Source organism: Telmatherina bonti (assembly GCF_933228915.1).
Source record: "Telmatherina bonti genome assembly, chromosome: 4".
Lineage (NCBI taxonomy): Eukaryota > Metazoa > Chordata > Actinopteri > Atheriniformes > Telmatherinidae > Telmatherina > Telmatherina bonti.
In genome coordinates this window covers 23884557-24028735 of record NC_136622.1, presented here as the reverse complement: position 1 = coordinate 24028735, position 144179 = coordinate 23884557, and the positions used below count along the sequence as shown (strand labels likewise).

The 144179-nt window shown below is 38.6% G+C and overlaps 9 protein-coding genes across 11 annotated transcripts; 6 read left to right on the top strand and 3 right to left on the bottom strand.

Moving 5' to 3' along the window:
* Positions 1-6050: 6050 nt before the first annotated feature.
* Positions 6051-7553, top strand: kcna2b (potassium voltage-gated channel, shaker-related subfamily, member 2b; the record flags this gene model as incomplete). The annotated part of the gene is made up of 1 exon (XM_079239461.1): positions 6051-7553. The coding sequence occupies one exon, from the start codon at positions 6051-6053 to the stop codon at positions 7551-7553; it is 1503 nt and encodes a 500-aa protein (XP_079095587.1).
* Positions 7554-30108: 22555 nt separating this feature from the next.
* Positions 30109-31848, top strand: kcna10a (potassium voltage-gated channel, shaker-related subfamily, member 10a; the record flags this gene model as incomplete). Its single annotated transcript, XM_079238514.1, has 1 exon — positions 30109-31848. The coding sequence occupies one exon, from the start codon at positions 30109-30111 to the stop codon at positions 31846-31848; it is 1740 nt and encodes a 579-aa protein (XP_079094640.1).
* A 5545-nt stretch (positions 31849-37393) lies between these two features.
* On the bottom strand, positions 37394-58141 carry pnpla1 (patatin-like phospholipase domain containing 1; the record flags this gene model as incomplete). Its single annotated transcript, XM_079238513.1, has 8 exons — positions 37394-37428; positions 54439-54546; positions 55388-55615; positions 55700-55760; positions 56764-56976; positions 57078-57143; positions 57618-57850; positions 57934-58141. The coding sequence occupies 8 exons, from the start codon at positions 58139-58141 to the stop codon at positions 37394-37396; spliced, it is 1152 nt and encodes a 383-aa protein (XP_079094639.1).
* A 1333-nt stretch (positions 58142-59474) lies between these two features.
* Positions 59475-64209, bottom strand: etv7 (ETS variant transcription factor 7). The gene is made up of 9 exons (XM_079239891.1): positions 63994-64209; positions 63673-63820; positions 63386-63550; positions 63127-63303; positions 61266-61388; positions 60991-61122; positions 60314-60456; positions 60088-60188; positions 59475-59997 (listed from the first exon to the last, which is right to left on the bottom strand). Exons 1-9 carry the CDS (start codon positions 64024-64026, stop codon positions 59808-59810), a joined length of 1212 nt encoding a protein of 403 aa, XP_079096017.1. The 5' UTR covers positions 64027-64209; the 3' UTR covers positions 59475-59807.
* A 365-nt stretch (positions 64210-64574) lies between these two features.
* On the top strand, positions 64575-67990 carry LOC306755169 (putative methyltransferase YdaC). Its single transcript, XM_079239459.1, has 4 exons — positions 64575-64613; positions 65372-65628; positions 65873-66053; positions 66153-67990. The coding sequence occupies exons 2-4, from the start codon at positions 65374-65376 to the stop codon at positions 66347-66349; spliced, it is 633 nt and encodes a 210-aa protein (XP_079095585.1). The 5' UTR covers positions 64575-64613; positions 65372-65373; the 3' UTR covers positions 66350-67990.
* Positions 67991-68577: 587 nt separating this feature from the next.
* On the top strand, positions 68578-72447 carry ube2t (ubiquitin-conjugating enzyme E2T (putative)). Its single transcript, XM_079239790.1, has 7 exons — positions 68578-68672; positions 68820-68929; positions 71030-71099; positions 71205-71310; positions 71453-71551; positions 71916-71999; positions 72260-72447. Exons 2-7 carry the CDS (start codon positions 68821-68823, stop codon positions 72374-72376), a joined length of 585 nt encoding a protein of 194 aa, XP_079095916.1. The 5' UTR covers positions 68578-68672; position 68820; the 3' UTR covers positions 72377-72447.
* A 332-nt stretch (positions 72448-72779) lies between these two features.
* On the bottom strand, positions 72780-109573 carry lgr6 (leucine-rich repeat containing G protein-coupled receptor 6). Its single transcript, XM_079238632.1, has 18 exons — positions 109213-109573; positions 94390-94461; positions 87762-87833; positions 85946-86017; positions 82750-82965; positions 82575-82646; positions 79798-79866; positions 79271-79342; positions 79055-79126; positions 78621-78689; positions 78286-78357; positions 77876-77941; positions 77685-77756; positions 77109-77180; positions 76506-76631; positions 75677-75831; positions 74999-75079; positions 72780-74903 (listed from the first exon to the last, which is right to left on the bottom strand). The coding sequence occupies exons 1-18, from the start codon at positions 109455-109457 to the stop codon at positions 73759-73761; spliced, it is 2820 nt and encodes a 939-aa protein (XP_079094758.1). The 5' UTR covers positions 109458-109573; the 3' UTR covers positions 72780-73758.
* A 17693-nt stretch (positions 109574-127266) lies between these two features.
* On the top strand, positions 127267-129352 carry LOC306754493 (uncharacterized protein; the record flags this gene model as incomplete). Its single annotated transcript, XM_079238512.1, has 5 exons — positions 127267-127381; positions 128101-128290; positions 128378-128496; positions 128702-128846; positions 129042-129352. The coding sequence occupies exons 1-5, from the start codon at positions 127361-127363 to the stop codon at positions 129350-129352; spliced, it is 786 nt and encodes a 261-aa protein (XP_079094638.1). The 5' UTR covers positions 127267-127360.
* Positions 129353-130594: 1242 nt separating this feature from the next.
* Positions 130595-132822, top strand: LOC306754813 (adenosine receptor A1). Of its 3 annotated transcripts, XR_013771275.1 has the most exons (4): positions 130595-131074; positions 131183-131646; positions 131832-132522; positions 132664-132822. XR_013771275.1 is itself a non-coding variant. In XM_079238901.1 (3 exons), the coding sequence occupies exons 1-3, from the start codon at positions 130737-130739 to the stop codon at positions 131993-131995; spliced, it is 966 nt and encodes a 321-aa protein (XP_079095027.1). In that variant the 5' UTR covers positions 130595-130736; the 3' UTR covers positions 131996-132822. The 3 variants fall into 3 exon arrangements, 2 of the variants coding, with proteins under 2 accessions (XP_079095027.1, XP_079095028.1); XM_079238901.1 differs by having other exon boundaries at positions 131832-132822; XM_079238902.1 differs by having other exon boundaries at positions 131183-131650; positions 131832-132822.
* The last annotated feature ends 11357 nt before the right edge of the window (positions 132823-144179 follow it).

Here is a 144179-nt window from a genome sequence, read left to right as displayed (position 1 = left end):
GAATGACAGGTTATTACCGCAACTTCTGCCGTAACTTTGCTACAGTGGCACACCCTTTGACATCCTTATTGAGCCCGAAAGTGAAATTTGAGTGGACCCAAGCCTGTCAACATGCTTTTGACAGTGTGAAGTCATTGTTGGTGCATGCTCCTGTCCTTGCTGCACCTGATCTGACTAAACCCTTTAAACTTGATGTAGATGCCAGTGCTGTAGGAGCTGGTGCCGTCCTTCTGCAGACTAGTAGTGACGGAACTGACCACCCTGTTTGCTATTTTTCTCGCAAGTTTAACCGGCACCAACTTAATTATTCCACCATTGAAAAGGAAACCCTGTCTCTGCTCTTGGCCCTCCATCACTTTGAGGTATACATTGGATCCAGCCCTGCTCCCACTCAGGTGTTCACTGATCATAATCCGCTAGTATTTCTCGCTCGCATGTACAACCATAACCAGCGACTGATGCGGTGGGCTCTCGTTTTACAGGAATTCAACCTTAAAATCCTACACAAAAAGGGTGCAGCCAACATACTTGCCGATACCTTGTCTCGTGTCTGATTTGTTTTGTGTACTTCCTGATTGTGTTTACGGAAACTGTGATTTTTAAGGTTTCCATTTTAAGGGGGGGAGTGTTACGGCCCAAGCCTGCTGGAATGTGGAGGAAGATGTCCCAACAGCTGCACAAGACCAGGATTGGCCAGCCTTCTGCATCTCAGCCTCTACCCCTTGGCGCTTTAGGATTGGTGGAGGACTTTTCAGGGCCAAGGCTCATTGGCTACCTCCTCTGCCACTCTCCTATTTAAGGGACATCATCAGCCTCATTCAGGGCAGCTGTGTTTGAGTGTAACACAGTTTGCCACTTTTGGACTGTTTGTGGGTTTTGCTGAGGTTTTGCCTTCTGGGACTTTTTTGTGTTTTGTCTGTGTTTACAGAGTTGTTTGGGTTTTATTTTATTAAGACTTTTTTTGACTTGCTGTAGAGTTACAGAACCTGTTGTATTTTTGTCTGTGATTAGAGTTGTTTGGGTTTTGTGTTAGTGTATTAAGTTATCTCTTTTGTATGGGGAAGTTTTGAGTTATCCCCTTATTGTTTTGGTAAATTCACCTAGTTGTAAATAAATCTTATTGGTGAAATTTTAGTTGCCACTCTTTTGTGTTGCAACCCCCTTTTCCCCCTAGACACCACTGGGGTCGTAACACTCAGTGTGTGTGTGTGTGTGTGTGTATAAAGTTAGGGATATTCAGCTGTTGGGTGAAATTTCACAACAAGCCTAAAATGCATTCAAACCTGTACAGGTGAACTTAATGTGATCTTCTCTAAGCTTTTAAATGCACATGTCCAACTGTTAAATGTTTCAATAAATTTTGCACAAGTTGCTGTTCTCTAACAAGGAGCTTAACGGCAAAAATCATGGCAGGTGTGTGATCCTTGAATTGACCAATAAATGTCCTGGTTAAATTAGAGCTGGTGTTTAAACAGTTGTCCTCATCATGCTGTTCACATTTTGACATCATGAGACCAAGACGACACCTAACAATGGAACAACAGTCCCTTGCCATTGCGATGCTTCAAACAGGACGTTCTCAGACAGAAGTGGCCACTGAGCTTGGAGTGTCAGAGTGTCATCAGCAGGTTGCAACAGAGATATGGAGAGACTGGAAGAGTCACAGAAAGGCCTAGAAGTGGACGTCCTTTGGCCACATCCTGTGCTGATGACCGCTACATTGTGAACACTGCCCTGAGAAACCGGATGATGAATGCCACTCAACTCCAGGCACGTTTAAGAGAGGTGAGAGGCACCCAAGTGTCACGTCAGACCATTCGAAACCGTTTACATCAGCGTGGTCTGCGTGCTAGACGACCTCCACGGGTACCTGACCACACCACCAGGCATCATCGTCTTGCATGGGCCAGGGAGCATTTACGCTGGACGAGGAACCAGTGGGCCTCAGTGCTGTTCTCTGATGAAAGTCGATTCACACTGAGCAGAAATGATGGCCGGCAACGATGTTGGAGACGTCAGGGAGAGCGCTATGCATCAGCCACTGTTGTCACCAGGCGAGCTTTTGGTGGTGGCGGTGTTACAGTGTGGGCAGGGGTGTCCACTTGGTACAGAACTGCCCTACACTTTGTGAATGGTACAGTGACAGGCCCATACTACCTGAATAACATCATTAATCCAGTGATTGTGCCCCTACATGAACAGCACAGGCCTAATTTCATCTTCATGGACGACAATGCTCCTGCTCATCGAGGCCGCATCATCAGGGAACGGCTGTTGGAGACTGGTGTACCTCAAATGGAATGGCCTGCACTCTCTCCAGACCTGAATCCCATTGAAAACCTGTGGGATCAGCTGAGCCGTCGTGTAGAGGCTCGAAACCCTGCACCCCAGAACCTCAATGACCTGAGGGCTGCCCTTCAAGAAGAGTGGGATGCCATGCCTCAGCAGGCAATAAGTTGCCTTGTGAACAGCATGAGACGTCATTGTCAAGCTGTAATGATGCTCAAGGGCACATGACGAGATATTGAGACGTTCAAATTTTTTGTTGTGGTGTAACTACCATTGTTGTTACCTTTTGTGTTGAATGATTTTTTTGAGATGAGGAAATCAGTAGTGCATCCTTCTACTTAAATGTCTTACTTTTATGATATATCACTGTAGCATGAACATATTGCATTTTCCATAAATTTCACCTGAAAGCCAAATATCCCTAACTTTTTGTGAGTAGTGTATATATGTGACAACTTGCTCTTCTGAAAAGTCACCATCAACTAAAATATTCTAAACATTTATTATCTTTTCAAAGATCATATGTGAATCAAACTTTGGTCTCTGAGAAATGTAAATCAATAGATTCTTTTCATTTATTTATTTATTTATTCATTTATTTATTTTAATCTATTTATTTCAGTGTATTTATTTATTTATTGGAGATTTATAACATTCTGACTCCTTTAGAATTGGGACTGGATGCATTAAGTATACACTGTTACATTACATACAAAGAGAACATGATGCAATTTTTTCTCAAACCCAACAAACTCATTCTCATATTCTAAAGCCTTTCCTGAGTGCCTTCTTCAGTCCCATGTGTAAAACTGTGTTACAGATAATTGCCTGCATTGTGGTGGTGCTGGATGAATCATTACACTACTAGGAGCTGTAACAAACAGCAGCTGTTAGCTTAGCCTTCATCTGAAATTGGTGGTCCTGATTTTCATTCAATGATATTGAGACTTTAAAAGATGTTTGCCATCTCTCAGCTTTTAAGTGTGAATAACCCCCAAAACCAGTTACCAGCTCTATGCAGAATGAGCTTTGCATTTCCAGTTCTTGCCCCATGTCTTTATATCAATCAGCAATTTAACAATTTAATTGGAGAATAATTGTATACTACACTGATCCTGTTGGAGTGGAGTACACTGAGAAAGAGGTGGTATTCCTTATGTGAACCCCAGGGGGTTGAGGAATCTCTTATTTTAATGTGCAAGTTTTGCTCTCCATCTGAAGACAGATCTGGGTTTTCATCTAACCCACTTTCAAGAGCTGAGTAGTGCTCTTAATTGTTCTGGTGTCTGGTGAGTATAGCTCTCTTTATGAGAAGTGCATTAACAAATTTCCCCTTATGTGGGGCACACATTTTCTCACACTTCAAATCTGTCATGTTTGGAGATATATTTGTCCTCAGAGACTAGAGATACTATGAGATATAGGCATTCATGCAAGATTGCACATAGTAAATAAATTGTTTATGTCTAGGGCACATTGGAAAGATTTGGATTATCCAGTGGTGTGCACATACATTTCACATGTGCATATCACAACCTTTTATTCTGTTAACTCGCTGCCATTACCTTTTACTGGGAGGAATTTTAAGTAGATATGTTGTTTGTTTCCTGAGGAATTCCTTAAGAAACTTTCTTTCTTTTTTTCAGCCCCGTCTCTAGAAAATTAAAAAAAAAAAAAAAAAAGTATTCATATAGCTTATTCTGAGAAAAAAAAAAGCCCGTGTTTTTGTGAATAGCATTTCCACTTTGCGGTGGGCGATGCTTCCTCTTTAACGTGAGAGCAGCGAGGACAGAGTGCCGTTGAAAGGGGGGGAGCGCAGAGGGATTGGGCGAGGCGCGCGAGAAGCTTTTGGTATGCGCTGCAATACCCAGCTGCAGCCCACGCATCTCAACTATGGTGAATTATGGTGAAATATGAGAGACAAGGAAAGAGCCGGCAGCTCGAAAACATTTAGTCGTGATGAGATGACACAGCCGCAGCAGCGATTAGTCAAATCAGAGAAGAAGGACAGATATGAAGGAATAGACGAACGACCTGAAGGCAACTTAAAAGAGGAGGCAAACTGGATAAAATACATGCGTCTGTGCGCCAAGAGAATCGCGGTGAATCCTTGCATGCCATTAGCCTATCTGAAATGATGCTATTTTACTCCTAAAGCTGATGATATGCTGCTTTGTTTAGTGCATGGAGTCTGTAGTGGCTGCTGTTCATGATTCACACAGGAGAAGAGGCTGCAAATGGCTTGAGCATGTCTGGCACCTGCCGTTCCAAAACTATCTCGAGCTTTCCAGTCAACATGTCATGTAATGCTTGATAATCCCAGTGCATGAGCTTGGTTGCTTCATGTCAAATCTCTGAAAAAAAAAATATATATATATATATATTCCTGTCAAAGCCTTTATTGGGGGACTGTTATTATTCCATGGAATGGGCTGTGGACATGAGCATCTGTTTGTTACTGATGTGCATCACCGGTGTATTCACGTGGATTTTTTTCCCATAAGCAAAGACAAATAAATAATCAAGCAAACAAATAAAAGCCACAAAGGGTTAAGAAATCTCCAGTCGGAACCTGATTAGGTTTAAGCAGGTGATTTCGCCTTTTATCTGCTGAAGCATGCGTGTTTGTGAGTAAAAATGCTCTCAGCAGCGCTCCCTGCGCGACCTCTCTTCTTCAGTCAGTCTGCAGTTAACATGAAAGAGGATAACATTTGCTGACATGCAGTAAAACATGTTGTTCTGGAGTAGCGGGGTCGAATTAAACTGAGTATTTTCTGATTGGTTCGAGATATACAAATATACGTTTTCCCAGATTGGTTTCACTCCCAAACTTGCTTCAGTCCGTAGTTTAGCTGCATCACATGTTTCTGTTGATCATTGAGGGACAGAGGTGAAGCATCCCCACACCTTGTCCCCCTCCTAACCTCCTCATGTTTCCCTCTGTCGCCTTGCTGCAGAGCCAGAGCTAAGGGTGATTTAGAACTGACAGTAGGGAGCTGCTTTGACCGAGTCTTATTGGACCAGACACCTTAGCTGGGCCAACAGAGGACACATTCAAGCATCCCTTACAAGTACCAGAACAATTAGGTAGGGAAACTAATAGTTTTGTTCAAACACTGCTTTTTTACTGCATGTCTGCATGTCATGTAAGCTGCAAACTATTTTTCTGTGCAGGAACTGTTGAACATTTAGCTTCAGACCACACAGCTATATAGCGGGCTGGGTTTTGTCAGTCTGTTATTACAGCTGTTCTCAATAATCTAATTGTAAAACTTTCAAATTTGACTTTATGTTGTTTTTGTGTCAGTTGTGATGAAGAATGTTGGTCACGTCACACATTAATAGAGAAGATTTATTTCAGAGCTTTCACAGAGCACTCAGCAAATAATCAGATCTGTCCATTATAATTGCACCCTCTGAGAGTGGATGCAGTATTACTGGCGAGTGTATTGATCCTTCAGAGTCTCATATGAAAGAGAAGTCATAACCTTACACACAGACACATTGGAGCCAATGAGGCTTCAACAGTTCTACGTAAATGAGCCAGCTTGATTTGAATATTTAAGTTCTCTTGCTCACTGTTTAGTATTACAACCAGCAATCACATTAATACTGCAGCTTTCCTCTGCTTTCTATCCCTGTAGCTGTTTGCAGGCAGATCTGCCTGTATCTGAACTCACAAGTGTGTGGAACCTTTATATCCTCCTGGCCAAACGTGGCCCCACCTTGTCTGAAAGCTGCAGGCCCTATCTCTTTCCACCATGACGGTTGCCACCAGCGACCCTACGGATGAAGCAGCGGCACATCCAGGTCAGCCTCATGAGCAATATGACCCAGAGCCAGATCACGAGTGTTGTGAGAGGGTTGTCATCAACATCTCTGGCTTACGCTTCGAGACTCAGCTGAAGACGCTGTCTCAGTTTCCAGAGACACTGCTGGGTGATCCAAAGAAAAGGATGAGATATTTTGATCCCCTGAGGAATGAATACTTTTTTGATCGGAATCGACCAAGTTTTGATGCAATTCTGTACTACTACCAGTCTGGAGGGAGGCTGCGCCGGCCTGTTAATGTGACACTGGACATCTTTTCTGAGGAGATTCGGTTTTATGAATTAGGTGAGGAGGCTATGGAAATCTTCAGGGAAGATGAAGGTTTCATAAAGGAAGAGGAGCGACCACTGCCAGAGAACGAGTTTCAGAGACAAGTGTGGCTTCTATTTGAATACCCGGAGAGCTCAGGTCCAGCTCGCATCATTGCCATCATCTCTGTCATGGTGATTCTTATCTCTATTGTCAGTTTCTGTCTGGAAACACTGCCAGTTTTCCGCAACGAAGATGAGGAGATTTACAGTTTTCCATTCCAGCCAATGTCCAACTCCACCTCTACTTATGATAGCTCACCATATTTTACAGATCCTTTCTTTATTGTGGAGACCCTGTGCATCATCTGGTTCTCCTTTGAGTTCTTAGTCAGGTTCTTTGCCTGCCCAAGCAAAGCTGGATTTTTCGGCAACATAATGAACATCATAGATATTGTAGCAATCATTCCTTACTTCATCACTCTGGGCACAGAGCTTGCAGAGAGACCAGAGGACAGTCAGGCAGGCCAGCAGGCTATGTCGTTGGCAATTCTTCGTGTCATTCGTCTAGTGAGGGTGTTTCGTATTTTTAAACTTTCACGCCACTCTAAGGGGCTCCAGATCTTAGGGCAGACTCTTAAAGCTAGTATGCGTGAGCTGGGCCTACTAATCTTCTTCTTGTTTATTGGTGTAATCCTCTTCTCTAGTGCAGTTTACTTTGCAGAAGCAGACGAGCCACATTCCCAGTTCAGCAGCATTCCTGAAGCCTTTTGGTGGGCAGTGGTTTCCATGACCACAGTAGGCTATGGAGACATGGTCCCAACAACTATTGGCGGAAAAATCGTGGGATCTCTTTGTGCAATCGCTGGTGTGCTGACAATTGCCCTGCCTGTGCCTGTCATTGTGTCCAATTTCAACTACTTTTATCACCGAGAGACAGAGGGAGAGGAGCAGGCACAATATCTGAATATCCCAAGTGTGCCTAAAGCCAGCTCAGCTGATGATCTGAAGAAGAGTGGTCGGAGTGGCAGTGGATCCACTCTGAGCAAATCTGACTATGTGGAGATCCAGGAGGCAGCAAACCACAGCCTTGATGATTTCAGACCAGAGGGCATGAAAACAGGAAACTGTACCCTGGCCAACACTAACTATGTAAACATTACTAAGATGCGTACAGATGTATAATGTCATCTAATGTGGATGGTAAACCTCTGCTGGGATTTAAAGAGATTTTAGAGGATGAATCAGTTTATTCCTCTACTGACCATGTTTGGCGCCAAGTATAGGCGTTCAGAGCAGGGCGAGAGTGAGATGAACTTTGAAAAAGGGTCATGTTCCCTCACAGTATGTTGACCAGTTGGTGCATATCTTAAAACTGCCACCCATCTTATTTAGGACATTTTGAATGTCTGCATGGAGTAAGTCTTAAAATACCTACAGTATGTGACAGTTGTTCTGCTTGCATTATTAGCCAAATAGTAGCCATACGAGTACTAATCAATATTAACAATGTAAAGGGACCACCACTTTCTACCTTAGTGCTCACACTGCTGCAGAGTAGATACATGAAAATAATAATTGAAATGTGTTGTTTTTTATAGAAATGTGATTAAAACAGGTAATACCATCAGCACTCATAAGCAGCTTTAATCTGCTGCTTTAACTGCCAAGGTCCTGACTTAGAGAAAGACAGAATCACCAACATCGCAGTTTTTCAGTGAGAGGAACTGCGCAAAAGAGAGACAGTACCGCTAAATTTTTTTTCTGCCAAAAGGACAATTTTTTACCTTTTATGTTACTGAAAATGTTGAATGCATATTTTGACACTCAGTTTATCTTTTTCAGTATAAACTACTGACATCTGTGGGGACCACTAGGCTGACGCAGTGTGCTGAAAATCTGTACCTCAATAAAATATCCATGTTTATTCATTATGGACCCCGTGAAGACTAGCTCGACCCACTTTGGAGACAGCTAATGGGGATCCTTTTAAACAATAAACAGTTCCCCTCTATTTCTCCTCAATCAAATCCATTGCAAGTAAATTTAAAGTATCTATGTTGTATGTAGACACTAGCCAAGACTTTGCCTTTTTGTGCTCTTATCAATGGGAACAAGCAGAATAACAAAAGAAATGTCTCTGAACATACTGAATGTCTTGGTTGCTTATTAATGTCTTTTCATATAGTTTTAATGGTTTTTATGAATTTTTTTGTTGTATGATTTTTTCTAAATATATGATGTACTCCTAATATATATTTTGTATAGTTAACACATCCGGTGTTGAACGAATGATAAGAAATATTTTCATTGTCGTGTTCAGAGTGCCTATTGCACCTTGCTCTTTAACTGTACCTTTAAGTGTCTCTCAAGACTGATTTTGACTTTACTGCCCAGCATAATGTTGTTGTTCTTGACTTCATATCACTTAATTTTACAAGGAGATTAATGGGCATATGGACTTTAGTAAATTAGAATCTTTATCTGACGCTCATATTAACACAGTCTAGGACTTTTTTTCACCTGCAATGTTAACCAGTCTGATGCAGAATCAGTTTTGTGTGCTATCAACGCTAAAAGACTAAATTTACAAATTTTCAAAAGCATATGGCCAAAGAAAGAGTTTGAAGGTTACTTTGACAGTATTAAGGTCTGCAACTTGTATTACTACATTTTATTCAATATAAGAACTGACATGTGTAAAGCTACAGTAAGTTTTAAGCTTCCACCAGTAAAATAATTATAGTGGTGACGTCAAATATTTTGACCATTTCAAGGTGATGCACCACTTTATCATGTCATGCCTAATTCCCTGTTTATCTCCCTCCGTAGGCAAGCTTCTAAAATCTTATTGCTTAGATACCTGTGAAACTAATTTATCTTTTTACTTTATGATACCACATGTCCATATGTTGAGCTATAAAAAATAACACATCTGTCTCAACTTGTCTGCAAGTTCACCTGTCATTCCACTGTACCATTTTGCAGGCATATAGTAGGTAAATATAGAAGATAAGGTAGCTGCATGACCTTTGAAATTGTAGCATGCACAAATATGAAAACTATCTAATAACTAGTTTAAAAACAATATAATCTTATGTCTTTAAAAAGCTGATACTTGTGTTGTAGTCCATGTGAAGTTCTCATTTATGGAGGGCTGCAGCACCATGAGGCATCGTATGAGCCATCTCTGGCACCCTGAAGATTGAGATGGTATCAGCATAGTTATCATTGGAGGAAACAGAGACAATTTGAGAATGTAGCATTTTGTAGAGAACAGCTCTAAATTAGCTGACTTCAGACAATTGACCTTTAATCCTGTAATTCAACATGTGGACAAAAACTAATGTGGTCAGCAGTCACAACCCAGTAGCCATGTGCCATGATGAAAACACCACAGTTTTTATCTGCTGCCAGACCAATGGATGCACAGAAATTCGTAGATGTGTGTCAGAAATTACTCTGCTGATTGCATCAGAATGCTACAAGGAAATGTCTGAGTGCCACTGCAGCTGATATGTATGTCCACACCTTAGTGTGTTATGTTGTCTTTACATTTGTGTGTCATGGAGTGAGTGAGTGATAGGCAAATTAATGCAAGGCAAGTTTATTGTATAACATTTCATGTATAAGACATTTCAAAGCACTTTACACTAAAAAAATAAGAGTATTCAAGCTTGGTGCAGGAAGCATTAAAAAGAAAACTGAAAAGAAATTCAGGAAATTACATAAAGAGAAAAAACAAACACAAAATCAAAATAAAAGTCTCAATGTAAAACACAAAATCAAAATAAAAGTCTCAATGTAAAGAATTAGCACTGATATGAAACACCGCAAATAAAAAAGTTTTTAACCTTGATTTAAAGCAAATAGATTATGAAGAGGAAAGGAAAGCTTTTAGATAAAAAAAAAAAAAAGTGTGTAGCTTTTAGAGACATTGTTATAGTAGATGCTCCCTTGAACACAGGCTCCAGTAACAGTGGTGCTCTTTATGTTCTATTGTATTTGATTACATGGTTTGCATTCAGTGCGCTGCACATTTTCAAGACAAGCTTAGGAAAATAAATTTTGAGATAAATTTTGCAAGTATGTGTTGATTTTGAGATAAGCTACATCATCATCCAGGATGAGTTAAGAGAGGAAATGGAAGGAAGAAGAGGAAACAATTGGAAAGAAAAATATGATAATGAAAGTAAATAAACACTGCCCACATCCTCCTTTGCATTTCACTCTGTTGGCACTTGTATTTCTCTGATCTGTCTTTGTATTCTAGAGCGCCAATGTCATGTTAAGCTTGTCTTGACTGCTGTCCTTTCAGTTCTCATTACCAAGTACACAGCTGAAGTGACACTTTGTCAAGACAAAAACACTCTCTTTGAGAAACCAACAGGACAGCACATCAGGATCTGAACAGCAGAAAACACATCTTTGCTGCACAACACAAACAATTGAACATTTAAACACACAAACGCAAGCTGAAAAACCTAAGGTGTGTTGCCTGTGTGTTCATGTATACAAACACTGCCTGTGAACAGTAAACTTATTGGGCATGTCTGTTGCTTTGTCGGACCTCACAGCCACAACGGACTTCAACCCACTGCTGATGGGTTTGCACTCCTGTAGCCATGTAGATATATCTAAGAGTTACAGATGCTTTCAATGATGTCTAAAAATGCCTTCTTCTGCTTCTGCCATGTATAGAATTCTGTGTTGTAGTGGAGAATTGAGATGTATGCTTGCTGAATACCTGAACCTAAAGTAGTAGTAAATATAGGTAAATTGTTTGACATTGTCTTGTAACACAAAAAAAGTTCTCAATTAACATATATCTATGTATATATATCTATCTCTTTCTCTCTCTCTCTCTCTCTCTCTCTCTCTCTCTCTCTCTCTCTCTCTCTCTCTCTATATATATATATATATATATATATATATATTTATATATATAGATATATAGATAGATAGAGAGAGAGACAGAGAGAGAGAGAGAGAGAGAGAGAGAGAGTTTTTTTTTAAGTTACAAGACAATGTCAAAGTGTTCTTTTGTACCTTTGCTTTCATCTTGTTTTTCCATTTGAATGTCTCTCTTGGCTCGATTTAACCTCATACAGTACAGGTATTGAGGAAATACACATGCAAGCCTTGGTTAAACACATACATTTTTTATGTCCAATCCATTTACTTTATGTCCATTCACAAATATGTGTAAATGAAATATAGGTAATCCTCAGCTTCTTGACTGTTTCTCTGTCTATACTTGCTGTCTGTACAATACCTGTCTTCTCTTTAACTGAATTGAAAGGCATGAACTGGGAGGTATACTGTATATTAATGCACAAAATGTAAATGCTTGCAATGCTCTCAAAAGGACTAACAAGGGATAAAAACTGATCAATTGAAAATAACTTCAGAGAAGAGTGTCATTACTTAAACATCTTTAAATTAATAAATTATTATGACAAATAATGGTCTCCATATGATAAAATGGTCAAAATAAACTTGGTGATAACTTTAAGTGAATGGTGTGGTTATGGTGATCCTCTACTGATGTATCATGATTTTTAAAATGCATGTTCACATTACCTATATGTTTATAGTCACTGAATATAACCTGTTGTGGAAAGACAGTGCACTTTGAAACAAAAAATTAACCAAAGAGTGCACATAATATACAGCAGAAGTGGGTAAAAACATGACTGGAGCAGCTGCTCTCATCTCCACTCCAGATGGTACATTTGAATTGACTATTAGATAATCCTAGATAGTCTTGTGCCCCACTTCTCCGGTTATGTTCTCTGTGGATTACTGAGAAAGCAAAGTGGCCTTTTTTACATATAAAAACTTACAAGAAGAGAAGTGAGGAAAAGTGAGGCAGCCCTTGACGCATGGTTCAACTTACAGTGGGAGAAGTACAAACATTCCTCAGTGTCAGGGGCATTTGGTGAAATCTAACTTTTCCTAGCAGCTGATTTCTTTTTCTCCTCCTGCTGTCATCACTGTCTAGAGTTGTTCTTGTTTTGCTTTCCATTATTTGCCCCTCTCATATCTCATTTCCCACACGGTTTCTCTTGTGTTTATCACAATCCCTCTCCAGCAGCTCTAAGCATCAAGCTGATACACAGTAGGTGATCTGATTCTCCTCCCAGACATTTATTAGGTAGAGAGCAATACGCCCTCTGGACATCTCAGTTGTCTGGGTTCCAGTAAGCTGCTGAGAACAGCAGTCCATCAGCTTCCAAAATAACTCATGACTATTTTAACAATGTTATAATTGAGAATTTTTTTTAAAGAGACCTTATTATGGTAGTATACATTTTCTGTTTAATTTTACCACACAGTGTTTGTAGGTATCAATTTAAAAAAATAAAATAAACAGAACTACTTGTTCCTGTAGTGTGAAACACTACCAGGCCTCTCAAGCGTATAAAGAAACAGTGCTGATATGAGGCCCCCTGCTGGTTCTGCTCTCTCAGCTGTGTCAGAATAAATAGTCACAAAGCAGCTAAAATTAATTGAATATATATCCCCAACTCATATGATCTCTAAATTGTGTTTCACGCCACTCAACAACCTGTCAGACACAGAAGTCAATAGTGAGCTTTGTGAAAAAGTAATCATACTTTCTATAAAAGTTATAAATGATCAGCTGATGGTGGAATGTGAGACAGTGGCCCGTTGTCTGCTTCAGGACTACAAAACAATTCACAAAGAATGTAATCAGCAAATATGTTACACATGTCAATATGTAGTTGGAGAAAATCCCAAACTACAAAAACTGCAGTTGAAAATCCTTCCACGGCAGAAAAAGGCTTATTATTCATGTGGATTTGGGTTTTGCTACTTTGCCAGCCATCTTGCTCATACAGATGAGGCTCTGAATGCAGGGAGGAGTCCAGTAAAAACATGATAGTCTTTCTGGATGGTCAATATCACAACTATTTTTTGTATTCTAAGCCTTTCATGAAGTTGCTCTCCCTGCAAGCACCAGTTTATTTACAATTTACAGGCCCCAAGAAAATGAATAAATCCTAAAGAATTTATCTGGTTACTTTTCTAGCCAATTCCTTTCTCATAAATCATTTTGATTAACTCAAATATGCCTGTGTTTTCTGTGCTATATGAAGCTATACCCAATAAGCCAAGTGAAAGCTAGAAACACTTTCCAGTGAGAGCTGATTTATAGCCTAATACTTGGTCCACTTAATGGCCTGTCAGCCTGAACTTTCTTTATAGCATATTTCTTTCAACAGGGGAAGCCTGTGTACTTGTGTATTCATGGCTACATGTAAAAGGGGATGCCCTTTTGTTTTTATTGTACATTTATTACATATTTCAATAGCAGTAGCTTTCCTTTTCCGTTTGTTCTTACATAACTTATAGACAGTTAAAGGGCAATATGCATGGATCTGCAGACAGCCATAACTTAGATGACCATTAGTTTTGGGTGACTTACTTTTATTAATCAATAGGCAAGTTTTTTTTTTTTCAAACTTACTGGTGATGTCAGTTATACAAAGACTTTTGCAATTTCATTGCAGGAGGACTGAAAAGATTGTTCAATGTTTGAGAAAAGTAGAGATGTTGAGAGGGAAAAAAAAGAAAAAAGAATGCATGAAGATCAACATTTTTATAGTGTTTGCTGAATTATCTGAAATTGGGCAGATGAGTTTTATTATATTGTAAATAAAATACATATATGGTGATTGCTTTCATGTATAATTACTATACAAATCATCTATTTAGTAAATACCATTACAAACGCAATTAGTAGGCATTTTGTACTGACAAAGCGACTTTCTCTCCTTATCATGAAATGTTCCCATCATTTATAGTTCAATTTAATAAAGCAGTCATGTTTGAGTATCAATTGCATAATTTTAACATTTAAGTTTGATATACTATGTATGTGAACCTGTCCTCTATGGTACTAAAAAGGTTGCCATTACACAGAAATACATCTGTATTTTCAGTCATGTTGTAGTAACATAAATATTAAGAGATAATTATTGATAAGACAAAGTCTAAAAATGAAAATTTAATCAGTCGTGCACTGAAAAATAATTTGAAGTCTATAAAACTCACCTGCTTTCATAAATTAAATGAAAAAGTAAAACTATTTCTGTGCAGGTGGTGAATCAAAGAAGGAACACGAACACATATTTTGAACCATATAAACTGAGTAAAATCTGATTGTGTAAAATGTAAAAAATTATGTAAAATGAGTCTCCTTTTAGTCATAGCGTTGCCCTTTTTATTTCTGCCCCCAAGTGTCCAATAAATATATTACAACACAATGCTTCATAGAGGAATTGATTCTGCACATTTTGTGCAACATTATATAACTGTGCAACAAGTCAGGCACCTGTGATACTACATGTGTATATTTTTCTTTTGCTTTCTCTTTCCCTTTTCTTTTCAAAGGCTATAACTATAACCGACAGTGTTCTTTTTCATGCATTACAATATAATTCCGCCACTAGGACATGGTATACTTATGGTACCATGTAATATTTTTTTGGGGAATAAAAGCCTTGCACTTTGCAACAGAAGCATTGAAAACAGAAAAACAATAAAAAACAAAACAAAACGTAAATATCAACAAAGTAGACACAACACTCCATTCACACACATATATATATATGTACGTATATATATATATATATATATATATATATATATATATATATATATATATATATATATATATATATATATATATATATATATATATGTGTATATATATATATATATATATATATATATATATATATATATATATATATATATATATATATATATATATATATATATATAGTTCCAGCAGCTGTTCTAAATGTTGCACATGAGTTTCAAAGTACAATAATAATCACCACAGCATGTACAAAAACAAATGATGTCAATTTCCTCCATTCATCTCAGTACTTTCTACCAACTCATTGCTAAGAGACATAATGTGAGGGGCTGAAAATATCTTACAGATGTTAATAATTCATAAGCTCAAAAAACATCCTCTACAATCCCTTCGTGGTCTTCATTTTCTCCCCTCTCCTTTGGTCCCCATTGTATTTGATGGGATTTTCACTCTTCAAGTCCACATGTTCAAATGATCTTATTTGTGTGATCTGATTTTTGTCTTTCCTTTGGAGCATGATATAAAATGTAATCTGTGGTCTCACAGTTCCAAATGACACAATTATTTTTGTTGTTCATCTCAATCCATGTTTCATAAAATATGCTGATCAGTGAAACCCCTAAAGGAGTTTATTTTGGTGCCAGTTATGAATCAATGTTTGCTTTGCTTCTACAATTGTATCAGGGGATGATTCTCCCAATATCTGCCATGTCTCCAGTCTTCAAAGCATCATCCAATAAAAGCTTAGCTCTTAACAGCAACCTTTTACAGATCATAAAGTAAATATAAAGTCTAGCTCATTGGTGACCACTAATCAGCTTCAACAACTAAGGAGTAGACCAAATATCATCAAAGATTTATTGTATGTCAGCACAAAATTCAAAAGGATACCCTACTGGATTTATGAAATACTAACATGAAAAGCTAGGTTTTCTGTTCTTGTGGTGATAAATAATACAATACCTAACTTGGCTGGCCTAACCAAAAGCTAAAAAAGAAAAAAATATCTCATGAGACTTAAATACTTAAATTCTTATTTTTCCCTTTAACTTGTTTAATCTCCCTATCATTTGTCTCCAGGTTTGTTGTTGTGCACCGATTAACACGACTGTCTTTGGCCTATTTCTAAAATACTGATGAAAAAAAAAGCGTAACAGAAATTAATTGTTAACTGTTTTTGAGCTCTAAAAGCTAAAAAACAAAACAAAACAAAAAAAAAACAGAGGTTTTTACTCTCAATGAGACTTTCCTGGTGAAATAAAGGTTTGAATTGGAAAGTGGGAGAGAGTGGAAAAAGAGAGGGAGACCACGCTTGTTGATACATGTAGAAAAAGTTTCCTGGAAAAAGATAAACTGTAAAAATCAAGAATATTCCAGTTATGTAGCTAGTGAGAAAGTGTGATACATCTTGAGGAATATGTTTGATCCACAGTTGGATAAATAATGGAAAGATACACTATTTTTAAATGGCTTTATTCAAATATGATTTAAAACACAGCTGAAATATTCTAAAATATAAAGATTAGCAAACCTACTTTCTTCATTTCAGATTTGAATAATGTTGCCATCTTTTTTACATAATTAAACTGTACCAATGCTCTGCAGGCTACAAATTGAAGTCCATTTAGGAGAAAAATCTCAAAACATAGTGGCTAAGTTTGTTAATGGGCAAACAAATATGTTTTATCTTTCACACTGAGATCAAATGGAACAGAACTCTTCAGTCACATAAATACAGCTGCTCTACAGTTTGTGTTTAAAGGCAGTCCTGCTGGTTGCCTGCAGAGGGAAGCCTATCCATACTGTTCAGTGCTACCCACGTGACTCGCCACTCTGTCGATTAGGAGCCAGAATGTGACCTCACCTCCCCGTGACTGATGTTTTTAGCAAGTTTTGGTTATTCTGTACGGAAGCGTAGAGCTGTCATCCTCATGAAAAAAAAGTTTGGGCCTTATTACGTTATAACGTGATAGTTTTATTGTAAAAACGTGAAACGTATCACGTTATAACGTGATAGTTTTATTGTAAAAACGTATAACCACTTGAACGCTGGAGGGATTATATCTCTCTGCTGGCCCGGGAGCACCTTGGGACCCCCCGCAGAGTTGGCGAATGTGGCTGGGGAGGGGGTCTTCCCTGGTTACTGCTGCAATCAGAACCCCGATAAGCGGTAGAGGAGGGATGGATACATGGCACTTGGATGCACCGATGATGTTTGCATTCATAGCGACTCTCGTGCCGCTCAAGTTTCAATTAGAAATGATGCCACGTCATGGGGATTAGACTCATTTTTCCTTCTGTACAGACCCATGCCTTTTAAAACTGTCCTTAAACTACGCATACTTATTACAATGGATCGAAAGTGTTCCAAAGCACCATAATTTCACAATGTCTCAACCCAAGTATGAAGAAAAACTCTATCAAGTCCTGTAAATGAGCCATTTGTAATCTCCTATCCACCCCGCACACAATTTCCTCATCTAAAGTCGAAAATTACCAAGTTCACGTTTTCAGATACATGGTATGTTTCACGTTTTTACAATAAACTTATCACGTTATAACGTGATACGTTTCACGTTTTTACAATAAAACTATCACGTTATAACGTAATAAGGCCCAAACTTTTTTTTTTTTTTATGAGGATGACAGCTCTACTCTTCCGTAATTCTGTGCCTGATGGATTAAATAAAAGATGTGTATCGGCGGTGAATTAACCTCAGTCATAAATTATGAGCAGAATGTTCCAATGCTCGACTCTTGCTAAATGGCACTGTTATGAGTGTCCCGTAGACAAAAAGTAAGTAAATAAGTACTTGTGCCTTAGGATAGTTTACAAGGAGCGTATAAGTCTACTGCTTGATGCTACCATAGCCTAATATAGAAATGAGTTGTTTACATATGTTGGTGGTATCTTTCTGCAAATGACACTTTACCATAACTCCATCCCTGACCTGAAGCAGCACATCTTGTGAAATTTGTTCTTCTTTTTTCTTTGGTCACCCTTTTTTGTAATGCTTGCTGAGTTTGGTTAAAGCTGGTTAGTCTTTTTATTTTTTTCTGCCTCTCACAAACGTCTTATTAACTGCTGAATCAATATTTTCAACAAACTTGTTTTTAGTTTCTCATCAATATGCTATAACTTTGTCAACGTTTTTATACGCAATTTTCTTTCTCTGTGTTTTTTTTTTTTTTTTTTTGTTTTTTTTGTTTTTTTGCTTCTCTGGGTCAGCTTCAAGAACTCTGGAGACTTAGATAAAGTCTGACTCGAAACGAATATTATGGCAATAAGAGGAATAGACGACATAAAACATTAAATGTTGGGTTCAATTTTCTTGTTTTGGGTCTCCTCACAGTGTCAAAAGAATCACAATCCTGCTTTATTAGAAATCATAGAGATGTCCACAGCAATGACGCAGCCAAGAGAGCATAGGAAAGAGTGACAGATGTTGGTACACAACTCTGAGTGCGTCCTCCTCTTTCCCCCTCCCCTCCCCTCGTGGTAAAGACAAAGCTTTGGTTGGAGGACGAAGAAAAACAGGAATTTTGTAAAGCAAAGGAATTGGCTAAATTAAACTGAATCATGACTTTGTTATATCACCCACATCTGGCTTCAGCAGGAGATCGGCCGGTGACCCCAGCCGTGCCTGCTGTCTGTAGGTCAGCGGGGGAATGACACGAAGCGCATCGTGGTCAGTCGATCCGGGGCGCAGAAACTAACAATGGCTCCAGTGCAGCCGGCTCTGAAGGTAGGCAACTTTTTCTTCTTTTCAGTGCTTGTTCCGTCTTCTACAAGGTGTTCCTGTGTGACTGACAACATATTCAAGCAGGCAAGTTCTTGCATTTGCACTCAAACGTTGCTCCACAGTCTGTAACTTCAGGAATTTTTTATGGCATGAACTGCTGTTGCAAAGAGAAAAAGTCTCACAAACTTGAACGAAAGAAAGGATTTTTACATACTTGAGTAAACATAATAAAGCTGCCATCATCCACCTGTCTTTTACCTAAATTACCTAGAAATTATTTGAAAATGTCCTCTTCTTGATACTATACTATACTATACTATACTATACTATACTATACTATACTATACTATACTATACTTATACACTGCATCTAGGAAAACTTGAGCTGCAACTTATTGTTACAAAAATAAAATTAACAAAAGTAAACCTGTTTCTCCAAACAATATGCTGTGCATTATGAGCAAACAGCTCCGCTTGAGTCTTGATCATACAGAGGAGATTGTTAGAATTCTTGTGGTTTGTTAGCATAAAAGTTTACAAACTTCTGCTTTGCTGTCATGTTCTTCTCAGGGAGAATATAATTTCTTATACTGTCTGTACTTATTCAGCAGTATACTGATTAATTTAAACATGCTAACTGATGCTTGTAGTGTTTTGCCTTTGAAGTCTCTCTAAGCACGGTTTTAACCTTGGACTACAGATCATTTAAAATTAGTTGTATAACGTTCTGTGACAGCAGCAATTCTTCTGTAGGATCATGGCAGAAGTATTTCCTCCTTGGCAACATATTAACACACATCTGAATGCTGCAGACCAGTAAACTCCCAAAACTTCTCCTTTTATAGAGGTGGTCATACTCAATTTTCAATCAGATGAGTGCATTTGCTACTTACTTACTCTTGGGTTGTTTTTATAATATCTTTAAGACTCCGTTTATGTTCTGTTAAACCAGTAATGACATGGTGACATTGTTTGCAAAGTTTAAACAGTTTGTGTATTTGGCAGTTTAGAGTAAAATAATGATGCTCTTTACTTAAATAATTTCTCCAAAATCTGTGACTTTTCTTCTTCTATGCCAAAGTTTTTTAATGTTTAGATATAAAAAGATATTTGGTTACATATTTATGGTCAAACATATATTCTGGAGTGAGACTGGACTGACCTCAAGGACAGCCTGCAGTACATCAATGCTCCAGATAGCTTGTGATGACCACCAAATAAAGGTTATCGTTTACCCATTCATTCCTCATTATTAGCTGTTATATTTGTACATCTATTATTGGACTTGTAAAAACTTGATCTTTGCATTCAGAGAAGTCTTTAGGGAGCAAATAAAGGAGTATTGTATGTGTCATATGGTAATTTCATGAGCAGATGTGGAGATTCACTCAGTATGCATGGTGTATTTTTGCATCAGTATGTGTGCATTTGTGCATGTTTGTGTATGTTTGTTGCTTACTTGTGCACCACCTGAGATTAGTGATATGTAATAGAGAGTCAGACCAGATGGCCATATTTTCCCCGTCTGGTTCTGGCACTAAAAAGGCTTCTAAAAAAACATGTAATATTTCTGTAAATGAGACAGCGTTAATCCCCTCTCTGGAGGATAGATGCTATTGGGTGGGGGATTTGGGTGACCCAGGTACGCAGAGGGAGGGTTGAGAGTGCATTGATTTTTTTATTGCTCTTAAGTTAAATTAAATGTTGCTGTTTAATCTTGTGGCCGTCTTTTGTGAAAAAAAAGTAATAAATATATTTTGGTGGCCGATAAGCAAAAGTCAAGAAAAATCTGCATAAACATTTAAATAAGTTCACATGAAGAATGTTTGTAAGGCTGTCCGATAATGCAAACGTGACACAGCAGATCAGAGGTCACAGAGAACTGCAAGGATTATTTACATGCATTAGAGTTGTTTGTTGCTCTTATAAAGAATGAGATTTACAAAATCCATTGAGTGACATTAAATGGAACTAAAGTGTACATATATTTTATTATGATGTGAATGTAACTGGTAAATGGGAAAAGACAATAACTTGTTTATAGTCCAATTGCACCTTCGCCAGAAACAATCTTATTATGTCTTTATAGAGCTTTCTAGAATCTTCTAAAAAAAACTAAATATATACAATAAGAAATCACAGCCATGATCTTTTTCTGCTACTGTGCTGTATTTTTCTTCTATTATTATTATTATTATAGAGCTGTCTGCATTTCTGTGGGCTAGTAACTCTGTGCTTGTAAGAGAAAAAACACTTTTCCAAAGCAAGAAAAATTAACAGTGGGCTATAATTCAACAAGGGCAATATACATTGTTCTGATTAGTATTAATGAATCTTAAAATTTCGATAATCCAAATATCTAGGGGGACTCCTAACCTTTCTCTGTGCTTTCACATTATGTGTGACACAAAGATCACATTTAAACTCCTCTGTGTATTTTTAATCAGTTGATGAATTTGTCTGGTTGAGGAAATGACAGTAGTCTGCACTGAGCTTAATGTTAATCCCATGTAATTACCTCCAAAGATACTGTATTGTAGTTTGCCTACGTTGTTCTTATTTTAGATATGCAACAGGAAGGATTTAATTTATTAGCAAGAGGTTTTTTGGCTGTTCTTCACTGTTGCTGTGTGTTTGTGTCTTGTCAAAATGCCAGAGGATTTTGGTCCCAGCTGCTGTGCACTGAGACTTGGCTTGAAGCCTGCAGACACACCCAATGTCAGCATCAGCAGCTTACATCTTATGACTGCATTACAGGGGTTGTACAGAAGCTAACCATTCTGCTTCAGAGCATAGAAAGGGGGATATGGAGAAAATACCGTTTAGATTTTTTTTATTTCTTACGGTCTCTTTAATATGGTGTAATTCATATATATACCATCCAAACTGTTATGTGTGTAAATGATTTGAATAACTTCTTCCATTTTTCTACTTTCTTTTTATTCACTAAATGTGAGATTGATCTAATCAAGCCATAGCTTCTCTTTAGATTATCTTTGTAAACAGACCAAAAGACACAACATGAATCAACTAACTTGATATGGCACATCTGTTTTTTTACTTAAAACTGACATAATCAACTGGATTGCAAGTGATAGCGACATTACTAGTAGAACGAGAAGCACTCAGAGATCTCAGACCTCTGCCAAGCCTCTGGAGGAAAAAGGACACCAGTGTTTTAGTGCTTTAGCTACAGACATCAAAATCTGTGAATTCAGGTTATAATATACATGTGTGTATATATATATATATATACACACACATACAACTCTACAGAAAGGTGGAAAACAGCTCATCAATACATTCATTTGGATGTTCATAGTCACCTGGACTGAATGAGATATCACATGTTGTATGGTTTATAGAACGTGATATGATCCTGTTGTTTGTCTGTGTTTTCCCTGTTCACTCCTCTCTTACTACAAGACGAAATGTATTCTACAATTTCGATAGATTTGATGAGCAAAGCTACTTCCTACCTATTTTTTCTCATGCTGAAACACACAATATACACATGCATGTTCATAATCATACAGTACATAGAGTAAAGTGACATACTGATATTCATTGTTATCTCTGCCTCTGTTTTTATTTAGGGACTTAGGCTGTGGTTTTTAGATGTGCATGGAATTGAAAATCATATTTAAGCAAGTGATTTTAAATCTAAAGAAGGAGTTAAAAGTTTATTTTAAAACTCTGTCTGTGTTTCCATTTGCAAATGTTTGAATTTTAGTTAATATGCATAACTTGCTGGGATACAACAAGTGTAGCAGTTTGATTCTCCCCAGTGATCATCACACAATTTTAACCGTGTATATTCTGTTATCAGCCAAGGTTGAGTGGAAAAATTTCTTTGCAGCAAAGTGTGACACTTTTATTACATAACATCTGTTTTTTATGAAATGAAAAGAAGAAACTATTGTAAATGCATTTTATTATTTCTCACACATCAATTTTTATCAAACTCATTGTTCCATATTGTTAGGAATCCAAAAGCCACAATGAATACAGTTATTAGAGAAATCATGTATGCACATATACATCCAAAGCTCTTAAGGCTATAGAACTTTTGGTCCTCTGATGGCAAGTTGATTTCTTGAAACTAGCTAAAACATGACTACATGATCATATATTAGATTGACTTTATGATTACATGTACTATAGACATTCAGGCATGACTCAAGGCCTGCTATAAAGTTAAAGACATCAGTTTCTTTTATTTAGTCATTTGTTGTTGGTAGTTTTTAGAGGTAGTTGTTGGTAATTTTATTTAGTTTATATGATGTTGATGTTGAAGCCTGGGCTTTAAGTGGTAATTCAGGCCATGTGAGTTTGGTATTATGACATTAGTTAGATCATCTGTTGAGTGCATATGAATAATGGTAATAATATACCTAACTCAAACCACTGTATTTGTTTTCTACTGAATACATCACATCATAGTTTAACAATGACTGAAAACTTGTAGCTGACTTTTTTAGTGGAATGTCATTGGTGCACTCTTCAGCATTCATGAACCAAGGTGACAAACCAGAGCATCCTGAAAGGAGAGCATGAAATTTAGTTAAAACTGCATCAGGTTCTTCTTTTGCATCTCTGTATATACGTGGTGTGTGAGAGTTTTTGTCTATTTTTGAGCTTGTGTGCAGATGATGTGTGATGATGTGTACAGATCAGTTATGAGTCACTAGTACCCATGTTGATGTAGTGGAAGAGATCCCTCGGCTTATAGCGCTGAGCTGGCCAGCCAGCATTAATCTGCTTAATAGGGTCAAATTCTGTGCCTTACCAACCAATGTTGTCCTTCAGCCTCAGACCCTCCACCCCCACCCCAAACCGTATCACATGACCAGAACTCAGTGACAGTTTCCAAGTTACTGGTCAACCATACTGTTTTTGATTGTCAGTTGTTTATATAGCATTAAAATGTTTGACACGGAGCCCACACAGTTCCTTTTTTTTTTTTTTTTTTTGTTCGAAAATTATTCTTTCTGTGCTTTAAGATGAATGATGTAAAGTTTTTTTTTTTGTTATTTTGGTTAACCACTGAAAAAAAATGAAAGCAATTGCGACTGATCTTAAGTGGTCTAAGCAGACAAGATGGTAGATTTGAAAGGTGGATCATCCCTTTCTGGCCTGGTACATCTTGAAACTTAGCATACTTTTAATATTGTAAATCCATATAAATGTAGTTTTTTGTTTCCTTTCAAAGACACTATTAAATTGGAAGATTACTTTAATGTCTGCACCATAATTGGTGTCTTTTCTTTCTTTTCTGAGCAGTAGGTTGGAAGTAATCCATTACACCTATAATTGATTTGTTTCCAACATGCATTTAAAACAATGGACATTCTCAACATCCATTAACCTTATAACAGAATCTGTTTTGAGTTTGCATAACCCTTACTAAGGGTTTTAAAACATTTTAAAATGTTTAAACAAACATTTAAAAATATTTTTAAGAACTCAAAAGCTAAAGACCAATTGGTAAATTTATAGAAGTTTGATTATCATGCAGTTTAATGGCCAGTTAAGGGGCTCTATTTTTGTGAATAAAATGTGAAATAAATTCATTTTCAGGCTTGATAAAATTGTGCTGAGAGGTCAGTAATGGTGGGATTCATACACACACACACACGCACACACACTTGCACACAAAAAAAAACATGATGTTGAGAGTTTGATACTGAGATATACAAAAAAGTGCATTTCCCATTGTATTACATGTACTATTCACTATATACATAGCACCTATCAAAGCAAATAAAATGTTTTTGAAGGTTTTCATTTATTCATTTCTCTTTCTTTTTGTGTGGCACTGGCGAGTACAGTAAATCTTCTGTAGTGGTAAACAAAGCAGAAAAGTTTCATTCTAAATGTGTTGCAACAAAATATTTAGCTTCTTTTAAGTATTGAACACATACATGCTATTGTTGGCAACTAGCGAGCAAAGGACTGGCTTAAGTTAGAATTTTCCTACCACCTGCTCATGTTTAAACACATATAATGAAGTCCCAGCGGATATCTCACTGAAATGCACAGCTCAGTTCGGCAGGCATTATCATATTCCTGATGTAGATCTCTACATTGCTGCCAACATGTGGTTTTTAAATCCTTGCTTTGTACACTACTTGCCTGTATTTGAGCATTAGAGCATCAAATGTCATAAGAGATTTCATTTAGTAGCTTTCTCACATGATCACTCTCAGTGTATAAATAGAATGGCTAGAATAGTTACACCACAGTGGTTGGCAGTGGTCCCATAAGGCACTTTTGTTTTACACTGTGCTAAACAAGTCAAGGTCAAGCTCTTTGTCCACCCTGCTTTACTCTACATTTAGCATATATGCATTTAATATATGTTGATTGTTAGTGTGTACTTGCATCTCTTAAGATGATGAAGCAAAGAGATGAAGTGGACTCCAATCTGAGTCAAATCAACCTTTTAGCATTGGTCCAGGGTGACTTTCCAGAAACTGCTGAAGCTCAAACTTTGCTATACCCACAATATCTACACATATGACAGTTGTAAAACCCAAAAGTAAAACCCAGCACACAGCACTTTAAAACTCAACCTTAAACATCATGGGACAAAGTTACAGATCCTGGATGGGCATCCATTAATATTGCAACCCTGGATCAGCTACAGAGAACACAGCATTTAAGACCGGAACCTTTTGTTCAAGGTGAAGTAATTTATTTAAAAAAATAAATCAAATAAAGAAAAAAAAACACCAAAAGAAAGAAAACACAAGACAAAAGGGAAACTTAATTCAAAATAAACAAAAGAGAGAAACTATACCACAAACAACGATACCTTGTGTGCCCAACTAATGACCTTTCTTGCAACAGTTTACACAGCTCAAATCCAAAGCAATTCAAATTCAAAGGCTTGACTTGGGAGACCTGCTGCCTTCCCAGAACATAACTCCTATCCAGCCCACCACAAAGACCACATATCTGCTCAGAAGGCAGAAAAGCCCCAGAGCTCCCCGCAGCCATGAGACACGACCCTGAGGTCACGGGCTCAAGGTGCCAGATGCCAAGTGCCAGCCCACTAGAGGCAGATACCTACACAAGCGTAGAGCAGAGGCCCCACCCAATGCTCAGTAGGAGCAGGATCCCCAGACGGCCACCCAAATCACATCAGCACCCACTCTTATGCCCCAGTCAGGCGCCCTGGGGTTCATGGCACAACCACTTGAAGTATTTAGGCTATTGGTTTCCTGTCAGTCACAGAATAGATTTTAAAACTGTACTGATGGTCTACAAATCCCAGAATGGTTTAGGCCCAGAATATATCTCAACATGATTTGTTGATAGAAATATTAACCTAGCTGAGCAATTAGACCTAAATACTCATGTCAGCTAGTCCAGACCAGAGTCCTATGTGAACATAATTACATTAAGCCGGTATGCTGCAAACAAGTGGAAAATCTAGGTTAAAAGCATGATTTGGTTTAATAATTTTATTATGATTTTTGCAATACCCAAATGTGATTTTGCTAATCTTAATATATATACTTCTTCAGCAACTGTTCAGACCCATTTGCTAAAAAACATTTATTGTGTTTATTTTTGTTCAAAACAAACAGAAAAACACAGAAAAACATTTCTATCTGGCCTTTTTCTTAGTGTGAAAGTAAAAGGGTAAAGCTTCTGCAACTTTATATGCATTCTAAATGAAAACAAATACATTTTTATACACATTTTGAGTTTAAATTAGGCTGCAAGTGAACTCTTCTCATTACTAAACTAATATGTTATGTTACCAGTAAAGGAAGCCCTGCATGTCTAACAGTGATACTTCAGGGATACCCTCTACATTAGGAATTGATGTAGCAGGTTTCTGATTAAGCATCACTATGTGACATTTAGGAGTGAGAAGGTGAGGTCTATAACCTTTTAAGCTGCCAAAAAATATCAAATGATCACAGAAGAGCTCAGATGTCTTGGTTTTTCTACTTTAATGATGTAACATTTTAGACAGTAATTCAGACAGAGATTCATTAAAAATTCATGTTCCTAAGGTGTGCATGTTAGATGGAGCTTAAAGGAGCCGATAATAAAAGAGCTCTGTTTAACTGAAAGAGAAAGTCTTTAAGAGTTGAGCAAGCTAGCTCGACCATTATCTCACCCAGCCGTGTTAAACAAGTTAATTGTGTTGTCCTATATTAATAATTCATTATGATACTGTAAATAACTTCGATATGGATACGACGGGTAAATGTGCATGTGTAATGTAACCAAGTCATGCATGGAGAAATGTGAGGATGTAATCACACCGTTCCAGTCTAGAAAGCGTTAAACACATCGTTTAGCTCACTTTGAGGAAGGTTTTGTCCCACAAAGATACAAGTGGATGCAAACATTTAAGTTGAAAAACATTGGTAAACACAATGATCTGTCTGCAGTCAATGTTCTCCATTGATATGGTTTGTTTATCTGTGACCTGTGTGAATGTTTGTTTGCATGTGTACATGTGTGTGCAGGTTTGTGCAAGTGGCCTTTGCCACAGCTCCAGTTTCTACTCCAGCATAAGGTTTCCCAATGTAGTCCATGAAAGAGAAGTCATTCGGATCACAAATGACAATGTAGTAGGAAGCTGCAGCAAGAGCACAACGTGTGGAGACCTTGTCCTACTTTAGCTTTCTTACTGCCTATTGTAAACATATTGTTTGAAGTCCTCTTGAATAAGAAGGTAGGATGCATGTTGCTTGTGTGTTGTGTGTTATTTCTTCTGTCTGTGAGTCTGTTTGGACAGTTCCTATCTTTGTTTCCAACAGACAGAGGCTATAGAGACATTTGGATATTCAAATATTTCTGGAGTTCAAATACAATCAGCACTCTTATCTTCACCTATTTTAATTATATTTTTACTATTCTATAGTCATTCAGTGATTTAGCTGATGCTTTTACTATGGGCTTATTGAGGAATGACTGGTAAGACATGGTGAAGTAGGACAAATAGGTTAAGCTGTAATTCTGGATCCTAAGGTAAGTTTCTTTAAAGTGGTTCCTGCTTTACAGGTTTTAATTTAGGTTTACAAGAATGTTTTGATTAGATCAAATAACTTTGCTCTAGCTTTGTGGTTTAAGACAAAAAAAAAAAAAAAACCAGGAGCTTTGAATGTGTTTTTTCATCATGTCACATAACTGCAAGTTTTGCAATCTTATTTTATAAGTGTTGCAAAGTGGCATGAGACAAGTTTTTGCTTTCATTGAAATGTTGGTGTTTCCCCTTTGAGGCCCTACTTTCACTTTCCTTTGTTAAATTGTGTCTGCTAATAGGTAGAAACGCTCCTGAATAAGTGAAAGTTGAAATTTCTTTATGTGATGGCAGGAAGGTCAGTGCTAAATCTGTTAAAACTATTCTGAAATCTAAAAGAAAAAGCCTAGTTTAAAACTTGTTTTTATTTCAAAAGTAAAATATATGATGTCCTATAAAAGTGACTGTACTATATGCACAACAGCTTTTTTAAAGACTAGGATATTTGTACAGGTTGTTTGGTTGGATGAAATATTTGGTTTTGACTAACTTAACCTCTAGACTGTGACTGCTTTTGTTCCCTTGACCCTCTGCTCCTCTGATGTTTCCCTGCTCATGATAAATCTCCCCTCTGTCTTCTACTGAGGTCCTTTCTCATCATGGTGTCAATACACACACCCACCTATTAAGTCCCATTCTGTCTCATTGTCACTTTCCTTTTTTTAGCATCACTGTCCTCATCCCACTTGTTCCTTCCACCCACATCCAACTTCCTAACAATTTTCACGTCATCCTCCTCATTCACATTCTTTCAGTCTCTTTCAGCCATTCTATTTCTTTCCCAGTTGGATTGGTATTGCTTGCACTAGTTTTAGGTGGTGACTCATCTGTGGAGTCTTTAATTAAACATCTGCAGGAGTCAGGGTTCAGTCCCTTAGTTACACACATGCAATGAAAGCACACACAAACATGAACGTCCATTTATACAATGACTTATACCTCTTACAGTTGACTGTTTTATGTTGTCTGCACACTGATCGAAATGGTAAACAATCTTAGTTGCATGTAAATACAAACACAAGTATGATGTCAGAGCTTCTAAAAATAATGTAACAGTGCATTTTAAATGTGAACCCTGGTGTCTCAAAGAAGCCAGACTCATGCTATCACTGCACAGTGAGTTAATTATGCACTAATGTATGCACAGCCCTAGTTACCCTGCGCTATCTTCTCCTCCCACAACCTAGATTAGGGTCATTAGGGAGTGTGCACCTTGACTCTCATTCAATTAAGAAGTTGTTAAATTTGTGAAAAAAACCCAATATAGTAAAAACATTGATAATTTCTTCATATACTAATATTAACTGAAAAAAACCTTCTTTTTTTTTTATATCAAAGATAACCACCACTTTTCCCAGATAATGTTCTGTGGATACAGCTAAAGAAAAGATTTTTATTTATTTATTTTTTCTTTTATCAACAGCTCATTGGTTTGATTACACATTAGGTGAAACTAAATGAAAAGAGGAACATTATAATTGCATTGAAAGATGGGGAAAATTGCATCATGCTGTGGGTTTGTGTTTGTTATTCTGTAGGCTGAGGCTTTAACACTCAAAAAGAATAAAAAAAAGAATAAAAAAGAAAGCTTTGATATTTAAGAGTGACAGAAGTTGCACAAAAAAATCAAATTTGCAAGGATTGTCTTAAATTTATCAACACTGCAATGACAAAAGCTTAAATCCAGCAGCACATGGCACTCGCTGAAAAGAAAAACATGAATTTGTAGAAAAGGTTTGCAATCTTTGGAGAAAATAAATTTCATCACCCCCGATTAGCTTGTACTCAAAAAGAGTAATCACCTATTGCTGTGATTGTATGTTGAATTGGGTCCTTTACTTTGTGTTTTTGTTGAAATAAAAAACGTTCAGTTTGTTTTAATTTCTTTAGATAGCTTATTCCACATTCAGTGCTCTTGTGTATTTGAGTAAATGACATTTATCTTCAAGAATTCATGAACAAGATGAGCTTATCTCATCTTAAGAGAGTAATACAAAATTTTCATTAAGTTTACTTCATTTAATTTTAGTCATGATAGAAAATCTGCAGATAATGTCTCTTATCTCTAAAAGAATTTAATACTAAACAAATCTTTAATTACTGGAAGAAACACACTGACTCTTTTTTTCTCTGTCTGCAATCCTACAGGTATTGAATGGAAACTCAGAATAAGGAGACCAACGATTTGTCTCATGAGTCTTGCTGACAACTCGATGCTGCTGCTGATTTTGGAGATTCAGCTTTCCATTTGCCAATCAGTGAAATTGATTGCGTTATCTTGGTGATCCAAGGCTTTGCACTGGCTGACCTACAGCTATGGAGGTAGCCCTAGTGGACTTTGAGAGCCTAGAGGACCTTGATGGCAGCCTTGACGATGAGGTGGACGCCTATGCTGATGAGACCACATCTCTCACAGTGGACATGCCCCCAGAGCACAACAGCCCAGATGTCAACTACCTTTTGCAAGCCCCTCAATTATCTTCTACACCCTCCCCTTACAGCCCTGTGCCCTCCTACATTTGGGAATCCACCTCATCGTCACCCATTCCACAAACACAGATGCTGGGAGTACCTCAGTCCCCAACAATGCCCTCCCCAGGCAGAAAGGGGCGTAGTAGCTGTGCCAGTATAATATCTAACTGGAAAATGCTATTGAACAGTGAGGGAGTTAAAGAGAGTGAGACAATCTTCAGTAAGCTTGCTAAGGAATGCTGCGAGGACCTGTTTGTAGATAAACGAGGGCTGGACGATGGAGATCAGAAAGTCATTATCAACATTGCTGGCCTTCGTTTTGAGACACAACTCAAAACACTGGACCAGTTTCCTGACACACTTTTAGGAGACGCATCAAAGAGGATGGACTATTTTGATCCAATGAGGAATGAGTACTTCTTTGATCGGAACCGGCCAAGCTTTGACGGCATCTTGTATTACTACCAGTCTGGGGGTAAAATTAGAAGACCAGCTAATGTTCCCCTAGATGTGTTTGCTGATGAAATAGTGTTCTATGAGCTCGGGCATGACGCTATGGAGCAGTTCAGGGAAGAGGAAGGATTTCTAAAAGATGTTGAAATTCCTCTCCCAACCAATGATATATATCGACAATTGTGGCTGCTGTTTGAGTACCCAGAGAGCTCCAATGCAGCTCGAGGTGTAGCTCTGGTTTCTGTCCTGATCATTGTGATCTCCATTATCATTTTCTGCTTGGAAACACTGCCAGAATTCAGAGATGACGCTGACAAAGTGGTTCCCACAGCAATATTGCCTTTCAACCAGTCAAGAAGTTACCCTTCTGGCGCTCCATATAGTGGAAAACTCACCACTTTCTCTGATCCTTTCTTCTTCATCGAGACTACCTGCATTGCTTGGTTCTTTTTTGAGCTCTGTGTTCGATTTGGAGTCTGCCCTAGCAAAAGTGAGTTTTTCCATAACCTCATGAACATCATTGACATCATATCAATCATCCCCTATTTTGTAACACTGATAACAGAACTGGTCACAACACCAGAAGAGAGCTCTGGACAGAACATGTCTCTGGCCATCCTGCGCATCATCCGGCTGGTTAGGGTGTTTCGAATATTCAAACTTTCGCGTCACTCTAAGGGATTGCAGATCTTGGGACAGACTCTGAAAGCCAGCATGCGTGAGCTTGGTTTGCTCATCTTCTTCCTCTTCATTGGAGTAATCCTATTCTCCAGTGCTATCTATTTTGCTGAGGTAGATGAGCCGAACACACAGTTTGTCAGCATACCTGATGGTTTCTGGTGGGCTGTAGTCACCATGACCACTGTAGGTTATGGAGACATGTGTCCCATTACGATGGCGGGTAAGATAGTGGGCACCTTGTGTGCCATTGCAGGTGTGCTAACCATTGCTTTGCCGGTTCCTGTCATTGTTTCCAACTTCAACTATTTCTACCACAGAGAGACAGAAGCTGAGGACAAGCTTCCCTTGTCAGATGCTCTTGAGCAAGCCATTAAGGCTGAAGAAACCAAACAGGGTAGTAATAGTTCACTGAATAAAACCAATGGCATCTGGCAAAGTGAAGGGAAATAGTGGTAGATGAACACATAAATTTATATTGAACAGCAGCTTTTAGCAGATTTATCTCATCTTTTCTTGTATAATTTAACATGACACGCAAGTGAATTTACATGTTTCAACTTTATGACGTAGTTAAAAATGCATATAAACAAATAATATTCTTTACAGTCATAATTAGATTTTATGTTTTTATCAAAATTCTGTGATACAACTTTGGTCGTATTGTCATTTTTTTGTCCATCAGTCCTATTGTTTTGACAATTTGCTGATTTTGCAAGCATGTCTTTATTTATAAAAAATTATTACAATCAAAGTTAAAGAAAGAGAGAGTGAGAAAGAATGGCCAAATGTTACAAGCTGATGTCATTCAGATTACATTGCATATTTAAAATCTGGTTCATATCAGGAGAAAGAGTTTTCTATTCAACAAAACCTTTTAATCATAAAATATGAAAAGTTATCGCTTGTTGAAAGGTGTGTTCCACACATTTATTACTGATGAAAGCAAAATCTGTTCAATTTGTTTCTGTTGGATTTGATGTTGAATGCTGCAGAAAACTGATTGTATTGATGACTACAAATAAGACCAACCTCAAATACAACCTGTTTTATTGTAAATGTCTTGAAATAGTTGTGTATAGTATTAGAATGTAGCTCTGCTTTATTTAATCATTTTAAATTGTATTGAGATTTTTATGTCTATCTCTAATCTCAATTAAGTGGCAGAGGTAACCTTTCTCAAGTAACTGACAACTTACTCCACATTATTTATCATAATGGAGTGCCTTAAAATGTACAATATTGTATACTGTTAAATTTGCCATACATACTCTTATTGTAACATATATGTTTATCATGCATTTATGTTCAGTATTTTTTATGTCAGCTCAAATAGTTCTGCACTGTTTCCATCCTGGCATTTATTTGTTAAAACTGTGTTCCAAAATGCTGCCCAACAATGAAATTAAGTCTTATATGAATAACATATAAAGGTTTTCAGAGTACATTTGACCCCATCTATGGAGAAGGTATGTTTTTCCAGATGTTGGATTGCATATTGGAAGTGTCTTCTGGTTTTTTGTTTGTTTCTTTTGTTTTTGTTTTTTTTTTTTGTTTTTAATCAGATATTGGGTAACATTTTGTGGAAGAAGATCTTTTAATTGAGGAAGGACACTAAGAAATTGAGAGAGAAATGAAGAAGCCAAAGTTCATTGCCTAATAAGAGGAATAAAGGGAACTGATGCAGGGCTAAGGGACATTAGGCCAAAATGTCCCTATGATCCTTCTTTATTTTGCAAGAATAATTGTGAAGCATGCTGCTTTATGTGACATGTTGGTTGTATGCTTTGAGTATTTCTTGTACATGTTTTCCTGCTATGAAATCAAAATTTAAATGGAATAACTTGTTAATCAAGGAGTATGGTGTTGTCTCTGACTGGTTTTACACTAGAATAATGTATACATTCCTGGTTGACCAAATATAAAGACTGTGGCAAGAAAAAGTATGTGAATGTGACTGGATAATTATCTGTTTTTTGTTTTGTTTTGTTTTGTTTTGTTTTCTGAATTATTCAATCAGTTAATATAATCTGAATGTCATATAGATCCCAAATACTATTAGTTTAATCTAATAACACAAGTTTACAATCTTTTTTTAGACTGATGAGCGCACCTATGCTGGCATCCTAAATGCTTTTGGCATGCTGTGCACATTTTACAGATACTATTTTTTTCTTTTAATTAAAGGATATCAGACATAGCTCCAACCATACAGCACTGTGTGATGTAATAATGCTAAAGCTGCTGAAGAAGAGACAGAGGAGTATTTTGGTAGATGCTGAAAAGCAGAATGACTGTTGTTTTGCTGAAGTGAGATACACTACTCACAAAAAGTTAGGGATATTTGGCTTTCAGGTGAAATTTATGGAAAATGCAATATGTTCATGCTACAGTGATATAATATCATAAAAGTAAGACATTTAAGTAGAAGGATGCACTACTGATTTCCTCATCTCAAAAAAATCATTCAACACAAAAGGTAACAACAATGGTAGTTACACCACAACAAAAAATTTGAACGTCTCAATATCTCGTCATGTGCCCTTGAGCATCATTACAGCTTGACAATGACGTCTCATGCTGTTCACAAGGCAACTTATTGCCTGCTGAGGCATGGCATCCCACTCTTCTTGAAGGGCAGCCCTCAGGTCATTGAGGTTCTGGGGTGCATGGTTTCGAGCCTCTACACGACGGCTCAGCTGATCCCACAGGTTTTCAATGGGATTCAGGTCTGGAGAGAGTGCAGGCCATTCCATTTGAGGTACACCAGTCTCCAACAGCCGTTCCCTGATGATGCGGCCTCGATGAGCAGGAGCATTGTCGTCCATGAAGATGAAATTAGGCCTGTGCTGTTCATGTAGGGGCACAATCACTGGATTAATGATGTTATTCAGGTAGTATGGGCTTGTCACTGTACCATTCACAAAGTGTAGGGCAGTTCTGTACCAAGTGGACACCCCTGCCCACACTATAACGCCGCCACCACCAAAAGCTCGCCTGGTGACAACAGTGGCTGATGCATAGCGCTCTCCCTGACGTCTCCAACATCGTTGCCGGCCATCATTTCTGCTCAGTGTGAATCGACTTTCATCAGAGAACAGCACTGAGGCCCACTGGTTCCTCGTCCAGCGTAAATGCTCCCTGGCCCATGCAAGACGATGATGCCTGTGCCTGGTGGTGTGGTCAGGTACCCGTGCAGGTCGTCTAGTACGCAGACCACGCTGATGTAAACGGTTTCGAATGGTCTGACGTGACACTTGGGTGCCTCTCACCTCTCTTAAACGTGCCTGGAGTTGAGTGGCATTCATCATCCGGTTTCTCAGGGCAGTGTTCACAATGTAGCGGTCATCATCACGGGATGTGGCCAAAGGACGTCCACTTCTAGGCCTTTCTGTGACTCTTCCAGTCTCTCGATATCTCTGTTGCAACCTGCTGATGACACTCTGTGACACTCCAAGCTCAGTGGCCACTTCTGTCTGAGAACGTCCTGTTTGAAGCATCGCAATGGCAAGGGACTGTTGTTCCATTGTTAGGTGTCGTCTTGGTCTCATGATGTCAAAATGTGAACAGCATGATAAGGACAACTGTTTAAACACCAGCTCTAATTGAACCAGGACATTTATTGGTCAATTCAAGGATCACACACCTGCTGTGATTTTTGCCATTAAGCTCCTTGTTAGAGAACAGCAACTTGTGCAAAATTTATTGAAACATTTAACAGTTGGACATGTGCATTTAAAAGCTTAGAGAAGATCACATTAAGTTCACCTGTACAGGTTTGAATGCATTTTAGGCTTGTTGTGAAATTCCACCCAAAAGCTGAATATCCCTAACTTTTTGTGAATAGTGTAATTGTAGCACTGTTCTGTGATGCTTTACTTCCAGTCTGTCAATTTATTTAGTGTCATGTCTGGTTATCACACATAGTATCTGATTAACAGAGAGTAAAAAGAAGAAAAGAGATGTAATGTCGTTGTCTCAGTAGCAGAGCAAAGCTGGCACCAGGGACTGTGACAAAATACAAGAAGTGCTCTTATGATTAAATTATTTATATTACAAACCCAGTAAGAGAGCAGTCAAGGCTTATGACATCAGCTCAATTTTATATTAAAAGTTAAATATTTCTGTAGACTTTTAATTTAATGTTCTCCTTTATGAGGATGAGCTATCAATAGATCATCATGGCTGTGTGCCCACTTCTGGGGAACCACCGTGTTTTGTCTATTTATATGCCAGACATCTCTTGATTTTTATTTATGATTTCTCCTTTTGAAGCACTCTTCATAATAGCATGTGGTCCCTGTCAAATTGAGGTCAAAATATTTCTTTGTTTTTGTAGATCTGAGTAATATAGGCCATAGATCTGCTGGACTCCAGGTTTTATTTCCTGACTTTATTTAGCCTTGGTAGCTAGTATTAGAAAAGAGGATACATTTTTTTTCAACCTGCACATTTTATTTTCAGCTAGCATATTCAGTATTGTGATTAAACAACAGAATAATTTGTGCAACTACTCAGTATTCATTGTCCATAGTTGCTTTCATTTGATACACAAACACAGACCATTCCAAATGTCTCACTTACTTTTTACTGCCACTATGTGAATGAATCTGTGTAATCTGTGTGTTTGACAGTCAGTATGCAATAATGTCCCTGTTCGACTGTACAATAGGCTCTGCGATAGACAGAAGGTTTATTCTACAGATAAGACCATTACACTGTAATTATATGTATGAGAATAATGTTTTACTATAATACATTCTGGGATTTTGATATGTTCCTTCTCATGTGTTATTAGTTCTTACACAGGAAAGTTTATGTGCACATTTGTGAGAGAGGTTGTCATTATGTCTCTTTGGCGATCCCCTTCAGGTAAGAAAAGCCTTACTTTCGTTAACCTGTCTCAGCTTTCACTGTAGTGTTGGCGCAATAGGCACAGCAATGAAGGTCATGTGAAAAAGGAATCTGGAAGTCCTCCAGACACCACCAGGACACCATTATCTGGTTGAAAAGGATTAGTGTACAATCACAAAGTAGCATAACCTGATACTTTCCCCAGATCTCTCCAGGCTCATTCCAACACCTTGTCTCGCCAGAGGAAAGCTGCTGTCATCTAAGTAGTGCAGATGGAAAATTTTCATGTCCTTTAAGATTTTCTGTTTGTTTCAGACTCATCTTAAAATGTATTTGAATTGGACTTTAGCATCTTTCTCCACCGAATATTGCATAGTGACTAAGCACCAAGCTGGTGAAGTGCTCTTTTTTTTAAAGTTGATGAAAAATAAAAGACTTAAAGATCAAATTTATCCCGTAGTTTTTAAGACTTTGAATATAATTGGTTAAACACTTTTAAATGAAACAGCAGCTTCAAGTTTTCTTGATAATTATCTTAAAAACACATGAAACCTTTCTTAGTTATTGAACAGAATGAGCACAGCACAAACACGGTAATATGTACAAATGAGTATGTCGAAGTATGACAAAATAAAAGACTGGGATCTACGCTGGAGAACAAGGAGTCCTGTGTAGTGTTCACATGAAACATAAAACATCATCATATTTATGTCATTTGCTGTCATTATGTGACATAAAAGAGAGAGAGATGTTTAAATTAAAAGTAAGTAGGATCATAAAGCATCACAGGTAGTTATGCATATGCCTACTTCAGCAGAAGATATGAAAGCAAGTTACAGATTCAAGGGTGTTCAAGAAAACTTCAGTGAACACACCATCTTAACAACTTTTGACAAGAAATCTCATTTGCAATAAATATTCAGATGTACTCACAGGAAAATTTAGAGTTGAATTTTATTGTGTTACACATCACAACTGTTGTGTTATCCCACAGATTTAACAACAACCAGAAAAAGCACAACTAACATTTCAGATCCAGTGGTCTTAATCAGAACAGATCTCAAATTCTTTTCTTTTGTTCAGGTATATTAATTCCAGGGAAATGAATTAAGCCCGGACCCAGGTTATGCCTAGAAAAAATGGGTCAATTGGGTCCACCAAGGTCAATGAATGAAACAGCTGCATGAAAGGAAAGAACGAAGAAGGTGAATGACACATGGGAAGAAACAGTAGCTGGGAGTTCACACGCTACCTGGTGATGAATTGACAGCCACAGAGATGCTTCACAAGGGGGCGCGGAACTAGATTGCAACGGGGGGGGGGGGTGGGGGGTAAAAGAAAGAGAAAAAGAAAGAAGGTCAGTGTATCAGGAAATGTCCCTCAGCAGTCTAAACCTATAGCAGCATAACTAAGGGATGCTAACCATCCCTAGCTATAGGACTTATCAAAAAGATAAGTCTTCAGCCTAGTCTTAAAGGTGGGGAGGGTGTCTGCTTCCCTAACACTAACTGGGAGCTTATTCCATAAGAGTCTTATCTGAGTTTAAGAGGAGAAAATTTCTAGACATCCAAGTCTTTATGTCTATGAGACAATTTTGTAGCCTATTGGGCTGATTTGTTTCATCTGGTTTAAAGGATAAGTATAGTTGAGTATCATCTGCATAACAATGAAAGTTTATTCCATGCTGTCTAATAATTTTGCCTAAAGGGAGCATATATAGCGTGAAGAGTATTGGTCCAAGTACAGAACCTTGAGGAACTCCATGACTTACTGTAGTTTGTGAGGAGGACTTGTCATTTACATGAACGAACTGAAGTCTATCAGATAAATATGATTTAAACCAGCTTAACGCTGTACCTGTAATTCCAATCACCTGTTCTAGTCTTTGTAACAGAATGTTATGATCGACTGTATCAAATGCAGCACTAAGATCAAGCAAGATAAGTACGGACACAAGTCCTTTGTCTGAGGCCATAAGAAGGTCATTAGTAACTTTCACCAATGCTGTCTCAGTGCTATGATGAGCTCTAAATCCTGACTGAAACTCCTCGCATAAATAATTTCTGCTCAGGTGGGCATGTAGCTGAGCGGAAAAATTTCCAGATGAAAGATTAATTTGACAACTTACGTCTGTTTTACAGGTTGCTTGTAGTCCCTGTTGTGAGCCAGGTAAATGTTATTTAGATTAGATTAGTTCATCACGCACAAATATTAATTTAATATTAGAAATAACAGGAGGTCTTGGATGATGATTAATTTCTACATGAAATACTCACTTCAGATAAAGGTTAGGACTATAAATGATTGTACATGCAATGCATGGCCTGCAACATCTTCTAAAAATGAATAAATAATAAAATAAATAAATAATGCTGATGAATTTCTATAAATGGGTGAGTCTTTGAAAAGCAAAGACAGCAGGAGATCTGAGGTTATAGTAAAGTATAGCAGGCCAAAAATTGTAACGAGTGGCTGATGACTGGCAACAAATCAGTAAAAAACTGGGGAAAAAAGCATTGCTATGTATGTATCCAAATTTATTTGTCACCATTTTAGCCTTATGGTTTTCCTCCAGATCAGTAACAAACTGAAAAAAAAATTTGATTAGACAAAAAAAAAAAAAAAAAAAAAAAGGATGAGAAAATAAAATGGAAAATATGACCAAAAAAATCAAATAATCAAAAACTATGTTCTTCAAAGACAGACTTGAAGAATTTTAGAGAGCAAGAGTTGATCACCACTTATTTGCAATCCTTCAAGTAGCAGCCGTTATCCATCTACATCTAATATATCACATGGGTAAGGGGCTTCTGTGGGACGCTTTTGGCAAGAACAGACTTACATATACAAATGACATGCAAAACTTAAATTTGTTAACATTAGGAAAAGGTAGACTGCTCCAGTCTTGGAGTCTTCTGAGATGACTATTACACAGTAAAAGCATGTACTGTGGAGGGAGGAATAAGTATTCCATCATTTTTTAGAAGCACAGGAAGACTGTTTCTTTTTCTGTTCTCCAGACAAAACAATCAATCTGAGTTCAATCCATGCATCCATCCATCTTCTGCCGCTTATCCGGGGTCGGGTCGCGGGGGAAGCAGCCTAAGCAGGGAAGCCCAGACTTCCCTCTCCCCAGCCACATTTGCCAACTCTGCGGGGGGATCCCGAGGCATTCCCAGGCCAGCCGAGAGATATAATCCCTCCAGCGTGTCCTGGGTCTTCCCCGGGGTCTCCTCCCAGAGGGACGTGCCTGGAACACCTCACCAGGAAGGCGTCCAGGAGGCATCCTGACCAGATGCCCGAGCCACCTCTACTGGTTCCTCTCGATGCGAAGGAGCAGCGGCTCTACTCTGAGCCCCTCCCGGATGACCGAGCTCCTCACCCTATCTCTAAGGGAGAGCCCGGCCACCCTGCGGAGGAAACCCATTTCAGCCGCCTGTATACGAGATCTCGTTCTTTCGGTCACGACCAACAGCTCATGACCATAGGTGAGGGTAGGAACATAGATCGACTGGTAAATCGAGAGCTTCGCCTTCTGGCTCAGCTCCTTCTCCACCACGACAGACCGGCACAGAGCCCGCATTACTGCAGATGCCGCACCGATCCGTCTGTCGATCTCGCGCTCCATCCTTCCCCCACTCGTGAACAAGACCCCGAGATATTTAAGCTCCTCCACTTGAGGCAGGACCTCACTCCCGACCCGGAGAGGGCAATCCACCCTATTCCGGCTGAGGACCATGGTCTCAGATTTGGAGGTGCTGATTCTCATCCCAGCCGCTTCACGCTCGGCCGCGAATCGCTCAAGTGAGAGCTGGAGATCACGACCAGATGAAGCCAACGTGACCACGTCATCCGCAAAAAGCAGGGACCCAATCCTGAGGCCACCAAGTCGGATCCCCTCAGCACCTCGGCTGCGCCTAGAAATTCTGTCCATATAAGTTATGAACAGAATCGGTGATAAAGGGCAGCCTTGGCGGAGTCCAACCCTCACCAGAAACGAATCTGACTTACTACCGGCAATGTGAACCAAGCTCTGACACCTGTCGTACAGGGACCAGACAGCTCGTACAAGGGGGTCCGGTACCCCATACTCCCGGAGTACCCACCACATGAGCCCCCGGGGGACATGATCGAATGCCTTCTCCAGGTCCACAAAGCACATGTAGACTGGTTGGGCAAACTCCCATGCCCCCTCCAGGACCCCAAAGAGGGTATAGAGCTGGTCCACTGTTCCACAACCAGGACGAAAACCGCACTGCTCCTCCTCAATCCGGGATTCGACTATCCGGCGGACCCTCCTCTCCAGGACCCCTGAATAGATCTTACCAGGGAGGCTGAGGAGTGTGATTCCCCTGTAATTGGAACACACCCTCCGGTCCCCCTTCTTAAAAAGGGGGAAGATGGGGACGATGGGGAAGACTATTCTTAAAAAGGGGGACCGCCACCCCAGTCTGCCAATCCAGTGGTACTGCCCCCGATGTCCACGCGATGCTGCAGAGGCATGTCAGCCAGGATAGCCCCACAGCATCCAGAGCCTTAAGGAACTCCGGGCGGATCTCATCCACCCCAATCTGAGTTCAAGTTCAAGTTTATTTATAAAGCACATTTTTTGCAACAGCAGCTTCCCAAAGAGCTGAACAATAAAGCAACAAGCAATAAACAATACACAATTTAAAATTAAACACTGCTCAGAAAGAAATAAACTAGAATACAAGTAAAAAATGAAACACACAAAGGACAAGCTCAGTTTTGATAAAATGCCAGTGGAAAAAAGTGTGTTTTATCTAGAGACCTAAAACCAGAGACGGACTGAGCAGCTCTAGGATGGGGAAGACTATTCCACAGCTTAGAAGCAGCAACAGAGAAAGCTCTGTCACCCCTGGATTTAAGTCAAACAAATGGACCTTGAGTAAGAGCTGTGAAGAGGACCTCAGAGTCCTGGCAGGTGCATGCTGGTGTAGCAACTCTAACAAATACAACAGAGCCAAATCAGCTTTAAAAACGATTAATAAAATCTTTTGCTTGGTCCTAAAACCAATGCAGGGAGGCAAGCACAGGAGTGATATGATCATATCGTCTCGTTCCTGTAAGCAACTAAGCTGCAGCATTTTGGGCAAGCTGCAGTTGATGCAAAGTTAACTGATCATTACCAAAAAAAAGAGAGTTGCAATAATCTGTGACATAATGTGGACATAATGAGAGCATTTTCAGCTACAACTCCAAAAGTCAGGTTGATTGATGACACAGGACTCTGTCAGTGCTCCTCATCACCTACATTTAAGTGATTGCAGTAATGATCAAGAAACTTTCATTGAGATTTTAGAGGGACATGCTACCTTTACATAAGGCAACAGACTATCCATGGGTATCGTTGTATGATTTCTAAGAAGAAAGAGAAACATTACAGTTCCATCTCTAGTTTATATAAAGGAAAGGGAAAAAAGAAAAGAAGCAATGACTCAGGGCAACATAGATGGGATAAAGTTGTGATACTGGGACGCTGTGTTTCCCTGCCTCTCTGTTACCACTAATTCAAACTTCAAAGTTCATTTTTGGTCTTCAGACCTTGGTCTTGCTCTTCCAATTTTCACATTTTTTCAACAGTGTTATGGCTTGTCTATGCAAGTTCTAAAAATGATGTGCAAATTAGCAGAAATGTTCTTGTGGGAAAGCTTTTCCCAATTTTAGACCTGCCATTCACATTGCTGTTTGCTGCTCTTCTAACGATGCAGTCATGATAATTAACATTACAGCATTTAAGAACTTTTTTTCTTAGTGTCAACATAAAAACACGTGTTGTTTGGATAAGTGACTTATAAAACAAGGGTGCATGATTGGTTTCCATGCAGTGAATTAAACAGATCAGTCTAATTATTCCTAAAGTTTCACATCCTTTTTTTTTTTTTACATTTCAGACCTACATTGGATAATTTTCCTCAGTTAATGAATCACCTGACTTGATATTTTATCTAATATTTTTCATTGGTTACTCTTTAATACTTATGGGATTTGTTTGAATGTATAATTGTCACAATTTAGTCTGGAGGACAGGAAGATATTATATTTAATCATCTAGAAGTATAGAACTGTTTTCCCAAACACCCTGTCTGTCCCTCCGTCAGACAATAAATGCACTTGTACTTCTGCAAAAAGACCACATTTTATGTTCAAGTAATGTTTTAAGCATCATCCAAAGTGAGAGAGCAAAACTGCTCTGGGTTTTTGTATATGCATTTGAAAACAGCCAACAAATGTTCAAGGACTTTCTTTAATCCTTTTTTGTCTTCACAAATCAAGATAAGGTTTGTCTCCAGGATTTGATCTGGGTTTAGGTCTAGATCTTTGAAGATGGTTCAGGTTTCTAAGCCTGCAATTAGAGCTTTATTTTGACTACAAACACAGTCAAGCCCTATCACTTACAGATTCAAAGTCAAATTTAAAAAGGACGCACATCCGAACATATTAATCAAGATATCAAATCTGGAAGGGGTATCACAGCTTTTGATATGAATCGTAATATATTTTCCCGGAATGTCTGTATACAAGCGGAGGCTTTTATGTATGTTTTAAACACATTCAGTGAATCCAACTGTATCCTCTGTAAGGTTTAGTACCTGGTAGTACTACAACTGAATTCCATCACAGTTATTAGAAACCTCATCAAAGTGTAATTCGAAATGTAATCCAAGGGATTACCCAAACTCAGTAACAGATACTTACTTTCCGAATTTGTTACGTAAAAAGAGACAGTTGAACACAAAATTTCATTTCTAAAATTAAAAAAAGTACACTAAATGACTTTTGTAAACATAACATAGCTCTTCTTTTTTCTGAATACCTGAGATGCTCTGTCTAGACTCAAATGTTTTCCAGAAAGCTGATATGTTTCATTCAGTTAAACTGGATTTGTTGCTTGAAAAAAACTATCAACATGAAAAAAATACGGTCACATACTGCATTTACACATCAGATAAAAGCAAGAGGGGGAAATTATGTGCAGTAGATGCCAGAAAATCCTAAACTTTACTGAACTTGAATTAAGTCGAAAATTATAAGACAACATTAATCAAAGAAAAAAAAAAAAAAGAAAGCAGGTGCGAGTTTGTGTGACCGAGCTGAAACTGCAGCAAGGGAGATCCCTGTCAAGTACTTAAAGATGCATGAGAGAACTCCATCATTAACGAGCTGCTTTGATGGAAAGTTCCACAACGGAGGGAGAGATATGAGGAGCGATGCAGATGACAGAAGAGAAAGAAGGTCACAACAAGAGTCGGTTGGAAAAAGAATTGTGTGTGTGACTGGAAAACAGTCAATTTTTCCCTCAGCCTTGTATCATGCTACTGTGTCTATCTATAACTAAATGCACCCAGTGAAAACAGACAGTTGTCGCAGACACTTTTCACACAGTGCAGGATATTTATGGACTTTTTTATTTGTTGGTGGTGGTGGTGATGGGCGAGGGGGGAAAGCAGGAAAAAATTATGTTTTAAGTGTTGCACTTAAGCTGCAATTTGTGTATATATATTATAACAAGTAACAACTCTTAAACAATCATATTGATCACATTTCTTTCATAATTCTGGTCCTTATGTTTGCCTGAGGTTAACATAGTGGCCTCATAGCAAGAAGGTTGTTGGTTCGATCCTCGGTTGGGGCGAGGTTTGGACAGTGGCCTTTCTGTGTGGAGTTTGCATGTTCTCCCCGTGTATGCGTGAGTTCTCTCCAAGTACTCTGGCTTCCTCCCACCGTCCAAAGACATGCATGTTAGGTTGATCGGTTACTCTAAATGGCTCCTAGCAGTGAGCGTGAGTGGTTGGTTGTCTCTGTATGGCCCTGTGAAGGACTGGCGAGCTGTCCAGGGTGTACCCTGCCTTTTGCCCAAAGACTGCTGGGATGGGCTCCAGCTTCCCTACGAACCTTAATTGGACTAAGCGATTAGGAGAATGAATGAATGAATGAATAAATGAATGAATGAATGTTTGCCTGATTAGCAAGTGAACAATGAGAGACAATAAGTGCAAGAGAGTAAAGCAGGTACACTGGTTAAAAATCTTGCAATAATGAAAATCTTTGGGATTTTTCGCGTAGCTGATCAACACACTTTTATATTTACATTTGAAATGAACACCTTTTAACATAATGGAAGTTCCACATGATATAACAATGTTGCAGAAAATAATAAGATCAAAAGTCCATGAAAGCGGTCATGGCAATGTCTTCTCACTCATAATGTTTTTAAAATTGTCGCATTTTAACATAAATTCTCTTTTCTTTCAGATAAAAATGGCTGCTTCACAGTGAAAAGTTACATGAGCAGTTCCAGGATGAGCAAAATACATCCACAATTTGAGAGATAAGAAAAAAGCAGATGAGAAAAAAACTCTTCTTGCCAAAGGCTCGCTGCCTCTAAAGCTTCTTAACACTCATTTGAGTCTGACATGATAGGCTGTGGTTGAAATGTTGTGTGCGGGAGGGAGGAAGTTCTGAGAACGTCTTACCCTGAGCAAATAAGGTTAAAGGAAAATCAAGCAGTGATACAATCGTCTCAACTGTGCACTGGCTGAGATCTTCACCTTATCTGTCGGTCATTAGAGGACAACGCGAGAGGGGTGGTTAAATAAAACTTTTGCAGGTCTGAAACTTCCCTCTTCTGAGACCAATTCAGAACAAAACCGGGTTTCATCGCAGTCAGTCATGGGACTCCTAAAATCATTTGATCCTCACTTGTTATTCAAATTTCACAAACAAAACAGCCTAAAGAGTTCCATTTTTTTCCCCTAACTAGTTCTCATCTCTGGTCTGAAAAAAAGAAAGAAAGTAGTTAAATATTCATAAAAAAAATCTAAATCTGCCTGATGGGGTTAGTTCCTCATCTGTTTATCTCTTTGCCCATATATGGTCAGTACATTACTGCATTCATCGTGGAAACGTCTTGAAGTATTTTTTCTTCGTAGTTATTGCAGTTAACCAATACTACCTTTTCTATGCACCCTGTTTTAATTATTTTACTGGACACTTCAAAACTCCCAATAGTAGAGAAAATTAATTTATTGTGGTTCATGATCCTGCATGATAACGGCCAAAAAAGTAGATACTAGTTGTACCAGTTCCACAATCACTTAATGAGCCTCTTAGATACTTAATATTTTTAACTAGACTTAGCCTAGCTAGGCTTTCTACTATTCAAACCTGGTTGAATTGTTTGAGTTAGAAAGCCTTTTAATGCTATTTGACTTGATGTAATCTGTTCCTGCCATATTTGTTCCTCTCCTTTCTGAACTGTATGTCTTTTCTGTTTTGTGCAATCCTTTCCATATCTGTATTATATTTTAGACTGATAATCCATGATGTGTTGTAGATGGTTGAGTTGGAGTGTTTCAAGAAAAACTTCAAATTTTATTCTTCACAAGACTGAAATTTACGTATCCCTTTATTCTAGATATAATAATATAAGTTACTAAGAGAAAAGGGGATGTGGATGTAAAGATGAGATAAAACAAGGAGAAATAAAGCTGTTAATCTGTTAAATATTCACAACACCACAGCCATCATAACCATAAGACACATTTTCTAAAACGCTTAATGACTTTTACATTTAACTTGTTTTAAGAGATTCAAGAAAATTAGAGATGACATGGAAAAAGCTGAAAGATGTAGAAAAAAAAAGAGTACATAGAGAAAGATGATTGTATAATGAACAAATAGCATTGTCCAGTGAGAGAGAGATACACCTCCACAGAGACACAAGCTCCCTCTCATTAAAACATGCAAACATACCCTGGTGAAACCTGACAACATCTGTTTACATCTGCTTGATTGAGTGAACTAAATTAATCTAAAGTGTTCTTTCCAGAACCAACAGATTACCCACCCTCGAGTCTGACCGAGTGACACTCACATATAATATGTCCTGAGCATCTTCGGCCATAGAATTTTCTAAATCTATCTTAGATTTTTTTTTTTTTACCACTTATGTCAGGATGTCAGAATGAATCTAACAAGAAATTAACTGAAATTGAACTGAACATCTATTTTTGAACAGGAAAAACAAATGATCATGTGTTAAAAATATGTGTCAGCTGCCTGAAAATGTATTTTGTAACATTCAGACCTTATCATGTGCATTAACTCTAACACTAACCATTTGTAGATGACAATGGAGTAAAAAAGTCATCGCTTCTGAGTGCAAGCAATACAAACCTGTAACAACTGTGAGAGGTTGAGCAGAATGAGTCTCAAACTGGCAGTCTTCTACATGAAGGTAAAAAGATTAACCCCTTCTGTCGTGACACCCTCATCATTTAAGGTCAGTTTTATTAAACATAGGGAGTGTATATTGTGATATACTGGCACATTTCAAGAGTAGTCCAACCTTATTATTTAATGATTTATCTTTAGATCAGGTCAAGTTTAACCTCATGATGCAGAGAACATTAAGATAAATCTCAGTTGTCAGCATTTGACCTAAAAATGATCCCTACAATGATTTTTAAATAATTCAGGCTGAACGGAACCCATTCATGAACTATTATTCCGGCAAACTAGTCCTGTGATGTCTTTTCTTCCCATATCCAGCCTAATTTCAGTTTTAAGGCTACATTTTTATGAAATAACTAATGGTAAGCTGTATATCTGACACTTTAATGAAACCCATTAATGAAAGCTATTAAAAGTGGCAAGCATGTTTAAAGTAGGGCTTTATTTTCCCATGACACCTCAAAAACCCCATTCTTCTGTTGCAAGATAGAGATCTCTGAGACTTGGCTTATGGAGCCTCTGAAATACCCATGGTTTTTCCATCAATATGTTATGAAAGTATTTTAAATGGACTGCCTTCATACAGATTTTTTTTTTCAGAGGGCTTAAATTGTTGTAAATTCACAGAAACTTACACAACAGTCTCACTTCAGTGTTTCTGCTGCTATATGTAATTTTTGATACTTTGCATCATTTTATTACTTTTTTTAGTAACTCAATAAATGAACTGAACAGAATTAGTCAAAATGAACTGACATGAACTCTTGCTATTCAAGATCTTAGGCCATGAGGATGAGTAAAGGTTGTGAGCTTTGTATGGTTCACTGTAGCCACCAAAAATATAAGCAGCAGTTTGTATAATACTTGTGGTTACATCAGTCATTTTCCTAAATGAGAGTAAAGTAAATGAGAGGAGATGAGAGATCCCACTACATGTGTTTTCATCATGTACATTTGAACTCTTGCATGTTTCAGTTAACACAGATACCATCCTGTCTCCGCTCTGTCTTTACAAAGCCAGCTGGTGGATCAGTGGATGAACAGCAGCAGATGTTTGTGTTATCCGTATGATCCATCAACACTCATTGCATAAGAGGATCTCTCTGCAGGTAATAGGCCATCTGTATTAGAGAGGACATGGAAGGCAGTGATCAAAATCATCCACTCTAGCTCTGTGCCAACTCATGCTACTGCTTAGATATTAGTGTGGACGAGCTGATCAAATGGATATATGGTGTAGTTTTGAGGTAAGTCAAAGGCCACATCCCTGGATTAAGAATGTTTACACACTTTTGGAGCTTTTGTTCACCTTTATGTTACCCCTGTATCACATAAACACAAAGTAATCATGTCTTACTGTTGACTAAAGAAACAAACAGCTGGAAGAAAGCTAAGCTGATGCAAAAAGCTTATACAGTATGGTACATTTAAGCTATCGTTCCAGCCTGTTAATAAAATTCAAGTAACTTTTCATTTAGGATTTTTTTTAATTGAGTGTTTTCATGTCAAGAGAAAATGAAGAAGTTTTAGTTGAGACATAGGACACAGTGTTAATAACTGGTACAGGTCCAACATTTAATTGAAACTGAAAGGATATCATTGGAAAAAGTTAAGTTTCATGCTGTTTCTAAAGGGTTTTACACTTCACAAGAAAACCTTTGATTTAGTTTATTTTACATGAACTCCACAGGCTACAGGTTCCCAGTGACATTTAAATCTTCTCCCCATTAAGTTTCCAGTTACTGCATCCTTCCTCTGCTTTGATCTTGTGACAAATTGATTATCATGTGGGTTTATTACAAAACAGTTCAAAAGATCATTTAAATAAAAAGTCAGTTTTGTCATCCAGAAATCAGTTTCTCTGCTGCAAATGAAAATTAATGACAGGAATAAGAGTAAAATGAAATTATATATATGTGAAAAAATACTGGTTTTTTTATATTCCACACAAGGCCAACAGTTATGAGAAGAGAACTGTTACTATTGACAAATAAAAAGCAAGTTATTCCTTCCACAAATCCACTGCTTTTGCTGGAAGCTCATAACCTAATATGTCATTTGGTGTATTGTTGGGGTTAGACTTTGGGTTTAATGGCATGTTTTAGTCAACATATGAGCAACCAACAATCTTAAATATGTAACTGTTTTAAAGTATGTCAGAGTACCAGAGTATCAGAGCAAATATAGACTTTTTCAAGAGGGAAATGTGAGGAAATATTTTTAATCATTAATGCCATCAGTGTAAACCTAATACAGTATATTACACGATTTGTCTATATTAATTATTTTCTTTGTGTATTTGATCTTTTTTGGTATTGGAGACCCACAATACACACAAAGGAATTTACAGTAAATTTTTTTCATTTCATTTATGTGATTACATCAGCTATTTTGTTGTCATCCGAGTGATCCTGAGCTTTCGTCTTTAAACCTGTTGCCCATTTACTGCTGATATTTAGGATTCCTTGGTTTGTTTTAGAAAATCCACTGCAATAGCGAAAGTATGCAAATTTCCTCTAATTTTTATCTGAGGACATCACTTTTAAAGTTTTCAACTATTTTCTTAGGCAGCTCCTAACAAGCTGGAAATATTCTGTCCATCTCTGCTCCTCAAAAGCAACTTTGCTTTTGTGGATGCTTTGCTGTTAAGTCACATTCAGAATTTCTAGTTTGTGTAAACTTCAACTCATGACATAATTTCTTTTTGGTTTACCTTATTATTTTACTACAATTAAAAAGAAGTGGTTCGATGCTGTTCAGTTTAATTTTTATTTCAGCTGTGTTGGTGTGAGAATGTGGGTAGCTCTAAATTTGCTCATATGGTATCTCATCTTCACAGCATGTAAGACAAGTCAAGAACATTTTCTCAGAAGCTTCAAAAATACAGAAACACATTCTGTTGTGGCGCCTGTAGTACGAAGACTTATAATTGTCTGCAAATTATTGTAAAATGTTTGAAATATATATTTTTAATGAGTTATTTATTTGTTTAGCTGCATAGGCTCCAAGACATTTTAAGAAAATGAGAATATGTAGAACATCATGAAATATTAAATGATAAATATTTAATATAAAATACTCTATGGAGTGTTGGAAAGGCAAGCCAGAGTTCAGGATGCCCTTCTGATGCACATCTGTCCTTCTCTGACCACTAACCTTCTGTTTCTCAACTCTCAAATAAAAGCTACTGAGTTTGGTTTCTTTTAAATAATTCAAGATGTTATTTCAGATCATATGGTATCATCTGAATGGATTCACAAACATCCAAAATAATAATGGTAATTATCTAAACTTAGGGAGAACTTCTATAAGCATTAAACTCTTCAAGGTGTTTTTCATGGCATATTTAATAATCAAATAGATTCTATTATATTCTATCCTAAAGTCATATATCAAATCATCAAATAGATATCATTTATAAATCCTCAAAATATAAATACTGCCAAACTTAAACAAAAATTTTCAATTATATTACAAACTCAATTCCAAAGAAATCTGGTCCTCATGTAAAATGTATAAATCAAAATGCAATGACTTTATCTCATAGAATAATATTTATTTCCAATAGACCATAGATAAAAGTTTAGATGCTTAAACTGAGATATGTTAGTATTTCATGGAAACCAGTAGGCCATTCTAAATTTAATAGCATTTACATGTCAAGACAAAAGCTGGAACGAGGGCCATAAAAACAAAACAACTGGAAGAATATTTGGTTGACTGGCAACAGATTTAACGGGCCTGGATTTAAAAGAAGCATTTTTGAGACGCAGAGCCTCTCAAATGTAAGGACTGAAAGACGTTTAGCAATCTGCAAGAACTAAAACAATAATTTCCAGTAGAGAATCATGCATATCTTCAACGCCGTGCCACTCGAGGTCTGAAACTCACAAGAATCCAGTTTTGACTTTGGGCATTGTGCCTTTGTACACAAAGAGTTCATCTGAATCTTTTGAGGATTTTGTATACTGCAGATGTTGTAATCTTCAAATTATTTGCACTACATTAAAAATATGCATGATTACAACAAAATTACTGTGTGCTCTGGAACACTTCCAGAAATCACTTTGCGAAAAAAGTTTGCCATTCAATCCACAAATGGTGATAAAAGCCTGTAAAGAAGTTATATTGCAACTATGTTGGCAGTTTACACATCAGTGGTGTCATTAATGCCTAAAAGTGCATTCTAAAAAAAACTTTACATATTTACCAAGTCAATACAAAACCACATACTGCATCCATCACACCAGTAGGAGAAGAGTACAGCTGCTGAACAAGCCCACATCCCACTCCTGCCACCAACAGAAAAGATTTGGTGTATTATAAAATAAAAACTTTGGCAACAAATCCTGTATCAGACCAGAATGGGACAACAGTCCTGTTTTAAAACCCGAAGAGCTGTGGCCTCACTTACCAAACATTTACAGACAGTTAAAGAGGGGAAGAGAGGATGCCATAGGAACATCATCTCGTTCCAACTTTTTTGCTGCCATCAATTTATAAATAAATTCATATTTCCACAAGATGATAAATGTCCCATAAATGTTGTTTATGTTCTATTGGGAATAAAATATTCATTTAATCTGTTTTTACATAAATTTTCACACAGCTATTACTTCAACTTAACTAATTTCATTGCCAATAACCAATAACTACAGAGATCTAAAAGGTTTTACGATTCTTAGATCGCAAATACTGATTATCTTTGGCGAATGTTTTTTGCCCTTTTAATGAAAATAAAAACTGTTATAGATGTATTTAGCGGGTTTATAGAATGGGATTGAATATGGCTTTAGCTCATAATCATGTTTCTCACATTGTGAGTTGAAAGTTAACATTTGGCAACAGCAGCACCACAAATTATATATAAAAAAGAAAGGCAATACAGAGAAAAATTTGAAAATATTTTATTTATTTAGTCACATAAAAGGGTTACAATATCACTGTTATACTCATTGTAATACAATGCAGTGGAACCAAAGGTTTTTGCTCAAATAACATCATTAAATGTTGTTTTTTAATATTTTCCTAGAGTACATCTAATAAAAATGAAGGCACATAAAAAGACCAGTGAGGCTCACCACTGAATCAGTACAATGTCATAGTGAGAGGAAAAGTATTAAATGATGGGAAATGAAAGAGTGCATTGTTGGAGTAGTACATTACAGGAACACTTGTTAATTTTATCTTTTAAAAGAAACACTTCAGATAAACATCTGGAGTTCCAGTTTTAACATACCCAGATTGCATGTTTTACTGTTGGAGTTGTGAGATTGAAAACTTCGTCATGTTTTGTGAATAAAGAGAGGGCTGCATGAAAATTATTTTTCACACAAGTCAACTGATGAGCAACACGTGTCTCCCCCTCAAAAATGGAGAAAAGCATAGTTACCACTTTGTAATGTCTCCTGGTCTTTTAACAACAATCTATCTGTTTAAACTGAGGAGAACTGTTGCTGGTCATTTGGGACAGAACTGTCTGATGCATATAGCTGCTCAGCAGTGCTGGATTGTCTTTTTCATATTTTATACTTTACATTGTGCCAAATGTTTTAATTTGATAAAAGGTTTGGACTCCAGGCAGGCAAGTCCAGCAACTGGATTCCCCTACTATGAAGTCATGCTGTTGTAATCAATGCAGTATGCTAAATCACAAGCCAGACTTTTTCCCTCTGTTGTTCCATGGTGGTGAAATGAGCCGCCAAACTGTCCGATCTGCAGAGTCCTATCTGCTTTTAAGAGCAGACTGAAGACTCTTCAAGGAACACTTCGGCATTTAGTTTAACTCCATTTGTCAGACGAGTTGGAGAACTTGGCCCAGCTCTTTGCAACAAATATTTGGGATTTGTTCTTTGTATTTTACATAGGGAAATTGTGGGGAGGGAAAAACATGTGTTTTTGGAGATTGGGAGCCCATAAAGCGATATCCTAAAATGAAGTCATGTCTGTTCCTTGAGGGCTGAAACCCAATGAACATATGAATGAATAGTTCATTTCAGCTATGTCCCTGCCCTTTTACTTTCACATGCCTGAAAGACTCTTCTTATACCCAGTCATGTTCTGGCTTGTTGCCAGAAAATCTTGTTAAATTAAATGTTACTTGAGTTGTTTGTTTTTAGATCCTTTTACTTTTCCATCTTATTTTTAACCCCACCCACCAATCCCAGTTTTTTTTTGTTGTTGTTGTTGATTTTCTTTGCAACATGGTGTTGATTTCAAATTTACAATAAGCAAATATTTTTCTAAAAATAACAAAATGTCCCAGATTCAGCAGTCAAAATGTTTTCTTTCTTCTACTGCAAATAAAATACTGGTTTGCAAGAGGATTGTGTTATTAACATTTATGCTATGTCCCATCCTTCTTTTAGGATTATGCTTGTAATTAATCAGGATTGATTTGGTTTATGGTATTTGTCATAAACAATGCAGTTAATCAAACTAAACATTTTTACTTTCTTTTACAAATCCTGTAAAATATTGTTAAACAACGACGACAACAACAAAGCAATGATACCAGAACAAGTCTTTGTTAGATACATGCACTATCAGATACTGCAGTTTAAAAGTATGAAAAAATTGAAATTTAAACTAAGCACTCAACTTATTTGAATGGGAATATTTTTAAAAGTGTGGTTCTGTAATGGTTTGCCTGACTAAATATATGAGTGTGCAAAGCTGTGCAAAGAATACAATATTTACATTCCAGCTTGGTGAGGTTTTGATATAATCTTGAAAAGCTTCCTTTTGTGGTTAACCTGTCAGCCACTGCAACAGCAGGATGAGATTCATCACCCTAAAACACAAAGATGATTGAACTGTCAGCTTCAGTCCAAACAGAAGTCAGATTATATGAGAATGGAGGCTGATCTCTTAATCATAATTTTCAGTGTGATAACTGAGGATATTTTACCTGTCCGACACATTCTTCTTTATGGTACAAATGAGAATGTTGAGAAAAAATATGCCACAGTTTTTCAGGCTAAGCCAAGTCCAGAAAACTAATTCAGGCATATCCTTGAACAGAACCTCCAATCTAGGGAAAGAAATATAATCATATGATTAATTTGAAGCCATGAACCAAAATCAAGAAAATGATTTTTCAAACAGTATTTGCAGCATGCGGAGGGGGTAGGGGGGTCACAGAGGTAGATAGATGGGAAAATGTTAATAGAAACATGCGACCTTTATCGCTCTGCATGCTTTGTAATTTCATGCTTCATATAAACATATAATCTTCAGTGTTGGCTCTACATCAGGCTTCTTCTCAGTTTTTTTTCCTTTTGTCTGATTCGCTGCTGTGCACTTGTGGTGCCAAGTGCACCTCTGTTTTCATTACAAGTTGCAACGAGGAAAGCAATGAGTGACAATTCAAATGTTTGGTCATTATTCATTAATTTATTTATTAATGTATTTATTCATTTATGTAAGACCGAAATAAAACAGTTTGAAGTCATCTATCTACTACTTTAATGGATAGATGAATACAAAATCTCATATGCTAGATATTTCCTTCCCATGAAAATATTCCAAAAGAAGGAAGAAAATAATATTAATCTACTGGATGTTTGCTGTGATGTATTTTGCATGACAGTAAAAAAAAAAAAAAAAAAAAAAAAAAACATGACTGTGATATTTAAGTCCTGTTAAGTGTTTTTTTAGATAATAAAGATATTTGGATTGGAAGTTTGATATGAAATGTTGAATAATTTTAGTCAACATGACTTTCTCATAAGAAAGCAGTCGACAAGATCATACTATCAGGGAGATAGGCCTGTGGTACCCATGTTGTCAGATAAAAAGAAACAAAGATTACATGAAAACGTAAGACAATAAGTAAAATGGTAGGATGATTTTTTTTTTTTTTTTTTTTTTTTTGCATTTATGTTTCACAGACAGAAGAAGATTTAATTGTTTAGTTATACCTTTGCCTACTGTGGAGTAGGGCTGAAAAAAACAGCACGAAAGGCAGGAGGAAGTTGGACAGGATTCTGGATGGTAGACCATACATGCTCTGATAGGTCATCATATTGCCTAGAAGAACTAAAACATTGTTAACACAGTTAATGCACCAGCTTGGTCATCATTGAATTAGTTTTCAATTTACTTATGTGGTTAATTAAACATTAATAATTGTTCATTAGAAAGACATGTAAGATTCCCCAAAGAGAAGAATAAGAGGTTACTTTTAGAGGTAGTTTTCCTTGTTTATCAATTTGAGTTTATAAGAAACAGTTTTCCTTTACTGTTAGTCACGTTAGTGTTTTCTTTGACTTAACTGATGTCTATTTGTCAGAAATACACAGCTGTTTAGATACCTAGGAACAATAATAGAGCAGATTTTTATTCTCCTCAGAATTTCATCACAAACATCCAAATTATCATTTGATTTTTCCTACTATTTTAAAATTCTGCCTTTTTGTGATTGTGATGTTCTACATGATACACTATCATTTATTTCATTTTCAACATTTGTATTCATTCAGTTTATAATTAGCATGGTGATGAAGCAATTAACACAGCTGTGCAAAGAATACAATATTTACATTCCAACTTGGGGAGGTTTTGATGTGATTCTGTCATATTCCTGAGCTCTCTGTGATGGATCACGTCTCTCTTGAAAAGCTTCACAATAAAAGTTCCTCCTCTGTAGAGTTTGCATGTTCTGACTGATGCCTCTGCAATGTCAGATCTGATATGACCCTGAATGCATCTCCATAAACCAAAGGAATTTACTGATGCCTATAACTTAACATTTGTGACTACAGACACAAATACATATACAAATATACACATATATACACACATATATATATATACAGCATATACACTCATATACACATATACAAAAATTCACAGTTGTGTTTTTGTGAGTGAATCCTACCATTCTTCACCATGTCAAAATGAAGATGATTTCTTGTGGTTTCTGAATCTGAGGAGTTGGCCATCTGTGTGGATCTGTTGTCTGCAAAAGCTATCAGTGTGGTCTTCTTTTGCACTTTTATTTCCTCTTCTGCTTCTGGGCTCTCCAGGTGTGTATAGACATGTTGTGTTTGGTCATTACATGATGAACTTTCATGCAATTTGTAGGTTCCCACAGATGGGATGAGATCTGAACAGAGGAAAGGACATGAAAGAGAAATTTAGGTACAATGAATACACCTAAAATATGTCTTTAATTCCATATTTGACCCACCATGGCTGTGAAGGAAAAATTTAGCGTCTTTGTAGCCACTGTGGAAAGCTTGTTCAAGAGTCTACCAAGAGAAAAGAAAAGAAAACCCGATGAAAGTTTTTGACAGTCTTGCTTCATTTACTGCGATTTATCATTATCTGTTTGATGAAAACTACATTCATTTCAAATTTACTACATCTGTTTGAAGCAAAAACATGACGATGAAGAAGCTTGCCAAGCATTTATACAATAAGCAGAAGAGCAACATTCCACATCAGCTGAGCACATTCAGCAGTATTATTATTCAGAATATGAAGGAAGGGGGCTCCACAGGGGTGTGGTGGTTAGTACTGTTGCCTCATATCAAGAAGGCTGCTGGGTTGAGCCTCAGCTGGGGGTGAGGGTTTGAACAGAGACCTTTCTGTATGGACTTTGTCCTTGTGTGGGTTTTCTCTGGGTACTGTGGCCTCCTCTCACCATCCAAAGACATGCATGTGAAATAAATTGGTCACTCTTGGAATGAATGTAAACGGTTGTTTGTCTCTCTGTGGGATAACGATGGACCCTGGACTGGTGACCTGTCCAGAGGGTATCCTGTCTCTCGTCTGCTGATTTCTGGAATAGGCTTCAGCCTCTCTGCTACCCTGAGTGCACGTAGTGCAAGTAGTTGGCTCTTAGTTTGGTTGGCCAAACTAAGAGTCATAACTTTTATTCTATTTAACAAACTGGTATTTGTTTTTTAATTTGTGTAATTTCAGACATCATTGTCATTTTAACATTTTGGGCGTGTTTATTGATCCAAAGGATGTTATTTGGAGTTTGGTGCTTTTGTTTTACATTGTCTACCTTGGAGGTTTATGGAAATGCACTGATCATTAAATACAGAGCTGCAGTGAAACAGATCCTGAATCAGAAGTATTGGGTATTCAAGTGCTGAGCCAGCATTAAGAATGTGAAGGTTTCTCACAGAGCAGGAACTAAGAGGAATAGAGCATATTTGGAAAGAAAAAAAAAATTACCTCTTTTTGAGTTACAGTTAAGGCAGTCTGGTGAGAAAACAGATGAGCGTGTAACAGGTATCTTACCTCCAAAGCCACAGGGTAAAGGCCATTGAGGATCCTGAAGCTATTTGCAAGGTTGAACTTGAGATTGACCCCACTCAATACCATTTCCATTATGCAAGGAGGGTCAGGTGGGCAGATGTCAGCATCTCCTGAGAATGGGCACACGGTCAATGTGCGACCAACTCCATCAGGCAGACTTGGCTGCAACCCACTCAAACCGCCATCTATGTAATACTGCCAGACAGGATTACAAAAATAAGTAAACTGTCTTAACAAGGAGCCTGAAGTTATTTAGTGAGGGGGGGGGGGGGGTCAAACAGCAAACAGCTACTCACAACTCCCTTAAATGTTGGAGGACGAAAACCGCTGTGTCCAGGCACAAAGCAGCTGCACAGCAGAGCCTGTGCACAACAAAGACATGTTATAAAACTGCAAAAAAGCATGTCAAGATTATGACATATTCACAGTGTTGGGAGAAAGTTTCCATAATATAAGTAGAAGAACCAGCTTATAAAAGCACTTTTTTCCAAGTAAAGCCAAAGGTTTCCCAGCATTTTATGATCGTGGCACTTTTAAAAACACTATATTAAGTCTAACAACTTAAAGTACTCAAAAGAAGCAAGTTCCTGGTGACTGATATAATTATATTATTGTATTGCAGTGACTATTACATTCATATGAAGCAGGGTTTTACCATTTCAGACAAATTAGGCAAAACCTGTGAAGAATTATTTTGCCTAGATTAGCTTCTATTTATTTAATACTGAATTCTTTTCGGATTTGTCTCATTAATGAATAAATGATAGTTTAGTTTAGCAAGAGATATTTGATGTAAGAAAATGCTCCAAAAATTATGAATTCAAGTGCATATTTACTTGTATTACATCTTCTTTGGACTGGAACTCAGACATAATGAAGTGCTTCCCATCAGTTAGGCGGGTCATTGCAACACCAAGGCGACCGCTAGCCATGCAGTGTGCATCAGCAGGAATATATTTATTTAAAACAAACTTTAACCACTTAAAAATGTCAGCTGAGGGGTGAAATGGTCCAAGTCTGAAACCCATCACTTGTTTCGCAAAAACAAGGAGCTCATCACGTATGGAGACTAGAAGATAAGAAGATATAAAGTGAAAGGTTGTTTAAACATTCAACCCAAATAAGCCAATGACACAGGATATGGTCACTTACTGATGTTTATCTCACAGACCACAGCAGCTGCGATTAGAGATCCAGCAGATGACCCAAGGATGCAGGGGGCCGAGCGCAGTATCCATGGTGCATACTTCAAAAAGCACAGGGCAACCCCCAGCTGGTAGGTGGACAGAAATCCAGATCCAGAGAAAGAGATGTCCCGAGGAAATTCACGGTAGTGACAGTTAGAGATGCTGGGGGCCATTCTCGATATTGTTTTAATGATTTGTTGATTCTTTTTTAGTTGTGAAAATCATTAGAACTCTGGCAAAAATCTTGGATCTAAGTCAGGAAGGCAAAGTTATGTCTTGCACATAACAAAGTCAGTCAGTACAAAAAATGGGTGACTATTGCCCAGCCTGTGTTTTTAAATACATCCCAATTAGACTCATCTTATTTGTCATGCCCATGTGATACGGCACTCTCAATGGCTTTTTGTCCATCTCATAAGGCATTTTAAGTTCTTCAGTCTGTTATGTAGTTACAAGGAATGCTAGTTACATGGAAAGGACGAGATATAATTCAGTGGATTTCAAACCACACCAGCTAAGAAGAAATTTGTTATCGTTATTCCTTCAAGGACAAAAAAAAATGTCATGGAAATATCAGTATCACTGGATTCATTGACTCATTTCACTTTCTTAAAAAAAAAAAAAAAAAAAAAAAAAAAACCAATGCAAATGTTTGCAGTATATTAACATAAATTCCAATGTATGTGATGATTTGGAAAGAAGAAGTTTGAGTAAAAGAAACAAAGCAGCCACATAACACCAGAGTCACTGTGCAACCACAGCACCTCCTGCTGGTATAGCATTCACATTTTGCATATTAAGCCTCTGATGCATGAATTATTAAGAAAAAGAAAAAATGGCACAATGTCTTTACATGCAATATTTTATTTCTACAGACATGTGCAGAAACACTTGTCTTTAATATCATTTCACTTTTTATTTAGTTTATTTATTTGATCTATATTTATAAAATAATATATTGTCATATTTATATTATAGAAATTTTCTGTAAAAATTTACTATTATCATTTTCTTGTTCTGTTTGTCACTGAGGTAATTACATGTATGTGTACATATGAAACTTTATATTATGTTTGTTTATGCTTCAGTGAGTGGCAGTGTGTTAGGTGACTCTCCTAATTTCCACTGAGGTGGCAACATTTCAAATATACTATCCTCACTTATGATGAATATACTAGAAAACAGCCTTTAAATATGTCTCCACTGTAGTGGACATGATGCATCAAAGGGTTAAGAGGATGCTATTAGTGTCTTCATGTTGTTGGATATACTTTAAATAAAAATAATAATTATAATATCTGTCACTTTGAATCACCTTTTTGGTAAATTCTGTCTCATCTTTGCTTTGTTGATGTGAAAAAATGCAATTAGCCTGATGGTTTCTTTGGCAAATAAAACATTTATTTCACAAAGCAGCAGAAAAAAACAAAACAAAAACATAATCATAAACCATTTTCACAGCTACATCTTGCAATGAAACCTGAATAATCCACATAATTTACGCCATCCACCTGCTAGACCGTATGTGACAGATTCAATTATGTATTGTAGTTGTGTTGACCAAGCCCGAGAAATTTAAGTTCTGTTGATTGTTAGCTAAATAATTGTATTTTGTACCAGACGTTTATGTGCCCCTTAGAGTTAGTGTTAATCAAGATCACATTTATAGTCATTAACAGCAAATACAAACAAACATACAAAAACAACATGTCACAGCAAAGATTTTTGCAACAATACATCTGCTTGTACAGTCTGATTTAGTTTAACCTGGGTTTTTTTTTTTTCGGAAGCTGCAACTGAGATGAGTTTTAGTTTACTGCACTTTCATCCCCCTCTTTCTTATCTCACTGGAGTACCAGTTGAAGGAGGCTGAGGAGAAGCTCGATCAGGCGAAATCTCAAAGTGATCCCCAATGAATTCATGTGTGGGACTGTTGTCTGGAAAGTCCTCATCCTGGGGGGGTGTGCACCCTGGGGACTCAGCAGCATCAACTTGCTGTTTCCGGATGTCCTGTGGGAGTTTCAGAAACCTGAGGGGGGAGTTGGAGAGGCAGTGATCATAATGCTGCTCGCTTTCTCAGGAGACAAAAAGTGAAGGACAAAGAGAAATGGACAGAGACCTGAAGAGGAGTTTTTGTCCTCGCTCTTTTTTGATGATATTGAGCTTGTAGTAGTGCCGCAAGGCGCGAGACATTTTCTCATAGGTCATATTGTCCCGGTTCTGTCATAAGAGCACAGCATGGTGTTAGCATGGTGTTACCCCCATCTCCCATGCTCATGTTGAATCACTGGCTTCATGTTTGTTTATTTTCCCTGTCAGATGAAGCACAAAAATAGGCAACTCACCTTGTGGTTTCCCCACAGACGTGCCAATCCATTGGGGTCAACCACCCTGAACACCAGGCTGTCTGTGTCTTCCCACCGGATGTAGTCTTGGTACCGATCATCACACAGCAGCTGATACACATAGTCCCATAGTAGTCTGCATTCTGGCCATAATAAAAAAAAAAGCAGTAACACATTTTTTAATTCAATAATCATAATTTTTTGGGGGTTCCATATTTATGGACCTGTATTCCACATATTAATATATTGCTTAAGTAACTCAGTCTAACATGAAAGCAATTCTGTATTATGGATATTAATAGATTAGACTCATTGTTTAATGCACTCTTAGGCTGCATGACAGCGAAAGAAGTGCAGAAGTAAATTATGACATATGTAACAGAAGTCAAGAAGATGTTAATATTTCTGCTTCTGATAATTTTGGAAAGAAATTATTAGTTTTTGGGAAACCTGACTTTTACAAGAATATGTAAAAACAAAAACCAGCAGAACTTCTGTTGCTGACTGTGTATGTGAGTTTTTTAGTGACTTTGTTTCAAAACAGATATCCAGTATTTGGGCATACTGATGCAGCTTTTCTGCTATAAAATGGATTTGTTCCAATGCCTTTTGTGTGTGTGTGTGTGTGTGTGTGTGTGTGTGTGTAACTAGTTTTCAACAAATGAATAGAACAATACCTGGGATGCGACCATTAGCTTTGTGAAGTGGACTTCTTGGCTTCTCGCGACTGGACAGGTTTAGTGGTTCCTGGATGATGTTCTCCGTTAGGGAAGGACACTGAACTTGTTTGTGGGGAAGTGTAGAGACAACTGTTGATTTGTTTGCAGATGCAGAAAATAACAAAAAAAAAGGAAAAGGAAAAATAGAGAGAGACATAATTTATTCTCACTTGTTATTAGAGATGCAGGGCAAAATATTGCTATATTTCTGGTAAGCTTCCATTTATACCCACTATTATGTGAAAGAGTGTAGGGGTATAAGATAGGGCCATTTCTAGGAGGTGACACAGGCTCCAGTGGGTTGCTCACCCTGGCTACAACAGCTGCAGACACTGCAGTGGTGATAGCGTGTGAAACTGCAAGGCAGAAATATGAGGAAATGTGAAATGTTAAATAGAAAGCAAAAGTAATTTTACCACAGTTTGAACATTTAAAATGAACTTACTAGTGTAATGTTTAACATGAAGAAGCCATTTTATATCTTGAAAGCAGGGCTAAGAACAAAGTCAACACATTGGACTCTGAATTTGTAAGAATGGCACATACCATACTTCCTACAATAGAAGTGTCTTCGTTTAGGGTAGATACAAACAAGGAATGTGCGTGGTTTTAGAGTACTTGTGCACTTAGGTTTAAGTTTAAAGTGGAACTATTATGTGCATTTCAGGCTAATTTATTTTTATTTCTGAGACCAGAAGGGCTGGGATTGATCGAGTTATTGTCACCCTGGAAACGAAGTGGAAAACAGCAACCCACAGCAACGAATGCAGCAGGATGTCTCTCTTTGATAAACTCACCAGCCATCGTTGGAAATAACTTTATCTGACGTTTTCCACCCGCCTGATGTATTTGTATATGCCCTTGTTAAACAGTAGAAGGTAACCAATCACCAAACCTTATCCCCCGGGACGTCACAAGGATTTCGAAGTAGAAAAAAACTCTCTAAAACGACGCGTTTTTCGTCACCATGGAAACCGAACGGAGAGCGTGCTGGAACTCAAACTCAAACTCAAACATGCGTTTAGGTGATAAAAAACAGTGTCGTTCACATGTCTGATGAGGATTCAACACTGTAACACTGTAGAAAGCACAGAAAACTTGAAATACCATAATAGCACCCCTTTAAACAGAGAAATACTGTGCTTTTTGTTCCAATAGATTTATTCGATTCATAAGAGTTGTAATTAATACACTTCTTACGAAGCACAGTACACAGAATAATTCAGTGTAATACTCTAAATGATCCCAAAACATAAGTGGCAAACAGAGAGTGTAAAAGAAAACAAGGGCTGACATGAAATGGTCAGGTTCAGGCAGGTTTAGGGAAGGGAAAAAAAAGCAAAATCGTGTATTCACAAAAGATACAGCAAAACCACAACAGAAAGCATTCCTGATCAGCCTTGGTATGTTTGTGCATGCTGATTAGGAATAAGATGGATCCACAATTTAACTAGTATTAAATGAAATTAAACTTGTTTAGATACCTCAAGAATAAACTGTATGTATATGTATATATATGTAATGTGTGTGTATACGTTACATATTTATCTATTTAGATGAATGGCTGTATGTTAAGAATTCATTGCCCAGGGCTTTGCTTTCTCAGATGTTAATATTGTATCTTACATACATACATACATACATACATATATACATACATACATATATACATACATATATATATATATATATATATATATGTATATATATATATATATATACATATACATATATATATATATATATATATATATATATATATATATATATATACATATACATATATATATATATATATATATATATATATATATATATATATATATATATATATATATACATATACATATATATATATATATATATACATATATATATATATATATATATATATATATATATATATATATATATATATATATATATAAATGTATGTATGTATGTGTGTGTGTGTGTATGTGTGTGTGTGTGTGTGTCATTCTAAATTTGCTCTAGACTGGCTTGAGCGATCATTGGCCATGTTGTCATTTGTGGGGAAAACCAATACAAACTTAGGGATAAAATCCTATTTCCACAAACGTACTTGACACTGACCTGAGGGGTCACTAACTGTCAAAGACTGTGACTCTTGGACTGCTTTTGAGGGTTTGTGGGAACCGGCTTCAACCCGAATGTGCCCACTCGCCGCAGAAGAAGGTGTGTTTGGAGGCTCACATGTGACAGTCCTCCTTTGCTGCTTAACACACTGGAGGATCTCATACAGAACATCCCCTGTGGAAAACCCAGAAGATCTCAAGAAAATTCAAAGAAACATCAGTATGCTGTTTGAGTGCTCTGATACTCCTCTCTCTACCTGAGCTGGGGCAGCGGCGTCTGAAGTCTTCTTTGGTAAGGAGGCACAAAGCTCTGCCATTCATCTCAAAACATCCCTTTTCTGGCTTCCGCAGCGAGTACTCCTTCTGAGCCCAATAGAGCCAGTGGGCGACATCCTCCTTGTCCCACAGAGATGGGTTTATTCCTATTTAATGCAAAGTTTAAAAAAAAAAAAACAAAAAAAAACAAAACAAACAACACTGACAGGGTAAGGCTGAGGGTGCTAAAAAAAAAAAAAAAAGGAAACTAGAGAAGAGTCTGACTCACTCAGGCGTCCAGGTAGATGCCACAGGTCCTCCTGAGTTGGAGGACTAACCAAAGGAACATGGTTAGAAGGTGAGAGAATGGCACTTGGAGGGAGATTGACCTGAATCCCTTGCATCACAGAGGAAGGACTGTTTGCTTCGTTTTCTTGCTACAAAACATACACACAAACAGATGCATACACAAACTTTAGTTAGCCTACCTAACAGCCATGCTGAGTAAAAGTTTAAAGCAGCAGAAATAACATTTAGACCGAAACTGTTACAAAGATAAAATGCCTCCATCCCTGCGCTTTTTCCCCCTCTCCCTTACAGTTTAATTTACCTTGATCGAAGGTGACGGGAAGGTGTTCGCCATTGAAATAGGTTATTTATTCGCTCGAGCTGAGAAACAGCATGATTTCTTCATACGCAGATGTACCGTTCGTCTACAACATGGAATAATCTAAAGGTCGCACTTCGCCAAACTCAGATTTAAGTGAAAATACAACACTTTGCCCAATTAAATAAATGCTATTCTATTTTCACATTCGACCCTTCCGGGAAATGAAAACGAAAGGAACATAATCCTCGCAGGGGGTGTGTGCACAACAGGCTCATTGGAGGAAGAATCAACGATAGGTGATCCTATACTTCCAAAAAAAAAGAGATAATTGCGGAAGCGCTTTTTATTCTCATTTTTGTACATGAAATGCAACACAGTGAAAGTTATTTTTCACACTTTTATGGATTCACAAAATAAAAACATTAATAAATAAAAGAGATGGGAGGGAATTAAAATGAAATAGCAAGAAGAACGAGTCGACGCTGCGGGTGCGTGGAAAAAGTACACGATGTCCGCAGCGCGTGCGCCCGTTCAACCGAGCGGCGCCGCCTCCTTTTAGCAGGAAATAAACATAGACGGCGACAAACGGCTGGATTTAATTTCACTGTTAAAGACATTAGGTAAGCCATTTATTCAGGCAAGCAGGCGAGAAATGGAAGTTATGATGAAAACACTGCAGCTCGTACAGTGTGGACAATTATAGTTAAAGCATTAAAATGATTAAAAAAAAAAAAAAAAACAGACGGAGAAGCTGCAGCGACGTTTCTGGACCAAAGTTGAGTGACCTTTATCATCTCCCAACTTCAATGTTAGCCTCGCTACTGTACAGTAAGCCTACATAGTCAATAGCACTAGTAAATATGATCAAATTTTGTATTCGAGAAGTCTTGAAGTCAGAGACAAGTAAATAAATCTCAGTATTAGATAGCCTCAATTAAAATGGACAGAAGCCGAGATCAGCTGTTGTTACTTTTATTTGTTAACCAGAGATGAGGTAATTTAGTAGTTATGTTGCTATATTGAGGATTGTTTTTCTTGCGAAAATAAAGTTTATTTTCGCCAGATAACATGATTAACGGTGGGTTTAAAGTTCGGCAGAGAGATGTGACAGGCGTGAAGAGGCCAGACAGAATGGCACATTTTGAGGGCAAGCTTGGGGTGATGAAAGTGCTGGGTGTTTTTCTCTTTCTTTCTTTCTTTCTTTCTTTCTTTATATTCTGTTTCGAAAGTTGCTGCTTTATTTAATAAAAGATAGTATTTGAAATGTCTTGCGAAAGTGTTTCAGCCTTTTTTTCATTTTTATTATTACAATCTCTATGTTGACACAACAGTGAAATATTGTGCTGCCAACTACATGATTTGTCTCATATTTCTCCAGTGATGTGGGCTGCAAAATTGGGGAAACAGTTAGGCAACCCCACACGATCTGTGGCTGGATGGTTGGTCAGTAAGCTGCTTACAGTTCGGAACAAGATCCTTGAGGAAAATGCTGTGCAGTTGTGCGGGATCCAACCAGGAGACACAGTGCTGGAGCTGGGTCACGGTCCAGGTCTGGGCCTGCAGTCAGCAGCCAAATTGCTCACTGACCCTAAAGGCCACCTCATTGGGGTGGATTACTCAGAGTACATGCATCAGGTGATCTTTAAGTTCTTAACAAAAAAAAGGGCATAAATCCTAAAATACAGAATGATATTTTTTTAAATGTTTTTTTAGTCAGCTTAATTCAGCCCCATACTGTAATCATTTCTATAAAGTATAATAACTAAGATACATCTGAGTAAATTGTAGGCAAAAAGCTGAAATATCTGTTGCAAATTTGTTTTTGGAGAAATTGCACACGTCAAAACAGTTGAGATAATTTATTTTTCTAATATGACAGATGGCACAAGAACGAGTGAAGGAACTCGTAACCACTGGCAAAGTGACTCTACACCACTGTGATGTTGCTGCAATGCCCCTGGCAGACAATACCGTGGATAAAGTCTTTCATTGTAACTGCTACTACTTTTGGCCTGATCTCAGGAAAGGAGCCACAGAAATACACCGTGTAATGAAACCAGGTAACTTTGCTGGACAGACTTTATTTTGAGACTGTATTTTTCATCCAAATAAAAACCTGCATCAAATCATTTTTTTAATAACATTTTTAACCCACCCAGGAAGCCTGATGGTTACCACATTAAGATTTTCTAATTTGGCAACTTTGACAGCAAAGCGAGTGCTGCCAGAAAAGAACTGGCACCCAGACACCTATATGGCAGCTCTGAGAGATTCTGGCTTCACTGACGTCAAGATGGAAGACAAACGGCACAAGGACATAACATTTCAGGCTATTTATGCCACTGCCCTAAAATGAAACTGCATGTTCCGTCCTGATTCTGATATTTTAAGGGTTTTATTTTCTGATTACCTAAATATAGCATACTATGCTTATTGAACATACATAATCTGTGAATTATTATAATAACTATGCAATTATTACAAATGTTTTCATTGTATTAATTGTGTTTTTCTGGTCACATGGTTGAAATATGTCAATTTCAAGAGAATGTGATGTGTGGCGGTTGTAGGAACATATTCGCCATTTTGCTTTCATTGGAGTGTTCGACCCAAGCTCATGTCTCTCCTCCATAGCAACAACCAGTAAGATAAGATAAGATAATCCTTTATTAGTCCCCCTCAGGAGAAATTCACATTGTTACAGCAGCCAGTAAAGTGGAAACACACTGTAAAATACAAAGAGAAATGTAAGAAACCAAGAATAAGTGAGGACAGTAATAAATTAATGCAACTACAAGAATAACAGATAAAATGACTTCAGTGCAGAATTGTTTTTGCACATTATGATCACATACACATATGATCAAATATGTGTTTTACTGTGAGCATGCCTGATTGTAAAGTCTGAAGGCAGCAGGGAGGAAAGACCTGCGATAGCGTTCCGTCACACAGCGTGGATGGAGCAGCCTGTTGCTAAATGAGCTGCACAATGCTGTGACAGTACTCTGCATGGGGTGAGGGGTACTTCCTATCAGGGATGATGGCTTTGTCAGCATCCTCCGATCTCCCACCTCCTCCACAGAAACCAGTGGGCACCCCAGGACCCCATCTTCCTCTTCTTACCAGTCTTTTCAGTCTCTTCTTGTCCACTGTTGCGGTGCTGCTGTTCCAGCAGACCACTCCGTAGAAGATGGCAGATGCCACCATTGAGTCATAAAAAGTCCTCAGGAATGCTCCCTGCACTCTAAAAGACCTGAGTCTCCTCAGTAGGTGGAGTCTGCTCTGCCCCTTCCTGTAAAGAGCTGTGGTGTCTGATCAATTCAGTTTGTTGTTCAGATGAACACCTAGATACCTCCAACCTCAATATCCAGTCCCTGGATATTCACTGGTGTAGGGCAGACATACTTGTGCCTGCCAAATTCAACCACCAGCTCCTTCGTTTTGCCCAAATTGATCTGGAGACAGTTACTGTGGCACCAGTCCACAAAGTCCTGGAGAAGTCTTCTATACTGCCTGTCATCCCCATCTGTGATAAGGCCGACCACTGCAGAGTCGTCCGAGAACTTCTGCAGATGACAGCAGCTTGCTTTCTCCACTCCTGTGCCAACTCTTTGCTGTACCTTGTCAGGCCTGCTCCTGTCATTCCATTGGGCTGGAGAAGATGGGCTGTGGGATGTCCCTACAAAACCCCCACATCCAACCTCCACTGGGTGGATGATGGCAGTCCAGCCTCTCTCTTTGCAGTCCAATCTGAGTACTTGAGCCACTTGGGCTTGTACACTGCTGCTATTTACTCCTCCCATGGCACAGTAATTTCCATAATGAGAACATTTTTGGCCACTGTAGCCCATATCACAACATCCAGTCTGAGTGCTGTCTCTGTGATCTCGACTGGAATGCCGGGCCAGCAGGGAACCTGGGGAGCTGTCTGTGTTAGCCCTAAGCCCTACATCCTTTAGCTGCCCTGCCAACTTTCTCATTGAAAAAAACGATTAAATGTGTGGAATTACATCTTAAGGAATAGAATTTACTGTTATGTTTTAATAATATGATGCTGATTAAAAACAATTAATGTAATATTTGGGAAGTTGGATGAATTTATTGGACTCAAATAATTAATAATCAGTAACTAAAGTATGTGTGGGTCAGTGTTTTTTTGTTTGTTTTTTTTGGGGGGGGGGGGGGGGTGCATGTATGGTAGAATAAACTAGAATAAACACACAGCATTTTACTTGCATTTTACTGTTGAAGCTATAAATGATAACATACATTTAAAAACTATTCAGAATAGCCTAAATCCAAACTTATATGTTGAGTTTGACATTTGATAATAATTTGATAATACTGACAGTTATTTTGGATTTAACTGAGAAGCAAAGATAATCAACAAGATGACTAAAGCATCAATACCAGTAGCTTCAATAAACATGTTTTTTTTAAAGCAGAGGGAGTATTGTGCCTGGGTTGATGACATGATGCAGTCCATCGAATACTATGATTAAAATATTAGAAATTCACCGGTAGGTGGCGATCTGTCTCTGGTTAAGTAACCGTTTTTAAAGCTGTAGAAGAAGAAACCCGTGAAGAAGAATCGCAGTTGGCGGCTGGTCGCTTAGGAGCGGAATTCAAAACGAGTTTTCAGCGTTTCTTTCTGTAATTTATTAAATATAGATCTAAAGGTAAGCGTAGCTTTGTATCAGCAAGCTAACATGAAGCGTGATAAAGATAAACTCCAAGAAAGCAGAATATAATGCGCTGACAATCATTTGTTTTTTGTAAATAAGTAGAGTAAGAGTTGTGTTCGTTTGTTGTATTTTCTGTTACAGAATGCAGAGGGCTTCCCGTTTGAAGCGTGAGCTCCAGATGCTGAGCACCGAGCCACCTCCCGGGATAACATGTTGGCACACCGAAGAACGGATTGACGATCTCCGTGCACGTAAGTACCACAATATTGTCACGTCATGCCAGAAAATCACGACATTAGCCAAAAGCTGGTTATTGGAATTTGACCAATTTAGATGTAAACTCCTGTCAATACTGAGAACTGAGAGAATACTGAGAGCACCAAAGACCCAGATTTTAAAGTGGAATAACCATATAACAAATATTTATGAAGTTAACTGTTTGCATCCAGTCCCCATTGTGTGTAGACTGATTTGGAATAAAATAAATTAAATTAATATTATCAGGCGTGTCTAACATAAAATGCGAATGCTTAAAGGAGTATTGTACAAGCTAGTTAAACTGCTTAGTCTGTCTGAAGCAGCATTTATCATTCCAGGTCTGCCCTGCATGTCTTGGATGTGTTCCTACTCAAACATGCCTGATTCAGAATAATAAATGTCCTTATTAAGTTCTCTGCAAGCCTGTAGACATTGTTTGTTCGGGTGTGTTTAAAGTCGGGTTTTTGATAAAACATGACAGGTTGTAGGTCTTGAGGACTTGGATTGAGACACTGGTCTAAAGTGATGATGGTAAGACAGTCCTCAGGGGTCACTCGCCTGCTGCTCTTGGATGTTTCTTGCTGCAGCATACAAGAATCAGATTAATAGGTCAACATGATTGGGTAGAACTTGACAACAAGCCGTTGAGCCAAGTCATTTAATTTGAATCAGGTGTGTTGTATCAGGGAGACAACTAAAAACTTGCTGGACTGCAGCTCTCCAGTACAGCTGGACACCACTGGTCAATAGTGAAAGCTATCTTTACATGGTACAAATACTGATAAATGGTGTTCATATAGAAAGTGTTCATCACATAAAGTTTTTAGGGGTAATAATTGATGACAAACTTAGCGGAAAGTCACATATTAAATACATTTGTAACAAGCCATCAAGAAGCAAATCAATAATGGCTAAAGTAAGTCACTTTATACATTACGAAGCACTCCACATACTGTAATGTTCGATGGTCTCACCATATTCAATTTACTGTATAAAGGTTTGGGGTAACACTTATTAAAAGTTCACTGGAGCCAGAGGACAGATTTAAACTGCAAAAAAAACAGAAAAACAATTTGAGTCATCCATAAAGCAGGTGAATATACAAATCCACTTTTCATTAAGTCTAAAACATTGAAATTACATCATATAATAGACTTTATTACAGTAGTATTTTTATATAAAGTCAAGAAAAACGTATTGCCTTGCTACCTGCAATCAATGTTTCTGAAAAGAAGCGGGGGGTTTAACCTTAGAGACAGGTCAGAATTTAAAATAATGTGATATTGAACAACTAAAAAATGATTTAGTATAACAATTAATGGAGTGAGACGCTGGAATGGATTGAATGTAGAGAAGAAACAATGTCCAAACATCATCCTAATTTATGAAGAAAAAAAAACAGAGTATATTTAAAAGGTATGGGAGTGAGTATGCATTATATGCATTTGCAGGGAACACATAGATGTATTTGGCGGATGATGTGGCGGTGTTTAGGCACAGATGGATTGTGAATTGTCGCAAATATGATGGAGTATTGTCCGTTGCTATGTTTTGGATTGTGTGATCATGGATAGTATAGTCTGGGGTGAATATGTGTGATTTAAGTTCTTGTATACTCTATATGGGTGACTTGGCTAATATGCATGGTTTGATGTCTGAAGCTGTTATTATGTATTTACATCTGAATTTATGCTATGTAGTTAGTGTGAGTATATGATGTGTAACATCGACATTTAGAAAAAGGAGGTAGGATTTAATAAGTTTTACACTTATTCCTACACCTTTTCGAACATATAGATTGGTCACTTGTAAATTAAATTTTTTGCGTCACGTGTGACCTCTTAATTTTGTTTGCTTTGTTGTTTTATATCCGTGTTTGAGTTAATCTAATTACTGTTCAAAATAAATAAATAAAAATATATGAAATATGTACAAATGTAGTGTCAGATTCAGAATAATCATTACTGTTATTATATTGTAATTTTAGAGATTTTGGAAATGCCTTAACTTAGTAGTGAATTTTCATTCTTCATATATGTCACCATTTTTTTTTTTATATGAAAAAATGTATATAGCTTTGCTTTCCCCTATAGAAATAGTGGGTGGAACAGGAACTCCATATGAAGGTGGAATCTTTTCCTTGGAAGTCAAAATCCCAGATAGGTACCTTTTTATTTAAAGCCTAATATCAATGCATCTCATTCAACCTGTTTGCCAGTTTCAAGCATTTACTAAAACATGTTCAACTAACTTACTTTTATCTTTTAGGTATCCATTTGAGCCTCCAAAAATAAAGTTCTTGACCCCAATCTATCACCCAAACATTGACAACTCAGGACGTATCTGCCATGATGCTCTCAAACTGCCACCAAAGGTAGTAATAGATTTAAAAAACAAGAGATAATCTATTTTTCACTCAACTGGTCTGTTTTTTTATGTTAACACTTTTTCTGTGCTGTGAAAGAAAAGCTATATATACATGTTTAGATAGGTTTTTGCTTTGAATTTTCCTTCAGGGAGCCTGGAAGCCATCCCTGAACATTTCCACAGTCCTCACCTCCATTCAGCTCCTCATGGCTGAACCTAATCCAGATGACCCACTTATGGCTGACATTGTGAGTCATTTGTGATCTTTTATTTCCATGACAAGATCATACTGCCTCTTTCAGTAGCTTTACTTGAAAAAATTATCACCCTGCAGTGCTTAATTTGTATTTTAAGACAATATGGTTAAGTGACAGTAGAGCTTTTATGGAATGGGAAAAGAACTAAATAAATATTCCATTATATATTTTATTTGAAGTCTAGGCTTTTGCTTAGCATACACACAAAAAAAAAACTTTGAGCACTTTTACCTCTGATTACAAAAAGAAAAGAGTGATTTTCAAACCTATTAGGTGTAGGTGATAATACAAAGAGAGATTGTGTGAGAACACTTAGGTCTGTAACAAACTTACCTTTTCTCTTGTTTTAATACAGTCATCAGAGTTCAAATACAACAAGCACCTGTACATGGAAAAAGCCAGAAGGTGGACTCAGGATCACGCTGTTCAAAGGAATACTGTAAGTCTCCAGTTGTATGGATATTTCATTGCTGTTCTTGAACAGTTTCTCTTTTTTCATCACGTGATATAATGCTGCTTGCTCCACAGCAGTTTTTTTATGCGATTACGTGTAGTAGCTTATATGACCCACAAGGTTGTGCTGTGGCCCCTCAAAAGATCTGTTCTGTAACGTTTGCTTTTAACATTGTTAGTGATGTGTGATATATATCCAGATGTGACCACAGTTCATACAGAAAAGTATCATGCATGTGTGTCCAGGGACGTGTGGAGAATAACAAAGAAAACATTCAGGATCAGAATAAATCATCTCGAAAAAGAGAGGCGCTCCATGGACACCAAGAGACAGAAGAGCCATCAAAGAGACCCTGTGTTTAGTTTCCACCCCTCTTGTTAGGTTTATATAAGACTTTTAATTTTCATTTTAGCTCCAACACTGTCATGCAAATACACACACACACACATATGTATATATATATGTATGTGTATATATATATATATATATATATATATATATATATATATATAAATATATACACACACACACATGGATTGATTGGTTTAGTATTGTATTCTGTGTATGTGTTGTGATATTAAAGTTTATCAATGCATTGAATTTAGTGCTTTGACTTTGTGTGAAGTGTTGGTTTGTTTTAGAATAGTAGCATAGTCAGAGGGGAGGTTAACAAGGGTATATAAAGTACAAAGATAATCATTTTATTCAAATATATGCTTACCAATCGTATACAAAGTATGTACAACCTAAACGGTACATTTTTTGTTTTGTTTTTTTTTACAAACTAAAATTTTTTTAATATATAAAATTATATATTTGCCGTTTTATAAAAAGAAGACGGACATCATAAGGCTGTAGTGAGTCAATACCATGCTAGCTCAGAGGTAGTTATATTGTATGTATAGAGATCACTTGCCTACTGTAAAATCTGTAGAAAGATAGCTACGTCCCATTCAGACCGCATGATTTCTTACTTCCAGGTAAGCACAGTTTCATATTAGAGACCAAACAATGTAAACCGCATGAAGCTGTATATATAGTCCATTTGATGTTACATTTTGCTACCTAAACATGATTTTTTTGTGTGTCAAGCCTGTTATGTTACACAATTTGAGCATGTCTGACAATGTTGCTGTAAATGAAAAATACTGGCTTACACTGGTTAAATGACCTGGTGTGGTTGATGACTCCCTTTTTGTTTGAAACAGACCTATAAACGCTATAATTTAAAATAAAAGTAACTTCACTTTAAAAAAAAAAAACAACATTCTGTAACTTATAATTTACATTTGTAGTGATCACATTTCAGTATAAACATTCGGTCTGGGTAAACCATTGATCTATGTAATGCTTAATTTTACATGTTAACTTTTCCGTTTCCTTTGTTCAAGTTTGTGATTGACTCAGTCCACTGGATAGTCTCCAAAATAGTCCTTTAGTACAACAGTACTGGCATTTCCTGAAAGAAAGTTTTTCCTGGAAAAGAAAATTTTGTCCCAGCCTCCATTTATAGTTTTCTCATTAACTTCTCTATTGTCCCCAACAGCTTCTGTTGACTTATTCTAAGGAGCTTATAAACCGATAGCAAGAGATGGTCCATGAAGGCCTGTAGTGTCCCAGATTTCCATACAGCTGACTTGGTGGCTCATGGATGAGAAGTGAGTCATGTTAGGACGATACAGGGCGTGTTATGAATCTCACCTTGATCCAAACTTTCATAATATTCATAGTCTCTTCAGCTCCCTCATTCTGTCACCCTCTCCCTATCTCTGACTGTGTGAGTGGGTATTTGGCATGGGATGAGTGGAACAGAAGAAGTGGAAGAGCAGTGGGACAATCGGATTGGATCTAATCCAAACTGTGGAGAAGATCCCCCCTTGTTCATGGCATCAGCATCATTAAGTGACACCTGCATTGATGAATCGGAGCAGGAGCTCTTCTCTGTCTCCACGGAGACCAATGAGTCCAGGGTGCGGTCGCGGCGCAGCTGTGGGCGTGCTTTGGGGCGAGGCCAGAAGAACAATTGAGAGTGATCTCTCGTGAAAAGGAGGAAGAGAAGAGGGTTGAGGCAAGCAGGCAAGGGCTGAAGGAGCAACAGGACTGATTTCAGAACCTCATCTCCCAGAGAGAGGAGACCCAGAAGGGAGCAAAGAGAGAGGAAAGCTACTGGAACGTACAGGAGGCCATTAGTGAATATTAGCCAGGCAACATGTTTGATCATAGCACAGTCCCACAAGCCCTCACATTCCCCCCTCAGTAACTCCCAGTAAAGACGGATGTAAGAACCTGTTACTATTAGCAAGCACAGGGTGTTCATCATAATGAGTGCCAAAGGAAAGCCAAGGGAAGATGGCAGACGAGGAACTGGGGGTGGTAGGGGTGAAGGGAGACAAAAAGGTGAAGATCCATACTCTCCAACTCCTACCAGTGGAAGAGAAGCTAGTATGAGGGACAGAGCGAGGCAGAAAAACGCACATGTGCGCACACTCCCAAGGGACGGGGATTTTCCATAGGCACGGGCACACGTCACACTCATGCCACACTGCACTGCTGCGAGAGTGAGTAACAATACACTCGCTTCGGATGCAAATACCCAGACCCATCCAGTTGCCTGACACCCAGGACCTCCCTCCCAGCGGGCTCCGTAGTGACTGAATTCTCCCAGAGTAAGAGCATCAACAAGGGCCAGGGTGCACGTACACACCCCGGTCAGCAGATTGGAAGCACCCATGCAAGCCACGGTGAAGCGAAGTGGTGACAGGTTTCCAGGTGTGCCAAAGAGGGATAAGAGCAGGATGGAGTTCCCCAGCAAAGATGCCAGGGAGATGGACCACAAGCCAACACGAACCAGCCAGCTGCCCAGAAGAGACTCACAAGGACGGAAGGGACCTGAACACACAAGAAATGCAACTAATAAGCTAAAAGATAAAGTGTCAAACACAGTTTTCTCATACCTGTCTAATTTTAATGATAACTTGAGTTACCAGGTATGGGTGTGCATTGCACACTGGTCTGCAGTTTGGATTCTTCTACTTCAAGCTGGAACTCCTCCAGGTCAGGATCATCTGGAAGAAAACATTGTTGGGTCAAAATTTAGAGATGCACCTCTTTACTGCAAAACTCTATTGTGTGTGACCTCTTTAGCTTTTATAACACTTTTAAATAAATCTATAAGGAGTACATGCACTATAAATTATGTGTGGTAGTAACTCTTCTGTGTTGTTGTAATAGTAAAGCAGTTTTTTTTGCAGTGATGGACAAATAATTGGAACTTCCATGATTCTGATGAGTATAACATGTTTATACAAAGTGGAAGAAACATATATAAGTGTATTTATTCTATGTATTGTTGCCATGTAGTGCACCCAGTAATTGTTTGGATTCAGTTTTAGTGGAGTGGGTCTAATAGTTTTCATCTCAACCTAATTTTGGTTGCTTGCGTTTTTTTTACACCAACCAAAGGAATGTATAGGTCAATATGTAAGTGGAAGCAAGTCAAGTACAGAGTAATGATAGTTTCAGTGTGACTCTGACATGTTTCTGGCTTAGAAACTAAGCAAAAGCAACCAGAACTCAGATTTCTTTCTAACGTGTTCTGAGGGTGTATCCCATTTTTAATTCTAATTGCATACTTTGGTGGATACAAGTGTGTGCTGTCTTACAGTGTGTGTCAGCATGGATGGGATACATGGCTAGAGTCCTCTTGTGAAGGTCTTCATGAGTGCTGCTCTGTTCTGTATCCCACTGGTTGATAGGTTTGTAGGTTTCACAGGATGCATATATACAGCACTGGTACGTATAAGGCATTTCTACCACCCTGTACCAAATAAACAAGAATAGTATTTACGAGAGAGAATAATGCCACAGTAGTTGGTATAAAACAAATGTACAATAAAATAGCAAAACTCCAACTTTTCTACTTTAGCCTTTGTTTTGAGCATAATCTTTGTCATTTAACTAATTTTTTTTAGAATTTCATTTTTTAGCCTGTATTAACATTTTAAACTTCCAATCTTTCTCCGTAAGTGCATATAGCTTGAGGAAAAAGAGGCCATTTTCTTAAGACTGGATCAACTTTGATGTGAGTGACTGCAGGGAGGCACTTATTGTACTATAATAGATCTTTGGAAATGGATAACTGCCAGGTCCTTTGTTTTGGTCAGTTTTCTACAGTAATGGTGTTATTGTGCCTTCATCACGTGCCATCTTTCAATGCCTTTGAAATCATCTCGCACTTTTTTACTTCACTGCACCTTTCCAGGCCTTCAGGGATGTTTGTAACAGGATTTAACTTGCTATCAAATGCCTCCTCCCTTTCGAAGCTCAGCCCAGGAATAGCTTGCAGGGCTACGCTGTAATTAGCTGAATGTCGGACTGCTTTTGGTAAATGGGTGATATAAACAGAAAATTGTGAGGAGAGGGATATTAGATATTAGATGTTAGATATTAGAGGGGGGGTGAATGCTCATTGATGGTGTGCTTGTATGTTACCTCATGTAGGGAAAGTGATCAGGACTAAAGGGCTCATATAATTCTGCGTTTCCCCTCAGTTTGAGATGTGTGAGACCTCCCAAACCTGCCACAGGTACAGAACTGAGACGGTTCTCAGCCAGGTCCCTATAAAAAAAAAACAAAAAACAAAAAAACAATGTTTGTAAAATGTTCTTTTTGTATTGCAGATATTGTTCAGGCTCAATTTTAATGCAAAGGAGAAAAAAAAACTTGTCTTTTTGATATTATAACCCGTTCAAACAAGGTTCTGTACCAAATTTCCTTCAGCTAGTACCATCTGTCATATAGAGAATGCACTTATTTGACAAGACAAGCTTAAATCAGTCTTTACACAAATATGTAATTTTGTATTGACATGACCTTAGAAGAAGCTCTTGGCTATACAGATGGGGCTTCAAACACTTAATGCATGCCATTTCTTTCTGCAGACTGAATCAGAGAGGATAGGCTTTCTATGGTACAGACAAAAGCTGCACGACTGTGTAAACCCAGGGCTACTAATTCATGAAACACAAATCATCTTCACCTTTACAAGGGAAGAGGGAGAGTTGTACTGAGTGCTAGATGTCTGTTTTAACTCACAGTTTGATTAAAGAATGGAGTGAGGTAAAAGCATCTGGATGGATCCACTCTATCACGTTCCAGCTCAAGTCACTGTAACACACAAAGAAACACAAAATAAATCCTAGTATACTTAGAGGAGTTGCAGTTGCACATTTGATCTTGTCTGCCTCTTGGAGGTGTCTATCGCCACTAGATGTCAGTATGAGAACATATGTCTTCATAGCTTTGATCCGAAAGCTCCCGTCCTAGTCTTATTCAGCTTCCATACAATCACTCACTATGTACTTGTGCAATGTCATTAATTTCAACTAAACTTATTGTTTCAGGCAAATCTTAGCTTTGAGGAGGTTTAAGTACTTAGTATTTAATAAAAGAAAAGCTCATATAAAAATATAATCACTCAAAATGATTTACACTACAAACCAACCTTGAGTTTTTATTGAATTCATACGGTGCTTATTCCAAACCAACTGGGGTTTAAACCTCTGACATCTCAATTAAAATAAGAGACTTTCTACACAAGATAATGCATTTAAAAGAAAATGGTGTCATATAAAAGGATAAAGTGAACAATTAGATCAAAGATTCACTCACAGTGCTCTAAGAGAGCTGAGCTGCTGGAAGGTGCTCGCTTCTATCCTCCTGATCTGATTATGCTGCAGTCCTCTGTTAATAAAATATATGAGCTTACAAACCACTTCTATAGTACAAGGATGTACAGTAACAATGTAAACAGAAAAAGTTAATTTGGAAGTGTACAACTGTCTTACGAGATAAGTACTCACATTTCTTGCAGTGCTGAACAGTGGTAAAAGCTAGGGAGATCCTCTATCTGGTTGTAAGACAGCTCCCTGCAACAACACACAGCAAACACACTAAATCAGAGCAGTAAAGAACACAGTGGCCAGCTGTGGATTTCTGGTGTGGGAAATTATGGGGTGATAAGATTATTTGGGTGTCAAAGCAATAGAACAGGACTATTTTTTATTTTCGGGGGAAGGGTGTGGGTGTGTGTGTGTGTGTGGGGAGGGGGGGGTGTATGGTGTGGCAGACATAGTGATTGGATTCCATAGCAATGTGATTGTATAAGTGATTGCTTGGGGGGAAAACTCTCTGCAGTTTGGTTTTGTCAATCTGTTCTTGTACTTCTCACTCACCCCCTTGCGCATGTGTGAGTTTGTATGTGTGCACTTACAGCACTCTGAGGCAAGGCAGCTGCTCGCATAGATCCACAGGGAGAGCTGAGAGTCCAGCCAGAGTCAGGGTCCTATAGGGAAAAAAATAGGTTCCTCTGATCATTGTTGGAGCGCAAGCAAGCGAGAGGATCCCCTCACCTCGTGAGTCTAACTTGGTCAGACAGGCAGCTGTGTAGGTTCGCCAAACCTGTCACTGGCTGGCATAACTAACCCACCCAACTCAATGCTTCTCTTCGTCTCTCAACCTTCCAAAATGCACATGTTCTGACCTCAGCCCAGGTGTTTTTCCACATTTTTAATGCAGTATGCTGTGAGATATTACAATGATACTCACAAAATTTCCAGGCTGGTGGTTCCTTTCAGATCTGGAAACTCTTGAATCTGGGTTGCCCCGTTCAGGGAACTGCAGTCAAATAATGGGGGGGGGGGGAGTGTCAGGCAACCATCTTTCTCTTTGTTTCTCTCTCTTACACTCACACGTGAACACAGACCTTGTCTAACAGCTCATTTCAGCCATGAGACTATTCCTCCAACATCAACAGAGGCGATTTGGACGTCTCACCAGACATCATAAGTCACACTATTCAACATGTTCTCACAACACACTCTCTTACCACATCAGCACACAGCAAAGCCATACGCTAACACAACATCATTCAGTAGGCTATTACACATGTCCACTCAACTCTCACTGCAAGGGACAGAGGATGATTTAAACAGTGTTTGGGCTAACTCACTTAGAATGGTTTTTAATGGCCACATACTTACAGTGTGTGTAACTTGGGTAAGAACTGGAAAGCAGATTTTCCCACAAACTGGATGGGGTTCTCATAGAAATGACTGCAAGAAGAAAAGGATGTGGATGCATGCAGATTCATTTGTTTTGTTAAATGAATTGTAGTGTATTTGTTGTTGACATGAAATTTCAGTTATGTTTATATCACATGTACACATGGTAAAATAGTGAATAAGATTCAAACTCACATAGTTTGCAACTGAGGGTTTCCCACAAAGGCCTTCTCAGGAATGCCTTTAATATTGTTGTTATGGAAGCCTCTGAAAAGTTAAAAGCACACAATTAGAAAGACATTTTATCAATAAGTTTGAGATTTGTGTGCTTCGAAGAGATATAGAGTTGTTCATGAGTTAGAGGCAAGTCATATGTCCTCGTTGCACCTGCTGTTGCACAGCTGAAAAACATTTTTGGATACATGAGATGTAAACACACACACACACATATGCTGTATCTGTGACCCATATGCATACTGCGAAACATCTGCTGAAGCGGAGGGAAAACATGGCTTGTTTATATGTGCCTGCGCATCTGTGTGTATGTGCAGGCAAGTGGCTGCGTGGGTGTGTAGCCAGCACCTGCTTAGGGCGAGAGAGATTGTATCCGAGTGCCACATTAAAATCACTTAACGGGATTACTTGGGATAACGCAACCATGATAGTCATGTCAGGCAGGTGTGTTTTCGTGTATGTGCATGCGTATGCGTATGCATACTCACAGTTCCTGAAGTTTGCTCAGTGTCCTGATGGCCAAGGGGAACTCCTGCAGATCATTGTAGTTTAAATCCCTAAAATGAAGATAAACAGTCTTAATTAACTGATATCTAAGGCCATTCATTCCAAGTCATGCAGGAAGTTTTCTAGGCCGACAGTGGAAATTGTTATTCTGATGTTCTGTGTTGCTGTGTGTGAGAAAGTTTCTGATTGCAAATGTATGCAATGCCATTACCCCTCGGAGCCTGAGAAGCTCACAGCTGTAGTGTGAAGTTTAACTTTGACCCATGACCTTTTCTGCTTTGACCTTTTACATTTAAGTTAATTAGTGTGAAATTGCCTTGGCCTCATGTGCTGTTACATTGGCTGCCTAGGAAACACGGGATCAAAACAACTAAAGCTGGAGCTGACACACTTCTAAAGCAGATGACAGAAAAAGCGTTGGACTGTATTTCTGCTCTTCATACAATATAAACTAATCTGCCATAACGCTTAAACATCTAACAGATTAAATGAATATCTCTGATCATTTTGTTGTGAAATGTTCTCCACACTACCCTGGTGCATACAGCCCATTTAAATATGTTGCGGAGAAAGCATGCCGTTACTCTACAATGGTATTCCCAGTTAACAGCTTTCCACTGTTGGACCCTCCCCAAATATCATCAGACAGACAAATTAATCAAACTAAAATGGACAGAAAATTAAGCAGAGACTTTCACAGTGATGGCAGCTTTGTCAATTTGGATACTGTCGAACAAGACTAGCCTTAACTTGATATTTGTGTTATATACAGGCCATCAACTTCCCCTAATCTCCAAATAATCAGGATTTGCCATTGAAAAATGCCACAGCGGTTGAATAGTGCATAAAACCACTCGGGGGCTGCTTAAGTAACGCCACAAAGAGCCTAAAGCATTGACCTGATCTCCAGACTGCCCACATCCCAGTCCTGCTGAGCATCCATGGGATCAGCTGGACCAAGTCCAACCCACAGAAGGTCCCACCCCACAATCAACAGGACCCAAAAGAACTGCTACAAGCCTCTCAGTGCCAGACACCACAGGACACACCCAGAGTTCCTGTTTCTAAGCAGAATGATGGGGCGCTACATTATATTAAGTGGTTTTAATATTGTGGCTTATCAGTGTAAATATAATATAAACTTTAAATTAGCTTGTGTGCTTTGGGAAAAATATTGTGTGTATTCGTCTGTTTGCACATGGCGAATACTTAAACCTTTGCCAGGGCATGTGTGCACATATGAGATGTCTTTGATGTTTCCCAATCATCCAGATCCAAGGATATCGAAAAGTTCTCCTCAACTGGATTAGTTTTTATACCATTCAAACAGGCAGATGCCTTTGATGAAGCACTTTGAAACCTGTTATCTATGGTTTTCAGAAGCTGTTGTGAAATGTTTTGCTTTCTGCATCTGCTCTGTATTGTTTGCATATACTGCAACATTTTCCAGCAGGTCTTTGGACAGCTCCTCGTAGTAATGGTTTTATAATACACACTAGGGGTTGAGGAGGGTGTTGGTGATGCAGATGGTCTCTCGTATTTCTCATAAGCAAGGCCACTAAGAGAGATTAACCCCTCATACCAGCACAATCCCCACGTCAGTGACACCTGTCATCTTATCCTGCTGAATCATCCATCTCTCTCCACCACTGATGGCCCAAACACTTTAACACACACTATTCTGGTCCGTGGAGCTCCATCCCTCTTTTTCACATTCTCTAGTTTCCCTACATCCCCATAAACCCTGGCTACCCTGACTAACACCATGTTTTCCCGAGCATGCATAATGGCTTTTAAGTTGAGTGTGAAGCTGGCCATACGCTTATGATTGCACAGACAGAAGTACTTGCATATATGCACACACATGCATGTACGTGCCCACACACATGCTCATAAAAGGGAACACATAATTTTTTTACACTTCAACAGGTTGTTAAGCCGTATGCCAGAAACTATGTTTTCATCAGACCACCATGAATGTTTCAGGGGGCAAAAGTTGCAACTGTGTAGGTTTCTCTCGCTTTCTTTCTCCACCTCTTCCATAAGACTGTGTCAGTTTTCTGTGGTTTCCATATTGGTGTGGTGGCTGGGATTTAGTTAGGGAAGCTATGACATGTAATCTTGAAAAAAACTCCTGAAGCTGTACTGTGCTATTTTTTAACCTGAGAACTACTTAGCAATTACTGAAACAAAACACAGAGGAATCCATTGATGATACTTCAAGGTAATCAAACAGTGTCTTTTCATCTTCACATTCCTGCCATTCAATTGTTGGTTGCAGTTTTTGAGAAATGTTCAAGCACCTGCTGAAAATACTAGGACATTAATCATTATGACTTTACGATTTAGTACTACACTTCAGAATTCTTGGCACACTTGTACCAAATGATTTATAAAAACAAATTAATTTAAAGTTTTTAGATACAGTGTGAGAGGTGATGGCTTTTGGTTGCGTTACCTCTGAAATGTTATATTCAGTGAGTCCCTCATAAATCCTGGGGTTGTTCTAAGGCAATGTGATTGCTGTAAACACTGCCACACTAAATGAATGTTGATACTTGCTGATACTTGATCATCATGATGTGTTTGGGGAAACATGGAGGTAATAATTTAAGATGATGAAATTAAAGTTCTTTGTTGTGAATGCATATAGGTTGAGTGTGTGTGCTTATGTAAAATGGTACATTTTCAATTGTGGCCACTGTCCAAAAGTGTGTGTCAATGCATCTGAGTACATGCATGTAGGTGAGATACTCACAATGTCTCCAGACTGTGTAAACCTTCAAAACATCTTGAGCCCATGCTCTGGATGTGGTTGTTATGGAGATGCCTGGAAAATCCCACAAATATTTTTTAGTAAATTAAAAATTACATTCTGCACTGAGTCATCACTGACCCTATGAAAATTACCAGAACAAATCATTTGTACTTACAGTACAACAAGAGCTGAAAGGTTGCTAAACGCGTAATCTGGGATGTGTGTGATCTGGTTGAGGGCTAGCGTCATGGCTTGCAGGGAGGGCAACGAGTCCAGGGCCATCACTGGGATCTCCGTTAGAGAGTTGTCATCCAACCACAGGTGTCTTAGTGAACGAACACCCCTAAAGGCCTCAGCCGGAACCTCACACAACAGGTTAGCATCAAGACGCCTGCGGGACAAGGAGAGCTGTGCTTAGAAAGATAATCACCAACTCTAAGTGCAGCATTTTTTGCTTGTGTGCATGAGATTCGGTGCTTTCGTGCGCATTAGTGGTAATGTGTCATGACACTTAAACACTTTGGCTTATGGGAAGGTTATTATAAGAATTACATGTCTTTTATTCTCCCCCTTTCATCTCTTTTGCAGCCACTTAGAAGTTCTTCATTATGATTTATTCCCATACTAAATAAGCTATTTCAAGCTTTACCAGCACAGACATGTTTAAAATGCAGGATGAGAAAAACACAAACATGTAGGAACAATTATGTTGAGCCTGTTTTATTCATCTTCAATTTATTCATCTTGCTTGCTGTCTGGAAAAAAGGGGGAGACAGAAAGGACAGTTAGAGATGCGACCTCAGCTGTTCCCCCTCTCTTCATTCTTTCCATCAGAGTCCTGCTGTTGCCATTGGTCCCTGACAGTTACACATATCTCACACACAAACACAGCTTATTTCATCAAAAGAAGTTATAACAGCAGACACACATTTTCTCTCATAGATGTCCTTTCATCTCTCTAGCTATAAGCAAACTGAACAAATTTTTGTCCTCTTCCCTCCTAAATGCTTTAAGCCTAGAGGCAACGAGTGCAGACACACACCCCTCGTAAATGTGTGCATGCATACACACTGTCGATAGTGATAGATGATCCCCTCAAGGCAGGGTTGACAAGCTGAGACCACTTCCTCCTGCTATTCTTCTTTCCTTGGCCCTTCACACTCATTCATTAATCTCCTTTTCCTCCCTCCGGCCTCTCTCTCACTCACATTTTGTTTTCTTACATCTTCATTGATGCCCTCCCGGCTACTCTGAACTCCTTTGCATCTCAGAATTTTTACTCTTGTTGGCTTTTCAAACATCGTTCTTTATAATTCTTCTTAGTTAATATTAATCCTTACTCTCTCTGCGGCCACATGAGAGAGCATCATCAAAAGGAAATTTGAACTTGAACTCTGAACTCTGGACTTTTCTGCTGGAGGAAAATTTCCGTCACGGGAGCAACTGTATACACTGGCAGATGCTCAGCATAGGCACACACATAGACACTCTCCAGTGTACATAGAATTACTCAACATGTGTATACACACACATAAACACCTTCGAGAAATTTTATGATGTCTGCTTCCTGAGCAAACCATTTTTTCAGCATTCAGCATCATCTTCATACAAACTGTGTGCTCCAACTGAGGACATTGTTTGTCCCTGACCCAAGTCATAGGATGAAAGCTACACAAGGCTCTTTAACTCTTTGGCTTGTTCTCTGGGGCCAAATAATAATTGCTCCTTTGAGTAGACCTGCCAGGTCTCCAGAAGGTCCAGACAGAATGGAGATTGTTCCACTAAGGCTAATAAAGCAGACTATTTCCTGCACATTGCATCAAAGTCTGACATACCATTATGAGTAAGAAGTAGAGACAGAAAGACAAAGATCTCTTCAATGATCCAGGCGATCTGGGGACCTGCTTGTGGCAGTTTGATTCTCCAGATGGCTCAAGTTTTATACAACCGGAAACTTAGAGGCACACGTTTCACTGCCAAATACCTTGAAGCAGACTTGCATCAATTTAAAACTTCTTGTGAAACTCATCAGTGGTGATAAGTCTGTTTAACCTTTGCTTCTGATGGCTCAAAAACTAAACAATAGCATTTAAACTGTGTTGTAACTATTCTGTTCCCAATAGTGAGGGAATATTTTTGAATTGGTTTCTGCAGACAAAGGGATTTTGGTCTGAGATTAAGTCACAATATACTCCTTTATGAAAGCCTCCTTTATGCCAATGTATAATCCACGTGTTGACTCATTTGCTGTCTCTTTGCCTTTTTACCTGGTGTGCTTTATGCCAGTGAGAGGCGCCGACAAGCTTCACTCTCCAAAGCCTTACCAGTAATCTTTCTCCGTTGAGCTTATCATTACTATAATGACAAGGTGCGTTTCTACACACTGGCCCTGTGTGTGAATTCAGTGTGTGTATGCATGTTTTTTTAATCTTTCTTTTTTGTTATTTCATGAGATGATCTCTAGCTGAAAATACTGAGAAGACTTCACACACACACACACACACAGACTTAGACCAGTCAAACAACATAATGACTACATAATGTTAATTAGCATATTGACTTATTAACACAAGGTGACTTTCTGCCGGACTGTTTCCATACGTTATGACAGTATGGCCTCTGTGTGTGAAGGCTCTGCAAATGCATTGAGGGAACACAGACCTGCTTTATAACAGGCAGGGAAACGTTGTAGGTGGTAGTGGAGTTTCAGCTGCAGCAATCTGAGCATCTGTCTGTGTAACGAAGGAAATGGCTTTGTGGATATTTACAGAGGATAATTCATTTGGAAAGCAGAGAGGTGGAGTGCGTGTTTGGTACAAAGTCAGGAGGGATGAGTAGAGGTGAGGAATTGTAGATGATGTAGTCACATCTAAACTTGCACACTGAGACACACACGCTGACCCCAGAGATTAGTCAATTAAGCCACCAAACACTCTCATTAGGGTGATAGCAGTGTGGGTGGTGGGAGAGAAGCGGAGGAGGAAGAGAAGGGGAATTGATGGAAAATGGGGGTTGTTTCACAGCTCATTGGAGATGCTCTCCCTGGTCTGCAGTGTCTGCTGTTTCCCTCATGGCTTCCAGATGCTACCATGAACTGTACTGACACAATCAGGGCTGTGACTACAGAACTGCATGCACAACTGTTTCAGCCAGCACCGGGGTATGGTCTGTAATTTGTCAGTGGTACCCTATACCTGCATTGCGGTCAGAGCTGAGATTTGTGGGTGGCCGGAGGATGTTTCATTCCCAACTGGATGAGGTAAAGTAGCATGACTAGTGTGTGTGTGTGTGTGTGTGTGTGTGTGTGTGTGTGTGTGTGTGTGTGTGTGTGTGTGTGTGTGTGTGTGTGTGTGTGTGAAACAGAGACTCACAAGGACAGAAGGTTGGGTAGGTCCCACGGAGCATCATGAGGAAGTCTCTCCAGCTGGTTGTTTTGCAGCATCCTAAAAATACAAACAGATTTAGCTTCAGGCATCAGGTCTATGGATGGTTTTGGTGTGTTAGTGCACATCAAGCAGAACAAATAATTCAATAGTGAGGAAATCTGACACAAGTAGGAAAGGGCCAGTGAGATTGAAAAGACATAGTGAGTAAGAAAAAGAGAGCAAGAACCTCCCTGGGTGGGCTGCTGATGTCATTCTCAGAAGAATGGAGCAAAAATTAGAAGTGAAGGGAAACAATAGCTCTCTCTTTCTTTCCCCCTCCACTGGTTTCTCTTTCTTTCTCTCAACATACATTTTTACCTAGACCTGTTGACTAAAAGTAGCAGTGTTGTTCAGCAGCGCCATTATTCTGTTACTGTAACATCATAGAAGCCTGTTGTCGTGAGTCTAGTCAAGGGAAGTCAAGGGAAAATCACAGCTTACAGTAATTCACATTTTATATACTATTCCTCTCCCTCCTCTACAAAGTACTTTGATGTCACCTTAAAAAGGTCATCAAAAAATTTTCAACCATCACGTAGGACATTTTCTCAGGATGTTAAGAGCATCCCTTCCTTCATATAGCCATGGAACAAAATTGTGTTACATGCTTTTTTTATACAATAAACCTCTTGAAGATGATTGCTTAACTGCACGCCGATACTTTTCAAAAGAGCTGACACAATTTTCAATTTTCTGCAAACAATGCAGTGATGAATTAAATAAGTCAAGTCACTCTGTTTCAGAGAAATGTCCTATGATGTCTCTTACTGTCCTACATTATGCATTCAGAACAATTTGTGAGGTTCAGCCGACGTTTCATGGTTTGCCAGAACATGGTCAGCATTATATTTGTATTTGCCATGACCTGACTTCCTCTTATATATTAAGAAAAAAGCCAAATGTTCAGGTGCTATGGGGTGCTATGGGGCCATTGAGACCCTTCATTACTGTTAAAGTGTGAAGCATAAATGCATTCAGATGTGTTTCAGAGATGTTTCAGGATTCATGGCCGGTTTACTCGTTTTGTGTTGGTGCAGTTTCACAACACAAGGTCTCAGAAGATTGAGTTATGCCCCTGGTTATTGTCCAGATTCTCTTAGATTGAAAACCACAGTTTGCTAGCTGAGTTTATGTTCTGTGTAACTGATTCTCAAACGTTTCTCAGCCAGGGTCCAAAAGAAATTGAGCTGGCTGCCAATCCTCATGAAAACCTCCTTAAAACCCTTGTCTTCCACCCACAAGAAGTATGGCCACAACTCATTAAATGCCACAAGTCCGAAGGCACTGTGTATTTTATTATTGCTTCGCTCTTTTTGGTGATTTAATACTTTGTTGCAGCTCTAACGCTTGGTGGCCATGGATCATAAGGCTATGAACACAGTATGAGAAAGTGGGTGTTGTGAGAAACCTTTGAATAGAGTTTTAAGGCAAAGGTTTTTTTTTATTATAAATTCCCTGCAAAATTTGCAAGCAGTGCAACAGGGAGGTCCCTACAATATACCTGTGAAGGGGTATGTGTGTGTGTGTGTGTGTTTGTATATAAGGATGTGTGAGTGTGCTTGCTGCTGATACTTGTTTAGGACCTAAGGAGAGCGGATCCCCACCAACTCATAAACTTTAACTGCAGTTAATGATGCATGGCTTGTGTGTTTTATTTAAAGCAAGAGGACAACTCTTGAAAGGCAGGAGTCCAACATGATGGTTCAACTTTGGATAAAAACAAACTTCAAATGAAGGTGAGTGGATAAAGGAGGTTACTTACAAAACTTTGAGGTTGTAGAGACCTTGTAGAGCGAGGCCCGAGATATACCTCAGCTGATTTCCTGAGATACGCCTGGAAGAAGAACATGACTTTTTAAAAGAAAACAAACAAATAAAGAAAAAAGAATAAAAGTAAAAATGAAATACAATCATCTTGACATAAAGTCTACAAGTCTCAGAAGAGCAGTTTTGCCCTTTACTTTATTCAACAGTTTTGGATTGGGCTGTGATATGACTTCATCCTGGAGTTACTGCTTTGGGGTTACTGTTGGGGCAGTATGCAAATAACAATATTCGGTTCCCTTCAGTGTGGTTACTATTGGCCCAAAGCAAAACCTTAACCAATCTCGGGAGCTTTGATGAGTGAGTAAAGACTGAGATTGGGTCAACAAGTGCAATGTGTAAGTGTGCACATGTGTATGTGTATAGTTAGATGTATACCATGAATGTGCACACAAATGTGTGCACTGTGAATATGTGTGCCAATTTCCATGTCCTTGAGGTAAAATTGGACTCATTCTGAGGGGCCTTGAGGACAGCAGGAGAAAAACCACACACATTCACACAAGCAATCCAATCAGACTGTTTATCAAACACAGCACCTAATGGTCATTTGTGAGTGTGTATAAGATGTCCAAATAAATACCATTCGGTCCAACAGAGTAACTCTCAAGGTCACGAGCTGGAAGCGCAGTTTAAACACAGATTTGGTCTTCACAGCCCAAGACCACCCACTTTTATTAAACACACACATACGTTAAAGGTTATTCACTGCACCCTCCTCCACCTCAAACTGTTTCTCCACAGGTGACATTTCAGCTTAATGCTAAGCAGCCCGCCTATGGGGAGGCTGCACCATCAGTGCCAGGATAAAGAAATACTGATATTGAGAACAGACAGCCTTTCCAAGCCACTATCATTCTGGCAGTAATGGATGAGGGCTGCCAGAAAACTCCTTCTGACATCTGATATTCATGTCAACACATCTCATTTGTATTAATGTGCAGTGGCAAACCACAATCTCAACCATGCCTGCCAAATCTCCCACTCAGCTCAGTCTCAAGCCCTTCCAGAGTATGTATTTATCAGTACAAAGATGCACATCAACATGCAAGAATACAGAGTGGATCAGACTGATTGTTATCCAAGCTACTGCGGTGCCGTTTAGTCATGTTTGTCAAACAAAAACACAGACTGCACCTCAGAATGTGTCGGTATAGATTTCACAAAAATAAGACATGACAAACAGCTGATCTGTGGCCCTGCAAATTCCAAAACTTCTTCTTGAGTCAAGATAAAGGAGTTTAGTTTTGTCCTCAGATTCAGCAACTTTAATTTTATTGTAGTTTTTGGTATCACATAAGTTGTTCCCAATAGGACAATTTTAAAAAACATGCTTCCAGAAGAAGTTGTGTCAGTAGGTATTGCTGAGGTTAAGGCAGCAGCAAAATACATTTAGCTCAGTTCTGCAGAGCAGATGTCTTCTTTTGGTTCCATCTTAAAACACAAGGATTAGCTAAAGACTCATTGATGGACAATAAGACTTAGGTAGCGGCAGAAAGAAAATAAATGTGTTCTGTATGGGGTGTTAAGGGACCATAGTAAAAGTTTTAGAAAACAAACCTTGCAGTTAAGGCGATAAAATGATGTGCATGTCCTTCTGCCAACACAGCCTGTCTCTAATAGTTGCACTACTGGAGCCAAACCAGAATTAGGCAGGAATTGTGTTTGCAGACTTCATTTGTCAAATGGACATCTATGTTGAAAGTGAAGATGGATACTTAAAAAAAAAAAAAAAGAAAGAAATGTTCAAATGTTCTTGATAGACATCAACACAGCTGCCACTGACCTACTCTTTCCATGATATCAGTGTGTGTACTTGTGCATAAATGATTGCATGTATGAGTGAATGTTCCACACTTAGCCTCCTAGTCGTTCCACATCAATCTCACACTAATGAAAGGCGCCTTGCTCTTGTCAAACCATGGCTGCAAATGTTTTTTCTTTTAATTTGATTTGGGGATTGTCAAAATTGTTTTTGGCCCCCACACTGCACAGATAAAAATTCCACCTCAACACAACTGAACTCTTTGAAGATGATTCATATGTACTATAACAAAGGACTGTGTTCTTCAATTGTGTGCAGGAGGAATGGGAGTAGTGCTGCTTGTAATAAAGGTGAGACCACCCGGCTGCCGGTGCTAATCAGTAAGCACTTTATTGAAGCATACCAACTGTTGATTATCCTATGTATCCCCATGTTCTATTGCCTCGAAATAATAAACAAACTGACAGATTAGAGTCCAAGAACAAAGATAAAGACCAACATCATTTTTGGGATACAATCTGGTGTGGTGATAAGACACAGCAGGGCCTGGATGGTTGATAGGAGCAGATGATGAAAGAAGACGAAGAGGATAAACAGGTCTAATCTGAGAGAAGACGACTTGTGCATGACTGTTTTCTGTTAGTACTTTTGCATGTGTGACCTTTGATTCCTGTAGTTCATCAAAAGAAATGATTGGTTAAGCATTTGACCCTTCAGTCCAGCCTCAGGGTTGAACACTTAACCTGTCGTTAACCTCTGAAATTGTGGGAGTTAAATATAGACACAAGAAGTGTCTGTTTGTGTGAGTAACTGTGTGTTTGTGGGAGAGGCAGAGAGAGAAAGATATGCGGACAAATAATAATGTAGGCAACTTTAAAAGGAAAATTCCTAATTGACCTAGAAAGTCATAGCTGTGAGCATCAAGACAGCAAATGTTTTAACCTCTCAACCCTCACCTACGTCATACTCCTGGCATATCTGCAGACAATCTTATCACTTAAAAGAAGATAAGCAAGGCAGCGCTGGCCTTCACTCACTACTTTTCTCCTTTCATTGAAATAACATGCCATTTCCATGATTGTTGGGGCACTTTGATTGGGGCAGGATGGATATGCCAGAGTTTTGAGTCAATAAATGAGAGAAAAAGATCAGATTTGAAAATAAAACTTTTCATCTTTTTGACATATTCAGTTAACACAGCAAGGTTGTAATGCTGAAATGATGTAATAGCTAGGCTGCTCATTTGTTTCCATTAGGTTGCGACTGGTGTTATTTCAGCTCTTCATGTTTAGTGATAGTTGGTGACTGATAGCTGCAGATAAAGGTGAGTAGGAGTGACTTGATCCGAATGACTGATTATCAAAGCCAAAAAGCAGAGTGAAACATGATCTCAGGAGGCAAGAACAGCATGCACTTGGAAAAAGATAACACGCTGGAAGTGTTGTCACCCTCTAAGGTGGTTTACAGGAAGAGCTTCATAGTGGGCACTTTCATCCAAACCATCCTCCTCTGGCTTCAAGCTGCAATTTGACCAGAAAAAGGTCTTTAATAAAAGCACATCTTTAAACAGAACATCTGAAACGTTGAAGTCTCTTTGAATTATCAGAAAGGCAAGTAACCATTTTCACATTCTGTATATGATTGTGGGCATTAATGTCCTCTCATTAAAAACAGACAGGCAGTCTACCTCTAAGTTACCTGTCTCTTACGCTGTTTCATTGACAGTTATGTGCAGTTCTATGAGTTTGAATTAAGGGGCGACTGACGGATCAAAGTGTTGAATGAAGGTTTAATAAGAGGAATCTAAGATCAATGGAGTGAGATGAAAAATAACTGGTTAAAAAGTGCTGGAGGGAGGGGTGATTACACTTCCATGGTATCAATGTTAATACTGCCCTGATTAAAAGTCAGGTTTATCCTTGCAAAGTTTGCCACCTGCTTTGTGTGTTGATTTAATAACCTTGCTGGAAGTTAAAAGGAATTAATTGTGTGCACCTTGAATATAAAGGTAAGAACAGATCAAAGAGATAAAAAATAGTAAGGTGCCCTTTACGTTTAAGAGCTTGTTCTAAAGATTTTATTCTATATCCTCCCCTCAGTGAAAAGCTTTGCCATAAAGGTTTGCTTTGATGTGTAAGAAATACAAAGAGAGCCAAAATGGAAGAAAACAAGAAAAATCTATCAGAAGTGGTGACTATAAATTGCAATGGCCTGCAGAAAAATGAATATGGTGGTTTGTAGAAATGAATTGGAAGGAAAGGAGACAGCAAGGGAGGGAAGGCCTTGCAGTAGAGCCTAAGATCAAGCAATTTATCACCCTACCAGTCACAACATGCCTGACTCTTGCCTGTCCTTGTGCTACCAACCAGTGCGGTAGTCCCACATCAAAAGCTGTCTCTAGCAAACCAACCATGTTTGTACTTAGATCATTGGTTTGTTTTTCTGTGCCCTGTAAGTTGTTGTGATTATAATATGTTTACCTTAGTCTCTTGTGCTCCATCTCTTTCAACCGTCTAGACAGAAGCTGATGTCAAAAATGTACTTTTCCCTTCCTTTGAACGTCATCATCTCAGCACATCTCCAGAAATGGTCAGCAGGCAATGAAATTTAGCTTTAGGGCAGAGACATTCTCTTTGGAAGAGGTACAAAGCAACAGCATGTCTCCATAAAGTGTCAAAACTTAAGAGGGATGCAGACAAAGCAAGATCAATGGAGCTGTAAAACATTAGGATTGTTTCTGGAAAAACACTGCAGGTGTTGCTGCATGCAGGACTCTCTCCACCATCCAATTCCCCATTGCAAGCAAATGTCAGCCTCAGAGTTTAGCATCTCAAAGTTCTGATTGTCATAATTATTCCAACAGCAGTAAGTATCTTAAGATCTATTGTGATCGACAATATATTAAATTACAATAGATAAAGGCCTTAATTTCAATCGTCAATTCTTAAGGTGTCACAAAATTGGGGTACTCAGCTTTGTTCTGCTGTTCATGCACAGCAGAGCCATGTCTCGGAGTGAACTGAGGGGTTATGCGGCTAACCTTTTACTTTCATCATCATTAGCTCATGCCTCACAAGCTGCAGCTGCAAGAATTAGTAAAGAAAACAGTGGGTTGTTCAAACAACCAGCGCAGACACACACATTGCGGGATTCAGAGGAAAAATAATCATGTGAAGACTGACGTACACACATTCACACCCTCGGGGCAAATTTGCGGGTAGCTTTTGTCAAACGGAGACTTAGCTGAATTCTGCTGAATGGTCAGATCAAATATCGGCAAGGTTGACGGAGACGAGTTCAGAAAGAGTTTTGAATTTGTTTTGGGGTGCTCTGTTTCATCAGCCCTGGAATAAAATCAATATGTCCTTCTTTTAGAAGCACTGGCCAGTTTGCATCTTAAAAGCTCAGTATAGAAGTCAAGGTTTTTTAAGATGTCTTGCAATTATTCTGTTATTCCATGACAAACATAATTACATTTGCAACAAGCCAAGAACTAAGAATTGAATCTAAACATCATGTTGAAAACATCTCTAAAGATACCCAACTAGCAACAGCTCATACACATTGAATAACTGGACTTTTACAACTTACAAGAGTGGGGCAGGCGACTGATGATATCACAGTTTTTCACCCCAATGATCAATTGTTCTGGTGGTGTGCACACCAACCTGCACATTTTTATCTTTTAATGCTGAGTGTTTTTATTGTTATTACTTGTTATATTTCTCTCTTTGCTGTTGTTGTGAAGCACTTTTAGACTTTTATCTGTGAAAAGTACTATTTAGATACATTTTACTTACTTTACTACCATCACACATATTGTTTGTTGTATAGTTTTCAGATGGTGTAGTAAAATTTGGACCATTGATTTTAATAGATAAAGATTAAAGGTGAATACAACATGTCTACAGCATTACTAATAGAAGCTATGAAAGTGGATTCACTGGGGTGATGTTTGATCGATTGATTGATTGATTGATTGAAGTGTTTAGTTTGAATATAAAAAGCAAAATAAACACTTAAAAAGAAGAAGAAGAAGAAAAACATATTAGACCAATCATATCAAACGTACAAATACATATTTGAAAAGAAATATAACTTGTAAACTCCCACCATGTTATAGGTAGTGGTCATTGAACAGTTTCAGATGGGATATTTTCTTCATCTCAAATGCACCGTATCACCCTGTCATAGTACATCATACAAACAGCTCAACTTAAAAATCCTTTGAGTACGATGCATTTTATATGCCTTGGAATTAATCAGTGTATGAATGTCAAAAAGGTAGAGGTGACGTCAGCCCCTTGGTCCAGCCAAAAAAGTTGCAAAAATGAATCTGATGTGTTGACCTGCAGTGAGCGGTTATACTGGGTCAAGGCTTGTAGGCCAGCATTTGTGCGCAATCATAGTTCTCCCATAAAATGTGTCAGTCTTGGAAAAAGCTTGTGTCTACGTGTGTGTTGTGCCTGCTGACTTGTCCAACTGTAACAAAATAAAGTTGTGGAACCAAGGTTTTGGATGCCGTGTACAATCTACTCTGTAAATACTTTGAGGTGCACATATGCACTCTCTGTGTGACTATCAGGTTGCCTTTTGTTCCCTCTTTACAGCCAGGATCTACTAGCTTATTGCTGCAGGCCTTTTCTTGGTGGGGGAAGATCAGTCGCAGGCCAGAGTCATCAACCCCATCACTGAGGTCTGTGCGTATCAGCAGCTCAGGAAATGACTGTTTCTCGTCATGTGGGAGTTATGACAGTGGGGGTTCATAAACTGAGTGTGAGATGAATGATTTTGTACTCACAGTTCTGATAACAGGTGCAGTCGATGGAAGGCCCTTGGCTGAATCTCGCTGATGTTGTTCATGCTCAGGTCTCTGGAGACATGAAATGGAAAACATCAATATTAAAAGTCAATCAACACAAACATTAGTATTAGTATTTGAAGGTACTCTGATAAGAAATACATATTTCAAATGTGCTTTTTAACTTTGCAATCAATCATGAAGAGGAGGGAGCCAGGTAGAGAGGGTTTAAAGGGTTAGGTAGAGAGGTTGGAGGACAAAGGGGTGGAGCGGGAGATGCAGAAGAGAATTTTCCCCAATGAATCATTGCTGGGCAGCTGTAATTTCCTCCTCGTCACAGTGACTCTCTTTTCCAGATGTCTCATTCGACTTTCTCTCACATCTGACCCCTCAGCCTCCGCTCATATCTGTCTCTCTCTTTCTCCCTTTCCCTTTAAGACTCCTGTCCTCTCTTTCTCTTGTTCAGGTCTCTCTGGGGTCCACCTCCCCTCTAGTTCACTATACTCAACATCTCTGTTTTTTGCAACACACACTGATGTGAGTATGTTCAGGGTACGTGTTGACGTAATCGAGTTGTGGTAAAAGATGGGAAGATGAAAGATGCTCAGATAGAGCATACGTGTATAAATGTATTTCATGCACACAACGTTTTAACACTTCAAGACTATTTTTGTCAACCTCTGGTAGAAAACATATCTAACCTTGTGGCCCCAGTCATGTAAGGTCATCTCTTTGATAAACATAATGAAAGCAGAGAGGTGTTACGTCACCCCTTATTTGCTTTCACAGCCCTTGGGGTCTTGCATGAGTCTTCAGAAGTGAAGCTCGTATTTGCGTGTGTGTCTGAATGTGTGTATGACAATAACCATTGCTCATAAAGCCAGACCACCGGGCTAGCAGGAGTAAACTGTGCTCTCAGAAGCCCTTTGCAGTTTGGAGTTTTGACACACTGGCTGTTTGTTTGTCAAGTCAGCCAAGCTGAATGAATCTGTCCTCAGGGGTGATCTATATACAGATTCAAGGGAAATATGGGAAAAATGCTGCATGGTAATAATTTGTGAAAAAAAAAATATTTGAATTTTTTATGTAATGAGCAGATGAGTGTACTGAGAGTTTGGTGTTCTGTCAAGTGTGACCTTTAATGTCAAGCAATGGGATGCAGACTGCAACTGTCATCAGAAATCTCACCATGTGATGAACACGGAGTCTAAACTATTTGTTTCTGCCATTCTTTTTTCCTGTTTTTTCATTATTCTAATGACATTATTGCATGTTAGCATATTACATGAGAATTTCCAATAAATTCCCCAATTTGGGAAGGTTTGATATCTGAGAGAGTGACTTAAGGTCTTTTTCAGGTTTGATTTTTATCAGGTTTCAAAGGTATCCCAAATAAGCCATTTTAAGGATAAAATGTCTTATTCTTTAATGAGTGTAAAAAAAAAAAAAAAAGGTATTTAGGCTATTAACTATTGAATGTTGGTATTATAATAGTATTACTGACCTTATGTTGGTAGTTGTGTGTGTTTTTCCTTAGCAGTTCCCTGTGTTTGGATATTGAATTTTGCTAGCATACCACAGACATATTTATACCGCTGAGAAATATAATGCACATTGACAGCTGGTGGTAACGTGCTATAATGTAAGACTTTGCCAATAACATTGGGAAGAAAAGAGGCTGGAGAGCAGAGTTTATAACTCAGGTACAGAAACATTCAATAAAGATTTAATAAATATTTATGGAGGAACATGATATTTATACAGTATGTTTGTGTAATCCAAGCTGCACTGCTTACAATGAAAACCAGACAGCTGATCATTATTATTGCCTCATTTTATAGCAATGCTGTTCTCCTCTCCAATCAAATCTTTAGTTTGTTTTAACCATGCTGCACCTGCAATTAAATGACTTAAAACAATTAGCCTAGAAATGTGTAAATGTAGGAAATATTACTAAAATGAAATTTACATATGTAATTCTCAAATTGTGATTAGATGTGGTTGATCATTTTAAATGTCAAGTTCAATTTTATTTAGTAAATTTTAGCAACCAGATAAATAACATGAGCAAAGATATGCCTATAAATTTAAACAAATAAACCCTCTGAAAAGTGTTGGCATTTCAAACATTATCTGTTGGATGGAAATGGTATTTTGATCCCATAAATCTATAAAATCCAAATCAGCAGCCGCCAAAGATTAAAATCTTCATATGAAGTCATGACTGAAACCTGTCTTAAATAATTAAACCTTTTACGTTTAAACCCTGACATTATCTTTGCCATCAAACTAACAAGTTCCTTAGATTTTACTGAGGAAGAAATAATAATGATGGCTCTGAGCCTGTTTGAGAAATCTCTAAAAGTAAATTATTGCTATAAAAACTAATATATTGTTCAAGTTGTCTGTTCAGGATCTGCAGATAACTCCAGCTAGTGGGCTGTTGTAATGGAGTTTGCATGTTTGGGGTGAATTTTCAGAAATAGAAATTATGATTGAATATTATATGAAAATCACATGACCCATAGGCTGTGAATCAGCCTTTGCATCATTATTCTGGATTTTATTAATGAGTTCTCAATAACAATTTGAGATTTACTGCCTGAAAGTTAAATTGAAACCAGAAGTGGACATTTCAGTAGAGTAATGCACACTCAGTAAATTAGTCCACAAATACCTCCAAACAAAGAAATTGAGGATCATGAAATTGTCAAGTCAGGGCACAGGTTTGAATCTCATCAAAGATTTGTGGCTAGATTTGAAAAGGGGCTGAAAAAGCCTCAAATACAGAAGAATTATTAAAATATCAAAATTATTTGAATGAGAGACAGGTGGACAAATACAGCATGTAAAGCAACTATATGATTAGTTTGGCCATGTGGGTAATATAAATCTCTAATGCCAACAGTATTACACCTGCTATTACACTACTACTTACTATTACAACTATCTTAATTGTCTAGAATTCAATCTTGAACAGTTTAAAATTGATTAGGACTCTGTGTCCAAAATATGCTTCTTTTTTTTGTTTTTTTTGCTTGTTTTTGTTTTTTGTTTAAAAGCCAGTGATTGTACCACATGTTATGTGCTTAATGTTTTGTTTTGTTTTATGCCAAATTTAAGCATGTTACAAGAAGTTATTTTGCAATAAACTGAAGTGGCATTAAAATAAACAAGTAGCATTACTATTTATTAAATTCTAAAATTCCATTCCCATGGACACACCACAGCAAGTAGTGACAGCAAACCAGTTAACATAATCAAGACTGGGTGACATCATGTACATAAGAAACGTGTGTGGGCTCATGAACAATACACATACACACCTTAATCCCAACCATCATCTGTGTACTAATATTCTATTTAGGAAAATATTTATTGGAACACCCTGGAGAGATCATCACAGTGCATCAACACACAGACACACACATGTAGTGTCGATATACCCTGCCGGCTTCTGGGGATGCGCCCGCAGATGGAGACAACTCTTCATTATCTGGTCCTGATTAAAGGAGTCATAAACAAACGTTGTGTGAAGTCCATAACAGCGGCCTCACTCAGACAGAATAAACACACAGCAATGGAGAGAGAAAATGTTTAAAAATAAAGACACACGCTGGTGAGTCATGGAGTAAGGTTGAATGCAGCTCTGCTCGGCTGTGCACTCCAACAAGCTCATTGGGAAGCTAGAGAGAGACATTTCTGCTGTGCAGGCCAAGGCCTCCGCTGACAACTTGACGTATCGTTGGAAGGCACTGTGCTATGGCTTGTTTTTAAAATCAAATAACAGCTGTGGCTTTTTTAAACCATGATAATTATGATTGATGACTACCACATGTGCATTGTGTCGGCTGGCGCAGTGACGTGCAGATATTTTCAGCACAAATAAACGGCCACAAAAGAAATGAGAAAAAGAGTGCTTAAAGATTTTGCAGGCTCCACAGCATATTACACTTTCACAATTAGAACTGGGGTTTCTTTGTCCCCATTTTATGGGCAATTTCTGTGTGTCTATTTGTGTGTGTGCTTTGTGAGAGAGTGGGAGACCGAGTACCAATATATGTGTATCTGTGTCTGTATGCACCATAAAGCATTTTTTCCATTTATAGGTGGCTGTGGTGTGTGTGGCATGATATCTGTCATTCATTTTCACACCCCTATTGTTTCATAGTAAGCTTACAGATGTGGCGGGTACAGTTCCTGGTTGTGCTTTCACCACATCAGACATGGACACTGCTGGAGCGTAGAAACAGATCGCTGTGTGAGGGACAGAATGGAGGCACATGTGGTTGATTTTATTTATTTATATTATGGGAGTGTTCATTAGGGAACTATTCTGCCCTCACTTGGCCATCACAGCATCAGCAGTCTGATGTTGCTAGTAGGGCCAAGTGACAGAGCTCAACTGGCGATCATCTCTCTTAGATCCTCTTGTGGTGCTGAATGAATAAGTAAAGCCTCCTCACCAATATCTGAAGTAGGGAAAGCAGATTTTCGAGGCGAATGCTCATCAATACACTCCCAGATGTGCCTCTTGATAGTTCCTTTAATCCTAGTTGAGTGAGAATGAGTGAAAAATAACTGTGTTTTCCTTCTTTTTCCCTGAAGAGAAATTAAATTTCACTGTCTGCATGCAATTTTTTGTGTTTAAGCACGGTAGCGTGTGAGAAATTGAAGCCAGTGCTGAAGCAATTTCAGAAGAAAAAAGAATTTGACGATTTTCCATTCCTATTCTACCATTGTTCCGTGATTTGCACATTCACAATTTGCTTTGATAGATTGTTTAATCTTTCCTTCTCCAGTCTGTACGTGTAAACTAGTGTGCATGAGAATGTTAGAGAGGAAGCTTTGGCATGAGAAGAAAGGTAAAGGACTGGTTAGTTCACTGCTTTTTGCTGTGATTGATCGAGTATCCATGGCAAGGAGTGAGTCTTAAGTGAGGAACAGAAGCATGAAGAAGCAGAGGTACATTTCCATTCATCAGCCTTGGACCTTGTAGCCGCTCTCTTATGCCACACTATTTCTCATGTTCATTCTCTCTGCTATTCTGTTGTAAATTTCCATTGGTGCATGGGGTTACACAGTCCCGTAATAGAAATCATGTGATTTATCATACTTCCTGTCTGTTGTCAACATAACTACTGAAGTATGTTATCAGGCCTGTGACCAAAGGCAGTCTGTGTGGATGTGAATATGCCCCTAGCTCTATTGTAGCCAGTTTAAAACTGGAAGCTTTTCTGACAAGAGCTGGTGATTTAGCACAGCAAAACAACTAGCCACATCATATGAGACCCCTTTACTGTTTATGTTTAGACATACACACCCACTCTGAATCCACAGGCACACTCCATGCTCTGGGTGTTTTTGTGGGGGTCGATGATGGACCACCCTGGTGAGTGACTATGCCCTTAGACAATGACAGATACCATCAGTAGTCAGGTGTCTTTTCTAGCATTAGTGCTGAAATGTGTCATTCAAAACGAAGCAGGAGCAACCTGAGGAGAGATAATCTCACTTTGAGGAAATACATTGTCTCAAAGTGAAAAATGTTTTGTTATGCTGAATTCACATACGCCTCATCGCATTTGGATGTTTGATAAGATATCCTTCCGTCAAAGTTTCAATGTACAAGCTACGCCTAAGCTTAACTTTTCAAGGTTACAAGATTAATCCAATAAGCTTTAATGAAAGCTCCTCGTGTCTGAGGTCGATGGCATGAGATCTTATCCAAATGTTCTCAGCTGGTGTTGTCATTGTAGTTTAATACTTACCCCAGAAAGGGGTAAGCAGCAGGAACAAGTGTTTCCAATGTGATAACCATTATCAAAGGGTATAATTTTAAGGCCCAACTAAGCTTGGGTACATGCTTTGACTCTGCAGCTGTGCAGTAAACTGCAGTAAACTGCACAGCTGCAGTAAACAACTGTTTTCCATGTCATTGTATCCACTATGAGGACACCTGGATATCATATTTTGTACATGTGCAGGAGATAGGCATCCATACTACAGATTACAAGAGGAAATAAACAAACTAACACTATTAGAATTTGTTAGTTTAGATAAATTCATCAAAGAAATTTTTAAAAAAGCTGTTAGATTGTGCAGGATAGTACATCTTTATTAGTAGAACTTCCATTCAGCAGTGTGACTCAAAAACTCTGAGTAAGAACCACCTCTGTCTCCCTTTCCTTTCTCCATCTTTTCTCTCCTCTTCTCCATCAGCTTCGATGGAGATAACTGTAACAAAAGGTAACTGTGGTACAATGGTGAAAACATAAGTAACCAGAGACCAGAAGAGACCTCTACATTTTCTGAGCATATGCACAAAATCCACGTGATAACAACAGTTTGGTATATGCAGACATTCATACTAAGAATCAAGCGTGTCAGCTGATGGTGATGAAAAGCTGTCTAGCTACAGAAATGAACAGATCCCACTCATGATTAAAATTTTAATAATTGGTGTCCGTGTGAAAATTTATTTTTGGAAGTTCAGTGTTTCATTTACCCATCATTCTTTCACCTTCCAAATACAGACCCTGATGAGGATTCGAAGGCCTCACTCAAGGTGATGTTAGTGTATTTAATTAAACACTGATAAAAAGTACTTTAAAAGGCATCAACATGGGAAAAGTTTATGAGTGTGAGTGTTTCATGCATGCAGTTGCATTCAGTACTGTATATAGATAGACGGGGAAAAAAACATGTTAATCAAGAAGCGTACATTGTTAACGCTGAGAGAGACGTCATTCACACTCACATACACACAATGAACTTTGAAGCGCTATACCCTGAGGTCTTCCATCTCACTTCCTTCTGCACTGTGTCTTTCTTCTTGCCAATTCTTTTCTCCATTCCTCAGGTGGAGACATTTACCAAACAAACAGTCAATAATGGCAGTAAGCTCTGCCTCTTTGAAGACGGCTTATATGAAAAGAACATTATAGTAATTGATCTTTAGTGGAAATCAGGAGCCAGAGTCTTGCCCAGAGGGCAGGAGATCTGCATTAGGGTGCTTGAGCTGTCTTGCTGTTACTATGACAATAATGTCTTCAGTCAGATTCAGCTTGATCCTCTCCGCTTAGCTCTTTGAAACAGTTAAGGCGTGATGAAAGAGGACCTTTTATGCCACACAATGCAACTAGTAGTCGGTGCTTGGGTGCCGCCTCTAAGAGGGTCTAAATTGTTGTGTGCATAAGTGTGTGTGAAAGAAGGCAGTTTGTGTGTGTGTATTGTATGCAAGGGTGAGGTCTAAGTGTGTTTGCTTTTTTTTTTTTTTTCTGAATAGACTGACTGCTTTGGCATTCAGTCTCTGTCCTGGTCTCACATGAGCTTGCACACACACATATACATACACAAAGAGTCAGGAAGGAGGGTACAATGCTGTCCTCCCTCCTTCCTCTGAAGATGTGTGGTTTTTTTCTCCCTCTCTCCCAGACTTCCTGGGAGGGGTACATTGCCCTTTGTGTCCAAAGGCACTCTCTCTTTATCTTCTCTTATTCTCTTTTTCTTTCATTCATGGGCCACAAAGAGGAAGGGAGAGGAGAAGTCTTTCACCTGGACCAGGAGGGCCAAGGGGAGGACTTGGCTACCAAAGTGCAGAGAAATAGAGAGGGAGGGAAGAGGGAACAGAAAAGGGAGATGCCTCCATGTTTTGTGCTATTCCCTGCTTACTGCGGTTTAGCGGAGAATGGCAGGCGGATGTCTGGGTTGAGAGATCGGCTGTTTAGTCTGAGGCCATGTCATGGGAAACATACCCGTGCCCTCTGGGACTTATTCATACCCTGGTATACTGTGCACGCACATACACACGTGCACGTACACACTCCATGTCCGCTCCCAATCCTCCCACACACACACCCTGTCATGAGACGGGGGGGGGGGGGGTGAAAGGTCAAGCACTTCAGTAATGGAACAGGAAGTGTTGGAACAGTCGGCACTACACAAAATACAACTGGCTCCAACATGTGGACAGGACTGACAGGCAGCTGTTGTGTGTAGGCCATAGCTTTGGAAGGCAGAAAGGCATGCACAGATTCATGGCCTGCCCACTTATCTGTTGTTCCGGCATGTATAGTTTATCTGGTCTTACAACACATTTGTATCATGACTTATACTTTATTCCTCTTTAATTACAACACATGAGAATAAGCCATATGAAGCACAGAACATGTGCCATGAAAATTGCTGAAACGATGGCAAACATGTGTGGAAAATGGTTACAAATTTCACCATTTTTCCACACATCCTGAAAGCGAATCTCTTCCCGAGGTGTTTTTTTTCCTGCTTGCTGATTCAGGGCAGATTCTCAGCAGCGGATACAACAGTAAATGAAACCTGATGAGTATTAGTGTCAGGCTTTATTATGACTTCATTTGGTTGAATGGCAGAAACAGGAGGACCCTGGATCTACTTAGAAGACTGCTCAAATCCATTGCTGGCCCCCCTCCTCATTTGCTATTGCTCTCCCAGATCTATGATCAGCTAATCCGCTTAGTATTTTTAACAGTGTCCATGGATAACATCTTGAACTGAACTTAGATCAGCACTTGATGAAAACTTACTCCATGCCAATGAAGGCATGCGGCTGCTGTTGGTTTAAAGAGATTTAGTTTGGCCTTATGCCATGCATGTAAAAGTCCAGATTTCCTCTTTTATTCCTTCTCAGACATGTAACAGAGACATGAGTAAGTCTGGCTGCAGTTGCAGATGTCCCTCACTGCAAAAGTCCCTCTTTCCTCTCTTTACAACAGATGGAAAGTTCACCTGTGACATCCAGTCTAAGCGAGAGTAATATTCCAAGTCTTCCAAGAGAAAACAATTCAGCATTATAGGAAGGCCAAATTCATTTGAAATTTTACCGGATTTTCAGAAAACCTTTTAAATGTGATGCAAATTTATGCACATCTCCATCCAATAATTTTATGTCATTATTAAGGAGTGGTTCATCATTCTAAGTTGTTTGTAAAGCTGCAGAACCTCAAAGAAAGAAGAAGTAGTTGTGAATAGATTAGCATAATGGGAAGCCTTGCTCTACAGAGCATGATGAACTATGGAAGGTGAGAAATTTGATGGACCAATATCAAAGCAAAATGCTGTTGTAGGATACCGTTATGTGCAAAAGCCTGTTTCAAATGCATTCAGCTCTTTTTACCTTATAGGATACTGTTTGATATTCCTCCCTATCCACACACATCTATTAAAGAAATCTATGGAAACAAACTGTTTTGTTTTGGGTTTTTTTTCAAATTTCTTTTATGTGTCATTTAAACACAATTTCATTAAAAAAAAATTTGCATTCAGGTCACTTAAAATAATGCACCTAATATAGATAGATAGATAGATAGATAGATAGATAGATAGATAGATAGATAGATAGATAGATAGATAGATAGATAGATAGATAGATAGATAGATAGATAGATAGATAGATAGATAGATAGATAGATAGATAGATAGAGATATACACTCACACATTCAGTCTCATGCAATATCTTTTCCTTTGTAATGTGCATTTTGCTGTCTCACCAGTGCATGCATGTGAGTTTGTGTATGTGAGCACACTGTTAGAGGAGGAATTATGTATCATTAGTTCTTGCTAGTCATCACCTGCACACTGCCAGTCCCACATGGGGCACTTTGCTCAGCAGACCTGGCTAGTGATCACACAGATAGCAAACAGAGACAGACAGACTTTTGCTGAGGTATAACGGGAACTTAGAAAGCTATGTGTTACACACACTCCTGTCAACGCTCATGTAAGCATTCCCCTTTATGTCTTATTAAGGGGTCATTATTTTTGTTTCTTTCACAGAACAAAAAGGGAATTTTTTCACACCTGAAAGTTAAAACTTGATTTTTTTTTTTTTTTTTTTTTCACGATTTGCTTTTAAACTCCTAAGTATTTTCATTTTAAGAGATGAGCACATTATCACACAAATGACAGTTGACAAAGTCTCAAATCATGAGTACACGTATGAGCACAAATTATTCAGACAAATAAATCCACTAGTTGGATAAAAGTACATGCATCGGGAGAGATAGGGACATTTGCAAAGAGCCTGTCCCAGGATAGAACAATGACTTCTCTGTAGTGAAAAAGAGAGGGTCAGTCCATTTGCACTGATTCATGCACATATACACGCACACATTCACACAAACAAACATTCCCATGGATTCCCAGAGTTGAAAAGGGCTTGAGTTGGAATCTGGGCCATGCAGACAATCTGAATTCGCTCAGTCGGCCCCACACCCCATAACCACACATCACGAGGAGCACATTGGTAGCACTTGTGTCATACTTGCGTCACACTACCAAGACATGAAACATACAGATTTGCATATTTATTCAGCAGACAGTGGTCTGATACCAAAGACTGTTGTTTTTAGTTCATAGTCTCATATGCATACAGACTCCAAACATTCTCCAGTGACTTCTACCTTCTCCACCCTATTTCCCTTCAAGATCTCATGTCATGATTGCTTTCTACTTTTTTTCTAAAGGACAGGATATGGAGCGGTAGAGCACACTATGGCCTCTGTGTCTTCTCCACCTGCCACTCCTAATGGAAGTGTCATTGTTCCCATTGTTGTCTTGTACCTGTCTACCTGCTGTCTGTCGCAAAGCGGCATTTAAAAGCCTCCCAGGTTGCTTTCAGGAAACCACAAACCAGTTAACTATCCAATGCTAACTGCCTCTCCCTACCCTCTAACACCCCTCTGGCATAAATATCTGTTTTGAGGCAGAAGGAAGTGGCTTTTTCTGCTTGTGTTCTCTGCACGTCCTCCAGGGAATCGGAAGTAGAATTGAGAAAATTGATACTATGAGGAAAACATTTCAAGTTTGTGCAAAGGAATGAATGAAGGGTAGAAAGCTTAAAGGAAAAACAGAGAAGGAACTTGTGGCACCTTTTGCAACTTTTTCAGCTCAAACATGATGCCTCTGATTTGGGCCTCTGTATAATCAGAGGTACGTAGTTTTCTGACAGTTTCTTGGCTCACAGCCAAGGTACCTCCTTTCCCAAGTGATATACACACATTCACACTCTGAAAACATTTACACCATTCGACTTGGGTACACACCCTTCGCCTCTTTCATTCCGCTGCCCTGAGCTGTATTCAGTTAGATTTTTTTTAAAAAGCTCATTGCACATCAGTGATCATAGATTTACACCGGAGCTGAAGGCACTTAATGCATGGATTCCTCCTCAGTCTGAAGGAGACAGGAGGAAACAGGTGAGGAAAGGAGAACAGGTATGGAGAGGGGTAACAGAGAAAGCAGGGGAGGGCCCTGTAGTTAAGGCGGGGGGCTGCCATAGACGTCTGGAGCCAGGACACTGATGCTGGAACTGATAGCTGCTCTATGGAGGACCCTCCACTGTCAGAACACAGACACACACACAGTTAAATACTCACGCCGCTCCCTTTTTTTTTCTTCCATCCTCTTTGTTTTTGTTCATTTTTTTCCCCAAATCATCCTCCTCCTTTATCACATATAATTCCTCTAATTTCTCTCCGTGTCTCCGAGACATTATGTTTACATGTGACCCCCGGTCAATCCTGATAGGAATCATTCCATCAGCATAATGGCTAAATGACACGCACACGACTGCTGCTGTCACGGCCACCACACAGAGGCAGGATGTTGTCCCCTTGATGTGCATGTACAGTTTGTGTCTGTGTACTTGCTGCTACACAATCGAAACCCAACCTTAAAAAAGACTTCTTTTGTATCTTTAGCTTCTTCCACAGTATTTCTCACACTTTTTTCTTCATATTCCATCTCTCCGTTATTTTTACACTGTCGTTTCACCTCCACTGACTAGAAAGAAAAATTCCCTTTGCAGTGTGGGTGGTCTTCACACACATGCACACACACACATGCTCACACTCTCCTTGGTTTTCCTCTGTCTGGTAATGCGCTAGCTGTGGTTTCCTGGCCTTGGCCAAAACACTGTTAGAAGTTTACCACATTCACCGCTACCATGAAGCATCACCTAAACGCTACACAACTTCACTATCAACTTGCTCAGTTTCCTCATACAAACTGCTTTATTAAGTGTAAACTGGGCAAAAATAATATCCGAACATATGAAATCCTTATCATTTGAATATGTATGAGTCTATCTCAGGGACAGCAGACTACATCCCTTCATGTAACCTTACATTTGTGACATGAAAGCCACTTACTCCACCATTGTGAAGCTATCTCTAATGACAAGTTACTTCAAGTGCTGTTACACATAAAACAGCACAGATCCCCGGCCGCTTTACTGTACTCCGGTTCTCAAACTCAACATACATTCACACACACTCACATATGCACACACCCTTTGGCAGTATCTTTCCTTCCTAATCTGATATCAAAGAGAAGGTCTTTCAACGCATCTCACATGACAACTCATTTCATGAGTTGCCCACGGAAACGATTATTGCCATAAATCTCTATCCACTCTGCTCTGGGTTGCTTGAAGCACCTTTTCCTCCCAGTGCTGAAATTCCTTTGCAGAGTCAGACTGTTTTCGCAACGTTACATTGCAGTTGTTTCTGCTAATTTAGATTTAATTATGTTTGTAGATGTATGCAGTGAGGTATTCCAAATGTGCCAATAAACATGAGAAAATGGAGTGAATCATGCATTGCCTAGATTGCCCTCTCAGTCACTATAACGTGAACGTTTTCGGCTCACTTTGAAGAGCTCTCCGGTGACATGGGCGAATGATGTCATATACTTTCACAGCCTTGTGTGGATGTGCTTTGTAAGGTGGATCGGTCCCAAGCAAATCCCTGTGACCTCGGCAGCCTGTGCTATGTACTTGGAGGCTAATCCAGCCTACATGGCACAGCAGGGTGTGCTGGACACATCAGCGGATCCTGCTGGGGTTTGGACTAACTCACCACCGTTGTAACCTTTAATACTCCAGGACGAAACAAGAAACTTTAGCCTGCTGCAGTGACTGCAGCTGTGTTCTGAGCAATGTGTGTGTATGCATGCGGAGACAGTCAGGGGAATGGGGTGGGGTTGGGGGAACGGGGGGGGGGGGGTTGCGTTTGATGGTTCTTATCATAAAGTCAAAAGACAAAATCTGTGATTTTTGTTTGTGGGATCTTAATTTGTTGCGACATCTCACCCGCTGTCCAACAGTCTGTCCTTGCTTGTATATGCATGTGTGTGAGAGATACTGCATGTGTGGGTGTGTGCAGTTGGTTGCTGAGTTTATTTATCTTATTCTAAATCAGCCCTCAAACTCACTAAGTGGTCAGTTCCACTGTTAGGTAACAAGGGGAAATGAACAATTTAGCTTGTGTTTGTAGGGACTGATATGTGTTTGTGTGTGGCTGTTGAGAGCAATGTAGATTTCCACAGAAAGAGTCTTGATTTTTGTTTTAGAGGTGGACCAAGAGGCTAAACATACCCCCCTCTGTAATATTCAGTCCTCTCTGTGAGCTGATTTCATTGTGCACTGCTTTTAGTCAAAAGCATATGCTCCCACAGGTAGTGTGATTTCTGGATAGTTATAAACCAAACTCAACCCCCAATAAACCATACATATGTTTTAACTTTCAAATGAACACAGTGAAATTTGGCCATCGCATTTCCCGAGACAGTCGAGAAGTCAGGCATCATTCAAGGAAAACTCTTTTATGTGTCACTTATAAAGTCATTTGCTGCGTAAACTGTTGCTCTTTCTTAATTCTCCCCCTCTGTTCATGTAATACTTCCAGAGCCCCCAGTAAAAGCTGCTCTCTCACACCCTGTTTCCTGGATTTGACTTCTATCACTTCAATATCAGTTATCACAGAGTGCCTGTAATCTGTCCTCTGAGGGCTTACGTAGTGAAACAGTTTGAAAGGTCTGGCTTTAAGCCACAGCGGGATGGTGTAAGACATACATCATATCTTTTATATAATATATATAAATATATGAAGTGTCTTTTCTTACCAGTAAAGAGGCTAGACTATTGGCTGCATTTACAACATGTACCTCCAAATTGTGTTTAAAAAGTCTTTTATTTTTAATTTTAGCAAACTAATTACTACAGAAGAACCTGTTTCAATTATACATGAAGAGAATTTACTAACTCCTTTTACCTGATTTCCACAAAAGACCTAAATGATGCAAACTAGTGGCAAAAAAAGCATATTGTTAAATTTTACACACATCTGTGCACATCTGCATTCAAAGATCTCATACACACACACACGAATACTGAAAGTGCTTGCAGCTTGCACACACACAGTTGCACACACATTCAGACACACTAACTCGCTAACATGTGTTAATCCAAAGGCCCCCTATATAAGTGTACTCACACACACAAGCGCTCAGTGTCCAGTTGGTGCTGGGAAACCTGACACTGAAATTGGTCCAGTTATTTTGCCATAGTGCCCAACACACACACATACACACTCAGGCTTTCTCTCTCTCTCGCTCATACATACACATGTTCCCGCTTGGCCCAGTCCATTTTTATCTACATGTAGGATATGCCTGTGTTTTCTGGTCACATATCCAACCAACTGTTGCATTCTACTCTATTTTTTTACAAAATGGTCAAATAGTAGTCGCTACTTGGGCTCATTATTTCATTATTCAAACAATTTGGATCACATGGACATACAGCCATGATAAATGAGAGGAGTGAGGAAGCGTGGAGGTGAAGGGGAGGACTCGGGATGGAAACACAAGAAAATAATTTATTGGGGTCAAGAAAACACTCAGTAAGAGGCCCATAAGTGGGAAGGTTAAAAGGTTTAAGGGGAATGGGTAATAATAACACACCAGAAAGTCCTTAAGAGTTGAAACAGTAAGGTGTTACTCACAGGTACGTGATGAGAGGGCTGAGACTGGCTGGCACAGAAGATAGTCCCATTTCTGAGCAGTCCACCATGAGAAAGATGCCATCTTCTTCACACTGGCATGGCGATGGGCACAGTGTTTCCACTGGTCCCCGTTTGTCCTGATTCCGTTCGTAACCCCACTCTCCAGGGGTGGAACCCCAAACTCCTCCATAAATGCAGAGAAACAGAAGCACAAGTAGCATGTTTGGACTTCCCCCTGTCTGCATCTACACCTGAAGGGTATCCTGCCTGTCCTCTGTGATGTCTTGCAGAGCAGCTGTGACAGATGAAGAGATTCCAATGCTCCTGTCTCTTTCAAATGGCTTTTTTGCCCTTGCAGGTTTCCCCAGTCTATAAATCTATCCTGTTTCAGGGTGTACCTCTTTATCACTATTCATCTGCCTGTCTGTCAGACTTTACTTCATTCCCATGGGTTCCACTTTGTTGTAACTTCTGTCTCTTTTTTCCCTCTCCTCCCTCCCTCTCTGGTCTTTCCTTGATACTTTCTCTCCCAGACAGATCAACTCTTTCTCCCCCTCTCTGTCTTTCTCTCTTTGCATATATCTCTCGCGCTCTCTGTCTCTCTCCTTACCTATTGTAGAAGGAACGCATGAGTTGTGAATGAGCCACCCTCATTGGCCCGTAATTTAGGGATGGGCTGGAGCATCTCCGGAAAGTGGGAGGGGCCCGCAATTCTCAAACTCTTCCCTCTCTTTTTCTCCTCTCTTCCTTTCACCCCTGTTTTACTCAGTGTTAAAGCTCAAGCTGCAAAGAGAGTTTGAGTAATTACTTTGAACAATGGCTTAAAGCAATAAATAGGTGATACAATGTGGTTGTGTGAGTTACAGTTCCTCTATGAGGGGGCCAGAGATTGAGAGAAAACAAGAAAAGGTGATCACAGCTAAACCAGAGAGAAATAAAAGAAGCTGTGTGGGATAAGGATGATGGCAACAGAGTGTGAAAGAGACATGGAGGCTCAGGGTGTGCGACTGGGAGTGACTGTTTGCAGAAAACTGGAATTGTAACACTTCAGGACCCTTCTGTCTCCAAAATGAGCAGAATCCAGTGTCTTGTAATTCACACCTTCTCAGGTTTCTGCTGCTGGAATATCTCCTCCACGCACAAAAACACACACATGTATGTAGTCAGATACCCACAGATACAGATGATATTCTGAGCGATCATTGCAAAAGAACTCACACCCCATTTTAAATACTCTTACTCAAGTCAATGGACAGAAAAGTGTTGATGTTTGAGGAGAGGACAGCTTCTGTGTATTACCAGGTTGTGTTCTCATATAAATACCAAGTTATTTCCTTAAAATGTCACATAAAAAAGTCAAATTAGGCAAATTTGCATTACATATACAGAAGCAAATAAACTGAGCTGTGTTGCATCATCAATAAATGTAGGCATGTAGGCAGCAAACAAAAAAAAAAAAAAGTAATGCACAGTATAAACAAGGCAGGTCTCCTTGGTCACATCTGGGAAGAAAAAAAGCAGGAATGTATCAGGATTTGTTATCTATCTGATTTAATTTCAGCATTTACTTTCAAGTTATATATTTTCTATCACATGCTTTACTTACAAGCATAATCAAATGACCATTCATGTGAAGTCATGTGATATAACCTAAATTTACACTGCTCGCAAAACACACAGTAAACAAATAAAAGATCATAAATATATGATGAAAATAATATCTTAGTTGAGCTCAAACATGTTTCAGCCTTTCCCCCAAAACAATGCACAATGCATCACTTAGAAATGCATATTGATGAAAACATTATATGTGATTTATGCTCACCTATGCTAGGGCTCAGTTTTTCTTCATAATCTTAATAAAAACAGATCTCATCTAATCTCATTGTATTTGATTACAACACATCATTCCTTTCATGCGTTTATCAAGTCCAGTCACCATTATTTGTTGTGGTATATTTAAAGGTGGATCAAACTCTTTTCCATATGGAGCAATGAAAACATTAAAAGCCCAGAAAACAAGAGAAGAAAGTAAATCATCAAACAATAACATCATGATACATCATGATATAATAGAGTAAGACAGCTCAAAATGATAAGGAACATAAATTCCAATAAAAGCTATAGCCGTCAAAACAAAATAACAAGTATACAACAAAAAAAAAAAAAGAGGATAAAGAAAATTACCGGTGTATGAGCAAGTTTTGACATGCAGGGAATTATTGTGCCAAGGTATGGTGTGAAAAATAATCAGTCCCTTATTTCTATGCTAACCAGTAGAGTGTTAACCGAGGGGGAAAGAAAGTTACCACCTTTGATAAAAATGTATATGACTGTACTATAGTTGTTTCATTTTTAGTGCTACATGCTGAGCATCTGTTTGCACAAAATCAAGGCAAACAGGTTTGGTGTTCAAAGCTGCCTTAATGCGATTCAGTACTTTTGTTAAACTGGAAGTGCAGCAGCTGGTCCTATAGATGAAACGCTGCAGAAGCAAGAATCTGAATATATATCTGAATATAACAAGAAATCTCATTAATTTCTTGCTAGTATTGTTGTTGTGGATTGCATGGTCCTCACTGATCTGGTAAAATCAACCTCTTATACTTTCTTTTCAAATATTCCTGGAGTAGCTTGAAGTAACCTTGCAGTCAAAATGAAAAGTTCTTGAAATGTTGGGGCGTGAGAAGGTGAGGTTTTCATCTGACAACAGCAGAATGTTAAGTGCACATCATGCAAAGTCAAGTACAAGGGTGTAACATGTCCTACATTTACTGTATGACACGTAAGCACTCTTAAAAGGCACCATTCACTGATAACGGACTTACAATGCCTGCACAATGTGCTATTGAAAGTACAGAGATGAAAGTGTCCATCTCTCTTCTTCTCTTCTTTCTTTCTCCACAGTCCTCTGTAGCCTGAATAGTTTCTCATTAATTAATTAACATTCCTATGCCACTGTGTTTTCAGAGGGCCCTTTGTTATGGCCCCACAAAAACTCTTTCAGTGCTGTTCTTCACAATGTTCTTCACTCTTGCTCTCTCTCCATGCTCTCTTCATCCTCTTTTTTCTTCTTTGTAGTCAAAAGGCTGTTGTGGTTTTGCTGTTTGTTGTCACACTGGAAAAAAAAATAGTGTTGCATGAATTGTTTCCTGTGTGTTGTTTTGTTGTTGTTGTTTTGTTTTTGTTTTTTTCCAACACATAAATTACACATTACATTCACTTTCTTCACTGGCACACCTTACATGATCTTACGTGCACACATTCCCATGAGCACGCATGCATGTATACATACACAAAAACATGCTCATGCACAAAAACATGCTCATGCTCTTTGTACACCTGCAAACTTCTCCATTCCCTGGGCTCTCCGCCTCTCCCCCCTCTGGCACACAGTGCTCTGTCATCTTTATTAAATGCTCTTTAATTGTCTGGCCCCAAGGGAGCCCTAAATCACACACACAATGTACCGTAAAGACCTGCATGTCTGCTTTCCTACATGTTGGTCTTTCTTTTGTTTTCTTTTATTTCCTTTCTTTTTAATCATAAATATGCAAACAAACATGCATGATGTGCCCCATCATGGAGTCACCTATAAGTAGGGGTGTAAATCACAAGTTAAATAAAAATATTATATTAAATCTGTTCAGCGGAGAGAGTTGTTGTTTGCTTCCACACAGATTCTGCTATGAAATAAATCTCATTTGATGTGTCCCTATTTATAGTCTCAAATAAAATGTTTTTGGCACTATGGCTAGTTATAACAAGGTAATACGGTCTCATAGAACACACAACTTGTGAATATCAGCATTTTCTCCATCGAAGTCTAATAAAAATTCTTGGTGTAAAATAACTCCACATGTTTTATCTAAAGCACACTTCACTAATGCACCATTTTGAGAGAAGTCAAAAGAAAATCAGTTGATAATTTTCCTCAAAAGAAGTCACATCTGACATTTTCCCATTAAAACTAGGCTTTTTTTCTAGATGTCCCATTTCCAACCATGTTAAAGCCCAGAAAATCTGTAGTTTAATGCAGAACCATTTCTCATTTTGATCACCCGGGAGGCAAAATACCAGCTTATCCACTTGTGTATAATAGAAGAAGAGCTGCTTGTAAGGAATGAATCAACGTCAAATGGGAATATGGGATAGTTAGGGAAAGCTCCAAGTTTTTAATAAGACCACTTCTCTTTTTCTTTGCCATTTTATCACCACCAATTCATGATATTCTCTTGAGTTACAAAATCAACTGTACTTTTCTTGTAGTTGGAGGGGGGTGACAGTAATTTACAACAGGAGGTTAAATTATTGGTACCATAAATGCTGTAAATGTGTAGAAATCCAATTTTCTAACCTAGCAGCTAGTTTCTTTTTCATTTTAAATAATCCTGCTAAAACTGACTGATATATTCCAGAGGGAACAGTGCAAACTACTATTGCACAACTACAGTATTAAATGCAAAAGCTTTTTATTTTATAGTAAAGATAGTATACAATGACTATAGTATACTATATTACTATAGTAATAATAAATAGCTCATCATTCTAAGTAGAGTACAGCACATACCCACTTTTTTAAGCTTTCATCTACCTGAATTTGATGAATATAGCTGAAGACTGATTAACTCAACCTGTTACTTATCTATATGTTTAGGATGAATCTCGACCCACCTTGACTTGTATATAAGTTCTCTGAAGCCAAAGTGTGAATGCACCCAAAGTGATTGCACCAGAATGTGCCCACAATGCATCTACATTTGTACCCAGAGCTAAGCGCTTGTGATGAGATGACCTAAAAAGCATGTTAACACCAAGTCTAAACAGAGCCCGTGTGTCATAAATCAGCTGACGTGCACCCTGATAAGATCAAATAAAATTCTCAACCATCATTTCAGTGAATGAATAGCCCAAGTAAACACACATGCACACAATTGCTAGCATGTGTGCAAACATTTCAACTAAAGCATTCAGGCACTCAAATTCTACTTCTGTATTACTCTTTCTCACACTCACTCTACCACTCTCACACAGACACACACACACACACACTATCAAACATACTGCATCAGATCAAAGTCAGTTCTCCCTCCCCAGCCCTCCCCCCTCTTTGCTGTGCTCTCTGGGCTGTGAACACTATCCAAGCAACAGCAGTCTTGAAGACACAAAGACAAGTAGCTACCTGACACCTGACACTAACTTGAGAGCACTCTCCATGGTCTACCTGGGGAATAAAACACACACACACACACACACACACACACACACACACACACACACACAAGGCTACCTGAGCTCTTTGCAGCACTCACAAAAGAACAGAGAAAGTAGCCGTGCAATCGCCTCATCCCCCCCAAATCATATCTCTTGCCTTCCCTGTCACACGAAGTGGCTCATGAATCTATGTCATAGGCTAAAAAGAACAGAAATGTGTGTTTCTGCACACTTTGAATGCACATTTCTGTGACTGCCTGTACTCACTGTGCCTTTGTGTGTGTTTGTGAACGCTTGGGCTGTAAAGGCGATTGAAGGCTAACTCAGGTATACTCAGCGGAAGCAAGTGAGACGCCGTGGGTCGCCAGTGGCGGCAACCTAGGTGTGTACTCTGGCTTTTCATGTGAAACCACCTGAAAGCCAACAAAAGGTACCCCACCCCCCCACCCCTTCCCGTCTTCCTTTCTGCATCTCACAGTACAAAGGAAAGGAATGAATGAAAGAAAGGGCAGCAGAAGAAGGGGGATGAGGTAAGGCGATGAAGATGCAAGGGTGGAGCAAGGAACTGAGAGAGGTGCTGACGAGTGGGCAAAGCAGGGCGTTGAAGGCCTCTTTGCCTGTGTATTTTTGAGAGATATAATGAACTTCAGTCACAAAGTTCACACCTTGGCAAATATAGTGTCACCTTGACTATCAAAGTAATGATTTCTGCAGTCAGATATCTGCTATTGATGATTTAAGGGACTTTTTTTTTTTAATGAGTTTTATAGATTCAAAAAGGGAAAGCAAGGTGCTGTCATTTTTTAGGACACAACTATCCTATCAGCTAAAGATAAGACATGTATAAAGTTCTCACGAAAAGAAAGCTGGGAAATGAAGGATTACTCTACATGCAGTGTTTGGTTCTGTGATTCCTTGAGGCTTATGCATGGGAGCATTGTGAGCATGGAAGAGGTTCAACTGATGTCAAAATTCAGCTAATACAGAAAAGAAGCATGGATGGGTTTTAAAATCATTCTTATTTACACAGCTCCAAAGATAATATTTAGCCCATATGCAAGTAGATAACACATTCCAGTATATTTATAGTCTCCCTTGTTAAATTAAACAATTTGGAAATACTTATTATTTTAGGAGGACAAATAAATCTGAAGGTGACAGATCCAAACTTTCTTTAACATGATTAGTATCTGGTGCAGCAGGATAAATAAGTGAGACCTCCCTTGTGTTTGATCTCCGCTTTGCTTGTTTTCTCTGCAGTGACAGTGTGATATACGAGGGTTAATATGGTGAAATAAGCTGACTACAGCAAACGGGTCTACACATGCACACTGCCAAAGAAAGAGACGTTCCACTCTTTTTGATGCTATAAAGAGAGATGCCACTGGCGCTGCAATCAGAGCTGTGTGTTTTTGAGTGAGTTTGTTACTGTGCATTTGTGTATGTTTGTGTGTGACTTTTACACCTGTTAATTCGCTCTTTGAAAAGTTGATTGACTTAAAAAAAAAAAACAGCAGGGATCACTGTAGCAAAGACTGCCCGATCATGTCTACAAAGGTGTGAACATATTTATATCTGTAGCACTCCGTTTCAGTACGTGTGCACATATGCATGTGCACTTCTGTATGTAGATGCTTTGTAGCCGTATTCAGTTCTGCATGGTAGTATCAGGGGTGTCACTTTGGAGAGAGACTGATGTGGAATGTTAATAGTCATGAAAAGAATTGCACTGACTCCTTAAGAGCCTCCTTCAAGCAGAACTTAGATAGGAAAGGCAGGAGACTGAAAACATTATAGACAGACACAGAAAGGAGCCTTATTATGGCAGGTTTCACACCAGTGTCAGAGAATTCCAGTCATTTGAGTGGTATATAGCAATTTGAAAATGATAGCTATTAAAACAAGAACGAGACATCCGTGAAATATGAAGCGTATTATCAGTGAAAGCATGGTTGCAATTATCTTATTAAATCAATGCAATTATGCCGTGCAAGCGGCTCTTTCTGGGAACTGAAGAGAAATTTGAAAAAAGTGATGAAGTAGTGCCATCTTGTGCTGAAAGGCAGAACAGCAGGACAGCCGCAGTTCGAAAGCTGAGCAACCAGCTGGTGGCGTCAGTGAAATTTTCCAGTTATTCTCAGTTGCTGACGCCCAGTACTCCATTGTCTGAACTCAATTCTCAGTTGTATTAACCCACGTTTGGCCAAACATTGTTCAGGCACTGAGACACAGCTTGCAAAACCTATCTGCTCTTTCTTGCACAAGTGTGTGAAGAGAGGAAAAAAAGAGATTTTTTTTCTTTCACTGTCATTGTGGTCATCTGCAAAGTGGAAAAACACTGTCACTTTTGCACATTTAAACATAACTCTATATTATAAATACTTTTAGCTGGGAAAAAAACAACTTTCATGCATACAACCTTTTTCCATTTACCAACTACTGCGAAACGTCAATATTATTGTCAAAAAGTGTGCTTTTAGTTTTTGTTGTTGTTGTTGTTGTTTTATCCCATTTAAATGAATCTGTGTAGTCATATTCCACCTTTACACTATTTGTGTCTATCTGCTGATGTGGCAGTTTGAATAGCAATAAGACTTTTCAAGGTGAAAAAACAACTCTAAAATAATATTATAGCCATGTGCTTCAGATTATCAATAAATGTTTTCTCTTAAACATAAAGTTTGTAATCACAGTTCATAACCATAATAAAAAAAATAAAAAAAAAAACAGGTATGGACAGCCTGAAGCATTGTCGTTACTCTCAGAGTTTGGACACAATAGTTCTGCCATTGCATTCTCAGCAACAGTTATCAAACCACATGAACCACATCTCATGCATTGAACAGCCAAAACTGCCCTGTCATTCATTCCACTGACCGCAATCTGACCTTTGAGAATTTCAGCAAACGAGAAGTGATAAATACCAGTGTATTCACTTTGACGACGACATGGTCTACCGTGGAAAGAGGAAGCTGGTTCGCTTTTATACCATAACAAGCTCTCAGTACTGTACACGCAAGTTGACACACTTATCCCAACTCCACTGGACATTCCTAAAAGTGCAGAAATCACAGCAAGAAAAACCAAGCTGGATTTAGTTCCCACTGACTCAAGCTTAACCTAATAAAATCTGTTAACTGTATTGTTATCATATGCTCCTCTCTGGAATTTCTTAATTCTAACGTGTCTATTTGCAAAATGTCAAAATGTGATGCTTAATTTTTTAGCTCGTCAGCTACACGTAGGTTTGTCATAACGAACAATTGCTTATGTACTCCCACTAGTTTAAGGTAATTATAATTATATCTGCACAATCATCTCTTTTTTAAAGAGCTAGTGGAAAACGGAAACAATGTCATATTTCTCTGTTCTTTTGCAGAATTTGATACTTTTCTGACTGATAGCACTGATTGACATCATCTAATGGAATTGTGCATAAATAACATGCCACTACGGCGCCATTCCTCATGTCATTTACACATATTTTAAACTTTTGATGTTTTATTTTATGTTTGTAAAACACAGCAAACAGGAATGGTTCATGTCAAAGTGCGAAGTAAACATGATCACAATGCATGATGTGAATTACCACACAAAGCTATGCAAATGCTCACAAACGTGCACTTTTTCTTGGCATGCTTTAACTATTCCCATTGATGGGGAAAGGGCATGTTTACCCTTGTCATGATGACATCTCTTTGCATGTCTACTCTCTGCTATAAACATGAAAATCTGCCTTGAGCATTTTTAGTTGGAAAGCCTGAAAGGCAAATAGATATATATTTTATTATCTTCCATTATCAATTTTTTAATAAACTGTTATTGTTTGTTTTATACAATTTCAATGAATTACTTTTTTTTTTTAATTGAAAGGCCTATAGTATAATAGTGAGATACAAATGAAAAGCGGTTAATTCTTATTTGATTATTAAAAATAAGCAATTAGCTATGAAAATTTATAATGGTGAGATGGTGACTGTGAGCCTTGAATTGGTGTCTGGAGCTGAAACTGTAGCTAAACTAATTCTCGTTTTCACCAAATCAGTTAGAGGCCATTGTGTATTAATAGCCGGGATGAAGTAAATGATAAGTGTAACAATATGCAAATGTTTTGCAACTATATTTAGACTGGCTTTGTTAATCCTAATACCTATGGTTAAAGATTTTGGTCAAGTAAATAATAATTTTTCTTGGAAAGTTATGCTTATGGTTCAACACACCCCGTAGCATGGTTGAATACCACCGCTTATATTTTGGTATTGTGCAGGGCTTTGCATATGAGCTGCTATTTGAGGTCTGTAGATAACAGAGAAGCTTCTGGCAGTTGAACAGAAGTCAATTATCTTGCTTTGTCAGCATTTAAAAGAAGAAATATCATTATCATTATTATTATTATTATTATTATTATTATTATTATTATTATTATTATTATTTGTCCAGTCCCCCCTACATTTTACTTTATTCCAGCTCCTCCAGAATAAAACTCTAAAGCCTATATTCCAACCTGAAAAACATGACAATGCCAATATAAACAGCAGGAAAGAAGAGACATTTTGTACTTTGCTGTTCATATCTGGCCCATCGCCTTTTGAAATATTCATACACCATCCTAAAAAGACAACACACAACTGTTATGTGTTAGTTGGTTGGCAATGAGGTGACATTCAGATGTATGATAGAAAAGAAAGCCATTGTTTTCTTTCCCCTGCCCCCTCGCACAGCTGTGTAGTGGAGGTGTGGGCCTCCAGCAGGAGGATAGACTGTTACATGGTGAAGTTCTGCTCATGCAGGCTTTACTAGGTCTGCTGTTTGGGGACTTTTTTCTGTGAATGGGGTTTTGAAAAAGTTCATCAAAAGACCCTCAGGCATTTTACTGTGAGTTGTTTTTTTTTGTTTGTTTTTTTTTTTTTTTTAATCTTTGTTCTGTTTTGTTTTTCCCTGTGGAAAAATCTCATGGAGATGTTTTATTTTATCCTCAGCGGTCAGATAAAATTTCACTGTCTTGCTCTCTGCTTATCTCACTGTGAAAACAGATGATTTATGTACAGTCTTCGCACTTGAGTTTATGTGTTATTCTGATAAGACTGTTCGGGTTGTGTGCATGTCTGCATGGTTTATGAGTGTTTATTGAGACCACAGATTGAAGGACTGCCTACTAGAGGACAAAAGCAATCTTCCGTGGGAATGCAAAGTCGCAACAGTTCTCAGTCCCTTTCCTTATCTCCAGTATTCCCAAATTAGTAATGTATATTATCCTGCAGGAGCAGAGCTGCTGGCCTTGTAATAGTATGCATGGCGTGTATTTACATATTTACTATAAGTAAGTAATGTTAGTAATATTTAGATAAGATTCTCCTAAAAGAATAAATATGCACATGCTCAAAAATCAATGCAAATGCATAACAATAACAACAAACAAAAAGAATTAAGGAAATACATACATAAGGTTAAACATGTAGCATTTTGAAGTAGTTTTGCAGTTAGTAAAAAAAACTATAGGCGATGCAACAAAAGGGCCAACCTCAGTTTTTGCATAATATGTCCCTGGTCTCTTACACAGTTTTTATGCCAACACCAAACTACCCCTCTCACTTGTTAGACCGTTCTTTTGACTCACCTGGCTTCAGTTAGAGGCCCTACCCAGCTACCGAGGGTGTGGATCCTTTACAGGATTGAAAAGAACAGTTACTGCTCAAATACAACTCTAAATAAAAAAAAAGAGTTGCATCTCTCTCTCTCTCTCTCTCTCTCTCTCTCTCTCTCTCTTTCTCTCTCTCTCTCTTTCTCACCAGTGTTCTCAGTTAACGTAACCACAAATTCTCATTGGTATGCATGCTATAACAGTAATAGTCCTTTGATTGTTGTTACCAGTTAGGTCCATCCAAGTACTATTACTGAATTATGTTTATTTATTGTTAAGTTTTGCTTGTAGTTCTAGTTTCATGTTGGCACTGTGAGTCTGGGAGATTGTACCTAGAGCGACCACCCCTCTGCTTTTTTGTGTGTGGGTTGAAGTGAATGACTCCTTAGCCAAAACACCTGATTGTTGTTGTGCTTTTAATTGTGATATATAACTAGATATAGATATAGATATATAGATATAGATATAGATATACATATATATATACATATAGATATAAAGATACATATTTATATATAACATATATTTTTAAGGCTATGTCTGATGAATCAGTTCAGTTAGTCCACTGAATCTAGTCTGTGTGGAGGATTACGTCGATGAACAAACAAGTCTGTCACTTACCACTTACTCACATAAATGCATCCACACACACCTTTTTCGTGCAGGCGTTTGGGGAATTCCCAGTAAACCTGCGTGCATACAGGTGATTTGCGTATGTTCGCCAATCAAAGGGTTAGGCTTTAACTGTAAGCTTATTACACCTGGACACACAGACACAAAAGACAACTTCACACACAGACACACAGGGTCCTTGCAGCAACTGATGGCTATGTAGTCGCGCTACAATTCTTTAATTGCTTTAAATCTAAATCTAGTGCATATATGGGTGTGTGCACGTGTGTGTGTGTTGTGTGTACACATGCATGTATTTATAATGTCAGTTTTTTATGTCACCTGCCAATGTATGACAGTTGAATCTCACGCGTGACTCAGTCAGATACAGACAAGAGATAAAATCTTTCTCTATGCAAACTTTAATCCACATAAAGAAAATAGGTGAATATGATTAAAACTGAAGTTATTTGCAACAATTTCTTGATGTCTTGCAAACTTTATTCCACATACTGACTACTGATTCCGGTTGACTTCACATAATTATAGTGAAATCCTGTAACATTAGCTTTTACGTCACACTAGCTACAGTAAAATGGCTTTTTGTATTCAAATAATAATTTTTTCTATTATTTAGACCAAACTCGTCTCTTCTGGGGTTTTTTTCCTGAGGGACAGTCAGTCTCACATTTCAGAATAGTTATAAACTCATGCATGTCTTGCTGAAGTAACAGCTTTCACCTGCCTCACGGTGTGTGTCTATATGTTTGTGTTTCAGACTGCTTGTGTCCGGAGTCTGCCTGGCCTTATCACCTTACCTGAATCCAGGTGCAAGCTGAGCTACAGTAGTTATAACCGTCACCCAGTTCTCTTGAAAGCTGAGGGTTTTTCCAAACAAGTCTATCAAGTCCATTTTATTATCTTTCTGAAGTCTTCGTGTTTTGACAAATAATAATTAGTACTACCACACTGTCTATTTCTACTTTTACAACAAATCTACATCTATTTCCACTACTTGCACAATCACCTAAATAGGGTGGGAATGCTGTAGAAGTAGTTTCAATGAGAAAGATTTTACAGCAGCAGTCTGCAGAATCTTCAAATGTGCAAATTGTGATTTTTGTTAAAGAACAACTTGCCAAATTAATTTCTTTAGTTCTTTTATCATTAATCATTTTTGCAATCCACAAAAACAGAAGTTTTTTTTTTAAATATCACACAGAACAAAGACAGATGACAATAAATTACCAGTTATAAGTATGCATAGGATTATCTGGCTTGTATTGAAGCCATATGATAACCGTAATGCACAGGTTTGTGTTTATCTGGATCTTTTACCACAGTCTGCATTAATTTAGGAATATTTGACTGCATTTCAGTTTGCTCCTACTAACATTAAGTGTTACAGTCTGTGGAGATGTGGGGACCCAAATGCAAGAGAAGAGAAGCAGGACGCAGACCTGATGCAAGGCCAAGATGTTTTAATTCTTAACTTGACTGATAAGACAAGACGGAGACAAAAAGCTAACACATGAAGCAAACACAATGAACCAGTCACCAGAATAGAAACCAAGGTCTATAAATGCAGACAGAAACAGGACAAGACACAGGTGAACTGAATAACCTAATTGAGTCCAGGTGAACTTAATAAATGGGAAACAAGGCTAGCTAGAAATCACAACTTCAAAATAAGACAGGAAAGAACAAAAGACACAAAAAGTACAAATAATGACAATTACCAGGAAAACCAAAGAAAAACATTTGCAACACTTTATCATCAAATGTAAATTGTATTTAAATTTATATTAAAATGACACATTTATATTAAAATTACACTTAAAATTACAAAATAAATTTAATCAAATAATGTGAAAATGTCTATATATTATGTAAATATGTGTACTATAATAAAGTATGTCCTAAAAAATACTGTTTATAATAAGCTCACATAGTACTCACAATTGCAACATCTTAGGACTCCAGCCATTCCCCCTTCAGAGACACCTACCTCAGATAGACCCAATGGTGTCTGCACCCAATAGTCTGTGTCACATGACACAGACTTTGTGCATGTGTAAAAGAAGTTCTGAAGATGGTGGAGGCAAATTGCCATGGGTACCCATCAACAAACTTCATTGTATCCAGTGTTTACATACTGCAAGAATCACTATAAGCACTTTAATATGCCCTAATGTAATAAGTACTCTAAATGTAATTAAATAAAACATAGAAACTTTTGTATTAATATATCATACTATGCATTACTAACTCAATGACAGTCTTGTTTACACTGCTGAACTATGGAGATGTTCTTTACATGAATTTCAGTGTAACCAATTATACATATGCCGAATACTGTGAACCATTCTGCTTTGAGATTTATTACTGGGTATAAATCACAAGCTTAGCACTGTACATTGTATCCTAATGTTAGTTGGCTGTCCCTGTCTGCTGGCAGGCTTTTTCACTGGTACATCTGTAAAGCTATTATCTGGCTACTTCTTCCATACCTCTGCTTTTATCTTCTTGACTGAGTTTGGGAAGAGGGCATTTATTTATGCTGCTCCCTTTACTTGGAATGGAAGTTAAAAAACTGTCAAGCCCTCGTTGGCATCCCTCACTTTTAAACTATTGTCAGGCATGTTAATGGGAAATATGGGATTTTTCAGGTGCTTTGGTGCATGTTATGCTGTAATCCTGTGAATGTTCTTTGTTTTAATATTGTTTTAATGTTTCAGTGTGAGTGTTAACATGGTTAGGCATTGTATAATGTATTGTCCTGTGTAAACCCCCTCCCACCTGTGTGTGTTACTGCTGCCATGTTGGTCAGGTCATGCTTATGGGCAGGACAGTGCCCATAAGCATGTCCTGCAGCCTCACAGCATACTTGCTGTGAGGCTGCAGTGCTAACCACTGCAGCCTCACAGCAAGTAGGGCTGTTCAAATCTCATCAGCGGGGGTGGGGGGATTTAAACAGTGGAATTTCTAAGTCGATTTTGCATGTTCTCCCTGTGTATGTGTGGATTCTCTCTGGGTACTCTGGCTTCCTCTCACCCACAAAACATGCATGTTAATTGGTATGGTTTATTGATCACGTATCACGTGTAAGTATCTTTGGATACAAGTGCCTGCCAAATGACTGTGGAATGCCTGCAAAATAATTTGATCTCAAGCATCTACCTGGTAAAATCTATTAAAACTTTCACTGAGACTTTATCGTGACATGACAATAAGAAATAACTGTTTTAATGATTGTGTGAGAGAACTGCATAGCACTGTGTAGTTATGGTATCTCACTTTTGCAGTGAGTCGATGGCTAACATCAGTATACAGCCTCCCAAATTAGAGAAACTATAACCTGCCGTCTGGTTTTATTTGTCACCTATAAACATGCTTTCAGGTGGTTTCCATAAAAGGACAGTATTCTTGCAGGTTAAAACAAAATCGGTTACAAAACATGAGTTGAGTTTGGGAAAGTCTTGTCAGTTCATGGAAGCTGTATCTGCACCTTGCTCAACAGGTTTCCAGGATGAATCGGAACTCACCTTCACAATTCATGGTGATCTCTAGCATCACATAAAGAAAGAAGCAGATTCATTGATTCATTCACTATCCAAACTGCTTAGTCCAAGTGTATGTTATGCACGTATATATATATATATATATATATATATATATATATATATATATATATATATATATATATATATATATATATATATATATATATATATACATACATATATACAAACTATTACTTTAATATCAGATTTTCATCTAAACTACAGTGGAGGTTCGGTTGTGGCAGGACATTTATGAACATATTAGATTGAACAAAAGTGTTATGGTGTATATATGTGCATAACATACACACCATAACACTTTTGTTCAATCTAATATGTTCATAAATGTCCTGCCACAACCGAACCTCCACTGTAGTTTAGATGAAAATCTGATATTAAAGTAATAGTTTGTATATATATATATATATATATATATATATATATATATATATATATATATATATATATATATATATATATATATATATATATGCATAACATACACTTGGACTAAGCAGTTTGGATAGTGAATGAATCAATGAATTAATGAATATATATTTTTCATTATTAAAATCCAGAGGTGGATTGGAAGAAAAGCAAAAACCATTGTGACATCACCAGAAACTTAAGAGAATAGAAATTTGATTTTAACTACTTACTTATGAACGTAAATATTTTTTGCTTCAGATCTGTGTATGCCCTTCTAATTTACAGTGCAGATGTCTGCAATAATAATTCAGGAAAATGAATATGTGTACTAAACCTTGACAAGTTACTAGTCTCATTCCTGTAAGTGTACTTTGAGTTGTTATCATGATGAGATGACAGTCCAGGTGTAAAATACAGGCCACAGTGTAAATCATCATGTCACATATCATCCATCCAAGGAGGTCATAGGCTGCTGGTGCTGAAGTTTATTTCATTATACCACAGCATCACACCATAGTTTCTAACTTTGTTTCTTTTCTGTTTGGTTTTACTTCTCATTACTTCTCAAGTATGTTTGTCAGGATTCACAAGTCATTTTAGTCAATGAAACAGAGATATATGGCAACTGGAGTTGAATAAAGTCTATTCTGGCTCTGATAAAGCATTCAGGCTTTGATTTCCATTCATTTCTTGAATAATAGGTCACCTATTCCAGTACTGAGGCACTGGATTTGCCGTTGAATTCAAGATTGGTTTGATTGCCCTCCAGTCACTATTATTCATCAATTGACCTGTATTAGTCATTAAACAATGGGTTCTTTGAGCCTATCAAGTTGACAAGCTTAAAGGTACAGACCAAAAGATGGTTGGGGAAGTCCCTCAGCTGCACGCAGCCTGCACAAAAAAGAGGCACATGTTGCATTAGTTGTTTGCTGGAATCTACGTCTGAGATAATAACACATAACAGTAAAAAAAAAAAAAAAGGAACAGCTGCACCAGTGAGATGCAATGTAGAACAAAAAGAGAGTGAAGTGTGTGTGTGTGTGTGTGACATCATGTGATCTTGGGTATGATGCAATACTTTTATTTGCTTCCCTTTGGTGGTTTATCACAGCCAGTCTAATTCTCTCTACATAACTAGGCAGTGAGTTCAAACCTTCATATCTAGAGCAGCAAAACTGTAAAACAGATTAATATATGGTCAAGTAATGCTGAGCAGAAAATATATTAACCTGCTAGGCATCTGTCAGTATAGCCAGAAAAAAGGGTTATTTCAATATGGGTGTACTAGTAAACTTTTATAAACATGCTATGTAGATGTAATTATTAGTGTACAACTCAGAGAAGTGGGATATTTCTATTTACTACTTAATTTATGTCAATAAAAGTTCTAAATCCTAAGTTCTAAAAGTTCTTTGTTAAAAATTTTATTTAAATGTATAATAAACAAGTTACTGTGTTATTAAATTCACTATAACTGAACATGGAGGATGATGGGTTATGAAGAGATTATCACCTTAAAGCCAATGGCTCCCAATTCTTGTAGAACTTATTTTTTCATTAGACATAACATGTCAATATATTATCATAAAGTTTTTTTTTTTTAAAAAGAAAGAAAAGTATAGTTTTTTACTGAGTAGTTGCCCTCAAAATATTTCCTGTTTGCAAAAAATTATGCAGCGCATTTGTTGAGCAAAGAAGCCAAAGGTAAATATGATGTTCATCCTACTGGATTACAGGTTGGAGGCAAATATGTTAGCAGATAGTGTTCAGACACTAATTTTTCAGGGTCATTCCTTTCAAACCTTGTTCATTGGATAAATATTTGTCAATCTAGAGTCTGGATACAGTAACATCTTTAGTCATATGCATGTTCATGGGGGTCTTGTTGCAACTATTGGAAATTTGACATTAAAAAAAATGAAAGCTACTGAACCTCAGTGGCAACTCCTCTAGCAAATTCAATGATAAGAAACCACACACCACATGCTTTGATTTCATGGAAATAAATCTGCATGTGCGGCTCACACTGACCCAAAAATTGGTAGAAATAAAACATATTGATCAGATAGAAACTGGAACCTTTTTTATGTTCTTTGTCATCAGACCTACTGTTCAACTGTTAACCTTTATTTATTAAGGTAGTCCTATACTGAGACACTCAGTCTCATTTACCAAATGTGCATGTATGTGTCTTGTATGTGTACTTGTACAAGAAGCAAACTTACAGTAAATCATCTACTTACTAAAGGGACAAAAATGAAGAAAATATATAGCATTAGATCAGCAGATAGCCAGAATTACTTTTTTTTTTAAACACTCCCACTTGTCCTTACTGGCCAATGAGAGGGAAAAGTCATGTGGGCAAATACTATAAAGAGAGATTACATCCAGGTGGTGGGGAATCATACAGGTGAGCATTGAAAACACAGCCTGAGGATACTACTTCACTGTTCCAGATACAGGAGCAAACCTCAACATTAGGTACAGACATCCTTCGCTGTCTTCATTTTTTCACATTCATTTTGTAATTTGCTGTCATATGACTGTTTCTGATCATGTGTGTGTGTGTTTGTTGGTGTGTGTTTGTGTGTGTGAGACATAATTTTTCACTTCTCTGTTTAAGCTTTTGAGCTTTGACTCTGTACTTGACCAGGGTGTTTTTTTTCTTTATAGATTGTCATCAAGTATGTTGACAGGAATGGAGACGGTGAGTTTCATGTTATTCTTGGGTAGATTCTTTATTATTAAACTGCCAATATTCAGTACTTATATTCATACCATAATAAAATATGCTCATCTGTAACCATATGAAATTCTGAATTACCATCTTGTTGACCTGATATGTAAACTGTGAGGGTACACATGGTTTTTTGTAGTCACACATCTGTGTTACCTGAATGTTATCTATGCAGATGTAAACCAAACACTTGCATAAATTTGCCAGTCAAACTATTATACACATGGCTGCAGTGTTATCTGTTTCATTTCCAAGACACAGACCCTGCAGCATGCAGCTTGGATTAGGATTTTAAAATGTTAAAATCCTATGTTGTTATTTGAACTAACCATATGAAAATGATCAATTTATCAACATATAGAACATGTGAAAATAATTTTAAAAAATAAATGAATGAAATTTTAATTTTTTTTTTTTTTAAATCAAGCTCATTTAATATTGATGAAGAGGTAAATCCAAGACAATGGTTTTCATATAATGATAATAATATTAATAAAACAGCAGGTGTTTGGTCTGGCATCCCCCCAGGCTGTTACTGACAAAAGACAAAAGTTAAATGTCACACAAACTGATTGTCTCCGTGAGCGACTCATGGAAGAAAGAAAAAAAAGAAAAGAAAAAAAAAAACCTTGAGTGTGCCTTATGTCTGACAACTGTTGTTGCTGTTGGCATATGGAACTGACATAAAGCTGGGTGGAGGCAGGGGGGGCTGGAATGGAGTGACTACCCCCACCTGTCCAGAGGTGGACTTGGAAGTCATTGAGGAGTACCTACAGGAGCATTCACTGGAAGTCCAGCCTGTTCACACCCCCACATCATCCATGACCACCCTGGGGCATCAAACGCATTCTAACTCCCACCAAGACGCCAGAATTATGGGTGAGCATAATGTTGATGGTAAAGTCCCTGTGTGTAATGTTAGTGTATTCTTTACCTTCTCTCTGACAGGATGTTGTCTCTCCACAGAGAATAGCTGGTCAGGTCAGCATCCATATGAATGGCACTATGACTCTCACACTCAAAATGAGGAATACAAAGACACAGTACACCATCCAGCCTGTTTTCGCCCTCATGACAGCCAGTGGGTGAGTTCAAGTAGGCTTACCTCAGTGGTGAATTTACTTGGCTCTCCAATTTATAAATGCTAAAAGATACCTTTACATGAGACAAACGTTACAACTGAGATCATGAATTTTTGTATTATCATATTGATAAGTTTTGTTTTTTATTTCTGATGATTGTTACAATGGATAATTATTTGTTTTGTTTTCTCTTAACGGATGTGCTCAGTATCATTATGAGGAACCTGCATACGTTGACTCAGATTCACAGTCTAGCAGCTCCCAGTATCCCGATTACCAAGATTCACCATCACCAACATCTGATAGAGGGGACGGGAAAGACAGCAATTCTCTGCCACTTGCACCTTTGTCAGGTATAATTAACAAATTCATGCACACTCTGAAACACTTACAAAGACACCCTAAAATGTGGACCTGAGCATAAAAACTCAACAGTACTGATAAATAAAATATATAAATTAAAATAAAAACTTGTCAGCATGTCTGGCCACATACGCACATGAGACAGTCCCACTTTACATTTGTTTGTACATCTTGTTCCTCTTCAGCAGGAAAGAGGAAGGAGCGCCTGTTCCAATTTCTGTTTGAGATGCTTCAGACACCATCGATGCGGAGCTGCATCTGGTGGGTCCAGTCTTCCTCTGGCACCTTTCAGTTCTCCTCCCAAAACAAGGAGAGTCTGGCGCAGTTGTGGGGTCGTCGAAAGGGGAATCGCAAAACTATGACCTACCAGAAGATGGCACGGGCGCTGAGAAACTACTCTCGTACTGGCGAGATCCACAAAGTGAAAAGGAAGCTCACCTACCGGTTTGATGAGAAGACTCTGAGAGGTTTACAAGGAAACTCGAACACGGTGTAGGCAGCATGACTAAAAGTGGACATCGGCATAGAAATAGATTAAGCAGAAGAGACGTTCATGGAAATCACCTGGTGTCTTTTCTGCTCAAATAAATACTGAGTATTTAAAAAAAAAAAAAAAAAAAAAAAAAGCCAGAGCATGAAACACTGATGGCTCAGAGTTTTCAGGAAATGAAGAACCACATTGAAGTTGGGATGAAGGATGAACTAAAAATGATTAAACTGGTACAATAATGTAAACATTAGAAGTGGGCCACACATGAGGTCACCTGGCATCCATCGAGTAAATCTAAAAGGTTATCATGTAATATCTACTTTATAAGTAGAATTTATATCTTCATGAAAGTTGTGTGTTTTGTTTGTTGTGATCCTTTGTTGCAAATATTCAACAGATAGAGTACATGATCCACTTATTGACTCCTAAAACAAAACAGGATTGTGTAAACTTGATCTGTTTGTGTAAAATATCTTTTTTTTAAGATAAAATAAATCAAAAAATATTTTCAGACCCCATGACTACTTGATTTTCTGTAGCTGGACTTTTCCCAGTGTATCTGCTTGAACAAAGATCCATTGTGTGATACTTATTACCATGTAAGATATTACATTGTGTAATGTAATCTTACAGATAAACACAAACGTGCTTGAAGCAAACCCCCACACACACAAACACTCACAGACGCTGCAAAAATGGTATGCTCAAAAAAAAAAAAAAAAAAACAACTCCTGTTCAGAATTTCAGCACTTTTTTCAGTATTACTATTTTTGCTGCTTGTTACTCTCCCCCAGCCCTCTCCTAACCCTCCCCACCCAACCATGCATTGAAATAAGCAGGTATAGACAAAGAATACATGAATACATAAATGATATCTTAGGCTACTCAGGGTTTTATGTACCTTTATGACCATCAGAACATATTAAATGTTTGCTGTGTTTTGCATGGCTGCTTTATGTATGTAAAATAGTACATTTGCCTGATTATAAAACTTCATGTAAAATGTTACTCCATACCGATTATGTGAACGTCGTTGGACTGAAAAAAATTGAAGCCCCACCTTTTTACCACACCTTCCTCCAACACTCCTGGGGTGTATTCATCATTGTTTGTGGATGATTTCTAACTTTTAATGGCAAACAGATGGCGTCTCCATGGAGTCCCTGCCTGTCATATGTGCACAGAGGTGCATGCATGTTAGCATATAAAAATATCCACGCATTGTTTCTTCAGTCAGTTGAAGCCAACGAACGGAGAAACATCAATAGACTGTATGAAAATACCAAGATTATATTACATTCGTGACTACTTTGGACGTTGTCATGCCTGTGCATTTTCTTCAAGTAAATTTGCTCCATGAAACTGAGCAGCTTCTCCGTTACCAGCAGTGATGGCTGAATGGAGTTGGGGGGTCTACACAGCGCTTGAAGTGTTAATCGCCGTGGCATGCTGCCTTGGAAACACTTTGGTGGTGTGTGCCGTTTGTGTCGGTATCCGGGATTCCCTTCGAGAGCCAACTTTCTGCTTCTTGGTTTCCTTGGCGGTGGCTGACTTCTTGGTGGGTGTGGCAGCTGTACCCCTAGCTGTACTATTAGACGGCTGGGTGAGTCTGAGCCCTGACCTGTGTCTGCTTCTCAGCTGCGTCGTACTTGTGCTGACACAGGCTTCAGTGCTGTCACTGCTGGCTATTGCTGTGGACCGATACCTGCGACTGCGAACACCTCTCCGGTGAGGTCTGACCCCTGAAACGCAGGGGAAGGCAATACATTTTGCAACAAGTTAATTGTGGAAATAATCTTTTCTGGTTCATCACTCTTTTCCATCCCTCATTTACAGATACAAAGCCGTGGCGACACAGAGGCGTACATTACTGGCTGTGTCTGTGTGCTGGATACTTTCTTGTCTGCTTGGTTTCATCCCTCTGTTTGGGTGGCACAACTACTCCTCTCTAGCCTCCAATTCCACCAATACATCTTCCACTCTCTTTATCGCTCCACCTTGTACTTTCCTCTCTGTTGTTTCCCTCCATTTCATGGTTTACTTCAACTTCTTTGGATGCGTCATGGCCCCTCTTCTGGTTATGACCTTCCTTTATGCTAGAGTCTTCTGGAGCCTGCAGCGACGTCTGAAGGACAGTTGTCCTCAAGCAAAGGCCTCTCTGCTCAGGGAGAAGCGGCTGGCTTGCTCCTTGGCTCTAGTTCTCATTTTGTTTGCTTGCTGCTGGATTCCTCTGCACCTGATGAACTGTCTTCTGCTGTTCCAGGGTCCTCAATCAGTGAAGCAGGGAGCGATCTATGCAGGCAGGTCAAAGCACATTTTCAACTCTTTGTATAACCAACAATTGTTTGTTTGTTTGGTTTTTTTTCCCCATATTCATATAAGGAAATTGGTTTCACTGCATGCTTTAAAGTGATTTGTCAAAAAAATGTGCTTGTGAAACATTTCCATGAAAAAAAAAGAACTGTAACAAATCTAATTCTTGCAGGTATCCTCCTGTCTCATGCCAATTCAGCGGTCAACCCTGTGGTGTATGCTTATCGCATCCCCAAGATTCAGCAGGCCTACAGTCTAATATGGAGGCGCCTCCTCCTGAGGCTAAACTGTTGCCAAAGGAACCAGCAAGTTAAGAGATCAATAACAGACAGCTAATCCATTGCCAGATATGTGGATAAGGAGGACAAAAAAATTGTTTTGTTTTTACACTTAAGTAAATATTTTTTTAATATAAAATATGTCATATATTGTTCAGCTTCCATGCAAACACATAAAATTTACTCCACTAGATGGAGCTGTACACTAACAAACACAATAGCTGCTGCATAATCAGATTTTGGATGGAAGTGTGAATGAGAAATTATTTCATGATGTTTTTGACTCATTTTTTGGACAACTCATTTCAGGCAAGTATAATTTTAATTAGATGTACATATTTTAAAGCAGGTTACAGCTTCATTCAGTGAAACAATGCAGTTAACATTCATGCATTAAAGTTTGAAATGTAATTTCTTGCTCTTTTTCTGTCTGTGAATAAATGTTACACTTCTCAGATCTGACAAGAATGGTGAATGTCCATGAGTATCCAGTGAACTCCTCAGGGAAGGCAATAGACTGTATAGTTATCACCTGAGCAGGGTGCAGTCCCACCCAACAAACTATACAACCTACTACCTCACCCTGTAAGAGCCCGTCAAATACGTTCATTTCTCAGAGAGCACGAAACCCGATATAGTTGCTTGAGCAAAGATAATCTAAGAAATTTGTCAAAAAGCAGTAAATTAACAGATATTTTCTGATTGGACTGTTTGATTGCCCCTCAGGAGAAGACAGTCGGCGAGTGGCTGATTCAGCTGTTTCCTTGGGAAAGACAGTAGATTGTATAGTTATCTGAAAAAGAGGTTACAAAACCCCACAACTATTCAATCTACTACCTCAGCCCCAAGGACAGCATCCACGTTGCTTCAGCACCAAAGATCCATAATGTTGGCTTTCCTGCAGAGGTGCAGAAAAAAGAAAACAAAACAAAACAAAAAGTGTTATCGTAATTATCTCAACTTAAAAATACATCCTGTAGGCAAACTGGAAAGGGCTGATAGTCCACAGTCTTGTATATGTGTTTAAATTCAATAAAGTAATTTTAGTTTTATGTATTTATCTGGTTCTTTTTTTGTTTTTAACCGTTTCCTGGAAATGCCTAAGCAATTATGACTTCTGGTTTAAGGTCGTTCCTTATGACAAATATCTAACTGCCAAGATTTAGACAAACATTAATTGCTTGACAGCAAAGAAAATCCTATTGTGTGAATATTTTTAGCAACCAATCAAGCTGTTCTGCTGCATCTTCAAGAATTGTTTGCTGTTAAAATAAGTAAAAGACAAATAAAATTAGTCGGTAAACGGGCAGCAGATAGTCAGAGCACTAATATGTGAAAGCTCAACAAACAACTCACTGGCTTCCTGAGACTCTGGCATGTGATCGAAAGGGGGGGGTGGGGTGGGGGCTGCTCGACTTTGTGCCAGGAATCCTTTTCCGTTTTTGCCAAAAACTGAGCTCATTCCAGCGGGCTATCCCTGCGTAGGCTGGCTGCTGCTTCTCAGGCGGAGGTACACACAGATGCCTTCAAACATGGCTCCCACCAGCCACTTCTGATTAAATACAAAGCTGGGATTCTGCCCCCCAAAACACAACAAGAAAACAAAATGGCGTCGTTCGCATCGGCCATTTTAGGTCTGCTTTAAAAACACTACAAGGTCCACCTTTCTTTTTTTCCTTTTTTCTGAGCCTGCTGCCTGATGATGAAAGAGCAGCTGTTCTATAGCGAGTTATGGAGAATCAATCTGGTGCCAAGCACCGAGACGAAGCCAGCAGACCCACACAACACACTCGATCACGAGTGCTGAAACAGAGAGAAACTAATGGTTCTTATCAGACGGTTGGACAGTTCACAGAGAAAAGCATCATCTCATACAGTGTGTCGCTGTGAATGCGTTCTCACTAAAGACTGTCCAGAAATTTATGACCCCTTCTGCTTGCCAGGAACTGCTTAACACTGTGAGACTCTGGAGAAAAGCTGCAATGTGCCAGCAGGTTAACGTGGCAGCAACTGAAGGGTTAATGAGTGCCAGACTAAATGCCAGTCCTGGGCCTCAGATAGACAGAGAATGAGTTAGAAAGTACACTGCTTGCATAAATTAGCATAGAGCCACAACCCCCGAGACTTGGTCCAGACCAGCTTGTAGTTAGCATGCAGTAAACCCCACTAGCCTGATTACAGAGGGGCAGACAGACAGAATGGGGTGGGGGTGTGCTGGCATGATGCCCACCTCTGCCACCATGCCAGTGACAAATCTATGAGCTCTGTTTGGTCGCCAGGAAACGTCCTCTGACTGGCGCTGCATTTTAGGGACCAGACGAACGGACTTATTTTGATAGAACACAGTGGATTTAGGGAAATGGGTCGAATTAACAATGATTTAATGTCACATTTTTGCAACAAAAACAAAGATTTACAACATTAAACTCCTGCTGATTAATTGTAAAAAAAAATTGTGTCCCATTCCCTCGCCTGTTTTGGAAACACTGAGGCCGAACTCGGTCAGTCATGCGAGCTCTGCAGGATGCTGCCGTCTGAGACTGTGGGCATTTTCTATGCCACATAAAAGGGGCATGCATGGCTCAGCTGGGGCAAATCATTTTCTCTGTCAGCAGCTACAAAATAAATGCTCCTCAAGCCCAGGGGGACAGCTGAAAGGATCTCAGCCAAGAAAAGGAAGGAATGTGACCTAGAGAGTAAATCTCATCTGTCAATCAGACCGTCTGTGCAACAGTCACAGCAGAATTATGGCTGAATAGCAACAAATTCACATAAGAAATAAGTCAAGAAACACCGACTTTGGCCCCCACTGCCCTTGATAACACTATTTTGCTGTGATAGACCTGGACATGTTGTTCTGGAGCCAATTTCCTGCTTCAGTAGAATTATCTGTCTTTCTCTGACAGTTTCTTTTAAACTTCCCAAATTCAGTGTAAATTCATTCATTCATTCATTTTCCGAACCGCTTATTCCAATTCAGGGTCGCGGGGAAGCTGGAGCCTATCCCAGGCGACAGGCAGGGTACACCCTGGACAGCTCGCCAGGCCATCGCAGGGCCACACACAGAGAGATGAACAACCACCCATGCTCACACTCATTCCTAGGGGCAATTTAGAGTAACCAATTAACCTATCATGCATGTCTTTGGATGGTGGGAGGAAGCCGGAGTACCCGGAGAGAACCCACGCATACACGGGGAGAACATGCAAACTCCACACAGAAAGGCCACTGACCAAACCAGCAAATTATACTCCTGTAATTGTTAAGAGCAACAGATGTTTTACATTTTACTTGCTCTTATTACAATGTCAACGGTTTCTTTCAAAGAAGATGAAAAAAAGGAAGCTTAGCACACAAAATAACAACAGCATTTTGTTAAGATATTTGTTCTGCTTTCTGCTGGATACACTTCTTTAATGTGATGCCAATCTCTATTGTTTTTCCACTCCTGACCAAATGACTCTGAAAGGGCAGCTGATGAGAATCACGGTTTATTGCACAAACTGAACAAATGTCTGGAATGAAACTAAATTCTGTAAGCTTTAAAAACACAAACATAAAAAGAAAGAGGAATAAAAAAAATAGGCAAAAATCAGGATTAAACATAGAATAGAAACAAAAGGCCTTCATTTCCACCCCACTGTGACTGGACACAGAATTCCTTACATTAATTCCTTACCTAATGCTTACACAATTTAATTAGCAAATCCGAAAAACACACACAGTACGCTCAGTTGCCAAAAAAAAAACCCTCAAATTTGGAGCGGATTATTGCAGGAAGCAGCGGCAGGGAAATACCTATTGGGTTGCCTGGTCCCTTCGTCCGCGAGACAGGATGAATGCTTGGCACAGACACCACAGAGGAAGGGGCACCAGACAATTGGTACAGGTTCCTTGTGTGTGTTTTCTCTCTTTCCTTGTCCCTCCCTCTCTCTGAGCTTTGTGCCAAGAATGGGCAGTGTCTGTGTGCCAGGCAGAATTTCAATAAGGGAGTAAGGAGATGGTGATGGTGGGAAAAAAAAAAAAAAAAAAGAGGAGGCGGCTCACTTGGGGAGCTGGCGTTGGCAGAGGAAGTATGCCACACAATAGATGGCAAGATGAAGAAATCCCACTTTTAAAAAGATGCAAACGGATGTCTTGTGTTACTTATTGTCGGTTTTACTGATCTTCCACAAAGTGGTGTTGTGATTTCATCACGCCAGCTTTTTCATCTTCCCACCCCCTGAGGAATGCCTTATTCCTACATTAAAGGATGAAGGACGTGCGCACTGAGCCTCCTCCATCTCACTTGGCATGGTGCCCGCTCTGATGTTCTGTATATCCTCATTAACCAGGCAGAACACTCACATGGCTCATGCTCACGTGTACACATGTATACATGGATATGCTGCCATATGCATTTGCTTAAACACAAGCGCACACACTGGTAGCGACCACACAGCACATCTACTTCACTGGTGTGCATTACATAAGCTACTGATATCACTGATTAAAATGGAAATGCCTTCATTCCTTTGCAGCCAACTGAAAATGATGGACAGATATACTTTAGTTAGCTAAACACGTTAATATAATCCACATACTGCACCAGTATAAAAAGTTAAAATGATGTGTGGTCTATCATGCCACCAAACAGTCATTTAAACTTTAGTATCATTTGAACTTATTCTTCCAATGTATATTTTAAAATGATTTTTTTTTTTAAAAAGAAGGTTTTTGCGGAAAAACTTATTTTTACAGAGATTTCCTATTTTTAGATTGATACCAATGTCTTCTCAGGCCATTAGCAATACGTTTTCTACATTTTAATATAAATTTGACTCAAAAAAGGAAGAGCTGTAAGCTACCAAGAAAAAAAAAAAACACATTACTGAAGAGTCTTATTGAAGAGGAAAGACATATTTCTTTAAACCTGTCATTCTTTCCATCTTATTTCTTCTTTTTTATCTTCTACTTTTGCTAATGAGATGTGTGGTTACTATGGTTTCAAATGTTTTTGATAGCCCAAAGTCTTTGCCTGACGTGTCATTACACGCCCACATGTTATAGCATTTACTAATTCCTCACACATGCACGTACACACAAATACCTGCATGAAACATACAGACAAGCATAAACAGCATGCAAAACTGGGTAACCCTCTTTAAATGAGCATGTTTGCATATGAGTGTGTGTGTATACAAAGTATGCGTGCAAAAGTGCAAATTAGTGTCGGGATGAAACAGCTGCAGCTTCCTGCAAGAGCAAAGAAACTTCCTGTTGCCTCGCTGCAAACTGTGGCCGGTCAGCCAAGATATCAACCTATCAACTTTGTTGAGGCTGAATGCAGGAAGTTAGGCTGACTGCCTCTAGGAAAAAAAACTCTGCAACATTATGAGGCAACATGATAAGTTCATCTGAGGATAAGAAAGGGGCGGGGAAAAAGCTCTCCCACTCCTACCTCTCTTTCTGCCTCTCTACAGTAACTCTTGTTTTCTCCTTTTTTCCTCCAGCTTCTTTCTTCACATTTTACCACCCTTTACTGTCACCTTTTTTCTTTTTTTTTTTTTTTTTTTTTAAATCAGGCTCTACTGTATATTTGTTCATGGTTTTTCGACATTAATTTGTCACTTAATATCAAAGCTGAGCAATCAGAAATGATAGAGGATGAGGAGGAGGGACAGGCAGTGGCTTACCCATGAATTCTGAGGGGTATGTTGAAAGGGTCTGCTCATGTTTACACGTGGCATGTAGGCGCCATCTTAACACCAACCCCTATTTAGACCAACATACAGTACAGTAAGGCTTCTAATGTACAGTCAGATCCTCTCTTGGTTGATATGCATAGTTGTTATGTTTAATTCTGAAAGAAATATTTTGCTTTTGCTTTTTTCTGGTTTCTAATATGTAAATGTGAATACAACTGAACACAAATCATATCGATCAGACACAGAGATAAACTTCAATTAGATGAATGTTTATATTTTTTACCGCAGACTTTTGCTAACTTTTGCTTCTTAATATCAAAGAATAACTCAAGAACAATAAAACTGGACAGTCACATTTGTTGGACACTGTTGACCGAGTTATGTTTTGTTCCAGTTTTGAGTTTCCACCTACGTCTGAAGGGTCATATATACAGTAAACTATGACTCAAAGTTCCAGGACAAACACTGCCACCTTGAAACAAATTGCCACACCCCTTGATTGCAGAGATTAAACTTCACACCCATTTGCACAAACACAAGTTTCTGTGAGACAGCTGCCACTTACCCAAGTTTTCACAGTGGCAGCAATTACAATGTGCAAAGAAAGGGTGAACCAAAGTAAATATTTCCTTCATATTACCTGTCATGGTAGCTCCAGATAAAAAGAGACGCGGCATTTCGACACACTGATGATCGGCTATACTTAAACTGACCTGGGCACAACAACAGCTCTCTAGCTTAGTAGACTTTCTGGGGTCAGAAACTAACAGAGAGGGCCTGATCTTCCTTTTGCCAGTCTCCAAACAGACACCTGTTCAGTACAGAAAGCCACAGAGTGTTTACCACTGTGGCAGAGCTTGTTGTCCTGGAGCACAGAGGAAGATGAGGAGGTGGTAAAGAAAGCAAGAGACGGTGAATGGTCAGCAGAAATATCATAGTTACTCTCGGCTCGGAAAAAAATTACTTCTGTTATGTCCATTGAGCCAAAATGGCGGCGAACACAGTGTGGCGTGGCAACTAGCGACGACACACACGTTACAGGAGGTAGACCATGATGAAGGGCAAAGAATAGGGTGAGAGGAACTGCAGAAGACAGATCATAGGGCAGTAAATAAGACGGGAAGATGTGTCGCAGGATAAAAGAGTAAAAATACCTGAAGCCTGTATGTATGCAGCGGGCTGGGCCAGAGGCTGAAGGAGAAGAGGGCCGTGATGGCGGGAAGAAGGGGAACGAGAGGAGTAGAGCACACCCTCTGAGTGCTACGCCCCCTTCCCACAATCCCCTCCTATTGGCGTGAGTGCGTCTGCCGTGCAAAGGGTGACAGAGGGACGTCTGCTCACACACAGCCCTGCAAAACACGCACAAATCACAATATCAAACAGTCTGCACAGCAAAAAGAGAAGAGCTCCAAATCACACCCGCGATAGGCCCACATTACTTGCAGTAGTGTATGACCAAAGCCGAGTCAAACCTGCAAACACACACAGAGGACAGTTCAAAACACAAACATACACATGATCAATCTGCCAGCCTTTGGATCGCCCTCTGCTCTGCCCTGTGCTGTGTTTGCCTCGGTCTGCCTGCCCACTTTGGCACCGCTGCCAAGAGGGAAGGAGAGAAAAGGGAGGGGAGGAGGGGGGTGCCGAGACACAGAAAGAGGAAGGGAGGGACATGCTGTAGAGAGGAGGAACAGAAAGAGGAGGAGTTAAGACAGTGTGCCACAGAAAGACAAGAAAAAGAAGAGAGGAAGCGTGAACTGTCATGAGCAGACATAAGACAGGGAGACAGCAGCTAGAAGCGCTGTGAACATTTTCACGTTAATCATCAAACATCCAAAACATACATCTCACCTCGTACTCCACTTATACTATCCTGCAGGAACACACAGATGGCGAGAGAGAGACATGCAGGTCCAGATACTTCTGCCATGTTGTTTGATCTCATCACTGTTGGCTGCCAAGGTTAAAAAAATAAATAAAACTATCAACTGTTGCATTTTTTTAAAGGCAAAGTCCATATAATTTTTGACATTTCTGTCCTGCCTGATTTTCTCAGTGTCTCTCTTCTTTGCAGGTCAATATCAGTCCTGATCAGTAGGTGGACATGTAGGAGTTCAGTCAGATGACTGACTGGACAGGTGGCATTTCAGAAAATGGTACTTTTTGTCCATGTCTGTGACACCCCTACCATTTTCACTTTTGCATTTTAACACTAGCACAAGACCTGAACATCAGTCTGACCGTGGGTCAGGAAGTTGAAGCCTACAGATAAACTAAATCATTAGCAGAGGAAAGATTAATTTATCTGTTCATAAATGGCCAGCCCTCTATAGTCGACCTGCACAGCCAATCACTGGAGTCTGAGCTGGTATCCCAACACGAGCCAACCAATCAGTACTGACCCAATATCATTTTAAAATAGTGGGTGTGCTCCTACAAGACATGAACACTTCTAACCATCCAGTTTAAGCAAAACCTTATCTGTCTTTAAAAAACAAAACAAAAACTTACCATCAAGCACTTGAAGACACAAAGCTAAATTTGTTTTGTTTTTGGAGAGTAAAACAGCTCATCCCTGTTTGTAGACGTTGTAATAATAATAGCCAGTCAAAATGACCAAACATACACCATCATACATTTCTGGAGGGCTTTCCGAGTCCTGAAACACTCACTGTGGAGACATATGAGACTACAACAGCCCAGCTCCTCTGCTTAAAGTCCATAAGTGTATTCTTGGAGATAAGACTATTAAAAGAATCGCACATTCATACTGTACACACACACGCAAACACATGTGGTGTGAACAATCTGGTTCTGCCATGGAGCCTCAGACTCAGCCAGCAGGTTGGACAGCCCCTCCACCTGACGTCACATCTCCTTTGTTGTTTATGAATTTATTTCTCTCCTCAGCTGAACTCTCTGAACCCAAAGTCCCACCCCTACCCCTCCTTCCTTACCCCGTCCACTCCCCTCCTGTCCTGTCCTCAAGCCCTACATTTACCCCCTGCCAACGGGGGCGGGCAAATACAGTATGTCTTTAACAAGGAATAAGAAAAGAAAACAGGGAACGACAAACAAAGAGAGCAGAGACAGGGAGAGGTAGAGAAAAGGGCTCAGATGTCTGCCTCTCTTTTTTCTTTTCTTCAATCGCTGCCTGTGTCTTTTCCTGCTTAACTTGTAAAAGTTTCAGCTGCATGGTGGGCCAGCCTCTTTTGGCAGCTATCCAGGTCTCAACTCTCCTGTCTCCTTGCAAGCAAGAGAAGGAAGACAGGACAAATAAAGTCACAGCTAGGTTGTACTATGAAGTTTCAGAAGCACAGCTACCATTTTTACTTTAGATTAACCCAAACAGGAAGCCAGTGTTTCATCCTACAACAAAGATCATCTGTTCTTTAGTGAAACGTGGGGCAGTTTACAATTGTGTTAAAACACTATTGTGAAGAAAATACAGTCACAAATCTGTGCAAAACTTGTCATTTTTGCCTTTAACTTGCTCTGGCAGCTAGCACTGTTTTGGTGCTCAAACTCAGTTCACACAGGGACACTTATTTTCTTGCTATCAATGTGAGCAACTCAACTGCCTGTAAGTGCTGTGATATTGTAAATATTGTAAAGCCTTTACAGTTTTGTGTATTTTTATTCATTTGAAACACATTTTCCCCCTTAGATGAGCTTTGTTTCAAATCTTTGTGAATACACACTAACATATTGTGACTGATTTTACTCACCAAAACTGGGACCACAATTAGTGACTCACTTTCTGCAATGTTGATAGCTACGCTTACAAACCACGTATATTCTGCTTTTCTTATTGTGGGTTTTGCTATAGTTTAGGTGTGCTGCATTTTTTTACAGAAGATTTTACAGGCAGACTCATTTGTAAATTAAAGACCTTTATAACAATTTTCTTTGAGTCAAGGTCCAGTTTCTCACTTTACCGCATAGCTACTGATCCTACACATTGCTTGAATAGTCTAGAAATGATTAAAGTCACGCTTTTGGTGGAACATCAAATGCTTTTTACTGCTAAATTAAATTACACTGATAAATGTTGCTGGCTTACCCAAATAATAGCAGCTAATGGTTGGGTAAGCTAGCAGCACTTACATTTAGCATTTGAGTAATTTAATAGCTTCTAAAAAAAAAAATAATAATAATAATTTTTTTTAAAAAGTTAAATTTGCTTTTTGAAGATGTTTGGAACTGTCATTCACAATATTTCTAGTTAAATATAACTTTGAGTTTACAGAATGGAAGAAAAAAAAAAAACTCAACAAAGTTGTGTCCTTTCCTTAATTACACGTGTCTGCTCAGTCCTCACTTGGTTCAGACTACGCCAGAAGAATAAATTATTTGCACTAAGAGAGAATATAAGGGACCTACTTGCAACTCTGAAATTGAGTAAGTGGGTACAGAAAATAGATAGATCAAGACGGGAATATCTGGCTCCATATCGTATAAATCCAGCGGTATACGTACCAGTCAGAAGGAAGAACAAGTTCACACTATAGGTTTACCCTGGAAGCTGCGCTCAACAGGTGGACTGAAGCTGAAGGACTTCGCCCTTCTTTTAATTGGCTCAGTGAATTGCCTGGAACAGCCAGGTCACTGGGGTCACCGGCTTTAAAATAAATTGTAAAATTAAATATTTAAGGCTTACACTTTAAAATTTCATAACGAAGTCACTTATCTGTTTATTGGAAGCGTCGATAACGGTCGTTTCTTCCATGCAGAAAGATTAGGAACGCCATCTAGCGGTAACTATGAGTAAATGCAGTTTTAGTCGCAACACTGTGATCTACAATTTAGGCTCCATAATTCTCTTTAGAAAATACTTTTTTGAACAATGATGTTCTAGTGTCTGATATTTGTATAAGTAGAACTTCTGACTTAGTTTAATGTCATACAATGGTCAAAGTTCCAACTGTAAAGTAGATCATGCCAAGCAAGTGAAACTAACACCAACAAAGTAAGTAAATTGCTAAAGAAGGTGAAAGACAGCAGTGGAATGTCTATCCTCACCTTCATTCTTTTTGCACTAAAACCCAGGATGTACACAACGTGTAATATTCCTAAATGTCAGCCAGACATTTTAGAAGTGAGTTAAAACAAAGGAAGTTTATTCTTTATACATTGTATGTACTACAATAGTGCTACAATACACATAAGGGATATGACAGTCATACTCGGTGTAGGCGGAACAGTATATATTATTTCAGGGTTTTAGATAACATGTTTTGAATTGTATAATTTACTCTTTCTATTTTTTCAAACCTTAAAAAAACAAGCTGATCACTGCTCCTGCCACAGATGTGAGAAAACTTTGTATCCGCAGGCTGCAACACAAACATGTTTGTACATGTATTTTTCTGTTCTCCTTTAGGTGAGCCTTGTCTTTTTTATATATAAAGTTGAGTGTTTTGTTTTTGTTTGTGTTGTAGTGAGTGCATTTTTCATACAGACGTTTTTAAAGCATAATTAGTGTAATCTGACAATAGGCTACATGCTAAAACAAATCCCGTGCAGATGTTATTGATCTTTGCGCCATATTTCATTATCTTATCTATCATCAGTATGTAGAATTAGTCACTATTAGCACAAATACCAATGAATTTCATCTAATCCTGGTATAGTTTCTGATATTACAGTTTGAGTTTGATATTACAGAGGTCATTTGTCCGAATTCAGCCAAAACGTACCAGTTGGATTCAGGTTGCATACACTCACAGGGCTGGAAAGAAAAAGAAAAATCACTTTTTTTTTTTTTATTCAACAAGTCAGACTTTCTTTTCTCAGGCCTTGGAAAGTCCCCAAAACTGCATTACTGCTGCTCTCTAGAGGACAACAAGAGAATATCAGCCTAATGAACAGCCAATGTTGAAATATTTTTCTTGCTTGTCTGTGTCCTTCTTTCTATCCTCAACCAGTTCTGTGATATTTGTCATCACTGATATTGTCCCAGGCAACAATTTTTACATCACATTCCTGTCAATTATATCAGCATAAATAACTATAAAGGGCCAGAAAGAAGGTTAAAAAAAATGTATAGCAATTTTTGAACATCCTGCATCAAACCTGACTATCTTGGTCAGACTGTAAGATTGAAATAAAAATAAGCTTTGCATTGATGGTCAGCTACTTTAAGAAATGCTAAGTCCAATAAACACTGTCCCCCAGAGATTCATACTATTACATGGTCCTCTGAACAGAATTATTTTTCTTTATAACATGGTCAGATACCTTTCATTCAAACAAACTAACTATGTCAGGGCAGGATGTCCACAGTAGATGGGTGAGAATGATCAACCATGGCTAACCTTATTTGTAACCACACATAGATGCGCTCAACAAAACTAAAGATAATTCAAGAGGACTTGACTTATGCTGTAGCTATGTTACATCATGATCACATGTTGAAGAGTTACTGTGAACCTTCAGGTATCCAAATGTTTCTGTATGACAGTTTTTCTGTAAATAACAAGATTAGTTAAACTCAGAGTTTCCACATTATAAAGAGATTTTCAAAAAAAAAAAAAAAAAAAAAAAAAAAAGATG

Bases quoted from the DNA above. Each gene is read 5' to 3' on its own strand.
- etv7 (XM_079239891.1), bottom strand. From the start codon at position 64,026: ATGGCGAACACCTTCCCGTCACCTTCGATCAAG. The intron at 63,304-63,385 runs GTAGAGAGAGGA...GGTTTTCCACAG, and splicing joins ACGCCGCTGCCCCAGCTCAG to GGGATGTTCTGTATGAGATC. The intron at 61,123-61,265 runs GTGGGTATAAAT...ACAAATCAACAG, and splicing joins CTACACTCTTTCACATAATA to TTGTCTCTACACTTCCCCAC.
- LOC306755169 (XM_079239459.1), top strand. From the start codon at position 65,374: ATGTGGGCTGCAAAATTGGGGAAACAGTTAGGCAACCCCACACGATCT. The intron at 65,629-65,872 runs GTGATCTTTAAG...CTAATATGACAG, and splicing joins ACTCAGAGTACATGCATCAG to ATGGCACAAGAACGAGTGAA. The intron at 66,054-66,152 runs GTAACTTTGCTG...TAACCCACCCAG, and splicing joins ACACCGTGTAATGAAACCAG to GAAGCCTGATGGTTACCACA.
- ube2t (XM_079239790.1), top strand. From the start codon at position 68,821: ATGCAGAGGGCTTCCCGTTTGAAGCGTGAGCTCCAGATGCTGAGCACC. The intron at 71,311-71,452 runs GTAGTAATAGAT...ATTTTCCTTCAG, and splicing joins CTCTCAAACTGCCACCAAAG to GGAGCCTGGAAGCCATCCCT. The intron at 72,000-72,259 runs GTAAGTCTCCAG...ATGTGTGTCCAG, and splicing joins ACGCTGTTCAAAGGAATACT to GGACGTGTGGAGAATAACAA.
- lgr6 (XM_079238632.1), bottom strand. From the start codon at position 109,457: ATGCAGACAGGGGGAAGTCCAAACATGCTACTTGTGCTTCTGTTTCTC. The intron at 86,018-87,761 runs GTAAGTAACCTC...TTGTATTTTTAG, and splicing joins CTCTACAACCTCAAAGTTTT to GATGCTGCAAAACAACCAGC. The intron at 78,358-78,620 runs GTGAGTATCATT...TTTTCCCTATAG, and splicing joins ACCACCAGCCTGGAAATTTT to GACCCTGACTCTGGCTGGAC.
- LOC306754813 (XM_079238901.1), top strand. From the start codon at position 130,737: ATGGCTGAATGGAGTTGGGGGGTCTACACAGCGCTTGAAGTGTTAATC. The intron at 131,075-131,182 runs GTGAGGTCTGAC...CCTCATTTACAG, and splicing joins CGACTGCGAACACCTCTCCG to ATACAAAGCCGTGGCGACAC. The intron at 131,647-131,831 runs GCAGGTCAAAGC...TAATTCTTGCAG, and splicing joins GCAGGGAGCGATCTATGCAG to GTATCCTCCTGTCTCATGCC.